Consider the following 121,896-nt stretch of genomic DNA (forward strand, 5'->3'; position numbering starts at 1 on the left):
CTACATTCAAGTTGTTAGCAAAATTAAAATTACACTTTCACTATAGGTGAAAGGGCCTCATAAGTGGAATAGCCTAGGGCCTCTTTTCATCTAAATCCGGCCCTGCTTACAGCTCATGAAAACCCCAAATTCACAATCTCAGAAAATTAGAATATTACATGAAATCAATAAAACAAGGATTGTACATAGAACAATATCGGACCTCTGAAAAGTATAAGCATGCATATGTACTCAGTACTTGGTTTGGGCCCCTTTTGCATCAATTACTGCCTCAATGCGGCGTGGCATGGATGCTGTCAGTCTGTGGCACTGCTGAGGTGTTATGGAAGACCAGGAAGCTTCAATAGCGGCCTTCAGCTCTTCTGCATTGTTCGGTCTCATGTCTCTCATCTTTCTCTTGGCAATGCCCCATAGATTCTTTATGGGGTTCAGGTCAGGCGAGTTTGCTGGCCAATCAAGCACAGTAATCCCATGGTCATTGAACCAGGTTTTGGTACTTTTGGCAGTGTGGGCAGGTGCCAAGTCCTGCTGGAAAATGAAGTCAGCATCCCCATAAAGCTCGTCTGCGGAAGGAAGCATGAAGTGCTCCAAAATCTCCTGGTAGACGGCTGCGTTGACCCTGGACTTAATGAAGCACAGTGGACCAACACCAGCAGATGACATAGCTCCCCAAATCAACACAGACTGTGGAAACTTCACACTGGACTTCAAGCATCTTGCAGTGTGCGCCTCTACATTCTTCCTGCAGACTCTGGGTCCTTGGTTTCCAAATGACATGCAAAAGTTGCTCTCATCAGAAAAGAGGACTTTGGACCACTGAGCAACAGACCAGTTCTTTTTGTCTTTAGCCCAGGTAAGACGCTTCTGATGTTTGTTGTTCAGGAGCGGCTTGACAAGAGAAATACGACATTTGAAGCCCATGTCCAGGATCTGTCTGTGCGTGGTGGCTCTTGATGCACTGACTCCAGCCTCAGTCCACTCCTTGTGAAAGTCCCCAACACTTTTGAATGGCCTTTTCCTGACAATCCTCTCCGGGCTGCGGTCATCCCTGCTGCTTGTGCACCTTTTTCTTCCACACTTTTCCCTTCCACATAACTTTCTATTAATGTGCTTTGATACAGCACTTTGGGAACATCCAACTTCTTTTGCAATTACCTTTTGAGGCTTTCCCTCCTTATGGAGGGTGTCGATGGTTTTCTGCACAACTGTCAGGTCAGCAGTCTTTCCCATGATTGTGATTTCTACTGAACCAGACTGAGAGACCATTTAAAGGCTCAGGAACCCTTTGCAGGTGTTATGGCTTAATTAGCTGATTAGAGTGGGACACTGAGCCTTTTCACAATATTCTAATTTTCTGAGATTGTGAATTTGGGGTTTTCATGAGCTGTAAGCCATAATCATCAAAAGTATGACAAATCAAGGCTTGAACTATTTCACTTTGCATGTAATGAGTCTATCTCATATATTAGTTTCACCTCTTAAGTTGCATTACTGAAATAAATGAACTTTTGCACGATATTCTAATTTTTCGAGTTTCACTTGTACTATTTATTTTAAACATGCTGTATTCTATCCTCGGATGACATGTACATTGGATGGATAAGATAGATTTTATTTAGTATAGCCTTTTCTGTGACCTAATCTGTTATTTCAGCTTTTCTTCAAAGACAAAAAAGCAAGTAAACATACGTTGAAGTCTTGAAAATATGGATGAAGCTTTTGACCGTGTTAATCAGTAACTATAGATTTAATCAGCATGAGCTATTTTAGTCATTATAGGCAATAAATTTCATAGCAAGGTAATCTTGGTTTTTATAGTCCTATTAAGATAGCAGCCCAGTTTTTGACATAGTAATTATGTTGATCATGTCACACTCATTTTTTTCATAATATGATCTTTTTGTGGATTCTCTTCTTCATTCTTCCTGACTTCCAAAGTTTCTGATACTAAAAAGATTCAGCAGCAAAAACTAAGAAGGCTGAAATAAAGGGAAAGAGTTTTAATATCAGAGGTTTCCCTTCAAAATTGGAGTGCTCTGATCATGAACCAAGGAAATCTTGAATTAACACATTGATAATTCATCATAGGATTGAAATTTTAGTAGTTGTCAAAAAGGATGAAAATTAAACCAAACTGAAATATATACCAAAATAACAAGGGTTATTTTTAATGCATGAGAATTGTTGGAAAAAATTATTGGGCTCCCTGGTACAGTCCTTTCTTCTACAACAGGACCAATCTTTAAACAGTGTTCAGTTATTTCAACATCCATCATCCTCATTTTAGGATAGCCCTGACCCGGTTGGCCTTTTGGAAGGCCTTGAAGACCTGGTTATTTTCCTGAGGTCTGGGTCTGAAGTGTGTCAAGGGTCCCATAACCTGTTCTATGTTGATACCTACAGAACATAATAACTTTTGCTATTAGTATTTAATTTTATAGTATGTTTTTATAGTATAGTATGTTTTTAAAAACTGGTTAATTGTTTTTATGATTATTTGCCACCCAGAGTTGCTGATTTGAAACATACAAATTGGGTGGGTGGGTGATAGATAGATAGATAGATAGATAGATAGATAGATAGATAGATAGATAGATAGATATTGGAGGAATGCAGATTAAAAAATAAAGTTTCTGTAAATGCAACTTTTGCACATTTAAACTCGAAAGTTTGGTTACATTACCCAAGTAGATAGAAATGCTGTATTTTGAATGACAGAATATTTCTACAGTCATTATTATGGCATGAGAATAGCAAAATTAGGTTCTGGGCATATTTCTCTTGCTTCCTTGGATGACTAAAGCAGAAAATACAGAATCAAAAGTAACTATGGCAGTTCCCTTCTTCCATGAATAGCAGATTAGCATAATAGCAGAAAAAAATATTTACAATGCAGGGAAAAGGAGTTATTCCTTCCGTATATGTAACATTCCTAATCTGCAAGAATCAGCTCTTCTAGCTTTTGCTATTGTAATTTATTTAATGCAAATGATGTAGCTTATTTTTGCTGCAGAATAAGAAGGGATGATTCAAACTTCAATATTTTTCCTCTTACCATTGCAACGAAGCAAATTTGCTAAAACCATGGAATCGTAATACATTTTTCTCCAGCTGTGTAATGATATAATAATATGATCCAGTAGATTTATTTTATTTTTATGCAGTGCATGATTATACTGATCAGTTGTATCTTCTTCAGTACATTATTGAAATTTATGGGGGAGTTTCTGCATCTCATTTAACATCCGTAATATACTGTATACAAGTAATATATAATGAAGCAACTACTGATCTACTATGTCTTTTTTTTTTTCATTCATAGAAAAGAGTAATAAAGCTCAGGCTGTAGGAGCTTGTTGATTTTTTTCAATAAAATTTCAGATAACCCATATGAACAAAAAGCTATTGTTTCTTTCCATATATTTATATAGAAAGTTGTCTCAGAGCAAAATGGGTAGCAAATAAATTTAATAAATAAATTTATATACACATATACTGTGTGTGTATGTGCATATGTATATGTATATATATTGTGTATATGTATGTGTGTGTGTAAATTTTATATAGATATATGTACACAATACATAAACATACATATTTATATACAGAAATGTTATATTCACATATACAGTATACATGCATACTGTACATACAAATAAGAGAATTGTGGGAATTCTGAGTGGATGGGAGATAATAGTTTATGCAAAAAGGATGATAGAATAGAAGAATGCAAAATCAAATACTAGGAAAAAAAGACACAAGCATCCATTATGAGCCATTGTGGAAGGCAAGTGTAGTGTCATACTGGCAACCAGAAGCCTATAATAAACCTATAATAAAGCTGAACAGCTTTGGAAACAGGTGATTAGAAAGAAAGGAATCTTCTCTCCCCGTTCTTCAATTTTAGATTAGACAAGGAAGCTTATGTTGAGGAATGGTGAACTGATGTTCCACGGATTAGTGGGAGGTGTTACAGCCAAAAAGGCATTTGGAAGCTGGATCTGGACTAAGGAAAACTCTTTTTTAAAAAAAAAAAAATTATTGAGTATAAATATTAAAAAAGACAAACATAACATATACACAACAAACATTTATACAACATATACACAAAAAGATTATAATTTCTTCTTAAGCATTTTTTCAAAGTGACATTCTGCAATTCTACTTATAATATATTCCTTCACCTCTCCTTAATCTAATAACATTTTATATATATATATATTTAAATCGGTAATATTTCCCCCTATATTTTTTTGTATATTTCTTATTTTTAACCAATTATACCAATTCTTCCATATTTTGTAATAATCTGATTCTTCTCTTTCTTGTAATTCTTTGGTTAACCTATCCATTTCAGCGCATTCTAAAAATGTTTCTATTACTTCTGTTTCACTTGTTGTTTTTTCTTGCTTCCAATTTTTTGCGTAGGTTATTCTTGCAGTTAATATGTGAATTGTGAGATATTTGATATCTTTAGGGTATGATTTGTTAAAGATGGCTAATAAAAATGTTTCTGGTTCTTTTCCAGTCTGTGTTTCTGTTATTTGTTCCAACCATTTTTTGATGTTAGACCAAAATTTCTTTGCTGCCGGGCAAGTCCACCATAAATGATAGAAAGTCCCTTGTATCTTTTTGCACTTCCAACAAATTGGGCTATTTTTAGGTTGTATTTTTGCCAATCTGGTTGGAGACATATGCCACTATAAAACCTTTTCAGTTGGTTTTCCTTGTACGCCGTTGCTTTCGTTAAATTTAGATTTACCTGCCAGAACTTTTCCCATTTTTCCAAAGGTATTGTGTGTTTGATGTTTTGAGCCCACTTAATCATCGTTTCTTTGACTGTCTCTTCTTCCAATTTATAGCGTAGAAGAAATTTGTAAATTCTACTAATTAATTTATTTTCTGAATCTAATATAATTTTATCTATTTCTTGTTTTTGGTTATAAATTTCATATGTTTTTATATGTTCTCGGTATTTGGATTGTATTTGAGTATAAGTCCACCAATCTATTTCTCTGTGTAAATCTGTCTCCAATTGTTGTTTTGTCTTTAATTTGCCTTGATAGTCAATTATATCTTTATATCTAATTATTTTTGTTTTCTCTGTTAAATTTGGGTATCTAATTGATTCTGCCGGTGCTAGCCAATTTGGTATCTTCATATAATGTTGTTTTTTAATTTTAAGCCAAATTTGTAATAATGAGTTTCTTATTGTGTGTCTTTTAAAGTATGAATGTGTTTTATATTTCTCATCCCACATAAAGGAGTGCCAGCCAGTTTGGAGTTCGTGTCCCTCAATTGTTAAAATTCTAGAGTCCTTTAATTCTATCCAATCTTTTACCCACGATAGTACTGCTGCTTGATAATATACCTCCCAGTCAGGGAGTGCAGCTCCTCCTCTATCTTTTGTATCCTGAAGCAGCTTAAATTTTATTCGTGGCCTTTTCCCTTGCCATATAAATTTAGATGTTATTTTATTCAGCTTTTCAAAAAACGATTTATCTATTTTTATTGGGGTAACCTGAAACAAATATAAAAATTTAGGTAGAATAGTCATTTTGATGGCCGAAATTCTTCCTAGGAGTGAAATGTGTAAATTTTCCCATTTTTCTAAGTCTTTCTTTGCTTGTTCTAGTAATTTGTAATAATTGTTTTCTTTAATTGCTGATGTTCTTGTAGATAACCAGATTCCTAGATATTTTATTTTTTTTCGTTGCTTGGATTTGTATATTATCTGTCAATTCTTTTGTTTAAGTTTCCGTAAGGTTTTTTACAATTAGCTTCGATTTACTTTTATTGATTTTTAGTCCGGCCACTTCTCCAAATTCTTCTATTTTGGGGAACAGATTAGGTATAGATTCCATAGGATTTTCTATCAAAAACACTAGGTCATCAGCAAAGGCCTGAGCTTGTATTCTTCTCTATTGATCCTTAAACCTTCAATTCCTTGGTCTTCTCTAATTTTTTTCAACAAAATTTCCAATGATAGAATATATAGTAAGGGAGAGAGTGGGCAGCCTTGTCTGACTCCTTTTGTTATATTAAATTTGTCTGTTATATCATCGTTCATAATTATGTTTGCTGATTGCTTGGTATAGATTTCTGCTATAATTTTCCCAAATTTTTCCCCAATTTGCATATTTTGTAATTGTTCAATCATAAATTTCCAATTTTGATTATTGAAGGCCTTTTGGGCGTCAAGAAAAACCAACGCTGCCTGCTTCTCCGGATGTGATTCATAATATTCTAGAGCATTAAGTACTATTCTCATGTTGTTCTTTATTTGGCGTCCCGGCAGAAATCCATTTTGGTCTGGGTGTATATATATATTTAATACTGATTTAATGCTTTCGGCCAAGATTGCTGCAAATATTTTGTAATCGGCATTCAATAATGAAATAGGTCTGTAGTTTTGAATTAACTGGAGATCTGTATCTTCTTTTGGAATGATTGTTATTATGGCTTCTGTCCATGAATTTGGCTTTCTCCATAGCTTCATTATATAATCGCAACATATTCTCTCCCTTTACTTCTTGCATTGTTTTATATATTTCTACCGGTAGCCCATCGGGTCCCGGTGTTTTATTGTTTTTTTTTGCTTTTTCAGTACTTCATCTAATTCTAATTTTGATATTGGCCTATTGAGAGTTGTTCTTTGTTCTTCTGTGATTTTTGGCATTCCTGATTTCCCTATGTACTGTTTTATCTTGTCTTCCTCTATTTTTTCCTGATTATATAAATTCGCATAAAATTTCTTAATGATTTCTTTTTTGGCCTCTTTACTATGTTGAATTTCTCCTTTATCGTCTTTCAGTTGGTGTATCGTTCTTTTTTTCTGTTCTTTCTTCAGTTTATAGGCTAGCCAGCTGCCCGTTTTATTTGCGTGTTCGAAATAATTTTGTTTCGACATTTTTATTTTTTGGGCTAGTTCTGTTTGGTTTATCAAATTCAATTTATGCTTAATCATTTTCCATTCTTCTCTTATTGTTTTGTCCTGGGGCTTTACCTGGAGTTTTTGTTCTATTTGTTTTAGGTCTTTCTCTAACTTATCTAATTGTTTTTTCTTCTCTTTATTCTTTTTCCTCGTATATGCTATTACTAGGCCCCTTATATATGCTTTTAAAGTATCCCATGTGTTTTGTAAAGAGGTTTCCTCTATTTTATTTATCTGAAAGAATATTTTTACTTCCTTTTCTAATATCAAATTAAATTCTTTTTCTTTACATATTCTTTGGTTCATCGTCCATCTCTTACATCTTCTTTCCTCTTTCCAGTTTATGAATAGTGGATTGTGGTCTGCCCATTGGTTTGTGCCTATCTCAATTTTTTCTACTTCTATTTTGATATTTGGGGTCATCCATGCCATGTCCAATCTTGACCAGGAATTATGCGGATGGGAGCAAAAGGTGTATTGGGCCTCTTCTTCATGTGTTTCCCTCCATACATTGCCAAGTTTAGTTCTTCAGCCATAGTAAAGAATTCTTTTGGAAGTATTTCTTTTTTCTTTTGTTTTTTTCCCCCTTTTTGTAGTCCTTATTTGCATTTACTATTGCATTATAATCCCCTATTACACAAATATCATCATATTCTAATTCTGCTAATTTTATGTGTAGATCTTTAAAAAAAAAACTGTAGTTTTTTGTTAGGTGCATAAATCACTACAATTAACATTTTCCTCTTTCCTATTTCTAATTCTACCATCACCACTCTACCTTGCTCATCAGTATAAACTAATTTAGATTGTATTTTTTCTTTTATGTAAATCACTACTCCTTTTTTCTTTTTTTGGGCCAGAGATGAATATAGTTTTCCTAATTTGGGGTTTTCTAGGATTTTTTGATAGTCTTTTTGAATGTGTACTTCTTGCAGACATATCACATCTGCTTCTATTTTTCGTAATTTTGTGAAAATTTGATTCCTTTTCTTTGGGGCATTTAAGCCATTAATATTTACCAAAAAGAGTTTGATCTGTTCATCCATTGCCTATCGTATCTGTTTTTTTGTGTTTCTTGTTTCCATCCGTGCCTTAGCTTTTGCACCTTCTCTCTCTTCTCTCTCTTTTTCTTGCCTCTGTCTTATTTCTTTTTCTTGATTTGTTTCTATTGGTTCTTCTTCTTGACTTCTACTATCTGTTTCCTCCTTGCTTTCCTGTTCTTCTTCTAGTCTAAAGTGGGAAGAGAATTATGGAATTCTCTTGCCTTTTCTAGAGTGTCTATTTTATATTTTTTGTCTTCCCACGTAATTAAGATCCCCTCTATTGGCAGCCATCTGTACATTATCTTATATTTGATCAATAATTGTGTTAAGAACTGATGTTGTTGTCGTAGATTTCTTACTCTTCAGGGTATCTGTTTTAGAATTATAATTTCTTTATCATTATAGGTCACTGTTTCTTCTCTAGATTTCTTATAGGCTTCATTTCGGATTGATTTTTTTAAGAATTTGACATGGACTTCTCTCGCCAGTCTGTGTTTTCTTATATAATTTGTTTGTACGCGGTAAGTTTCTTCCAATTGTCCTTTTTTCTCTTTTGGCTCTTTTTGTGTCATTCCTGCAATAACTTCCACCATCTTCCCTTCTAAATCCTCATTTTTTTCTTCTGGAATGTTTTGAAATCGCAGGAAGTATGAGGCCTTTTCCATTTCGAGCATGGCCAAGGAATCTGACATTTCTTTATTTAGTTGTAGAGTTTTTTGTTCCATTGCTTCTACTTTTAATTCCACATGATCTATTTTTGTTTCCGTTTTCCTAATTCTCTGTTCATTTTCTGCTATAGAATTTTGAATACCCCCAATCTTATCCTTCATAGCCTTAATATCCTCCTTGACTTCTCCTATTTCATTTCTAATCTCTGCATGGAACGTTCTCATTTCTTCCTGGTTTTCAGCTATTTTTTCTTGTGTTTGGAGCAGTGTTTCCTGGATCTTTTGAAACATGTCTTGTATTACATTTGGTGCCATTTCCAGTTTTACGTTTTACTTTTCTTTCCCCATCATGCTATCTATTGTTTTTTGTTGTGAGGGGGTAGGAGTCATTACTATCGTATTGGTTGTAGGTTTTTTCCCTGTTTTTGTTATGGTGGATGTTGTAGACATTTTCAATATTCATGTGAAGCTTTCCAACCTTAACATCAATTATTAAGTTATTCCATAGTATCTCTTTTCCCCTCCAAACACTGCTTATACTCCGCACAACTTATATATAGTTATATTATGTTATATTGCCAATTATCCCAATTGAGCAATTAATTCTTACTCACAGTATAAATCAATTTACTTATAGTTATTTCATCAGTCAAGGTTTTTAGTTTGATTTTCTTAATTTTCTAATTAGCAATCTTTTCAATTACTCCCTTTTTCAATCAGTCTATCTCAAACATACAGTCAACTCATTTGTTATTTTGTATAAAAGTCAATCTTTCACTTTAACAATAATTCCTTATCTAATCACAATTTCACAATACAATTTATAGCTATAAAAATATTATTTACTTATATACAGTATTTCTTTTAAATATTAAACTTATTGGTTAATTAAACAGTTCAAAATTAATAATTCACTTCCCTCTTGTCTTAATTTTTATTTCTTTGGTCTTTTGTTACCTTCTTGCTTTACATCTCTTGTTCAGTTCTTTCACAGTCATAAAAACGCGATCTGTGTCCGTCTCAGACTTTTTTTGCTTGTCCCGGTAATCGGTTCTCTGCATTCAGTTTTCAAATCTTTTTTAAACTTAAGTTCTATTATCCAAATTTATTAATAAATCCAAAGTCTGAAATCCAGACAGATCTTCTATATCCGCGAATTTCACCACTTAGTCCGGTATTTCAGTCTCTGCGCTCAGTTTTCCGATATTTTGGGGTTTGAGTCAGTTGTAGTTCCCAGATTCAAACGGCTCATCTATATCCACAGAGTCCACAAGCGGCTCCCTCTGCTCAAATGTAAAAGTCCGCACTCACACCGCTTCGAGCGCTATTTCTCCTTTTCTTATGTTTGCTTAGTCATTCTATGGGTTCCTCTCTTCCGCGCTGTAATTGTTTCCCCTTTTTTTCTTCTCCTCTTGTACCACTGCTGTTGTAACTCACTTGTCTTCCTCTAATTCGATCGTGCGTCTCCTGTTTACCGCCTCTATTGTAGATGATCTGACAGTCACTCGAATTTGCTTCCACTATTTGTTTCAATCTAGACAGGCGCCATCACTCCTGTCCACTGATAAAGCCGACTTCTTCTCCACCAATTTAAGAGGTTGATCGCTCGACCTCCCTGATGACAGCGCAACACCAGGGGGCTTTGCGAATTCCTCTTTCGTTTCCCGATCCCTCCAAGTTCGGGAATGCCCTTAAAGAGCAATTAATGAGGAAATTTGGGTATCAGAGACGGAGCCTCCATTTCCTCACCCGTTTGTGATGACGTCACCGCCGGAAGTCCCAGACTAAGGAAAACTCTTGATATCATTCATATGAATTGGTTACAGCTGGTTTTGTTTTGTTTTTTGTTTTTCTTTTTGTTTCTCCAGTCAGCTGGGAGTTGTGGGATTCCATCAAATTCACGGCCATTAATGTAGCCTTTTATAAACTCAAAAAACCAAATGTGGATTACTGGATTTTGTAAAAAGAGGCTTTTCATTCCTGCCCAGTCTAGCAAACTGCCCAAACAATATCCATGCATCGAGTATAAACATCAACAGGGAGGGAGTCCAGTTGAAATTTCCTGAGATGTAAAGAGCTGTACAAAATTCAGCACTTCATTTGTGGAACTTGGTTCCAGATTGTGTAGAAGTCTTCATACATGGCATTTCTAAAGATATTCATGGTCTGTGCCAACATAAGGAACCATATGACTATGAAAATGAAACTAATTAATGATTTACAAGTAGTGCAACCATGAAACAGAACTCAATGAATATTTGTTGTTACAAGTTGGAGGAATTTCTATTCCTAATTCAAGAGTTTTTGATCCTGTCTGAAATAAATTAGAGTTGATGTTACTGGGTCATGATAATAATTTTAAAAAGTATAAGGCTTAAGGTGTGAAGTTGTTTAGCTTAATCTATGTTTTGACACAAAGTATTTCTAGAGTTGATGTAGACTTCCCTTTACAGTTCAGTCTAAGAAAAGGAATAAATAATTGAATATAACTCCAAGTTTAGTTTGTATTTGGAAACAGCTTTCCTTATTTATTCTTGTTAAAATTATAATTTTGAATACCTTTACAAGTCATTGAACAAATTTCATTGGTAAGAATATGCTAAAAAATTGTCACTATATAAAGGTAAAGTGAAAAGTGGATTTGACTTCCAATTTTTTAGTGGGGAAGGCATTTATTGCAATTCTTTAGAATAGTTTTACTTAGGGCCACAATTGGCACAGAGCCTTGGTGACACAGTGGTTAGAATGCAGTATTGCAGGCTAATTCTGCCCACAGCCTGGAGTTTGATCTTCATGGGCTCAAGGTCAATTTAGCCTTCTATCTTTCTAAAGTAGGTAAAATGAGAATCCAGATTGTTGGGGGAAAATATGCTGACTGTAAAGCACTATGAAGTGATATATACGTCTAAGTGCTATTGTCATTGATGCAATTGAGCCCACGATTTCCCTTGCTAAGGATGACAATTATTAAATGATTTTGGCCCATTTTATGATCTTTCTTACTATAGTTATTAAGTGAATCACTGAAGTTATTAAGTTGGTAATGGTTGTTAAGTCATTCTGGCTTCCCCATGGAATTTGCTTGTCAGAAGGTTGCAAAAGGTGATCACACTGCAACAGTTATAAATACATGCCAGTTGCCAAGCGTCTGAATTTTGTTCATGTAACCACGGATTGGCTGCAAGAGTTATAAGTATGAAAAACATTAATACGTTAAGGACTACCAGTAAGGAACTTCTGATTTTAGGTCCTTTATGTCCTAAAGTTACTATCATACTTCTTTGAAATTTTGACATAGGTTGGGATTTAACAGCTGAAAGACATAAATGGAAAAATTAGGTTTAAATATAGCAGATTTTTTAAGAATGAAAAGGTTATGAAATAATTCATTTTTAAAATAACATATTTGTTTAAAATATTAAATAATTGATTTAGTATTGATTTATTTCAGAGTGATGTTCGGCAGGCTATTCAATTTAACCACTTTTTTAAAAAGTCTAGATGCATTTCTCACTTCTAAAGCCTCACAATGGCTAGATTTTCTGGATCAATCACAGTAGCTGTGACTGCTAAGCTAATACTACTCTTTGTAAGCAATTGGACAAGAGTTGTGTTATTTATGTGACCTGTAAATTAATAAACTTGAATGTTAACTTCCGGTTGATAAATAGATGATTTTATGAAACAACATAAAAAGTTTCTTAAGATCTTCAAATAAAGTAATATAATTAATGTTTTATGCATATTGACAATGTTAATGTTGATAATGTAATTATCAATGTAAGCATTGATTAATATTCACCCTGCTGTTTAAAATGTAATTCAAGAATATTAAAGTATATGATTTGGACTTTTCCTATTATTATGATTTTTGGGGGTCATATTTTGACCCCCAAAATATTTAGAGTCATATTTTGCTAATATGACTCTAAAACTGTTCCTAAGTTAAGAACCCGTGTATTCTTGATAATATTCCATGTATTTGGGTTCTATTAAAAACTCTTGATTTGTTGGGAATGAGGAGTGGCTAAAAGAATTACTGTAGACACTGCAACAAGAAATATACTCTTAAATATTGGATACATTTTGTTTGCCAACATTTGAATTAACTGCCTTTCAACTGAGGAGCAAATAAAACATTTGAGCAATATGTCAACATTTTTGATGTAATTATGTTTCTTCATAATTGCTGTAAATTCTATTATATATCCATATATCCATATATATCCCAATTTATACTTTCTACTTGTTTCTATTAGTTTTTAATAAAATCACCATATTGCAAGTTATTTTATCTCTATCCACCATCTCTTAGCCTTTTTAGAATTTCATCATTTATTGACTTTTTGGTAACTTTTTTATATTTCTCTCGGGATCCTATATTTCTTTCTAACATTTTTGCACAAATTGAATGTTCCCTCTGCCTTACCCTTTGTCTCCTTCTGCTGCATCATTTGCATACCCCTCCATAAGCCTTTAATTATTTTTGGAAGATTTTCCTTTTTTTCCTCCATTCTATTATAAATTGAATTATTTATTTGATTCTTAGTGCTGTATTTTTCGGACTATAAGGCACTTTGAAGTATATGACACACTAGCTTTTGGGGAGGAAAACAAGAAAAAAAATCTGCCTCTTTTTCTGCTCTCAGCAATTTGCCTCCTTACAGCAAACAGAAAACAGTGTGGTCAGCTTCAGCACATCCTGATTTAGCACAAGCAGCTGATTGGTGATTGGATCTGCCTCCCAGAATACCTCTTCAACTGTTCCAGGCTTCAGGGATCACTGCCGCCCATCGGTGCCGTTGCTGCCCACTGCTGCTGTCACCTAGCACTGTCTCCGTGTGCCCCATTTTTGGCCTCCATGCATCCCATTCTTGGCCTCTGCGCATCCCATTTTCGGGCTGTTCCAGGTAGTAGGGATTGCCACTGCCTATCTCCGCCGCCTGGAACAGACCAAAAATGGGACCTGTGGAGGCTGAAAACGGGATGCAAGGAGGCTGAAAATGGAGCGTGTGGAGGCGGCGATAAGTGACAGCACCGATGGGCGGTGATGGTGCTGATGGGTGGCGGCGATTCCCTGCAGTCTGGAACAACTGATAGGGGGTATTCCGGGAGGCTGATCCAACTGCCAGTCAGCTGCTCGTGCTAACTCAGGCTTTGCTGAAGCTGACCACGGGGCTTCAGCAACATTTCCTGTATTAGACACACAGACATTTCTACCAACTTTTTTTGGGGGGGGAAGAGTGTCTTATACTCTGAAAAGTATGGTACTTATTGTTACTGTCTCTTCAGTGTTTTTGTCTTCTTGTAATTTATTTTGATTCGTCTCCTCTACCACTCCTTCAAATTTGTCATCTGTCTTCTGAATATTATGTTCATCTTTTCCCACCATTTGTTGAGGATCTTCTACACCCACATCTTTATCTTTGAACAATCAATCATCTCCTTATGATTCTTTGTTACATTTTCATAAATACTTTTAAATATAAATTTAAATTTATAAATTTAAGTATAAATGCTTTATCCAGCCCACAAAATCCAAAGTGGTGGTCCCAGTACTATTTAAAGAGAAAAAAGATGGGGGGGATGAAGCTTTGTGTTGATTTTCATGGAATTAATGCTGTGTACATGGAGAACACCTACCCCCTCCACCTCATGAAGGACATGCTAAACCACTTAGCCAAGGGCAAGGTGTTCACCAAACCAGACTTGAGAGAAGCCTACTATCGCATAAGACTCAAAGAAGGAGATGAATGGAAGACAGCCTTTAACTGTCCGCTTGGCAGCTTCCAATTCAAATTCATGCCATTTGGTCTTCATGCAGTTAATAAATAAAGTGCTACATGAGCATGTACTCAAAGGGGTCCTATTTTACCTAGATGACATTCTTACATTCAGCGAAACTCTTGAGCATGTAAAGCTAGTGCAGCAGGTACTGAAAAAACTGCTCGCCACAAAGCTCTATGCAAAGCTGTCAAAATGTGACTTCTATCAAACCTCCCTAGATTATGTCGCCTACTGAATATTCAGTGGAGGGGTGGAAATGGACCCAGGAAAAGTGAAAACTGTGCTAGACTGGCAGCCCCCTGCACCCGCAAACCTTCCTGGGGGTTTGCAAACTTTTACAGGCAATTTATACAAGTATTCACAGAAATCTCCTTGCCCCTAACAGAACTGTTAAAAATTGGGTCTCCTCTGCAACACCACAGCCAAGCCAACTACTTGCCTGGTCAATGGACTGCCAAAGAGCGTTTGAGAAATTAAAATGACTCTTTGCTGAGGAGCCGATTCTCCAGCAGTCGGACCCAGAATGACAGTTCATCATCCAAGTGGATGCCAGCGATGTAGCCGTGGCAGCCATGCTCCTACAGAAGAATCCACAAGGACAGCTCCTACCCTGTGCCTACATGTCTAAGAACTCACTGACACATAGAGGAGGTGGGCCATTTGGAAGAAAGAAGCCTACACAGTTTGCTGGGTCCTCCTCTCCTGGAGGCATTTCCTGGAAGGAGATAAAGTGCCCTTTGAGGTCTGGACTGATCACAAAAACCTCGAAGCTCTAAAAAAACCCCAGAAAACTATCTCCCAAACAAATCCGCTAGGCACAATACTTCAGATGGTTTAAATTCGAGTTGAAGGACTGTTGTGGTCCACCAGCAGCCTGCAGAGCTGGCAGCAGAGTTGGACAGTGAGAAAGCTGGGGAGGAACATGGGCCAGTCCTGGAGTCTGGGGAAGGCTCGGACAAGGGCTCTGCATCGGAGGCAGAGATGGGGCCGGGGCCATCTGGTAGTTATGTGCGGACTCCGGAGCCTCCAGAGTTGGACATCAGAGAGGCAGAGGAACAGGGGAGCCTGTTTCTAGTGCATGCATGCACAGAACTGCCAGAAGGCAAGAACAGTTAAAACAAAAGGGACAACTTGGGAGTAAGGCTTGGAGATGATTGGCTCCTCCCATAAGACAATAAGGAAGAGCAAAGGCATGTGGGCCTTTGCAGAAAGCAACGTTGTGGATGGTGTCGGTTTGTACTTTGAAGCTCCGTTTTTGACTGTGTTTCTGTGTGGCCTTGCCAAGATAATTGCCAATTAAGTCTTTGGCAGCATGTCAAAGAAGATAAAGGTGGGTGTTTACCAGCCTTATCCGAAGGACTGTGGCAGGTTTCTGTTGGACTATTTATAAACTTGATAGTACAGGGGTTTAGTGCACCCTGTAATTAACACAGCTGCCTGCAATTTCTGCTGGTTCGAATCTCTCCAAGGCTCAAGGTTGACTCAGCCTTCCATCCTTTCTAAGGTAGGTGAAATGAGGACCCAGTTTGTGGGGGCAATAAGCTGACTTTGTATAAAACATACAAAAGAATGAAGGCTATTGCTTAACGCATTGTAAGCCGCCCTGAGTCTCCGGAGAAGGGCGGCATATAAATCAAATTAAAAAAAAAAAAAACTCTTGGTAATTCAGCATATGCTGTAAATGAAAGGAATTCACAGCCATTAAAATTTTAAAAAGGGGTTTTGGGACTAATTGTGTGCTTTTTACTATATCAGGAAGCCTAGTTCAGAACAAGTACATCCCAGCAGGAAAAACATACTAGCAGATGCCCTATCGAGATGCCCCAATTAGATAGATGCTGGGAAGAAGTCATCCACGCCATCATTTCCCCCTTGCAATCAGCCACACAAGGCATCACTAGGGGCTAAGCCGGGTGACAACCCAATCCTGGCTAGGACAAGCTAACAGCGGCACTGAAAACAGCACTTCCAACTGACCCATGGCTCATAGATAATAGGAACATCTTGACCATGAGGGATGGACTGGCTTGGAAAGGATCAAAACTATATGCCTCCTGTCAGCACTTCAACCTGCATTTATTTGAGATGACATCGAAACCTGACACCTCCGCTAGCTTGAGACTGGAAATGCTACAGCGCAGCCATGACTCCCGACTGGCCGGCCATTTTGGATTCTTGAAAAACCTACACCTAGCCAGGGGGCAATTTTGGTGGCCAAAAATGAAAGCTGATGTAGCAGACTATGTGAAAAGCTGTGCCACCTGTGCTGCCATGAAGATGAGATCAGGAAAACCTCCTGGGCTCCTCCAGCAAGTAGCTAGCTCCAGCAGACCTTGGGAGGAAATTGCAATGGACTTTATAGTCGAGGTCCAAGAGAGTGGGAAGAATACAGTCATTTGGACAGCAATCGACTTATTTTCAAAACAAGCCCACTTTACAGCCTGTTTGGGAATGCCATCAGTGAAAAATCTAGTGAAGATATTTATCAAACAGATTTACCGACTGGATGGAATACCCCACTGGGTCATCTCAGACCGAGGAGTCCAATTCACAGCTAAATTTTGGAGAGAGTTGCTGAGATCAGTCGGATCCACACAAGGACTTAGTTCAGCTTTCCATCCGAGTACGAATGAAGCTGTAGAATGAGCAAATGCAATGGTGGAACAGTATATAAGATGCTATGTGGATTACCAACAAGAGAACTGCTGCCATTTGCAGAAGTGGCTTTCAACAACGCCATGCATAGTAGCACCGGATTAACCCCCTTCCAGTTTACCAGCGGCATGGATTTTGTACCGATGCCCGAACTGCCCAGAGAACCCCCCTCCTCCAAACCCTAGACCGAGTGGATAGAGTCACTGAGAAAGGGCTGGAAGAATTCTAAAAGGCACTTGCAGAAGCAGCTGAAGTATATAAAAAGCAAGCAGATAAACACCGATCTCTTCAACTTCCCTTTCGTGTGGGAGATCGGGTTTATCTATCAACCAAATACATAAGACTAAAGCTGCCTAGTAAAAAGCTGGGACCTACGTGGACTTCCGGTGGCGACGTCAGCGGGTTTGGAGCTAGAGAACAGGGCTCCGTTCTTGAAACTCTTAAGATTTCCACTTAGGAAGCCGTTTCAGGCACTTTTGATCTTGGAGAGATCAATAGAAAAAGGAGGAAACTCCAAGGACCTAAAGGGGGAAGGCAACCAACTTGAAGGTTCAGGAGAAACCTCCTAATTCCAGATGGGAAAAAACCAGACTTTATGGCTGGCCTGAAGCGCTGAAACTGCACAGGAGGAAGAGAAGATCAAACCGAGAGATCACAACTGTATCCAGTTTAAATTGAAAGTGGATTGAGATAATAAGAGGAGTAATCGAAGCACAGCGATAAACGAAGCAGAGAGTGGAGAGCAGCGAATTTGAGACCCTAGAAGACTGCGGAATAGCAGCCAGAGAGAGCAGCAACAAAAAACGACAAGGGCGGAAGAACATTTGACAGGCGGTGACTGCACGAAAAAGAAAGACTGCTTTGAAATGAGAGATTTCAAAGGGATTTACGTGGCGATTGACCAGACTCCAGATTTGGATTCAATGGAGAAGAAGGGGGTTTTTTTGGACTTGATCAGAGAGCCATAGCAAACTAGACGGAAGTATCCAGAGACTATTTAATAGGAAGACAGCGAAACGGTGAGTGAGAGTGAAAGTGACAGAGGCCATTGAAACCGGGAGAGCGAGCGAGAGCGGCGCAACAGACTGGCAAGTGGAAAGTAACTGAGAAGTTAATACAAAAACTATTTAACTGATAACGACAAACGGGCTATTTTAAAATACTTTAAAGTGCTGAACTTTGGACAGTTGAACTTTTGGTTATTGGATACTTCCGGAGAGAGAGATATTAAAGACTATAATATATAACAACTTGGACACAAGAACTCCATATGTAAGAGTGAAAGAGAATTGTATGTTAAGTGTAAAATAATCATATAGATAGATAGATAGATAGATAGATAGATAGATAGATAGATAGATATTTGTTTTCTCAGGTTTTCGCGGGTGTTTGTATGTAGGTCTTTGGTTATTCGGGTCTTCTCCCATGTAAAATTGGAAGTGTCTTGGCGACGTTTCGACGAAGTCTCATTCGTCATCTTCAGGCTGGTGTTCTCGGCTTCGTGCTTCCAGGAGCATGCTTCCTTGCTCCTGGAAGCACGAAGCCGAGAACACCAGCCTGAAGATGATGAATAAGACTTCGTTGAAACGTCGCCAAGACACTTCCAATTTTACGTGGGAGAAGACCCGAATAACCAAAGACCTACATATATAGATATATAGATATATAGATATATAGATATATAGATATATACCTACCTGATTAACCCCTGCAAAACAGTATATTCATTTATTAATGCTTGCTGATTGTGAGACATTTGATTAATTGATCTCTAATCTACTATATGGATAATTAATTAAGAGCTAATTAGAAACTAATAGTTTAAGTGGATATCAATTTAAATAATATTTAATTTCTTATATATCTATCGTAGTGAGATTGTACTTGACAGTTTTGATTTGATAGACTGATTATTATACTTATTACTATACTATTATATTGACATTAATCGATATTACTGATTATTATATTGTATTAACTATATTAAGATTTAATGAAGTGCTAGAATGCTAAGTTTTTCCCCCACCTCCTTCACCCTATTTTTCCTCTCCCTTACTTGAATACATATTTATATATTTAATTAATTATTAATTACTAGAGTGTTAAGGACATTTATAGAAGTCATTTATAATCCAATAAGATTAACCTTTATTTTGAAGATCTACACCATATAGACCATAGACTCTAGACACTACTACTGATAAAATACTATCATAAATACAATATGAAATACAATAAGAGTAGTCTAGTGCATGAAATTTTGGGAGAACCTACAAAAAAGAGTTAAGATGACAAGTACCGGAACAACCACCATAACTAAGGCAAATATGAAAATAATTTCAAACCAAGCCTCCCTTACAGCATCCCTGGCCAACAGAGATCTATAGAAACCATGCTTGGAACAGAAAAAGAAAAGACAGGCTCTATCTCCAGCATACAAAATATTCAGTCAATCTTGGCAATGATACAGGAGTCAATGAATAAGACCCAGGAAACGATTGCTAATAACCATGAGGAGACAAAAAGAAATCATGATGATTTGAAATCCGATGTGGGAAAGATAAACGACAACATAAAGAAAATGGATGACAAGATAGAAAGAATCCAGCAAAACATTGCCAAAAATGAACAAAGGATTCAAAAGACAGAACTCAAAATGGAACAGACGGTCAAGAAAGTAGAAATGCTGGAACAACAACAGATAGCAAGTAATCGAGAGCTCGAAGACTCACTTAACTACTTGGAAATGGAAAAGGCATCATTCTACTTAAGGTTCCAGAATATAACAGAAACCAAAGAGGAAGATTCGGGAGAGACTAAGATGGAGATCTTCGCTGAAACAACACAGAGAGATAAAGATGGCATACGAAGGGAGATCAATGAAGTTTACAGGGTGCATACCAACTACGCACGCAGGAACAAACTGCCAAAGGAAGTGCACGTCCGATTCACAAAGAAAACGATAAAAGAGGAGATATATAGAAAAATGAGAGAGGACACGATCTTCTACAAAGGGAAAGAAATAATAACACTGAAACAAATCCTGAGACGTGTAAGGGACCAGAGGAAAAACTAGTTTCCTCACAACACAACTAAACAAACACAAAGTGATGTTCCATTGGCTGTTACCAGAGGGCATCTTAATCTCGTGGCAGGACAAGAAATTTAAGATAGATAGTCTGGAAGGAGCCCAGGAATTCTTTGACCAACACTTTGTCCTGGAAGAAGATCAAGAACCCAGAGAAGAACCGGAGAATAAGAGCCAAGAGGAACAACCCATAGAAGAAATAGAAGAGGAACAAGAGGAAAAGAGAAGACTGGAGAAAGAAAGAATGGAGAAAGAAGGAGCAAGGGGAAAAACACAAAGAATAACAAGAAACACAAGGAAACTAAAGACAACAAATAAATAGGAAGAAAAATGGAACAGGAAATAAACATGATTTCGATTAATATAAATGGGTTAAATGCCCCAACTAAAAGAACCCGGATATTTACCAAATTACAAAAATTGGAGATGGATATAATAAACCTACAGGAAGTCCATATCAAAAAACAACACCAACAGATATTAGAAAATACAAGATTAGGAAATCTTTACACTTCACTAGCAGAACAAAAGAAAAGAGGCATTGCAGTTTACATTAGGAAACACTTAAAATCAAAACAGGTATATGCAGACGAGGAGGGAAGAGTTTTAATGATTGAATTACAAACGGAATTAAAAACAATATTATTGATTTCGATTTACGCGCCAAATGATAACGTGCCTTCTTCAAAAACATACACAACAAAGTAAAAGATCTGGACTATGAAAACATTTGTATTATAGGTGACTTCAATGCAACATGGAAAAAAGACTATTGGAGTACCAAGAAAAATAAAACTAGGAAATAGACCCTTCCAGATACTTTTAAGGAAATGGCGCAAGAACTATGCCACCAGGACGCCTGGAGGGAAATAAATAAAGAAAAAAAACAGTATACCTTTTACTCCAATCCACACTCATCCTGGTCCAGAATAGATATAGCCTGGATGACTACAGATCTTAGGAAAGAGTTAGAAGAAATAGAAATAATGACAAATATTTGGGCAGACCACAGTCCGGTAAAAATAATCTGGAAAGGCTATCGGAAGAAGAAGAGATGGATGATGAACACTGAGATTTTGAAAGACAAAGACTATATACAAATGATAGAAAAAGAAATGAAAATACTTTTTGAGATTAATATTAAATAGCAAACTTCCCTCCAGAACGTATGGGACATGGTGAAAGCCTATATAAGAGGCCTGACAATAGCATACTTGGCAAAGAAAAACAAGGAAAAACAACAGAAGAAAGACAATTTATTGAAAGATCTTTAAAAATATGAATCTGAGCTACAGAATGAACCTCAAAACAAAAGGATCAAAGAAAAAATAAACTTGACAAAACACAAAATAAATCTGATCACACAAACAGAAATAGCCAGGAAAATCAAATTAATAAAACAAAACCATTTCGAATACGCAAACAAGACAGGACGATGGTTGGCGTACAAATTGAAGAAAGAAAAAGAGAGAAGGACAATATATCAATTACAGGATGACACAGAGAGATATATTATAGGAACAAGGATAAAAAGAACATAGCAAAAACATTTTTCCAAAAACTATATGAACAGGAAGAGTCCTCAGAAGAAGACATCAAACAATATTTAAATGAAGCTGATATCAAAGAACTAGAAGAAACACATAGGGACCTATTGGACAGACCAATTACGATGACAGAACTAACAGAGGCCAGGAAAAAACAAAAAACAAATAAAACCCTGGGACCGGATGGTATACCTGCAGAGTTTTACAAATCTTGCCAACACGTAGTAGATGAAATTTTACTTGAAGTCCTGAATGGTGCACTTCTGGAAGCTATAATTCCTAATTCCTGGACAGAGGCCATCATTACACTGATACACTGGCCATGACACGCGGCAGGGGGTGTGTGGGTGATGGGGGGTCGAGCTTGTCCAGATTGTGTTTTTACCATCGGTACTGTGAGTGGGAGGGGTAGATATGGCGGGAGCAGGGGGCCATATCATGTTAAGGGAGCACGCGCCTGCTGTCTTCGAGCAGTGGCGTGCTCCGGCCCCCAAGGCACCACTCATTCTCCAGGTTGCACAGACTCTCAGGGCCCGGGCCTGCGACTGATGTTGTGCAATGCCAAGTCTGTAATAAATAAAGCCCCCCTCATTTGTGATCTTATTCAGGAGGGGGGAGCGGACCTGGCGGGTATTATGGAGACCTGGTTGGGCCCAGAGGGAGGGGTCCCTCTGGTAGAAATGTGCCCACCAGGCTTCCACGCATTCCATCAGCCGAGGTCACAGGGGAGGGGTGGGGGAGTGGCGGTTGTTATTAGAGAAGGCCTTAGGCCGAGGGAGGCCACTGTCCCTCAGACAGCTGGCTGTGAGTCTCTCCTTGTGAAGTGGGGTCATGGGGTTCAGATGGGTTTGCTGATTGTGTATCTGGCTCCCTGCCACGTGGCAGCAGCTCTGCCCGAGCTTCTCAACGTTATCGCCGCAGTGGCAGTTGATACCCCCAGACTTATGGTCATGGGGGATTTCAACCTGCCGTCCGTGGGTGAGGCTTCTGAGGTGGCTCGGGAGTTCATGGCTTCCATGATGGCTATGGACCTAACTCAGTTAATTCATGGTCCTACACACGCGGGGGAAACACGCTGGACTTGGTTTTTGTCTCTGGACAGTGGCTGAGTGATCTCAAGATGGGGATATAGTCATCGAGCCCTTGTCATGGTTGGATCACACTCTCCTTCACCTTGACTTTCGAACTGCTGCACCGCGCCGCAGGGAGGTGGAACTGACAAGATGGTACCGCCCCAGGCGCCTGATGGAACCTGACAGGTTCCAGATGGAGCTTGGGCCAATCCCCGAGGTTCTGGCTCATGCCTCAACTGGAGACCTAGTGGCCGCCTGGTATAGGGCGGCTGCTGGAGCTCTGGATCGAGTCATGCCTTTGCGGCCTCTGACCCAGCGCCGATCTCACCTGGCTCCTTGGTTCACCGAGGAGCTAAGGGAGGTGAAGCGCCGGAAAAGATGCCTAGAGAGTAGTTGGAGGGCCAGTCGTGCTGAATCTGACCAGACACTGGTAAGATCTCATATTAAGAATTACCTAGTGGCGATAAAAGCAGCAAAATGTACCCATTTTGCTGCTCTTATTGCATCATCAGATAATTACCCGGCCTCCCTGTTTAGCCTGACCCGCTCCCTGCTTCACCAGGAAGCGCGGGAGGACCCCTTGGAAGGAAGAGCCGAGGATTTTGTTCAGTATCTCTTTGACAAAATCACTCAGATTCGAGAAGATCTGGACTCCGACTAGGTAGATCCAGTGGGGATGACGGAGGCAGGTCCTGAGAATGTTATCTGGGATGAGTTTGATCCTGTGACCCCTGAGGATGTGGACAGGATTCTGGGTAGACTGAACGCGACCACATGTTTGTTGGACCCGTGCCCCTCCTGGTTAGTGCTGGCTTCCCGGGAGGTGACGCGAGGCTGGCTCCAGGGGATTATAAATGCTTCATTGGGTGAGGGTGTCTTTCCTGCCGCCTTGAAAGAGGCGGTGGTGAGACCTTTCCTCAAGAAGCCTACCCTGGACTGGCAGTATTGGTTAATTATCGTCCAGTCTCCAACCTTTGCTTTGTGGCGAAGGTTGTTGAGAGTGTGGTTGTGCGACAGCTCCCCCAGTACCTGGATGAAACGACGTATCTAGATCCGTTCCAGTCGGGCTTCAGGCCTGGGTACAGCACGGAAACGGCATTGGTCACGTTGGTGGATGATCTCTGGAGGGCTCGGGACAGGGGGTGCTCCTCTGTCCTGATCCTGTTAGATCTCTCAGCGGCTTTTGATACCATCAACCATGGTATCATGCTGCACCGGTTGGAAGAGTTAGGGGTGGGAGGCACCGTACTATGGTGGTTCCCCTCCTTTCTCTCCGACTGGTCGCAGTCTGTGTTGACAGGGGGGCAGAGGTCAACCCCGAGGCCCCTTTTATGTGGGGTACCACAAGGATCGGTCCTCTCGCCCCTTTTGTTCAACATTTATGTAAAGCTGCTGGGCGAGATCATCTGTGGTTTCGGGGTGGAGTACCAGTATGTACATCTCCACCGCAGACCACCCCAACGATGCCCTTGAAGTGATGTCCTGGTGCCTGGAGGCCGTACGGATCTGGATGGGGAGAAACAGGCTCAGGCTCAACCCATCCAAGACCGAGTGGCTGTGGTTTCCGACGTCCCGATATAGTCAGCTGGTGCCATCGCTGACTATTGGGGGCAAATCATTGACCCCCACGGAAAGGGCTTGCAATTTGGGTGTCCTCCTGGATTCACGGCTGTCTTTAGAAGAGCACTTGACGGCCGTGACCGGGAGGATTTTTCATCAGGTTCGCCTGATCCACCAGTTGCGTTCCTTTCTAGATCGGGACTCCTTACGCATGGTCACTCATGCTCTCGTCACCTCCCGTCTGGGAGGTGTTGTACTATTGTACAACTATTGTACTATTGTACTATTGTGCTACTATTGTAATGCTCTCTACATGGGGCTCCCCTTGAGGAGCACTTGGAGGCTCCAACTGACGCAGAGTGCGGCCGTGCAGGTGGTGATGGGAACGACGTGGCGCTCCTATGTAACACCTCTCCTGCGCGAGCTGCACTGGCTCCCGGTGGTCTTCTGAGTGCGCTTCAAGGTTTTGGTTATCACCTTCAGAGCACTCCATGGCTTAGGACCTGGTTATCTACGGGACCGCCTGCTACCACCAATAGCCTCCCACCGACCAGTACGCTCCCATAGAGAGGGGCTCCTCCGGGTGCCGTCGGCCAAACAATGTTGACTAGCGGCCCCCAGGGGGAGAGCCTTCTCTGTGGGGGCACCTACTATCTGGAACGAGCTCCCCCTGAAGATACGGAGGATCCCGGATCTGCGTACCTTCCGTCACACGCTCAAGACTTTCTTATTTCATCAAGCTGGCCTGACCTAAGTCTCTCCCTTTTTTTTTTTTTTAATTTGATTTATATGCCGCCCTTCTCCGAAGACTCAGGGCGGCTTACAATGTGCTCAGCAATAGCCTTCATCCTTTTGTATATTTATACAAAGTCAGCTTATTGCCCCCACAAACTGGCTCCTCATTTCACCTACCTTAGAAAGGATGGAAGGCTGAGTCAACCTTGAGCCTTGGCGAGATTCGAACCCTGCAGTAATTGCAGGCAGCTGGTCTTAATAAGCTTAATAACAGGGTGCCTTAACCCCTGTACTACCAAGGCTCTTTTTAAATGGAAATTTTACATTTGTTTTTAAATTATTGGGGTTTTAAATTTGTTCAGCCAAATTATTTAATTCGTTTTATTTTATTTTAAATTTTGTATTTATATGTTTTATTCTATGGCTGTTCACCGCCCTGAGTCCTTCGGGAGTAGGGCGGTATATAAATTCAATAAAATAAAAATAAAAATAAAATAAATAAATACCAAAAGAAGAGACAGACCACACGCATATTAAAAATTACAGACCGATATCACTTTTAAATGTGGACTACAAATTATTTACATTGATTATCACAGAACGACTCAAGAAAATAATTAACGAATACATTCATTCCGATCAAAATGGCTTCATCCCAAAGAGACAGATAAAAAACAATATGAGATTAATAATGGATGTATTAGAATATTATGAAATAAACTCAGATAAACAAGCGCCCCTAATTTTTTTAGATGCACAGAAGGCATTCGACAACCTAAATTGGAAATTTCTTGTATTGCAATTGGAAGCTATGAAATTCGGCAACAAATTCATAAATATGATAAAGAAAATTTCCTCCTCCCAAACGGCAAAAATAATAATAAATGGTGACTTGACGGAACAATTTCCAATTTCCAATATCAAAAGGAGTGAGACAGGGGTGCCTTAGAAATTCTCTTAAAAGAGATCAGAAGAGATAAAGAAATAAAAGGCCTGAAAATCAAAGGGGAAGAATACAAACTCCAAGCCTTCGCCGATGACATGGTATTCATCATAGAACAACCGATAACAACTGGCACTAAATTATTAGACAAAATAGAAAAATACGGGAGTGTAGCGGGACTCAAAATCAATAAACAAAAAACAAAGATACTAACAAAAAATCTTACTAATCAACAAGAAAAAGAATTAGAAAACCAATTAGATATACAAAAAACAAAGAAGGTAAAATACCTAGGAATATGGCTCACCAATAAAAACTCATCAATTAGAGAATTGGAATGTGCAGAAATGGACAGACTCACAAAGGAACTACAAGATAAAGAAGAACATGACTACTATCTAGTATGGGAAAAGTGGTACACTTGGTTAGAAAATAGAAAAAGGAAAAAAGAATAGGGAGCAATTGGAGTTACACAAACAGGAACATAAATCACGAACATAAGCTAACAGTGAACCATAAAGATAGATAGATGAGTAAGACCAAACAAGGAAGAGTCAAAATACAAATAAGAACATGTATTACAGTTGTGATACCTTTGACAAAATGTATACTCAAACTCTTTGTTTACATGTCTTGTATGTTTTGTTATTACTCATTTTGTCTTGTTTGTACTTTTAAACAAATAAAAAAAACATACTATCATATCTTACTATATGCACACACGCATACACACACATGTTTGTGTGTGTCTGTGTGGTATAGTGCACTTTACATGCAAAAAGGCTTGTGATTAATAATTTTGGAAAGAATAAACTTTCTGAATTTCTTAATCTGGTATTACTTTGATATGATTTTTAAGCACCTGTGTGGACACTAGAAATCATTAATCATATAGCTCAATATTTTGTATATGTTAGAGAATAAATAGCTGATTCTAATGAGAAAAAAAAAAAGCTGGGACCTACGTTTTTAGGTCCATTCCCAATAGTGAAAGTAATTAATCCAGTGACAGTTCATTTTAAGCTCCCCCACATTCTAGGGAAAGTGCTTCCTGTTTTTCACTGTAGTCTGCTGAAGCCAGCCGTAGGGTCTAGATTAAGACCGCAGGCTCAACCCAAACCTATGGTGGTGGAAGGGGAAACTCATTACAAAGCTAAAAAGATTTTAGACTCTAGATTATATAAGGTTGATTGCAATATTTCATTCATTGGAAAGGGTAGCCTTTGTCTGAAGCTACTTGAGTTAAAAGATGGGATGTGAAAGCAGACAGGCTAGTAAAACAATTCTATGATAAATACCCTGTTAAGCCCAAGGGTTGCCCTGAGAGTGTGGGAGATGTGGTTAGCCTTTTGAATTAATCCCGTGTTACTCTCGATGCAGGACATGATCTTCTGATGAGGGGGTGCGACCTGTCAGGCCTGGAAGCCAACTTTGCATTGGGCCTTTAGGCCTGCCACATTTACTGCTGTGGGAAACTGGGAGGGAGGATTGTATGGAGCAGGGGTGATATATAATCATAATAATATTCCTTTCTCAGAGAGTCAAGGACATCTTGCCCTGCACCTGGAGGGGTTTGACTGGGAGGCATCTCCAGTTGGGATGGTGCTTTGATTAAACCATGTGATGGACATGTGGATGCTGGGCAGAGACATGGACTTTCCTTTGGGTAGGGAAAACCTGGAAGCTTTCAGATTCAGGTTTTCCCAGATGTGCCAATATGACATCTCTAATAAAATGGAACTTTGAGGAACGTCAAGCCTCGGAGTTTTCTTTTGTTGAGGGTGTTACTTGGAACCCTGACACTATTACTATGATGAAATAACTTGAATCATAATTTTATACACTGTTGTTTTTGTTTCTTTGATCATACTTCTATTCCTTGTGACAGACAACTATTACCATTTACTGGCATTTCACTAACATTTGGAGGAAGTGCTAAAAAAGTATAAACCTGAAAATATTGGATATATCCTTTGAATCAAAGCATTAAAAAAGTTCATTAGAATGCAGCTTAAATTCTTGTACAGCAACAAAGGTCTCTGTACACAATAATTCTATATTTGTTTTTAATCATCATGTTAAAAGCATGTCTATGGAGATTCTGAGACATCCAGGTCATGTTTGTCCCAAATATGTTTTTTCAAGAAGCAACTGGACTTTCTGGTCATTTGCATTCTTTTATAGAGTCATTAAGCCACCTGGAGGCTTATCTGTGACATTAGGGTCACCTAAGTGGTGCAAATGGGTGTTGAGCCTTCTTGGAACTGTTGAAAGGACTGTGTTGTAGACTGGAGATAGATGATGTCGTATCCTTCCCCCTCTGTTGAGAGAGGATTGTTCAATTTTGACATAGATGGCCTCTTTGACCCCTCCTTCAAACCAGCGGTCCTCTCTGTCCAAAATGTGGATTTTGCTGTCTTCAAAAGAGTGGCCTTTGTCTTTTAAATCCAGATGGACTGCTGAATCTAGTCCTGATGGATTTGTTCTCCTATGTTGTAAACACATGGCACATAACATCTTCAAAGCAAAACCAGAAAGTCCAGTTGCCTCTTGAAAAAACATCTTTGGAACATGTTAAAAGCATATTCATATTTAAATGACATTTTCAGATTTTTTTATTATATATATAGAATTTTAGTAATTTTATGTAAATAAATCTTTCATTTAAAGAAATGACCATATATCACAATTTGGATATTAAAAAGACATTGGGAAGGGAATGATATTTTAAAATTTAAGTTTAAAGCACAAAATTATTTGGTGTAAAATTAGTTGTAGTTACACAAATCCGCTTCATGGTGGAGCCAAATATATCTTCTTAACCGTTCAATAACAAGCACAAATTCAACATTGTGTGTGTGTGTGTGTGTGTGTGTGTGTGTGTGTGTGTGTACTTATGTATGTTTTTCTGAGAACTTACAATTACTTCTAATATGCAGAATACTTAAAACTCTTCTCCAATACATTTTTAAAAATAATTTTATTATATGAAACACCATTCTACTACTACATACCAACCAAATAGTAGTGTTAATATAAAATACATGTTTACACCTTCTAGATTAATACCAATAATACCAAATAAGTGCTAATTAACATAAAGGCAATTAGGTATAAACATATTTTTAAGAAATGGGTTTTGAAAAGTTATTAAGTTTTTAATAAACATTTTTATTTATTCTCTGTATTCCCTGGAGTTATTTATCATTATCCAGCACAGAAGCAGATATTCTCCCGCAAGACCAGCATTTGAATCATGACAGCAGCAGTTCACTCTGAACTACTTGACTCCACAACCACAACCAGCATTCTTCATTGAATCAACAATTCATTTAAATGAACAATTATATCCAAAGCATCAAAAAACTAATTCAAGAGTGAATAAATACTGATTGAATGGATATTAACCTCATTTTGAGTTGTTAATGGTTTCATCATTTAGCTAAGCATATAACATGCTAGATAGAAAAATGCCTGACATTTGAAACTACAGGTACTCCCTTATCATTCTTTCATTCAGTGACCAATGTTACAACTGTACTGAACAAAATGTCTTATAACTGGTCCTCAAAGTTTCAGCTGTTGCAGTGACTCCATAGCCACATTAACAAAATTCAGATGTTTGGCCACCAGTTGAAGCATCCTGTGGTCATATGATTATCATTTGCAACCTTTCTTGCCAGCTTCCCACAAGCAAAGTCTATGGAAAAGCCAGCAGGGAAGGTTACTTGGTAAGTCTCCGTCCCATCCTACCGAATCATTCACATGCACTGCACCCTCTTTCCCCTTTTTGCTCATGTGCACCACACCTTCCTTTCTCTCTTTGCTTGCACATACCATGACTTTCTTTCCGCTTTGTTCATGTATACCACATCATCTTTCCTCCTTCGCTCATACACACTAGGTCCTCCTTCCCCCCCTTTGCTTGCATGCACCATGTTTTCCTTCCCCTATCCTTCCTGAGCTTATGCTATGTCATAGCACCCTTCTCCCTGCAGCCTATGCCAGGTCTCCCAGGACCTTCCCCATCCCCCTATCACCACTGCCATATGCTTTACCTTGGACTCCTGCTGCTTCCCGTTTAACTACCTTTCATAATAGCAAACAGGACTGTGACAGTTATCTCAGTTCAAGTTTATTATTTATTTATTTATTTATTATTTATTAATTAAATTTCTATACCACCCTTCTCCAAAAAGGACTCAGGGCGGTGCACAGCCAAAGTAAAAACAGAGCATACAAAATTTAAAAACAATATTAAAATAATTAAATATTCTGGCCGTAAATTAAAACAACCCAATTTAAAATCAATTTAAAATTAAACTCACGCCAGCCCAGCTAGTTGAAATAAATAGGTTTTCAGGGCCTGACGAAAAATCCGGAGGTCTGTTATTGTACGTAACTCTGGGGGAAGGTTGTTCCAGATGGTGGGCGCCGTCACAGAGAAGGCTCTCCCCCTGGGGGTCATCAGCCGACATTGTCTGGCGGACGGCACCCTGAGGAGGCCCACTCTATGCGAGCGTACTGGCCGGTGGGAGGCTATTGGTGGCAGAAGGCGGTCTCGTAAGTACCCTGGCCCTAAGCCATGGAGCGCTTTAAAGGTGGTCACCAACACCTTGAAGCGCACCCGGAAGACCACCGGGAGCCAGTGCAGCTCGCGCAGGAGAGGTGTCACATGGGAGCGCCTCGTCGCCCCCATAATCCCCCACGCGGCCGCATTCTGGACCAGCTGGAGCCTCCGGGTGCACCACAGGGGGAGCCCCATGTAGAGAGCGTTGCAGTAGTCCAGGCGGGAAGTGACTAGGGCCTGAGTGACTGTGCATAGAGAATCCCGATCTAGAAAGGGACGCAACTGGCGTATCAGGCGAACCTGATAAAAAGCCCCCCTGGCCACGGCCGTCAAATGGTCTTCTAAAGACAGCCGTGCGTCCAGGAGGATGCCCAAGTTACGAGCCCTCTCCGTGGGGGTGAGTGATTCGCCCCCAATAGCCAGCAATGGCGTCAGCTGGCTATATCGGGACGCTGGAAGCCACAGCCACTCGGTCTTGGAGGGGTTGAGTCGGAGCCTGTTTCTCCCCATCCAGACCCACACGGCCTCCAGGCACTGGGACATCACTTCAAGGGCATCGTTGGGGTGGCCTGGGGTGGAGATGTACAGCTGGGTGTCATCAGCGTACTGATGGAACTCCACCCCGAAGCCACGGATGATCTCACCCAGCGGCTTTACATAAATGTTGAACAGAAGGGGCGAGAGGACCGACCCTTGTGGCACCCCACAAGCAAGGTGCCTCGGGGGCGACCGCTGCCCCCCCCGTCAACACAGATTGCGACCGGTCAGAGAGGTAGGAGGAGAACCACCGCAGAATGGTGCCCCCTACCCCCAACCCCGCCAACCCGTGCAACATGATACCATGGTCTATGGTATCAAAAGCCGCTGAGAGGTCTAACAGGACCAGGATAGAGGAGCAACCCCTATCCCGAGCCCTCCAGAGATCATCCACCAACGCGACCAATGCTGTTTCCGTGCTGTGCCCAGGCCGGAAGCCGGACTGGAGCGGGTCTAGATAGACAGCTTCATCCAGGTACCAGGGAAGCTGTTGCGCCACCACACTCTCAACAACCTTCGCAACGAAGCGAAGGTTGGAGACTGGACGATAGTTAGCCAAAACAGCCGGATCCAGAGAGGCCTTCTTGAGGAGGGGCCTCACAACCGCTTCTTTCAAAGCAGCCGGCAGGACCCCCTCACTCAAAGAAGCGTTAACAATCTTCTGGAGCCAGCCTCGTGTCACCTCCCGGGAAGCCAGTACCAAGCAGGAGGGACACGGGTCCAATAAACATGTGGTCGCGTTCAGCCATCCCAGGACCCTGTCCATGTCCTCAGGAGCCACAGGATCGAACCCCCCCCAGATAACACTCTCAAGACCTGCCTCAGTCATCCCGTCCAGACATACCCAGTCAGAGGCCAGCCCTTCCCGAATCTGAGCGATTTTGTCATACAGATACTGCACAAACTCCTCAGCTCGGCCCTGCAATGGGTCATCCCGCGCTTCCAGATGGAGGAGGGAGTGGGTCACCCTAAACAGGGCGGCCGGGCGATTATCTGATGACGCGATAAGAGCGGCAAAATAGCTAGATTTTGCCGCTTTTATCGCCACTAGGTAGGTCTTAATATGAGACCTCACCAGTGTTTGGTCGGATTCGGAGCGGCTGGTCCTCCAACTACTCTCCAGGCGTCTTTTCCGGCGCTTCATCTCCCTGAGCTCCTCGGAGAACCAAGGAGCTAAGTGAGTTCGGTGCCGGGTCAGAGGCCGCAAAGGCACGACACGGTTCAAGGCCCCGGCAGCCGCATTATCCCAGGCAGCCACCAGGTCCTCAGCCGAGTCATGAGCCAGAGTCTCAGGAAATGGCCCAAGCTCCATCTGGAACCTATCAGGGTCCATCAGGTGCCTGGGGCGGAACCACCTGGTCGGTCCCGCCTCCCTGCGGCGGGGTGCAGCGGTTAGAAAGTCCAGTCGAAGGAGCGAGTGGTCAGACCATGACAAGGGTTCGATGACTATATCCCCTGAATCAAGGCCACTCGACCACTGACCAGAGACAAAAACTAAGTCCAGAGTGTGTCCACCCATGTGAGTGGGGCCATGAATTAACTGAGTAAAGTCCATGGCTATCATGGAACCCATGAACTCTCGAGCCACCTCAGACGTTTCGCCGACAGATGGCAGGTTGAAATCCCCCATGACTAGAAGTCTGGGGGTACCAACCGCCACCTCAACTATGACGTTGAGCAGCTCGAGCAGGGCCGTTGCCACGTGGCAGGGAGCCAGGTACGTGATCAACAAGCCCATCTGTACTCCACGACCCCACTTCACAAAAAGGGACTCACATCCGGCTATCTGAGGTACAGTGGTCTCCCTCGGATCAAGACTTTCCTTTATAATAACCGCCACCCCCCCACCCCTGCCCTGAGCTCTCGGCTGATGGAATGCTCAGAAACCTGGTGGGCACATATCCACGAGGGGAACCCCCCCCCCTCATGGCCCAGCCAGGTCTCCGTAATACCTGCCAGGTCCTCTCCCCCCTCCTGAATAAGATCGCAAATGAGGGGGGCTTTATTTACCACGGACCTGGCATTGCACGACAGCAGCCGAAGGCTTGGGCCCTGAGAGTCTGAACAGCCTGGGGTACGAGAAGGGCTATGGGGACCGGGGCATGCCACCACTCGAAGATAGCGAGTGCGTGCCCCCGCCACATGATGCGGCCCCCTGCTCCCGCCATATATGCCCCTCCCACTCAACACATTGATAGAAAAGCCCTCGATAGAATGGACTCTAATGTCCCCCTTACCTCCGGAATCCGCACCCTCCGTGGCCCCACTAACAGCTGGGCCGGACCCCTCCCCCCGTGGGTTAACCCCCAAACCCACGCAACCCTCCTGCCCCTTAAAATCCCTTAAAAATCTATCAAAAAGTTTCCCTAAAAAAACCCTCAATCCCCTTTTTGCAGCATGCCACCTCTCGGGGTGCCAAAGCCCGTCATAAAGGTAGGCCCTTGATAAAGTGGAGGGCCACACCTGCGAGAGGGGGGAGTCTCACAGAATAAGAAGTTTTGTTGGCGAATACATCTAATTAATCAATTAATAAATCAATTAAGTTATCATAACTCAGGAACATACATACATACATACATACATACATACATACATACTTAAAGCCTAGTAGCTTTTAATGTTTTCCAAATAGAATTCAGCAATAAATATAGCTTAAATGAACCAAGTTAAAAATCAACTCTTACAAAATGGAATACATTAAACATTTTGGTGAATCAGAATGTCTTCCTCAAAGTGAAAAGTTCAAGATCTAATAGGTGATGCCACCATTCCTTCATTAATAACCCTATCCAACATCCTTAAAGTATGGAACATCAATACGCAATAGTGGATTGGGAGAGATAAAAATGTCCTATGTTTGTTTCCGTTGTTATAATTCTCATTTTTGCCATATGTAGATGTTTGCCTTCAGTGTGAAGCCTCTTTGATATAAGGGGGGGCCCTCCAGCAAAATAAGCATGGTATGCAATTTGGAGAATCTCATGGAAAGAAGTTTCCATTGCACACAATCAGTCTCTATGTATGACGGGCAAAGAATCTGATAATAGGAAGGAAGGAAGAGGCAAATACTTCACCTCCACTCTTCCTCTTATGAGTAAAAGCAAGTTCCTTTAAAAACACTTGAAAGAAGCTCTAAAATACAGGTCTGAGATTTTTTTCATTTTGACTATATTCAGTCTGGAAGATGTTTAATGCATTTTTTCTTTTACTTTGTTCTTTGTTCTGATTGTTAGAAGAGGTAGCTTTCAGAAGCATATACAATGAGTGGTTCAGCTTCTGCATGATTTTTTGGGTTCAGTTCCTTAGAGAGTGTTATTTATTGCATGTTCTCAGAGTCCCTGAACTTGAGTTTTCTTTTATGTGTACTGTTTTTTCCTATGCATCTCAATTTCTCTTTCTGTCTCAGAAGGAAATATTTTATTTAATATTTTATAAGTCTGGTCTCTTTGCTGTCCTCTTAAATATCACCTGTTTGAGAAGTTGTGTTGGAGGTGGGGGATATTTCAATCTTTTCTTCTTTTTGAGATTTTGCTAAAGTTTTCCCTGGAGATTCTTCAGAAAGTTCTTCATGTTATAATTCTAAGTTTCTTTTTCATTTTCTTTTTGCTATAATGGATACCAGTATACCAAGTTTTTCATTTTTGAAAATATACTTTATTACTGGAAAGCTTAATAAAAAAGTTTTTCACATCATAGCTTTTCTATGTATGTATCAGGTCTTGCTATGTTTTATGTAAATCTTAATGTAACTCAAAATATTGTCAAATTGATCACATTCTGTTTTGTGAAATTTAAGAATTGAATTTCAGTCTTAAGAACTTTAAAAAAACCCCTCTAAGTTTCTTTTATAAGATAGAAACCTAGAATTCCAAATGATAAGCCATTGATACCAGAAACTGAATTATTCTATAAGCGAAACATCTCAAGAATTAGAAAGAGTCAAAATAATATTCATAAATTTTATGTGAAGAATTTTGCACATTTCTAAACTAATTCTTTCATTCAGACATATATTTTTATAAGCATCAGATTTCAAAAGGAACAAAATTTAAATTTGCACCATTATCAATATTTCTTTTTAATCTTGCTCGCCATGACCAATTTCAAATCCTTTAAGTGAAAATTTTAACCATTACATTTTTCAATAATCTTATAACCTATATTTGGCAACTAAATTTAGAGAGAGAGACAAGAATAGAAACAATGACTAAAAAGTTCAAGAAAAAAGACAAAAGTAAGAATAAAGAAAAATAAATATATAAAGAAGTTACTTTCAGTATTCATCACAAGAAAGATAAATTAATTTAGCAACTTTTCACTGCTCTGAAGTGAATAGATGAAACAAATCCCATATCCTATCTCTTACCCAGTATTTCTCCGAAAATAAGTGGGTCTTAAATTAATTTTTGCTTCAAAAGGCTTATTTTCCTCAATTTTAGGTCAGGTCTTATTTTGGGGGAAATATGGTACTAAATGAGCCCATCTGGTTGACAGTCTTAACTGGGGCTTATTTTGGGGGTAGGGCTTATTTATTTATTTTATTTTATTTATATGCCGCCCTATCTCCATAGGACTCAGGGCGGCTCACAACAATAAAATATCCAATAAAACGTATTAAAATACATGTTAACCTCCCCAGTCTAGGTTGAACAACCATGTCTTTAAGTTGCAGCGGCAGGTGCAGAGGTCAGGGGCCAACCGGAGCCCCAGAGGAAGTTGATTCCAGAGGGTGGGAGCACCCGCAGAGAAAGCTCTACCTCTAGGGGTCGCCAGTCGACACTGTCTAGCCGATGGCACCCTGAGTAGGCCCTCCCTGTGAGAACGCCCCGGGCGATGGGGAGCTGTTGCTGGTTGCAGATAGTCTTACAAATATCCTGGGCCTAAGCCATGAAGGGCTTTATAGGTCATCACCAGCACCTTGAATCTCACCCAGAGGGCAACCAGCAACCAATGCAAGTCGCGCAGGAGAGTGTAACATGGGCGTATCAGGAACCACCCATCATGACCCGCGTGGCTGCATTCTGTACCAGCTGGAGTCTATGAATGGTCATCAAGGGCAGCCCTAGATAGAGAGCATTGCAGTAGTCAATACGGGAGGCGACTAGCGCATGAGTAACTGTGCGTAGGGCATCCTGATCCAAATAAGGGTGCAACTGGCACACCGGGTGAACCTGGGCAAACGCCCTCCTGGTCACGGCTGTTATATGATCTTCTAAACTCAACCATGAATCCAGGAGGACACCCAAGTTGCATGCCCTGTCTACTGGGGGTAACACCTCACCCCCTATAGACAAAGATGGAACCTCTAGATCGGACCAGGATGCCGGTACCCACAGCACTCGGTCTTGGCAGGGTTGAGCCAAAGCCTGTTCCTCCCCATCCAGACCCGTACCACCTCCAGGCACTGGGACATCACGTCAAGAGCATCACTGGGCTGGTTCGGGATGGATATAAAAAGCTGGGTATCATCAGCGTACTGATAATACCTCACCCCGAAACCACGGATTATCTCACCTAGTGGCTTCATATAAATGTTGAACAGAAGAGGCGAGAGGACCGATCCCTGGGGCACCCCACAAGTGAGGAGCCTCATGGCCGACCTCTGCTCCCCCACCAACACCGCTTGCGTATGACCCGAGAGGTAAGAGGAGAACCACCGCAAAACAGTGCCTCCCACCCCTAACCCCTCGAGATGTCGCAGCAAGATACCATGGTCGATGGTATCGAAATCCACCGAAAGATCTAATAGAACCAGAACAGAGGAGTAACCTCTGTCCCGAGCCCTCCAGAGATCATCCACCAGCATGACCAATGCTGTCTCTGTGCTGTAGCCAGGCCTGAAACCCGAATGGTATGGATCAAGGTATTCCGCTTCATCCAGGGCCACCGGGAACTGACGCGCCACCATGCTCTCAACAACCTTCGCAAGAAAGCGAAGGTTGGAGACCGGACAGAAGTTATTCAAGACAGCTGGATCCAAGGCAGGTTTCTTGAGGAGGGGCATAACCACTGTCTTCTCCAAGGCGGCAGGAAAGCTTCCCTCACCCAATGAAGCAGTTATCACTGCCTGGATCCAGTCACGTGACACCTCCCGAGCCGAATAAGCCAGCCAGGAGGGGCACGGGTCCAATATACACATGGTCGCAATCAGTTTCCCCATGATCCTGTCCATTTCCTCCGGGGTGACAGGATCGAACTCCTCCTAAATGACAAGACCCGCCGCCTCCCCACCGCTGACCCTGTTCAGTCAGAGTACAAGCCATCCCGAATCTGAGCGATCTTGTCCAGCAGATGCTGACTAAACTCCTTGGCTCGTCCCTGCAGAGGGTCTTCTCCCTCCCTCTGATTCAAGAAGGAGCAGGACACCCTAAACAGGCCAGCCGGACGATTATCTGTGGACACGATGAGGGTGGAGAAGTAACGACGCTTCGCCGCTGCCATCTCCACTAGGTAAGATCATGTAAACGACTTTAACTGTACATGGTCAGATTCGGAATGGCTGGCTCTCCAACAGCTCTCTAGGCCTGTCCTACGGCGATTCATCTCCCGGAGCTCCCCCATAAACCACGGAGCCAACCGGGATCTGCGTCGAGTCAGAGGCCACAAAGGCATGACCCGGTCGAGAGCCCCGGCGGCCACCTTATCCCAGGCATCCACCAGGGTCGCAGCCAGGGCATGGGAGAGAGAGAGGTATCGTCCCAGTTCCACCTGGAACCTCTCTGGGTCCATCAGGCGCCTGGGGCGGAACCAGGTGGTTGGTCCCGCATCACAGCGAGGAGGGGTGGCATACTGGAAGCTTATATTACAAGCATGCTGGAAAATCATGCTAGGGCTTATTTTCCGGTTGGGTCTTATTTTCGGGAAAACATGGTATCTATAAGCAAAGCCATGAAACATCAACTTTTAAATTTTGTTGTCAACAAAAAAACCCATAAAGGGTTAACAGAACTTTAAAATGGATGTCTTATTTTAGTCCTGATCAAGTAAGCCAACTTTATATCCCTTCTTTTTATTTATAACAATCTTAATCTTTAATTCAATCAAATATTGTTATAGGATTTTGTTTCTTTTCAATGCTTCTTTATCCCAGCACCAAGATTTCTTCAGGACTGGGTCAAAAAAGTGAAAGGCTGATATGGGAAACTGGGAGAGAAGAAAATTGATTGAACAAATGCTTGCTGGCACTTGCTGGAGTGTGCTGGAACGCTGAATCTTCTTAGGCATGGCAAGCATGGCAAGCAACCCAGCGGTGCACAGTTGTGAGACTCTTTGCAACCTTAGAAGGCAGGGTACAAGTGACCAAAAGGGCATAAATGAGGAAAGAAGATAGGCAAGTGGGGGTAGATGAAAAAAAGTATTTGAAGAAAAATCCCAGGTAATTAGCATAACTGAAAATCAGTTCAATCAATGAAAATTTGATATAAACTAAATCAGTACAAAATGTTTGAATGAGGTATTTTACAATACATCTAATTAATATGATGATGGCCATATTAGAAGACATTGTTATAAAGCACCTGCATTTTACTACTGCCAACATTCTCAATTTTGAGTTCACAGCAAAATATGGATGGTTTTCAGAACTATCTGAACTTCTTCATTAAAAAATTGAGGTTTATTTTTTTCAGAGGACCTTAATTTCCCATGAATCATATTCAAAGGTGGGGTACAAATGATTTATGTTTAGAAAATCTGAACAAGACTTTGCTCTGTATATAAAACTTCGTGTGAAAAAGCCTGACTTTTCCAAAACATTACACCTCATGACTAAACTAAACATTTATAGTAGTTTGCAAGGCAAGTAATTACATCTTGTTGTTTATTAATGTTCTGATTGGGTTAATGGAACTTCTGTAGATGTGCCCCATAATTGTAACCTTCCTTCATATCCGTACAGTTGATCTGTGTACAGCTGAAAATTTATACACCCCTGTTAAAATGCTCAGTTTTGATATGTAAAAAAATCAGACCAAGATAAATTACTTCAATTTGTTTTCGCCTTTAATATAACATATAAGCTGTACAATTCAATTGAAAAAATAATATTGTAAAACAGTACAATAGCATAGTTGCATAAGTGTGCATACCTTCTTATAAATAGGGATGTGACTGTTCAGAATTAACCAATCACATTCAAATTGATGTTAAATAGTAGTCAATGCACACTTGCCAGCAATTACAGAAATCAAGTCCATATAAAGCTCATCTGTGCTGGTAATTGTTTTCTGATATTTACTCAGTTGCTTCTTATAGTGGACTGCACCAGTAGAGTTTAAACCAATTTTGTTGTATACATGATGTACAATAACAATAAAGACTTTGAATTATAGCAAAATCCATGGTCTGCAAAGAATTTACAAGGTATCAAAGGGATCTCATTGTTGAAAGGTATCAGTCAGTAGACAGGTACAAAGCAATTTCCAAGGCATTAGATATACCATGGAACACAATGAAGTCAGTCATCAACAAGTGGAGAAATATGCAGGAATGACATTACCAAGAACTGGATGTCCCTCCAACATTGATGGAAAAACAAAAGAGGCTAGCAAGAGGTATACAACAAAATTAAAGCTGTAGGATTTTCTGACAAGTACTGATTATGTACTAGGTGCGAAAAAAATCTCCTCTATTCTTCATAAGTCTGAGCTGTAGGGTAGGGTGACAAGACAGAAGCCTTTTCTTACAAAGAAAAACATCCAAGCCCAGCTGCGTTTTGCAAAAACCTACGTTAAATATTACAAAAACATATAGAAAAGTCTGCTATAGTCTGATGAGACCAAGGCTGAACTTTTAGCCATAATTCCAAAAGATACATTTGGCACAAAAACACTATGGATCACCAAAAGTACATGCCCATAGTGAAGTATGGTGGTGGCAGCATTTTGCTTTAGGCTGCAACTGAGACTTCAGTGGAACTGAGGCTTTAGTCAAGGTAGCAGGAATTATGAACAGTTCCAAATATCAGTAATTTTGGCACAACCTTCAGGTCTCTGCTAAAATGCTGAAGATGAAAAAGAATTTCATCTTTCATTATAATGAGCCAAACCATATTTCCAAATTGACAAGAGAATAGCTTCACTAGAAGAAAATAAAAATTTTGGAATAGCCCAGCCAGAGTTCAGACCTGAATCAAGTTGAACATCTATGAGGTAACTTGAAAAGGGATGTGGACAGGACATGTCCTTGCAATCTGATAGATTTGGAGTGCTTTTCCAAGGAATAGTGGTCAAAGATGTGCCAGCTGATAGGCTTCTACCACAAAAGAATGCTGTCATAAAATCAAAAGGTGCTTCACCAAAGTATCAGCTTAAGAGTGTGCATATACAACCACATTGTATATTTTTATTTTCCCCTAAGAGACTTCAATTTGTTTTTCAATTGATTTGTACAGCTGATATGTTATATTAAAGGTGGAAAAAATTCTGAAGTGATAAATCTTGGTCTGGTTTTTTTACATCTCAAAAACGTGGCATTTTAATAAGTGTGTGTGGACTTTTTACAACCATTGTAGATAATGTTCTTTTAAAAAGAGATGTAAAAATTGAAATAACAGAAGGGTATTTCTATTAAGAGACTTAGGATAGAATATACACTATCCAGCATTTATTAAGCCTAGGTTCTTTTTAAGTTTAAAGGCCTTGGGCTGCACTTAATGAGTATGGTCATCATTATATTTCTGCAACATTGACCATAATGTACATTTTTAATACAATCCTAATGTTTATCCAATTAGCATTTTACTGATTATTATATTAGCACTTCCCCCTCTCCAGCTTGAACAAGAAAAGGTGTATGTTGTTATGGGACATTTACTTCAAATTTGAAACAAAGATCAATAAGGAGAGTAAAATTTAGTATCTATGAATTCTTGGAAAGAAAGATTTCCAAGTTGGAAGGAGAGAGAGTATACAGATGAATAAAATGTGCTCTCGCAGCTTTTCTTCTAGGTATATGACAGTGATGGCTAACCTTTTTGCAATCGTGTGCCAGGAAGGGGGGGAGGTTCGTGTGCGTGTGTGCCCACACCTATAATTCAATGTGCCCCGCCCCACGCATGCGCACACGACCCCTGCTCCTGGCACGTGATGGCCCAGTAGGCCCATTTTTCTTTCTCACCTGGCTCCAGATCCTCTCTATGCATCTTGGGAGGGCGAAAACAGCCTTCCCCATCCCCTCAGAGGTCCTCCGGAGGCCCGAAAGGGCCCGTTTTCCAACTTTTGGTTAGACAGGAAGTGACTTTTTTGCTGTCCCCAGCCTCCAGACTCTCCTAGAGAGGCTGAGAGCTGAGCTGGCGTGCCAGGTGATATGGTTCGCCATCACGGGTATATGACATTCTTGGTCCCCAGTGATAATACCAAAAAAAGCAAATGCTGCAGATTTGCTGAATATGGAATATATTGGTCCTTTCCTAACATATGTACTTTTAACATAGATTTAGTTGACTTTTGCATTTGGTAGTTGTTTAATTTAGTTTAGTTTAGTTTAGTTTAGTTTAATTTGGATTTATATACCGCACTTCTCCTGAAGGACTCAGGGCGGTGAACAGCCAAAGATAAAACACATACAATATAAAATTTAAAAAACAATTAAAAACATATTAAACAAATTTGGCCCATACTAATTAAAACACCCCCTTTTAAAAAACAAATTAAAATTGAACAATTAAAAAGAGTTGCAGATAGATAATTATTTCCCCAAACCAATAGGATTGCTTTATTAATTAATACAGTAACTCAAACAATATTGATTAAATCTAAATTTGAGGATTTTTTTTTTTAGAAAAAAGATCAAATCTACTATCAAGAGCCTTGGTAGTACAGTGGTCTAAAGCACCCTGTTATTAAGAACAGCTGTCTGCAATTACTGCAGGTTCGAATCTCTCCAAGGCTCAAGGTTGACTCAGCCTTCCATCCTTTCTAAGGTAGGTAAATTGAGGACCCAGTTGTGGGGGCAATAAGCTGACTCTGTATAAATATACAAAAGAATGAAGGCTATTGCTTAGCGCATTGTAAGCCGCCCTGAGTCTCTGGAGAAGGGCGACACATAAATCAAATTAAAAAAAAAAAATAACTGCCTCTCAAATATACAGTTGTGTATGTATGAGAAAGAGAGAGGAGGATACAGGGTTTACCTTAGTTTGAACTCAGAGTAACCTTTGTATTGGTTGAATATAGTATTGAATTATATATTCAATTAATATGGATTGCTATTCAGTATAAATATAATTAGAATTTGGTTGCATTGTGCTCAGTGAGGCTTACTATGAGGTAAGTATGCAAAATTTACAATTATTGATTTTTCTTTGCTGTAATCACATATTTTAGATCAACTTGGTTTTGCTACTATATAAACTTTTTAGACATTTTAACAGATTTACATACCCTTGTTCATTGATTTATTTAATAAATATACCTGCACCAAACATACTACATTTTATTTCAATTTACTTAAATTCTATATTTCAGAAAACATCGAATATTAATCACTGTATATAGAATTGCATAAAATTCTGGGTGCAAATCAATGTAACACAATCAAATTCAATCTTATCTTACTGATATCTTTCTAGTTTGTGAGTTTTAAAATATGGACAGTTTTATTACTATATTTTAATTATATTAAAATAAGTAATGTAAGTAAGAACAAAATACAAAATAGCAAACATAATATCAATATCATTATCACTAAAATAAATATCATTAAAATATTAAAAATTTAAAAGCTTCAAAGAAATGCATTTTTGTGAAATACTAAGAAAGTGGGGGATCAAACACACATCCCTGGGAAAAACATTCTATAGCCTGGGAAATTGTACATCAGAAGATTTTCTCCAATGTACCGGACATCTAAACCTTTGGCAGAGAGGTCATTTTGAAAAGATCTCGCCTGCCCTACGTAACTAATGGAAAACACATTATCTCAAATACTCAGAAATTAATCATTTTAATGATTTAAAGATGTATAACAATACTTTAAATTGTGTCCAATACTCAAGTGACAGACAATATAGATCTTTTTGCACAGGTGTTATGAACTTGTTATCAGCCTGACCATGTTTTCTACAAATTGCAGCTTCTGAATACTTTTCAAGGATAACACCAAACCCAGCCCCCTACAGTAAAAAAGATGGATTTTTCCAAAGGTACATAATGGTGTCAAAGTCTGAAGACATTCAAAAGACTGCAATTGGCACATTAGCTGCAGTGCAAATGAGCTTTTCAGCATAACCGCCATATGCAAATCTAACAACAGCTGGAGAACAAAAAATATCTTAAATATTGAACTTTCTCTTTCATATAGTTGGAAAAGGAAAAACTGAGTCCAAACTAAGTCCAAACTATTCAGTGTAGAAACACTGTCTCCTAAATGGGATATAGACAGTGGTAGGATTTAAATAATTTAACAACTGGTTCTCTGCTCTAATGATTGCTGGGTGGGCATGACTGGGTGGGCATGTGACTGGGTGGGCGTGGCCAACTCAATATCACTCACATTGGGTGGCCTCTTCTTGCCCCTCTCCTCCCAGCCAGTCCTTACCTCGTCTTGCATGTGATGATGAGAGAGGAAGCTTTTTCAAAATCATCTTCTCCTTGATATTAGCCAATAAGATGAGATTTTGCTAACAGAAGACCTGATGTATATTTCTAAGTATTGTTTATCACCATTCTCTTGGTAGAACTGAATGGAGAGATTTATAAAGAATAACAGAGTTGAAAGGGATCTTAGAGGTTTTCTAGTCCAACCCCTGCTCAAGCCTGAGACCCTATTATGGACAAATTTCTCCTTAAAAACCTCCAGTGATGGTATAACCACAACTTCTGAAGGCATCCCATTCCTCTGATTAATTGTTCTCACTGTCAGAAAATTTCTTCTTATTTCTAGGTTGGATCTGTTTGATAAGTTTCCATCTCACAGATCAATCTCGCAGTTACTTCCGTTGAACCACCTGTGCATTTGGTTTTTTTCTTGCCTAAGTGTAAAATCTTACTTTACCCTCCATTAAATTGCATTTTGGGTGAGAAATGATGTTCTACAGTGGGATTCATAATGATTTTTGCGAAATGCACTAAAGCTTGAAGAAAACATCTCTGCTTATACCGATAAAGATTTTTGAACATTAAAGCATATAGTCAAGCAAATATTTCCAATCTATTGTAAATGAAAACACATTTGAAAGGCATTTTCAAAGCAGTCAGTTAGTGAATGACTTACCATTTTTTCTCTTCTCTTTTAATTAAATCTTTCTGCTTTATTTTTTTTCCCTTGGGCCTTATTGCAAAATTCCAAAACTTTCACAGATCCTTCACAAAGAACCACTTCTAATTTAACTGGAATACATTGTTTTCATTCTCAGTTTTTCTGGTTATAGAACTTCCCTTCTCCTTCACTCATCATTTCTCCCTTTAATGATGTTTGTACATACTTGCAAGAAAAGGAAGCATTTAATTTTGGAGCTGCCCGGACAAGGGCCGCCCTCCGTATCCAGGCCTGGCCTCATCGCAAACAGCGATCCCAGAACTGGTGCAGTGGCCACCACTGCCTTGCGAGCCAGCCAGCTTCTTTAGCCTGAGCCCCCCTGTCGCTCCTGGCCAGTCTCCTGGGGAATGGTCCCGCATTGCTCGGAAAGGCTGGCAGGCAAGGCTCCCAGGTCCAACAAAGGGGCCAGGGGTAGGACTTCCTCCACTCCCTCTTTTGGGGAGATTTACAAACAAAGGGCTGGGAACGTCAAGCGAGGTGTGCGCTGCAGCCTCGCCCACCCCACTGGCAGCTCTGGGCTAGGCAGCGATTCGGCTTTCCCGACTGGCTGTGACTTTACCTTCCTCCCGTGGCTGGAGGCAGAGGGGAAGGTGAGCCAGCCAGGGCTGAGCCCTCACTGTTCAGCTCCCCCCCAGCTCGCATCTCACCCCCACCCAGATTCTCCACAGCTGCTGGGCCTCATCTGCCAGCAGGTGGGGTGACCAGAGAGCACAATACTATGCTGCCCACATTGCTCCTCTGCTAGCCACCCCTCCCTTGCCCACCTGCCAACCCACACACTTGTCTGTGGGGGGGATGACTAGGGATCATGATGCTATGCTGACCATATCACCACTCTGCCAGCTGCCCCTCCCTCACCTGCACGCTGGCCTGCACGCTTTGGCCGAGCATGGGCTGCTGCTGTGAGAACAGTGGAAGCTTCATGGATTGAAAGGTAAGGCTAATGGTGGGGGAGGAAGATTTGCTTCAGGCTTGCTGCGTTCAGCCAAAGAACTGCCTTTTGGCCTGCTCTGGGCTGCCGCCTGCTCGATCTCCACTCCACCTCAGGTCCCCCATCCAGCCCGCAACAAGGGGACATGCTGCTTCCACGCCAGCCCAGCCAGTAAGTAAGCAAGCGGGCGACCCTTATGGGAGGCATTTTTCTCAGGTCTCCCACCCAGAGGCCCTGTGGAAGCCAAAGCCTGAGGCAAAGGGCAAGCGGGCATGCAGGTGGAGGCCCTGGGAACGGTCCCTTTTCTACAAGCTCACAGGAGGTCCACCAAGCATTAAATGAACCTCAATTATTTCCACACTTAATAAAATTTTATTCTATCCTGACTCTTCCTCGGAAACCACCTTCCCTGTTTTGATAGATTCTGAAGCAACCTCCAACTTTATAAGCCTAGCCACAGTCCAGAAATTTAAAATCTCCACAGTTTCTCCAAAGTCTCTATTGCCAGTAATAACTATTTATGGCAAAATTTTAAAAGTAGGCCTGGTCACTCATGCCACAGTGCCTTTACACTTGACAATAAATCAAGATCCAGAAACATTAACCCTTTACATGGATGACCACATCAATCTTCCACTGGTACTGGGAACCACCTGGTTACAATACTTCGATCCCACAATTAAGTGGAAGAACCAGTCCATTGCTTTGTATATCCATCAATCTTTCTCACCTCCAAAATCCCCCCAAAGCTAATAGAAAGATTCCAAATCTGTCAAGTAAATGTACAGATGTTGCTGATGTTTTTGGAAAGAAAGAAGCTTCAGTCCTCCACACACACAGAGTCTGTGATTACACTATAAATCTAGTTCCTGGTGCCAAGATTCCTGCCAAGAAACACCACCAAATGTCTGAAACTCTGAAACAATATATGGACTCTAATTTGCAAAACAGATTCATACAAACTTCCAAGTCTCCTGCCTCAGCTCCCACCTTCTTTGAATCCAAGAAACAAGAATCCAGTGAATCTAACAATAGTGGGGAACCTCCACTGAGAGTGGTCCATTATTATAAAGCTTTGAAATCAGAGACAGTAACAGACCATTATCCGCTGCCATTAATTCCAGACCTCTTGGATAGACTGCAGAAAGCACTCATTTTTTACAAGACTGGACCTCTGCAGTGTTTACAACCGCATTAGGATCAAAGTGGGCCATGAATACTTAATTGCCTTTGATACAGATAAAGCAAATTTGAGCACATAGTGACCACATATGGACTAATTAATGCAGGAGCCATATTTTCCAGATTCATGACCAAGTATTCTCAGGTCTCATAGTGCTCTTGCTGAATGTCATTTTGATCTACTCTGAGAACAAGGTTTAGCATATAGGCTACATGCACACAGTTTTCTGTAGACCAAGAGATAACTATCCCTTTGCCAAGCCAAAAAAATGTTCCTTTGACCTGCAACAGCTAGACTTCTTAGATTACCATATTTCCACAAAAGGCATAAAGATGGACCCCTGGAAGGTCCAAGCTGTCCTAGACTGGCAAGCCCCTTGCAGAACAAATATGTCCAATGCTTCCTAGGGTTTGCTAACTTCTATAGGAAAATTTATACCAGGTTTTGCTCATGAAGCCAAACCACTGATTCAACTGACTAAGAAAGGAGTTAAATTTGTTTGGACACATCAATCAGCATTTGAAGAGATAAAGCAGCTTTGCTTGCCAGGCCTTGCTTCAGGACCCAGACACATTAAAGAGATTTATTGCCCAAACAGATTCTTCAGATGTAGCCATTGGAGCTGTTCTTTTACAAGAAAGAGTGGGAGACAACAGCCTTCTGCATGTGTCTTGTTTTCCAGATCCCTAACAGCCCCAGAACACAATTATAACATTTAAAAATTTTTTTTAATTTTTTTAAAAATGCAAATACTACAAATATAATACATATACATCTAAATACAAAAAAAGAAAGAAAGAAAGAAAAAGAAAAAAAAACTAATATTACAGTGCACCCCCCCCCACCCCGGAGACCCTTTTTTCCCTTATATTTCTTCGTCTATAACAACTAAAAGATATACAATATATTTCAATTGTGTTCTTATCCCCTCCAAAACAACATATATTCTTGAGTAGGTTTATTCCCTTTGCCTTCCACCAACACTGATTTTATAAAGTCCCCCCATATTTCATTATAATTGCTTGGAAAAGCAATATAATTGCTTTTTTAAATTTAATTTCCGTTGTTAATTTGACATTTGTTGCCATACTCCAAATTTCATTATACCACTCATTTCTTTGAATATCCCAATTTCGTCCCCAATATTTAGTCATCACTAATCTAGCTGCCATTATCAAATTTACAATCAATTCCTTTTTTTGTTTCAGTTATATCCCATTTTTCCACCAGCAACAGTAATGCAATTCTCAGTGACATTCTAAATTTACATTCAAAAGTGCTCTAATTTCTCTAAACACCATGTCCCATATTTTTTGTGCACTATCACAATCCCACCACATATGTTTGTATGTTCCAATCTCTTTCTTGTATCTCCAACAAATATTTGTATATTTACCATCTATTTGATTTAATTTTACATGGTGTTAGGTACCACCTCCATATCACTTCATATCCATTTTCCTTAACTCTAACTGACATATTCTTATATATTCTTCTATTCCAAATATTTTTTCAATCATTATCATTTATTTCTCCTAAATCTGATTCCCAAATTAATTTTAAACCTTTTGCCTGCTCTTCTAATTCAGTTAATATGATATATATTTTCCCAATTCTTTTTACCTATATATTCTACACTCACCTCACATTCTTTTATAATCATTTCAAATTTTGTTAACTGTCTATCTTTCTCCTCAAAATTTTCTTCCACTTTTATCCATTTCTCTAATTGTATTAAATTCAACCAATTTAATTTAATATCTGCTAAAACGTTCTTTAGTTGTGTTATATTCTTTATCTTGTTCTTCCAGCCTTCCCATTTATATATCTGATTTTCTTTTAGTTTACTAATTCATTCTTTCAATCCAATCGTAGGGGATTTCTCTATTTCCACCACCGGTGTTAAAGAAGAAATTCCGGGCATTAGTTGGTATCTACATTTATCCCATAATTCTATCAAATTTTTTAAAAAGGGATTTTGAACCCTCCTAGCAATTTTTAAAATATCCTTTTTAAACCAATATGTTTCTATAGGATCACCTATTTCCCTTAATTCCTTCAATTCTATATGCCTCCATATTAAATCTCTAGTTGCTACTATAATATCTGGGACCACCTTTAATTGATCAGCTACCCAATAATTTCTAATATTTGGAATGTCACTGCGTTATTTTATTTACCAGCTGAGCTCATTATTTCTGGACTGTCAGACTCTCTGTAGCTTTGCCAACTTCTTATCAGTAAGCTATGTGTTTCCGTATCCACCCACATTCCTTCACTTGCTTCACACATTCTCTTTCCTTTGTTCTCTTGCCAGAGGTCCGGCTCACATAGCCGGCAAGAATTATTTTCAAAATGTAACAATTAACTTTTCTTAGATAGTGAGGTGTTTTATTTTCTTTATAACAAATAAATGAGTTTTATTAGAAACCTTCCTCGCGTTTCTTTTCAGATTATTGCAAACAAGGATAAGCCTCGATTCATCTCCTCCTCTAAACCAGGGTAATTAGTCCCAGAGCCAAACATGGGATTAATAAATGCCCTGACAATCTGGTAGCTCGGACGGTTTGATTTATGGCTTTTTTCCTTGTTTTGTTATTTCTGATAAGAGCGCATAGGCAATTAGTTTTTAGCTACTGAGGTACGCTAATTATATTGCTGAGATGTCGAAACAGAAGTAAAACAAACACAAAATGTATTTTGCTGAGAAGGTGGCAGAAAGGAGGTTTCCAGATTTCCAGCCCCTTACTACAGCCACACACCTGGAACGAGAAAAAGCCGTGGGAACAGAAATGGAGACAGATAAGACAGAAGCTGTTTTTGAAGATGATGATTTACGACTGAGGTCAGTAACATTTTCTTCTGATCTTCCAAGCTCTGAAAAAGTCTTCCCAGAACCTTCTGAATTTGTAATGCTCGATGCAAGGCCAAAGCACACTGCTGAGCAAAATTCCTCCCACGCAGAGAGAGAAACAATTCATTATTCTCCTCGAAGCTCTAAGCTCACCCTGGATGAGCTGGCCATGAAAGCCTATCGTGACCGTATAAAACTCTATGAACAGCAGCTATCCCAGGCAAAAATGGCTATATCTATGCTTGAGCAAGATATGGGAGATAACTTAAATTTTTCAAAAAGCGCCATATTGTCTTCTTGCTCAGAGCCAAAGACACTCCCCCTGGTGGATCCTGTGTCAGGCCAATTAAGGCAAAGAGCACTGCATACGTCACATGAAAATCTCCCTGATCAAGTTACACATGTCTTACATAACCACTCCTACTCTAAAGCATACAATGCCCCGTATGCAAAGCTGCCCGAAGCTAAAGGTGCAGCACCATCTGCTGGCAAAAGTAATTTACTACAGGAAGCTGAAATGCCACAAGTGTTTCCACAGGCCCAAACTCAAACACCCCCTGGCGGTGTTGGTGTCTTTTTAGATGGAACACAGCAAAGGCAAATGACTGCATCTCCAGCAGGTCATGCCAATATTGCAGCTCAAGCACAAATGGCAACTGGAATACAGCAGATTCCAGTGCATCAGCCACAGCAGCTACAAATGCCTGCATATGTGCCCCAGCCACAAGTGCAAAGAGGGCCACCTCCTGGCCCACCTCCAATGGCACAACCAAGACCATTTTTAGGTCCACAACAGGCACAGCAAATACCACAGGCATTTCTGCCAGCACAGCCAGCATACCAAGTGCAGGCTCCTTACCAGGCATTCTCTGTCTCTCCACTAACTGGTGAGTCAAAACTAAAAATGTCAGGAACAAATTACAAAGCCTGGGTCAGTGAGATTACACTATTGCTTCTTAGAGAAGGCACTCATTTTATGGTTTTTGATCCTCCTGCTCAACCATGGGACTTTGCAATAAGAGATTTAGAGATAAGGGCTCGCACAACATTATTGATGTCCATGGATACTGAACTGCAGGTCACTTTTCCACCAAATACAACAGCCCGACAAATTTGGGCTGAATTGGAAAATTGCTACAGGCCTATCTCAATTGAATCTTCATGTTTACTCATGTCTGAACTCCACGGTTCGAGATTGAAACCCGGTGAATAAATTGGAGGACATTTGACCAAACTGAAAGGTCTGAGAACAGAATTGAGAGAAAGAGGCCATAACATTGAAGATATTCAAATGATCAGCATCATTATTAACTCTTTGAATTATGAATGGAAAGATGCTGTTACAAAAATTAACCAAGTCCCAATTGCTCAACGCACAGTGGACAATGTTTGTAGACTTTTAATTGAAGAAGAGGCATTCATGTTGGCCACACCACATTTGAGAGGACCACCCGCATCAAGAGCTCCAGCTAGGCACCCCTTCCGAGGAAGGACCTATGCTCCAAGGATGCCAAGATGCTACACCTGCAATCGTGTGGGACATGCCACCCGGGATTGTCCCCAATGAGTTCCAGCTCCCGTCACATACCAGCCCAGAGGAACAGACTCCAGAGGCAGAGGCAGAGGTGGTAGACAAGGTCGTTGTGGTCCCCGGCGTGATCCACAAACTCCACTCGCCACATTGGCTTTAACCAATGATCCACAACCTCAACCAGAGTACGACAGACGACTCCTGTGGACTTTGGACAGTGGTGCAGCATTGCATGTTACCTACAGAAAGGAACTTTTCACAGAAATGCACGAGCCTGAACCAGAACTATGTGAACTTTATTCTTTTTCAAATCATCCTTGTCAGGTCAAAGGAAAAGGAACTGTTTATGTTGAAGAGCTCGATGCATTCATTCCTGATGTTTATTACATACCAACAGCAACCAGTAATTTGCTTAGTCAGTGTCACTTGTCTAGAATGTTAAAGTTCCAAGTTCACCACCTTGAAAAAGCAAGTTACATAGTTAAAGATGGAGATATTGTTGCTGAAACCATATTAATTGGTGGTGTTTATTACTTAAAGCCAAAGCCTAAAACACAAACACAGGCAAGTATGCAAACTCCAAAAAGGGAGAGCACAGGCCCAGAGAGAGATGCTCCAGAGAAAGATCCTGTTGCTATTCCTAAGGCTCCTAAAGCCAACAAAAATAGAGTTGGTAAACAGGTTGCTCAGAGCAAACCTGAGGTTCCGCATAAAAATGTTAATGTTGAGAATTCACTAACAGGTAAACCTTTGCATTCCAGGTGTATCCACAAATGGCATAGAAGATTGGGGCATGCCAGTTTCTGTGTTCTTAGGAAGATGCCGGAGTTCGCAAAAGGTTTGGATCTAAAGGGGTGTAAGGTGTTTTTGGATTGTGCTGTATGCAAGAAGGCCAAATCCAAAGCAGCAGCCATTCCCAAACGCGCTACACGCCTGTCAATACGCATTTTTGATTTGGTTCACATTGACATAGTTGGTCCATTCCCGCCATCATTTGGTGGTAGAAAATATTTTCTAACAATTGTTGATAATTACTCTAGATATGGATATGTATATCCTATGAAAGAAAAATCAGAGACCTTTCAGATCTTTAAAGACTTTGCAACCCTTGTTTCTACCCAACACCAAGTTCGCATCGCCAGAATCCAGAGTGATCGTGGTGCCGAATTCATGTCTCAGCGTTTCCAGGACTGGATGCGTAAGAATAGAATTATTCATCAGACTTCAGCCCCTGACACATCAGCTCACAATGGAGAGGTACTGCAAACCATGATGCGTTGTCTCCTAGAAGACGCCAATCTTGATATGATATACTGGGGTGAAGCTATCAAGTACGCAAATTACATTGTCAACCGTACTTGGAGCAGTGTAACAAATCAGACTCCTTTCTTCATGTTGTATGGCTACAAGCCCGATCTTAAAAACATTCATATTTTTGGTTCATATGCTATGGTGAACATTCCCTTAGCTCAAAGAAGAAAAGGAAGTCCAGCAGCAAAGAGACTGAGATTTATGGGTATTGATGATAACTCAAAATGGAGCAAATTTATTGACTCTAAACATGCAATTGTGATTTCCCAATCTGCTAATTTTGAAGAAGATATTGACTGGTCCAGGATTCATTCCAATGATCCTGGAGTTTATTTTCCCAGAGATGATACTGCTGATACCACGCAGATTGATGATCAAGATTCCACTGATTCTTCTCAACCCGATGTTCCGTCTTCGCAAGCCGCGGATGCTGATGCTAGCGACGAAAGTGAGGATGAGGACGAAGCAGAAGAAGATTGGATAGTTGTTCCGAGACGTTCCAAGAGGGCCACAAAAGGGATCCCTCCACAACGATATTCTTGGCAACTGACAAAAGCACCCTTGCCTTTGATTTGCAATGTCACACTTCCACCTGATAATTTCGCACAAATCAAGCAGCTCCCTGATTCGGAGCAAGACAAATGGTATGAAGCAATGCAGGTTGAAATGGACAGTCTAAAGAAACTTAAAGTATTTACACCTGCAAAACCTCCAGCAAACAAAAAGGTCATTGGCACTCGATGGGTCTACAGAATCAAAAAGAAACCAAATGGTGAGTCATTGTACAAAGCCAGACTTGTAGCTCAGGGTTTCGCTCAACGTTATCCTGAGGACTACACAAATACTTACTCACCGACAGTCAGAACTGAGAGTGTAAATATTGCTTTAGCAACTGCAACTATCCTTGGTCTAGAAGTTTTCCAGTTTGATGTTGACACGGCTTATCTACATGCAGACCTAGACGAAGAGATCTACGTGAGAAGTCCTCCGGGATTCCGACAGCAAGAAGGGGATACCTGGTTCCTAAACAAAAGTCTCTATGGTCTGAAACAATCTGGTTTAATGTGGTATTTATGTCTTACTGACAAACTAAATTCAATGGGCTTTATTAAGTCCGAAACTGATGAGTGCGTGTTCACAAAAAGATCTAACAATGCATATGAGATAGTTCTTGTTTATGTTGATGATATTGTTTATATTGGTCCAAATAAGCAAATGAGTGAAATTTTTGCCAAAGCTTTGCAGAGATTCTTCACATTGAAATCATTAGGTCACATTAGCACTTATTTAGGTGTTCAGATTGAAAAGACACAGAAGGGGTTTAGTCTTTCACAAGAAGATAAAATTGAACAAGTTTTGCATCATTGCAACATGAAAGATGCTAACACAACAAAGACACCCATGCAAACAGATTTTCATAACTTGACACAAGAAGAAAGTCCTGAGTTCGAGGATCAAACACTTTATCGTTCAGTCATTGGGTCACTATTGTACATTAGTAGTTGGACCAGACCCGACATTGCACTTAGTGTTAATCTCTTATCTCGACACGTAGGTAAGGCAAAACAGTTTCATTGGACATGTATTAAGAAATTATTGAGATACCTAAAATACACTAAACACATGAAGTTATTGTTAGAACCAACACATACTGATTATGCAGAATTATGTTGTTATGCAGATTCTGATTGGGCAAGTGATAAGAAATCACGTAAAAGTACTTCAGGTTATATGATGTTCTTAAATGGATGTCCTGTTTATTGGCAAGTACGTAAACAGAATTTTGTTTCTTGTTCATCTACTGAAGCTGAATATGCTTGTGTTTCAGATGCATGTAATTCTCTAACTTGGTTTGATGCTTTAGTCACAGATATCTGGACACACCCAATCCGACCGATCACCGTGATGGAAGACAATGAATCGGTGGTTTATATTTCTGAATCTCATTTCACAGGTTCTAGGTCCAGACACATTGACATCCGTTATCAAAACATAAAACATTTAGTGAAGAAAGGTTTTGTCAAAATGCAATATGTATCTACACATGATCAAATTGCTGATATGCTCAACAAACCACTTCCAGCAGCTCAACATGAGTATCTGCGCAAGAAGATGTGCCTTATTTGATGATGTACTGATATTCGCTCAACTGGCAAAGAAGGGGAATGTCACTGCGTTATTTTATTTACCAGCTGAGCTCATTATTTCTGGACTGTCAGACTCTCCGTAGCTTTGCCAACTTCTTATCAGTAAGCTATGTGTTTCCGTATCCACCCACATTCCTTCACTTGCTTCACACATTCTCTTTCCTTTGTTCTCTTGCCAGAGGTCCGGCTCACATAGCCGGCAAGAATTATTTTCAAAATGTAACAATTAACTTTTCTTAGATAGTGAGGTGTTTTATTTTCTTTATAACAAATAAATGAGTTTTATTAGAAACCTTCCTCGCGTTTCTTTTCAGATTATTGCAAACAAGGATAAGCCTCGATTCATCTCCTCCTCTAAACCAGGGTAATTAGTCCCAGAGCCAAACATGGGATTAATAAATGCCCTGACATGGAAACCCAACCGACCCTTTTTTAATGGTTCATACCATAATGCTTTATTTATTCTTGCTCTCTTACCTCTATTACAATACACCTCCAGAAACCTCTGTATTTGCTTTAATTCTTGATCTGAAAATTTAATTGTGATCATCCATAACAAAACTTTAATTTTTGGTAAAACTTTCATTTTTATCATTTCAATTCTTCCAAATCATGATAATTTTACTTTCTCATATTTATATATTTTATCTTTTATATATTTCTTTAACTTTTCATAATTTATTTTCTTTGACTCTTGAATATTTTTGGGATGTCAATACCTAAATATTTAACACTATCTACTATTTTTAGTTTATATTTTCTTTTCAATACTTCCACTTCTTCTTTAGTATGGTTATATAACATCATTTCTGATTTTTCCCAATTTATTGTAATCCACTATATTTCCCAAATTAATTCAGGTGTAAATATATCCTCTCTATGATAATTACAGGATTTTGAAATGCTAATAATGTATTATCTGCAAATAAATTTATTTTAGTTTTCTTCTGTACACCAATTCCTTCAATCAATGAATCTTCCCTAATTGCATTTGCCAAAACCTCTATCAATAATGCAAATAAAACTGGGGATAAAGGGCAACCCTGTCTTGTTCCCCGGTTTAAGGTTATTGTCTCTATAACACCATCATTTACGGTTATACTTGCTTTATTCTCTGAATATAGTTGATTTATCACTTGCCTAAATTTTTTCCCCAAAACCTAACTTCTCTATTAATATCTTCAATGTAGGCCATTCCACAAAACCAAAGGCCTTAAATACATCTAATGCTAATACACCTGCCTTTAATTTTTGATTCTTTATATAATAACCTATGTTATTATGTTTATCTAAATATATTCAATCTATTTGCCAATATTGCTTTGAAAATCTTAGCGTCCTGATTAATAAGGGATATTGGTTTATATGAACCTGGGTTTGTATGATCTTTACCTGGTTTTGCTATCAGTATTATCAAGGATTGCTTCCAAGAACATGGATTATTTTCCCCTTCCATTATTTTATTAAACATTATCTTCATCTTTGGCACCAATAGCCCTTTAAAATTTTTATAATATTCTAAGCCTAGCCCATCTAACCCTGATGCCTTACCTAATTTCAATTTATTAATAACTTCCACTATCTCCTTTTCTTCTATTTGTGATTCCATTATTTCTTTATCGTATTCTTGAATTTTACAATTTAAATTCTTTTCTATATATGCTTGACTTTTATTCACATTTATGTCATTCCCCTTATATAGCTTTTCAAAGAATTTCTGAAATATCAAACATTTTTCTTTCATCATATTTCTTTCCCCCTTATCATTCTTTATTATTCCAATCAGGCTTTTTGCCTTTTTAGCTTGTGTGGCTCTAGCCAGCATTCTATAATTTTTATTACTGTTTTCATAAAATTCCCTGTTTAAATATATTAGATTTTTTTTAACCTGTTCTATCTCAATATTTTGCAACTCTTTTCTTTTAACTGATAGTTCTAACATAATCCTGTTCTTTCTACTTTGTATATATTTACTCTCTAGTTCCCTAATATCCTCCTCCAACCATTTATATATTTCTCTTTTTTTTTATATATTATAAGAGTATTTTATCCCTAAACCTCACACTACTGCTTTCATTGCATCCCATATTACACCTGTACTACTACCTCCCTCTTCATTTATGGTCCATATTTCTTTTAATTCCCTTTCCATTTTTTCTAAAATCTCATTATTTTTAAAAATCCTCAAATCCATTCTCCATCTAGTTGCCTGTTTATAATCACAATCTATTTCCATATCCATAGTTACCATTGCATGATCAGATGTTTTAATTATTTTTATCTCTGCTCTCATTATTTTAGATAATATTTCCAGTGTTACAAATATATAATCTATTCCTGTAAAATTTTTATGTCTACCAGAAAAATATGTATAACTTGCCTATGATGGGCCTTCTCTATCTGGCCTTCAATTCCTGGGGAGGAAAGGGGATGGAACCTCTAATGATGTTTTTTTTGTTACAGTAAACACCACCTGGTTTGTCAGAACCTTCACAAGAGGAGGAGTTCAATTCCTTTGAGATTAGATTTCCTTTCTGTGTTTTATGTTGATTTCTATAAAATGCACATTATATATTGTATACATTTCTTCTGAAACGTATTTGTTTATATTTTGTCCTAAAATATGATGTCCATTTTGTCACAGACTATGCCCCAGAAATCAGAAAAATGTGATTTGTATAGTAATCTGCATAAGTGCAGGTGGTTTAATTAAAGACTTAACTTAAAGTGAAAGGAAACTGACCAAGGAGAGATTTAACCTGAAAATAAGGGGAAAAAATTGACAGTGAAAACGATCAACCAATGGAACAACTTGCCATTGGAAGTTGTGGGAGCTTCAACACTTGAGACTTTCAAGAAGAGATTGGACTGCCATTTGTCAGAAATGGTGTAGGGTCTCCTGCTTGGGCGGGGGGGGGGGTTGACTAGATGACCTACAAGTCCCTTCCAACTCTGTTAATCTGTTTTAAAGTTTCCAACTTTTCTAATTAAAATTTTTAATTTCTAATTAAAATTTCTAAGTATTTTTAACTTCTAGGGGAAGGGGTGTACTCTCTCAAATGTTGCAAAAGGTAGTGTTTGCCTATCTTGTCTTATTTCTTTCCTTAAAAATATTTGCAAAAAAAACAAAACAAAACCTGCATATATACATTTGTGCAGAGGGAAACTCTTCATTTTTCTGGAGTTTAATTCTAATAATTTATAAATAGCCTATGTGTATATATCTCCTTTGAGTACAAATCTTATTCAAGCCTTCTTGAAAAGTTAGAATGATATAATTCAGATTTTAAGAATTTCAGTTGCACTTTTGAACTCTCTTAAGATACATTTAAAGTTGGAAGGTTTGCAAATTCTACATTAGGAATATTTTGCATTCCAAATACAGAAGTTAATAGCAGAACTTTTTACATAGATACCCATGAGAAGCTGTCATTGGAAATTTGTTCAAAGATGTCTGAGTGAAATTCCTATTCATTTCATAATTCCTTAGAAAATTCTTTTCTTTAGAACATCAATAAGTTCTTTAACTGTTATAATTTGAACCTCAGTCTTGAATAATAAATTGTAGCCTGCTCATCACAATGCCTCTCACACATAGAAGAGGGAAAGCTTTGAAATACTAATAGAAATAATGTTGCCATTAATTCTGCGTTAGAAGAGCTGAACATCATACATAAAAATAAACAATTTGTTCTCCTTTGTTGTAAATCAAGTAGGAGGTGATTGTGGGGTGTTTTTTTTTTTTTTTTTGCTGTTAATTTGCCAGATTTTTTTCTCGTCTACAAATCAATTTAGTAATCATGTATCTTGCTAGGCAAAATTCTAAGGAAGTTGAAATTCATGGACTGTTACGCAGCCTTTTCTGAGCTTTTCTTGTTGCTGGGGGTCAGCTTTTTGCTAACAGGATGCAATCATAAGAAAAAGAAAGTGCCTAAGGGTGTGAATGCAACAGACATTAGAATTATACACTCTGTGAAGCTCATTGAGCTTTCAAAATGCTATATTTTATGACTGTATTTGGATCCTAGCCGTGTAGCTTTATGCTTTGGATATGGTCTCATTAGGCAATCGCATTAAAATAACAGAAGTAGAAAAATAGCCTTTCTTTGATGTGAATTATACAGAGGTTACATTGACATTTAGGTACTAGCATAGACTGATCTTGAAAAGTCTCAATTCCATGAAAAGCATTCCATGATATGATTTATGCTCTTGCTGTACTAAAGGCACTGTGTTATTTGCTTTAATGAGGCTTCTACAATGTTCCCACTGTCAGAGATGTTGATATCCAATTCCACGCTTTAAAAATGAAATATTTGAACTTCACAAGCTGGCATGCTGTTTCTACATTCATCTGGAATGTGCAAGCAGAGAATAAAGTAAACTAAGAATAATTTCAGAACAAGACTTACCTATATTTCTTGGAAGGAATCACCATTCTACAATACCCTGAATGTTAAATATCAGTTTATGAGACACTGCTTAGTGCTTCTTTGATGAGTAATATTTCTCCTGGATTTGAAATGATGGAAAGGTTATAGCTGACCTGATTTTTGAATGGGTTACACTGGTGCTACCTTAATGAGTCCCAAACGATATATGCATATAATATTTCAGAGAAGCAGTGTTTATTCTATTTTTATAAATAAATCACACTAATTTATTTATTTAATATATCCTCATACTGCTTTTGTTGTTTTAAATTGCAGAAAAGTTGACAATATAACAATTAAAATATAACAATATAATACAATTAAAAGAATATAAAATTAATATTGCTATTAAAAAGGTATAGAAAAAAGCAAGAAGCAATAATTATTGTAGCATTTATATAGTATGTCTTTATCTGATACCTAAAAGTTATAGTAACAATACCAGAACAATTTCAGAACAATACCTATTGCAGAGAAGCCTCGGCCATATATAACTAACACAGAACACTGTTCCTCTAGGCATACATTATGCAAGGAGATCCTCTTCTGACAATCTTAAAAAGAGATGCACTGATCCCCAAGTTATATGCCATCACCAGATTTTGAATTTGGTTCAATAGCTAATTAGCACCCATGCAGTTGTTTCAACAATAGTGTAAGATGTGTATAGCCTAATATATGGAAATCACATTCTGCACCCATTATAGACACCAGGTTCAGTACAAGAACATTTCCATATATAATTTAAATATAAGTCTAACTGTACAATAATAATTATAGCCACATATCACTGTCTAGGAATGAGAATGATTTAAATAGACCTCAAAGTATTCTATGAAAATTCTGAATAGTGGTTTGCTATAGTATGTGACTCTAGTTAAAAAAAAAGAGTATAGCTCAAAGAGAAGTAAGACAGATATCCACTGACGTTTAATTTGTATATCAATTCTCTTATGGACAAAATAAGTACGAGCAACATCTCCTGAAGCTATCGAATAAGCACACAGAAATATGCAAATGATGCAGTGCACCTATTACTAATAGGATTAAAGCAACCTGGGAGTTTCAGTAGCATATTATTCTGAGTTCAGTTATTTATAAAACAAGATTTTATTTTTTTAAACCACCCTAGAATAAATGTCTGGAAGTTAAATGGTTAAAAAACACAGCAAGTTATTTTTTGTAAAAAAAAAACAAAAAAAAACCCCTCCAGTTTGTCATAGCTCTACCAAATGCAAAGAATTAAATAGTTAAAATGTAAAAAATCACTATCATCAAAACTTTCATTGTTCCAGCTCACTAAGATCATTTGAGATCATATAGCTTACTTACTCTGCAGTGGATCCATTCATAAGTGGTACCTGATGTGATACTGAAAAGTGAAGTTAGTTGGATTAAAGTCAAACTGGGCATATGGATCTATATTACTGTGACTGGCTAAATATAAATGTTTGTTCAAAAAGATCTACGTTTTTGATCATGGCAGATAATTATGAATCAAAAAGGAAAAGTTCATCTTTGAATAATTGCAACACTATGTATACTCAGAAGTTATTTTGATGATAAGCTACATTTGAATGGTAATGTGGTCAGGTCAGCTTTGTGCTATACACTTGAAAGCCAATTGGATAAATTTATCCTATCCAGGAATGTGTTTCTGAATAATCAAGTGCCCTTCTTTAGGCAAAAATATATTTAAATCAAAAAATGTTCCCAAACTAACTATAACTGGAAAATAGCATCATTTGAACAGGAAAAAAAAGGCAGAAGCACAAATAAGGTGGCTTCTAGCTTCAAAAGAATAAAACAATAGTGTATTGACCAGGACAGAGAATTGGGAAACATTAAGCCATGATACAAAAAGCATCTAGCCTGCTCTACCATTCAGAACCAGCATTTCCTGTCAAAGATCAAGACTCTAGATTTGTCTCAATTTATTTGAAAGAAATTGTACCTACAATATTAAAAAAAAATCTGTTAAATATTATTTGAGATCCATTCTTGAATGAACAGCAAGCATAATCTTCTATGACTAAGTGAAGGAAAGTTACCCTTCACCAAATTTAGAAATTATTCTAAATCATTAAAGTAAATATTAAATAATTTGGGGGTCAAATACACCTTTCATGCCTCCACAGGTCTGGCTGCAGCTTTGCTCTCGGATCCAGATAGCAGCTGACACAGGCAACATCAAGGGGATCTATGATGGCATCAAGCAGGCTTTAGTTCCAACAGAGAAGAAATCTGTCCCTCTGAAGTCTGTTACAGGTGAGGTTATCCAGGACCAAGCACAGCAGATGGCACGCTGGGTGCAGCACTACTCTGAGTTATATTCCAGAGAAAATGTGGTAACTAAAGAAGCATTAAAAAACATTGAGTGCCTGCCTGTCTTGGAGGAGCTTGACATTGAACCAACTTTAGAAGAACAAAATACGGCCCTGGATTCCCTTGCCTCTGGCAAGGCACCCAGGAAAGATAACATCCCTGCCAAAGTTCTGAAGTGCTGCAAAGAGAACATCTCCACTGAACTGCATGAAATCTTCTGTCTTTGTTGGAGGGAAGGTGGAGTACCACAGGACAGGAAGGATGCAAATATTGTCACACTGTACAAGAACAAAGGTAATAGGGGTGACTATAACAACTACCATGGCATTTCTCTTCTTAATGTTGTAGGGAAGCTGCTTGCCCATGTCGTACTGAAGAGGCTCCAGGTGCTTGCAGAGAGAGTCTATCCAGAATCACAGTGAGGATTTCGAGCCAACAGGTCCACTACTGGATATGGTATTTTCCCTTAGACAGTTGCAGGAGAAATGCAGGGAACAAAGACGGCCACTTTTTGTAGCCTTCATAGATCTTACGAAGGCTTTTGACTTGGTTAGCAGGGAGGCCTTTATAAAATTCTCCCCAAGTTTGGATGTCCACCTCATCTCCTCAACATCCTCAGGTCCTTTCATGAGGAAATGAAGAGCACTGTAGTTTTTGATGGCTTAACATCAGATTCCTTTGATATTCGAAGTGGAGTGAAGCAGGGCTGTGTCCTCACGCCAACTTTATTCGGAATCTTTTTTGCTGTCATGCTGAAACATGCTTTTGGAACTGCAACAGAAGGTATTTACCTCCGGACCAGATCAGATGGAAAACTCTTTAATCTCTCTAGATTGAGAGCAAAGTCTAAAGTCCAGCTGAAATGCTTACGGGATTTCTTCTTCGCTGATGATGATGCCGTCACTGCTCACTCTGCTGAAGACCTTCAACAACTTATGGACAGTTTTAGCAAGGCTTGCCAAGACTTTGGACTAACAATCAGCCTGAAAAAAACACAAGTTATGGGTCAGGATGTGGATTCACCTCCCTGTATTTACAATCTCTGCACAAGAACTGGAGGTCATCCATGACTTTGTGTACCTCGGCTCAACTATCGCTGAGACTCTCTCTTTAGATACTGAACTGAATAAACGTATTGGTAAAGCAGCCACTACATTTTCCAAACTTACAAAGATAGTATGGCTTAATAAGAAGCTGACGGAAGATACAAAGATCCAGGTCTACAGAGCCTGCGTCCTGAGCACACTCTTGTACTGCAGTGAGTCTTGGACCCTTTACGCATGGCAGGAGAGAAAGTTGAACACCTTTCATATGTGCTGTTTCCGACGAATTCTTGGCATCACCTGGCAGGACAAAGTTCCAAATAGTGTAGTCTTGAAACGTGCTGGAATTTCTAGCATGTATACACTATTGAAATAGTGACGTCTACGCTGGCTGGGGCATGTCATGAGAATGGCTGATGGTCAGATTCAGAAAACTTTCCTGTATGGAGAATTAGTGCAGGGAAAGCTCCTCAGAGGGAGACCACAGCTGCGATATAAGGATATCTGCAAGAGGGATCTAAAGGCCCTGGGAATGGACATTAACAACTGGGAAACCTTGACCTCCAATCGTTCAGATGTAGCATGGCCTTCTCCAATTCGAAGAGACACTTGTTTGGCAGGCTGAGGCAAAGAGGCAGTTCCAAAACCAGCGAAATCTGGGGGCTGGGCAGGGGACAGAATGTATCTGCCCTCAGTGTGGAAGGGATTGCCACTCTCGAATTGGCTTTTTTAGTCACACTAGATGCTGTTTTAGGACCTCTTTCCAGAGCACAATACTTCAAGAGCATAGTCTCTTGAGACTGAAGGATGCCAATGTAACAGGTCTGTCCAGATGGAAAAGTTGCTATGTTATTCCTCATTTTCCAATCGCCTTATCAGATTTGCTTATTTTACGTTGGTTATTATTGTCATAGGGTAAATGAAAAAGCTTGTTTAAATTTATTTTAGTACCAAACTTTGGAAAGGCAATATTCTTTATAATTTTATTTTTTCTTCCTTGGAATGCTCCTTGCCTGATTTTATAGGAGTAGAACAAATGTTGTTGATTTCACAGTTCTTAAATAAGAGGACACTAAATCAAAATTCTGATTGGATGAAAGCTGCTTTTCAATTGTAAGATATTTCCAATCAAAAGTCGGTGATTTCAAAATTGCATCAGTAATAACAGGCAGAAACTTAATGTCAATGAACATATCAGGTCCAGGGACTGAACTTTCTTATCTTTTCTGGCACTAGATTAAGGTTCTTCATTCAAGGTGATGCTTTTTTCAGCACAAGATTAAGGTTAGGCACCTGAAATTTCTGGCAGAAACAGTGTGCAAGAACTGATGTCTAACAATTAAGAAACCTATAGACACATCTCTTTTTCTTTTGGATGATTTAGGCTCTAGTACTGGATTGAGTTTTCTATCCTGCTGAGTGTTTGATATCATAGCAAACAGGTATTAAGCTCAAAATCTGGTAAAAATCTGAGCAATTTGTCTATTTTCTAACATTAAAATCAGACTGCTAAAATAGATTAAAATGTCTACAAGAGATTTTTTTTTAAAAAAATACTGATAAAACATTTTGTTTCATTTATCAGTCCTTAATGACTGTTTCCCCTGCAAGACACCAAGCAACTCCTGTTAAAATGATTTGTTATCTTATCTTCAATTTGTTCAGTTCATTTCTGTAATCCAAAAGGCAAAAAGCTTTTAAAATTCTAACAGACGAATGGCCTTGGCTTCCTTTGAGCTAAAATAACTAAGCCAAATAGCTAATTAAAATAAAAAAGGAGTTCACCAGCCAGGAGCAGTACTCAACAACATCTTTCCCAAGGTCCCCCAGGAACTGAATTTACAATCAAGAATATGGGATTGCTTGTTCACTTTGTAAATCTCCAAAACCATGATCAATGACAGTAGTAAGAACTAACTTACTGGTAATAGGTACCCTAGCAATTAAAACCACTTGGGTTTAATTATAAGTCTAAGAACAGCCCCAAGGTATGAACCTGTTACTTCTGAATTGCTTTGTTGCCCTTATCACTATATCATGCCATTAAAGACACTAATTAACAGTCTTATTGTATTTGAACTGAATGTCATCAGAATATTAATGACAGTCTCAAAATGTCTGATAACCACCCCCAGCAATAATCTAAATATTAAATAGCAAAAGAGGTAAAACAATGCTTTATGGTATTGAACTACCTAGCTTCCAAAGTAAGTCACCCAATATCACATCCTAAAACCATCACTGTAACTAAGAATAAAACCACTATAATAAAGTACATCTAACCTAATTATAGATGTGCTCCAGGAGTTAATACTGATCAAGCAGTTAGAGATAATGAATGTGGGCCTCTCTACCTTAATCTGTCCAAAAACTAGTCCAGACTCATAGAGATCAAAATAATCAGTCTCCTCAAAGAACATGAGCTACATATACCATCTTCTCAACCAATTTATCCCAAAGGAAATATTTGTGACTTGAAAGCAATTGGTAAGTTCTTCTGGATTCAAAATGATGCTTCATTTTCAGGACAAGGACCTTCAAACAAAAATAAATGTGTCCTTTAGGACTGTATTTGAAATGCCTTAAACCTTTAAAATCTGAAAAGCCTATATAAATATGGCTTTTCAAACAAATAGGCTGAGACTGATTCCAGGCTTTATTATTTACTACTAATTAATTATTTGGATTAAATTATGATTTTATTGTACTTGTTTCTTAACTTGTGTTCGCTGCCCTGAGTCCTTCGGGAGAATGGCGGCATATAAATACATGTAATAAATAAATAAATAAATAAATAAATAAATAAATAAATAAATAAATAAATAAATAAATAAATAAATGTTGGAATTAGCACTTCCTCATACAGAAGTGATACAGAGTTTGAACAACCTCTTGGATTCATAGCTTCTGTCAGAAAGTAGCTGTGGCCAAAAAAGTTTTCAGTGATTCATCTGGTAGAGGATTTGCACTAATTGACAACCAAGAATTCCTTCCTGTAATGAGTTATGTCTTATCTTCTCATGTGTGGATTATTGTAGCATGCTCTATATGGGATTGCTTTGAAGCGGAGTTGGAAGCTACAGCTGGCCAAATCACACTTGTGCGAGTAGTTATAGGCATATTGTGTGCTTATGTAACACCTCACTGTGAAAGCTGTATTGGTTACCAGTGAGTTTCAAATTCAACCAAAGATGTTGTATAAAGCTCTGGCTCTCTGAGAATCACCTCCATCTCGTTATTTCTGCCTGTTAGAAAGTGTGCCTTTTCTACTGCGGCCTTTGCAATAGCATGCAGGTTCAGATTGTCCCAACCCCACATGACTTTAATTGACCTCTAAAATCCCCCCCCCCCAAAGTCATGGGAAAGATCAGAGTGTGCCCATGTGGTTTATTGTATCTGCTTTAGTTAGGGTATGGCTGTACCTGGGTCATATTTACTGCTACAGTTTAGATATTGTATCTGCTTTTAATCTGTACACTGCAAAGATTCAGGTGGCTTTATCATTTTAAACTATGGATTATCGGTAATTAAAAAATATACAGTCAGGTCCAGAAATATTGGGACATCGACACAATTCTAACATCTTTGGCTCTATACACCACCACAATGGAGTTGGAATGAAACAAACACAATGTGCGTTAACTGCAGACTGTCAGCTTTAATTTGAGGGTATGTACATCCAACTCAGGTGAACGGTGTAGGATTTACAGCAGTTTGCATATGTGCCTCCCACTTGTTAAGGGACCAAAAGTAATGGGACAGAATAATAATCATAAATCAAACTTTCCCATCTTAATACTTGGTTGCAAATCCTTTGCAGTCAATCACAGCCTGAAGTCTGGAATGCATAGACATCACCAGACGCTGGGTTTCATCCCTGGTGATGCTCTGCCAGGCCTCTACTGCAACTGTCTTCAGTTCCTGCTTGTTCTTGGGGCATTTTCCCTTCAGTTTTGTCTTCAGCAAGTGAAATGCATGCTCAATGGGATTCAGGTCAGGTGATTGACTTGGCCATTGCATAACATTCCACTTCTGTCCCTTCAAAAACTCTTTGGTTGCTTTTGCAGTATGCTTTGGGTCATTGTCCATCTGCACTGTGAAGCGCCGTCCAATGAGTTCTGCAGCATTGGGCTGAATGTGAGCAGATAATATTGCCCGAAACACTTCAGAATTCATCCTCTGCTTTTGTCAGCAGTCACATCATCAATATATACAAGAGAACCAGTTCCATTGGCAGCCATACATGCCCACGCCATGACACTACCACCACCATGCTTCACTGATGAGGTAGTATGCTTAGGATCATGAGCAATTCCTTTCCTTCTCCATACTCTTCTCTTCCCATCACTCTGGTACAAATTGATCTTGGTCTCATCTGTCCATAGGATCTTGTTCCAGAACTGTGAAGGCTTTGTTAGATGTTGTTTGGCAAACTCTAATCTGGCCTTCCTGTTTTTGAGGCTCACCAATGGTTTACATCTTGTGGTGAACCCTCTGTATTCACTCTGGTGAAGTCTTCTCTTGATTGTTGACTTCGACACACATACACCTACCTCCTGGAGAGTGTTCTTGATCTGGCCAACTGCTGTGAAGGGTGTTTTCTTCACCAGGGAAAGAATTCTTCGGTCATCCACCACACTTGTTTTCCGTGGTCTCCCAGGTCTTTGCTGGGCTCACCAGTGCATTCCTTCTTTTTGAGAATGTTTCAAACAGTTGTTTTGGCCACGCCTAATGTTCTTGCTATCTCTCTGATGGGTTTGTTTTGTTTCTTCAGCCTAATGATGGCTTGCTTCACTGATAGTGACAGCTCTTTGGATCTCATCTTGAGAGTTGACAGCAACAGATTCCAAATGCAAATAGCACACTTGAAATGAACTCTGGGCCTTTTATGTGCACATTGTAATTGGGGTAATGAGGGAATATCACACACCTGGCCATCGAACAGCTGAGAAGCCAATTGTCCCATTACTTTTGGTCCCTTAACAAGTGGGAGGCACATATACAAACTGCTGTAAGTCCTACACCGTTCACCTGAGTTGGATGTACATACCCTCAAATTAAAGTTGACAGTCTGCAGTTAACGCACATTGTGTTTGTTTCATTCCAACTCCATTGTGGTGGTGTATAGAGCCAAAGATGTTAGAATTGTGTCAATGTCCCAATATTTCTGGACCTGACTGTAGGTCATATTTTAATTATCTAGTAGAAATGGGAATACCTGCATTGTTTTTCTTTTACTTTGGTCTCCTTTTTCATAGCATATTACGTTTAACTGATTTTCTATTGGTATACAACTGATGAAGAAAACAAGGTTCTTATGAATATCTGAATAAACAATCATATGCTTAAAAGAGTATTGCAGCTAAATATACAATAGTGATTGCTGCCTTTCAAGAAAATGATTACATCCTTGTGTTTTCTCTCACTTTCAACCACCAGAAATCAGAACAAAATCCTGCTAGTGTTTTTCTTACATAGTTGCTTTATCCTCTTACTCTATTGAATATTGATGACCTCCTGTGGTGTCATTCTTTTACAACCTACAAGAGATGCAGGCACGTTTTGCATATTTTCCTAAATGTTTTCTTCAAGGTCACTACTGACATCTGGAAGACAGCACAAACATCTTTTATGTTACATTTAACTTGCAAAAGCTGGAAGGCAAAAATATAATGAAGCTGTCTCCAAATTCTAGAAATTTTATACTTTGTGTATTGAACTGAGTTTACTCCAATATTCTACAAATGAAAAACAGAGACATACTTGCAGCCCTATTTTTCCTATTTCGATGTTTATTTCTAATTAAACATTATTGAAGTTCTACAATGTGTTGTACTAAGTGCTTGCATTTATTTAATTTCCTATTGTTTATCTTTTATTTTACTACCCAGGATTATATTTTATATTAAACAGCAACAACAAATCTTTACAGTTGGTCTATGGTATGAAATAAATGACTCAAGTTAATTTCACTAGCACAGAATTATATTGGCACGGTTTCTGGATCCTTGTCTACCGTATTTTTCGGAGTATAAGATGCACTGGAGTACAAGATTCACCTTAGTTTTTGGGGAGGAAAATAAGAAAAAAGCTGATTGGTGGGTGGATTGGCCTCTCAGAATACCCCCAATCAGCTGTTGTCAGAGGTGAATTTTAGCACAACAGGTTTGTTGGTTGTGAGCTCTGTGCCTTGCTTTTTTTTTCTGCCTCTGAAAGCCTCCAAAACAGAGCTTCAGAAAAAAAGGCTTTTTTTCTGAAGCTCTGTTTGGAGGCTTTTATTCTGAAGGACTATCTGTACTCTGTTGTCTCCTTTCTTTGATATTGGTATATAGATTAATCTCTTACGATCTGTTGGTTATTGTGTCATTCTCTAGATTTGTTAGCATAGTTTGGTTAGAACCTTTACTGATTCTTCTTTTGTTGCTTGCCATATTATTTTAGATAAAAGCCTTTCAGATATTTTTTTTTCTGAAGCTTCTTTCAGAGGCTTCTTTCAGCCTCTGAAATCTCTGTTTGTGAGGCTGGGCAGGGCTACATTCAGAGTATAAGACGCACCCAGATTTTTACCTTCTTTTTTGGGAGAAAAAGTTGTGTCTTATACTCAGAAAAATACGGTACTCAGTGTATCTAAGGCTCAAGGGACACTGACTTTATGACATCCTTCCATCACCTATCAGCCTATCCCTATGCTATTGTAACATCCAGCTTTGAAGACAGGCGCCACCCAGGGCCGGATTTAGATGAAAAGAGGCCCTAGGCTATTCCACTTATGAGGCCCTTTTGCCTATAGTGAAAGTGTAATTTTAATTTTGCTAACAATTTGAATGTAGGCCCCTCTTGATCTTGAGGCCCTAGGCTGAAGCCTAGTTAGCCTATAGGAAAATCCGGCCCTGGCGCCACCAAAATCTGATAGAAAGCTATAACCAGCATTACAGAATAACACTCACAATGGATTTCCCATGCCCCCAGTGTGCTAAACTCTGATTTTGCAGATTGCAAAGCCACCTCCATAGCCACAGATGAATTTAACAATAGAGTGTCTTCTTTGAACTGCAAGATTTAATATATATATAGGTATGTTTTAGTAGAAAGGGAATAACTCTTTCATCCTCCAATTCCCTGGAAAACATTCCATACTTGAGACCCACTTATCTGGAATGATATAGGGTCTCCTGCTTGAGCAGGGAGTTGGACTAGAAGACCTCTAAGTTCCCTTCCAATTCAAGTATAGTCAGCACTGAAGCCCACCAACCCTTGTTCTCAATTGATAATCCCAGAATATAACATCTCAATACAAGATGCATCCATTTGTGAAATGAGATTCTTGACCATACAGTAGATGTAAACATAGAGAACAATCATTTTTTTTCTTGAAAAAACCTCTAAATACAGAAAGAATCCATCTCATGGAATTCTTTTAACCTGTATAAGATGGGAATTTTATAGACCCAAGTAATGTTGATGCCTACACCGTGTTTCCCTGAAAATAAGACCCTGTCTTATATTTTTTTGAACCCTGAAATAAGTGTTTGGCCTTATTGCCATGTGTTCAAAAGCCTGATTGGGCTTATTATCAAGGGAAATCTTATTTTGGGGGAAACAGGGTACTTTTGTCTCCACAGGTCAAGCCTTGACCATGAATATCAATATGAGGGGAACTCTTTTGAAGGGCTGTAGAAACAGAGCTTAGATCTTTTCCTTCCTTTGGGATCTGACCTATATTTCTGCAGCCTGCAAGAGCAGTTCTCTTTCATGCACATAAGGGAGATGAATTCCTCCAGTGGGGTGGAGAAATGTAGCTCAGATCATGAATATCTCACTTCTGTTCTTATAGTTCACCATAGCAATTCTCTTCTGTACACAGAGGCAATTTGAACTTAGCAGGAAGCACTTGCATTCCATCCACTTAACAAACTGAGAGATTGCTTAACACCCTCATCTGGAAGGGGTCTGGGACTTTTCGGCTCGAACTCTTGCTGCTGCCTGTTTCTCCACCAGGGTTTCGCCTCCGTGTTATTACGCCTTGGCACTTTGGGCCATGGCCCCCCCATCCCAATCCCTTCGCCGCGGCCCATATGTCGCAGTACAGTTCACGTTGGGCTTTTGGGCGCAAAGGACAGTTTGAAGCCAGCCAATTGGTGCAGGGACCCGGGGGCTTTGGGAGTAGAGCGGGGACTGCACTTCAGAGGGAGGCTCTATCAGTTCGGAGCCTCCCGAGGCAGCCGAGAGGAGTGCTGGGGAGGGATCCAGCCAAAAAAAAATGGGGGGGGGGCTGTAGAGGTTCTCAGGGCTTCTCCCTGTGTAAGAGCGGGCTGGGAGGCGGCAAAGGTATTTCTACCCCGACCGGGGTTGCCCTAGTTAGTAGTGCTTAGTAGTGCTTTGAAACTCCCATCCCCACGCCGCCCCGGCCAGGAGCCCCTGACCTGTCAGTTCGGAGCCTCCCGACACAGCCAAGAGCAGCGCGGGGGGGAGAAGGGCTGTAGAAGATGAGGGATCCATCAGCTGGGGATTTTGCAACCAGCTGGCGGGAATGGCTGGCCTGATCTTTTGCTTTTCCTTCTGGTTTCTGAAGATCTTTTGCTTTTCCTTCTCCTGGTTTCTGAAGACCCACCTGTCCCAAGAGCCCTGGTCTCTTCTAACCCCCATCCCCACCTCTTCGTTTCCTCTCTGCTTCTCCCAGGTTTCTGGGAGTGAAGTACCTGGCATTTGTCAAAACATATGTCTCACCTTTGACCAGAGCCTCCCCACCTGAGAATGTATCTCAGTTTTGAACTGTTCCCGTCACACCAGGGGACGAAATGGCCAAAGGAAAGAGATTAGACTGATAAGGCTAATGAGGAGTGTTCTATCCTTTTTGCAGGAATACACAAATCTAATTAGGAAGCCAGGATGTTATTTTATGACGTTTCTGACTGTATAAAAAGGAGTTACACTTTCTCTGTAGTGTAGTCTCCGTTTAAGTTTCTTGTTTGCCATTTATGAGCTTAAACATATTATTATTGGACCTTACAGATGGAAATGAAGAGGAGTGAGGAAAACCCTAATTCCAATTGCTTATCCTTTTCTCTTTCTCTGCTCCCGTTCCTTTCCCCAAACATCCCTGGGAGGGCTAGAGCCCCAGGTCAGGGTGGACAGTCTTTCCCTGGAATTCAACGGGGAGCTGGAAAGGAACATGAGCAGAGAAAGAGAAAAGGATAAGTGATTGGAATTAGTGTTGCTCCTCACTCCTCTTCATTTCCATCTGTAAGGTCCAATAATAATACGTTTAAGCTCATAAATGCCAAACAAGAAACTTAAACGGAGGCTACACCGGAAAGAAGGTGTAACTCCTTTTTATACAGTCAGAAACGTCAAAAAATATCATCCCGGCTTCCTAATTAGATTTGTGTCTTCCTGCAAAATGGATAGAGAACTCCTCATTAGCCTTATCAGTCTAATCTCTTTCTTTTCATTCTCTTTTTCTTTCCCTCCCCCCTCCCGCTCTTCTCTTTCCATTCGGTGTCAGGGAGGCAGGATCAAGTATAAGGGAGTTTCCACCCCTCTCCTTCCTTTTCCTTCTAAGCCTCCCTCTGAACTGCAGCCCCTGCTCTAACCTCTACAGCCTCCCTCCCCCACCCCCACCTCGCTGCTCTCGGCAGCCTCAGGAGGCGCTGAACTGACCGGCGAGCGACTCTTGGCTGGGGTGGGGGGAAGATCCCCAAGTACTACTAACAAAATACCTTTGCCGCCTCCCAGCCCCCTCTTCCACAGGGAGAAGCCCTGGGAATCTCTACAGCCCCCCGCCCCCGTCCTCCATCTTTTGTATCTGGATCCCTCCCCCACGCTGCTCTCAGCCGCCTCGGGAGGCTCTGAACTGACAAAGCCTCCCTCTGAACTACAGCCCCCGCTTTACTCCCAAAGTCCCCGAGTCCCTGCACCAATTGGCTGGCTTCGAACTGTCCTCTGCGCCCAAAAGCCCAACGCGAACTGTAGTGCGACGAATGGGCCGCAGCGAAGGGACTGGGACGGAGGGGCCGTGGACCAAAGTGCCGAGGCATGATAACGTAGAGGTAAACCCCTGGTGGAGGAACAGGCAGCACCAAGAGTTTGAGCCGAAAAGTCCCATTCCGCATCTGGAAGTGCTGATATTGATCATTGAGCAAAGCAGTCATGAGGACATCCCACTTAACGATTGCTTCACTCAGCAATCCAGATTCTGGTCCAAATTGTGGTTGTAAATTGAAAACTACCTATAGTGAAAAAGTGTCAGTAGATGGGGAAGTTTCCAAAATGGGACTGTTATAAATATAAAAAAGTTTGTAGGAACTATAGTGTTTTAGAGCCATAAGCACAGAACAAGCTATCATGCATTGTGTGTATCCTACTTTAATTTTTCTGCAACTCAAACCTAGGCTGGATAGCTGCATTTTGAACTGGATAAGTAAAACATAAGTGTATGAACAAATGGTTGAGTGCAGATTTTTCTTTAGAAGGTAAATTATAACAATTGTTATTTGCATTTGTGTCCTCAGTGTCTTTAGAAATAAGAACACACAACACTGAAGATGTCATAAAGACTTTCTTTATGAATCTCAGTGTGAAAACACTATTAAACAGAATAAGAGACTCCATAAAAATTTCCCAAATTGCCTTCTCTTCCATACTCTTTAGGATTTTCCACATTGCTTTATCTTAATTTTAAAATCATCTGGAAAGCCAATAGCATTAAAACCAATGTTTCTAAAATAAATTCTTCTCCCTGTTGTTGATAGTCTTAGGCAAGTTAATGTAAACTAGAAATTAAGATTCTGAACATTGTTTAAATCTGTCAACCAAACTCTTCACTCTAGCCAAATGTTTATTTTTTAGGTTAATTTAATAGGCATTTTATTCATTATATTATGTACTTTCCAACTGAAATAATTAAAAATTGCTATTGGTGTTTCCCAAGTAAACTATTCAAGTATTATAATTTTCTATTCTTTATATGTAGGTCTGATTATCATTAAAAACAATTTTATCAAAAGAGATAGTATGTGCAATAATAGGATTGAATTCACCAAGAAGTACTATGACAATTTTTTAAAAAAATATTCCTTGTGCAGAAGTGGGAAATTTTGGAACTCCCAAACCACCCCAGAATTATACCTTTAAAACTACTAGTTTTCAGCAACATAGGTTTCTGAACTGTTTGAACATTAAAAGTTAGAGATAGGTTTCCTAAACGTTGATGATATTTATTGTATCTTTTGCTCCCCAGAATTGCCCCCACTCACCTGGGGATATGATTATATTACTTGGCATGACTTTTGAAGCCTTCAAAAAAGAAAATATAAGATGGCAAAATCCTATTCACCAAAGTATGGGCCATCCTGCCTTGTGATGGTTTTATGCTGAAATCATGGTCTGGAACTTTTTTGGTAATAGCTATTAAAATAAGCCATCAAATTTTTGCTATTATCCCTTATCTATTAGCCCTATCTATTTATATTCCATATAATTCTGTTTGGTTTTCTCATCATTATGATTATTTTTTTTAAATGAGGTTTCATGGACTGGAGAAAGCAGCACATAACAACTAGTAGAGTTCACATGCTTTGTGCTACTGTCAACCTCCTATTAAATATTTTCCCTTAAGCCCACTCATTCCACCGAATTCATATGGTCATACAAAAAACATATGCTATATTATTGCCCATTAACACTTCAATTTTGTCATGTCCATCAGTGGTGGGTTTCAAAATTCTTTACTACTGGTTCTGTGGTGGGTTTCAAAATCCTTTACTACCGGTTCTGTGGGTGTGGCTTGATGGGCATGGCATTGCTTGGTGGGCGTGGCTTGGTGGGCATGGCAGGGGAAGGATACTGTAAAATATCCATTCCCTTTCCACTCCAGGGAAAGATTACTGCAAAATCCCCATTCCCTCCCCACTCCTGGGGGAAGGAAACTGTAAAATCTCCATTCTCTCCCCATTCCAGGGGAAGGTTACTGCAAAATCACCATTTCCTCCCGATCAGCTGGGACTTGGGAGGCAGAGAATAGATGGGGCGGGGCCAGTCAGCATTTTTACTACCAGTTCTCTGAACTACTCAAAATTTCCACTACCGGTTCTCCAGAACTGGTCAAAACCTGCTCTGATGTCACTCCTTTGTGCCAGATGCTGGGAAAGGAACCATTTTCTTCATGCCATTGTCATTACCATATAATTCCTGTCTTTTATCTTTCCCATTGCAAAATACAATGCAAGCATAAAATATTGATCTTGTCTTTGCTAGTGAACAACAATTAATGATAGAAGAAAAGAAGGATAGTAATTCAGGAAACGAGTTCGTATAAGCATGCTCCTCAGCAAGCAGTTGTTAATACTAACCCCGACACAAAGACATCTAATGTAAGACAAGATCTTTGAATTTTTGTCTATAACTCTTTAAAAATGAAGACAGATATGGAGTAATATCTAATAAAGAAAAAAATTGATTATATTTAAGATTTTCCAAGGCAATATGTGACCTTTATTTCCTTGAATTGTGGTGAAAAAAAACCCCTCCTCTTGACTGTTTAGTGAAATAAAGTTTATTTTAAATGTTTCTATATAACATTGTTCAGTTTTAATAAATTATCTAACATTGTTGAGCCATGGTGGTGCAGTGGTTAGAGTGCAGTACTGCAGGCTATTTCTGCTGACTGCAGGCTGCCTGCAATTTGGCAATTCAAATTTCACCAGGCTCAAGGTTGATTCAGCCTTCCATTCTTCTGAGGTGGGTAAAATGAGGACCCAAAATTGTTGGGGGCAATATGCTGACTCTGTAAACCACTTAGAGAGGGCTGTAAAGCACTGTAAAGCGGTATATAAGTCTAAGTGCTATTACTAGTGCTAGTGGCAGTGCTAGGAAGCAGTGCTATGACTTCCAAAGCTGAAAGCTAATGCTATTGTTCAGTTTTAATAAGTTCCCACAAATGTACTGTAACCTTATTTAAAAGTGTGTCTTTAAGAACTATTTTATATCTTTTATATTCCAGTTGAATTTTCTGATAAATCATGAGATTATATGAAATACCATAGTAATAAATTTAGCACTTTATTAGTTAAAAATAACAGTTTATTAGCTAAAAAAATAACAATACTCTATGGGCACTGAACTGTATTCTTTACATTATTCTTAACATTTGTCAAAAAGGAGAAATAGGGAAAATTATTGTTGTATTTATAGTTTCATTCTAGCCCGATTTAAAATAATATAGAAATGAATCATGCATTGGTTAATTTATTGTTCTTTGCATTGATCAGATAGCTGTAGATCTTTGTGTGCTGCATGCATGTCTGTGTGAGTGTGTATAAAGTTTATAAACTTAACAAAATGCTACCTCCACTATTTGTTAGCCAAGGCAGTTTTATGATACTGACCCTATTTTCCAGTCCAACAAAGACAAAAATGAAGTAATCAACTGACAGAAGTGTTTAGGATTGTTCTTTTAAAATCTCATTTAATTTTATTGCAGATTTTTCTTTATTCCACATCTTTAAAAGTTTATAGAGCAATTAAACTATCTTATGTGTTGCGTAGTAGAGAAGAGACATAACCTAGCAGTTAACAAATGGAATTTTTTAGATTGGTAAACTTTTTATTATAACTTTTTATATACAACTTTGGCACAAAGGCCCACAATACAACAAATAAAAAAGGCAGGAAGATCTCTGCTGAATTGCATTAGCTCTCAACATAGTTCAAAATGTTGATCTTAAATTTAAACCCTAATATTATTTATTGTTATGGTCAAACTACCTAAAGGAAGCCTGGCTCTACAATTTACTGTCTCCAGTGTGAAAAATAAATAAATAATTACAATGTTTGGGTATTGTAATTATCTTTTTTCCCTGTAAAACACAAGACAAATCAAACATAAGTTTTTAAGTTCAGCAGACAGAATTATTTATGCTCTATGGGTCAAATTTTTTTTAAAATGCTGATGTTAAAGAGTCTACTCAATATATGTGTTCTGTATCAATTTTAAAAAATATCTTTATATTTTTAATATAAAGATATATATATATATATCTATTATATATATATCTATTATCTATCTATCTATCTATCTATCTATCTATCTATCTATCTATCTATCTATCTATCTATATATATGTTTATGTAAGTTGTCACGGGTATGTATGTGTGTATAGTTAATATTTCGGGTTTCTTCCCGTGTAATTGTGGATATATCCCTAAAAGGGTAGAAGCGACGTTTCGGCAGAATCCCATCTGCCATCATCAGGCTTATGCCAGTAGTCATTTTGCACTAACTGACGTTGGAATTTCAAATCTGGTGCTGGTATTCTGGGATGGCTCCACCTTTTCATTCTGATTGGTTGGGAGTCCCAGTATGTGTTTATTGGCTTGGCTTCGGGTGTATGGTCGGTTTTTCTCCACTAGGTGGCAGGGCTTTATCTTTGTGGCTGGTTTGAATATGATTTGGTTGGGATTTTTTTGTGCAATGTTTGGTCCATGTTCCACATATGGTGTCAAGATTCGTCTATCTATGAGAGCAGGTTTCCAAATAGTAGGCAGACGTGAAGTGTCATCCCGTTTATTCATGCAATATGGTCTTTTTTCCATTTCTATTGCTTCTCTGATTATCCTGCCATTGAGATGTTCTATTTTTGCAACTGTTTTTGTTTTATTAAAATTAATGTTGTGTCCTGTTGTATTTATATGTTGAACTAATGATGATGTGTGTTCTTGCTTTTGTATTGAGTTTTTGTGTTCCTCGATGCGCACACTCATTCTTCTGTTGGTCTGTCCAATGTATGTTGATGGGCAGGAAGCACATGGGATTTCATATATGCCTTGATCTTCTAATTCTATTTTGTCTTTGGGGTTTCTCAGAATGGACGATATCTTTCTATTTGTGCAAAATATGGTTTTGATGTTGTGTTTTTGTAGTACTTTGCTAATTTTATCTGTTGTTCCCCTTATATAGGGCAAGATGGCTTTCCCATTGTTTTGTTCCTCTTGTTGTTTTTTATTCTGTCTTGGTGTTGTATGTTTGATCATATTGATGACTTTATTTCTACAGAACCCATTTGATGTCAGTACATTAGTTAGTGTATATAATTCAGTTTGTAAATGTGCTTCATCAGCCAGACGTTTAGTTCTTGTGGTTAATGTTTTGGCAACAGAGTTTATTTGTGCTGGATGGTGGTGTGATTTGGCGTTGAGATAGCGGTTCGTATGTGTCTTCTTTTGATAGATGGTATGTCCTAAGGTGCCATCAGATTTTTTATAAATTAATACATCGAGGAAAGGTAACTGGTTTTCTGATTCTATCTCCATGGTGAACTTTATTTTGGGATGGAGGCTGTTCAAATGTACTAAGAAGTTTTCCAATTTATCTCTTCCATGTGGCCAGATCACAAAGGTGTCATCAACGTATCTGAGCCATAATTTTGGTTTGTTAACAGTTTTTTCTAAGGCATTGGATTCGAATTCTTCCATGAAAAGATTAGCGATGACTGGTGATAATGGTGATCCCATTGGTGCACCTTCTACTTGTTTATATCTCTGTCCTCTGTGTATGAAATATGTGTTGGATAAACAATGTTCTGTTAAGTTTGTGATATGTTTTGGTAGTTGATATTTGTTTTTAATTGATGACAAGGCTTCTTTGACAGGTATTTGTGTGAATAGTGATACAACATCAAAGCTTACAAGAAGGTCACTTTCTTTTATGTGTTGCTTTTTTATTATTTGTATGAAATGGTATGAGTTCTGTACATATGAAGCAGCAGATTCTGCGTAAGGTTGAAGATGTTTTGCTAAATATCTGGCTAGATTTTGTAAAGGTGAGCCTATGGAACTTACTATGGGTCTGAGAGGTATTCCATCTTTGTGTATTTTTGGGAGGCCATACAGTTTTGGGCATTTTGATGATTTTTCTCTGGGGATAATTTTTTGTTGGATTTCTTTACTTATAGTACTTGATTTTATCTTTATCTTCGTGGTTTTTTCTAGATATGTTGTTGGGTCTGTGTTTATGGGTTTATATGTGGCGTCTTGAAGTAAGTCAGACAGTTTCTTTTCATAGTCCACTGTGTTCATTACTACTGTTGCATTGCCTTTATCTGCTGGTAATATCATTATGCTATTATCATTTTTTAAAACTTGCAGTGCTTTTTGTTCTTCTTTTGATAAGTTGCTTTTAGGTGGTTTACTAGTACATAGAATGTTGGTGACGTCATGTCTGACTTTATCAGCATCGTCAGCACTGAGTTTCTTTAGGCTGGTTTCAACTTCGCATATGATGGTTTCTATTGGAATTTTATTGGGTGCCACTGCAAAATTAAAGCCCTTTGCTAAGACATTTGTTTCTGCTGTTGTTAATTTTCTATCGGAAGCATTGTATACTACTTGTTTTAAGTGATGTTGTGTTGTGGTTGGAGGTTTTTTATGTTCTAATTTCTTAAGTTTCTTTGAATGTCTGTAAGTTTTATGAGTGGTTTCTATTTCAGATCTCCAGGTGGCAAGCTGTTTTATTTTGTCCCATAATATGGGGTGAATAATATTGCTTATCTTTAAGTATGAAGCTAATAGATCCTTGTTTACTTGATCTAATAGGAATCTTTTGCTATGGATTTCATTTCTAAGTAATGCCATTTCAGTTCTTTTAAGAATACGTTGGATAGATGTTGTGTGGGTATGGAACTTCAATTTAAAGCAAGATGGTATTATATTTTGGTCACGACATTGACATAAAAATGTTAAATCACACAGTATTCGAGATCTTTTTATCTCTAACTTCTCATAAGTTTTGGTAAGTTTATACATCTCCTCCCCGTAGAGGTTTGATATTTGTTTATGTAAGTTTTCACGGGTATGTATGTGTGTATAGTTAATATTTCGGGTTTCTTCCTGTGTAATTGTGGATATATCCCTAAAAGGGGTAGAAGCGACGTTTCGGCAGAATCCCATCTGCCATCATCAGGCTTATGCCAGGTTGGGATTTATATATATATATATATAATCTTTATATTATGTACTTGATACTCAAAGAGTATCTGGCCAAGTTCCTTCTTGCTACTTACCAGGCATGGTGGTGCGAGCCTGTAATCCAGCTATTCCGGAGGCTGAGGCTGGCGGAAATCCTCTACGTCGGTTTTCATTTCCTGAGGGAACCCGGAACTCTCAGATTCGGGTTTTCCCCAGATGTGCCAGTATATCTACTCTAATAAATGAAACTTTGAGAAATACTTGCCTTGGAGTTTTCAATTGGAGTTCGGGTTTTCTGAAATGCTGAACTGACTAGGGGGCCAGTTTGGGTTCTTAAAAACCTTCATTTGGTTAGAAGGCAATTCTGGTGGCCAAGAATGAAAACCGATATAGAGGACTATGTTAGAAACTGTGCTACCTGTACCACCATGAAATCCCGACCGGGGAAGCCCCCTGGTCTTCTCCAGCAGTGGCAGGACCTATGCAACCATGGGGGGAGATTGCAATGGACTTTATCGTTGAACGTCCGGAAAGCAGAAGAAACACAGTGATTTGGACTGTCACTGATTTATTCTCCAATGGCAAAACTTTTTGTGAAGCACATCTACAGGCTACATGGGGTCCTCGAAGAATAATATCAGATCGAGGGGTCCAATTTACTGCTAAGTTCTGGAAGGAGTTCCCGAGGTCCATTGGGTTGTCCCAGGGGCTTAGCTTGGCTTTCCATCTGGCTACTAACGGATCCTCTGAAAAATTGAACACAATGGTGGAACAGTACATTAGATGTTATATAAATTATCAACAAGAAAACTGGGTGGTGTTATTACCGTTCACAGAAGTGGCTTATAATAATGCAGTACACAGTAGTACAGGGTTGTCTCCTTTTCGAATAACTACTGGCATGGATTTTGTGCCTATGCCTGAATTGCCTAGAGAACCCAGGGATCACCATATTGATTCCGAACTTAGAGAGGACACCCGATCGGCATAGCCCACTGCAGCCCAGAACTCCTGAGCTCAAGCTATCCGCCACTAACCAGGGCTAATGAAAAGAGCCAAAGAGTTGATTTAACAGCATTGGGAAATCTAACAGGTGGGCAGATTATTTGCAAGTGAAGTGATATCTGAGGATTCATTAATGTTATTTACTCGTTCCTTTATTGATTGATAGTCAGGGTCTTTGCTGTCCAAATATATATTGATAGGTTAATGCTGCAAATGAAGTAACAGCAAGGCTAACATTGTTTAAGCCTCATTTATTTTCTCAATCCTCAACTCATTTAATGTGGTCAACTACAAGCTTTAACTGCTCTTCTTTGTGCTAGTGGAAAGTTTCTGGTCAATGCTACTTCTGCCAATACAAATGGGAGTCAATTTACCCATCAAATTTTGAATATGGACTCAAAGCTGATCTGTGTATCAAATATTCTTTCTATTGCTTTTCAATAAAATGGCAAGCCACAGATGCCATCCATTCAAGATGAGTCTCTATTTCTATGGTGATGCATTGGCACTCTGCTTCTACTGATTACCTAACTTGAAATATTAAGCTCTAAATTTAATATAGGTTGTCCTTCCAAATTGGGGTTCAGCTATCTATCCAGCTCTGTCAAGTCTCCTGAGATCTCAGAAACCTCAGTGATTTAGAGGAAGTTATTTTTAATTGTTTTTGAATGTTTTATTTTCAAGTTGGAGTTGTACTCTATCTATACTGGTTCAGCTTTTCTATGGGTTCTTATCAAAGTTTGGATGCTATTGCTATTTTCTTTATCTTTGTTATTTCTGCCTAAAACTGAGATATATTTTTAAATATTTCTTGTGGCAAACCCCTTGAAGGTATTCTGAAGCATCAGTAAAAAATGAAATAGGAATTGAATAACATGAAGTACTCAAATCGTTTAAAAAATTTAAAAATACAAGCTTGTATTTGAAGGGGCTACCTTTTAGCACGCTCAAAGCAACAAAACCACTTTAAAGATAACTGCTTCCAGCTAAAATAGAAACAAGCTTGGTGAGGGAAAAAGTATGAAGTTGTGTAAGAAAATATAGTAAAGTCAGTTTTTATACTGAGAACAAATTATTGGTTTGAACCATAATGTATGCATGAAAGACTACACCATGCATGGTATAACATTCTTTACATGCCATTTGAGGGATTTTGAGATTTTCCTAAAAATAAAATAAATTTAATGTTGTCAATTTCTCCTCTAGACCAGTGTTTCCCAAACTTGGCTATTTTAAGATGCATGGACTTCAATTCCCAGAATTCCCCAGCCAGTATGCCTGGTTGAGGAATTCTGGGAGTTGAAGTCCATACATCTTCAAAGGGTCAAGTTTGGGAAACACTGCTCTAGATTATTATAGTTCTAATACAGTAATGCCAAACTTAAAAAAAAAAAAAGAAAGCCTAGGACCTGTTTCTTCTTTATAAACAAATACACTGCGAAATTTATTGGGTGACTCACAGAAATGTGTGAGAATTCTTCAAAAGCATATTAATGTTCTCTGGTGGTGGTGGTGTGGTGGTGGTGGTGGTGTAGAGAGAGAGGGGGGGAGGGAGGGAGGGAGGGAGGGAGAGAGAGAGAGAGAGAGAGAGAGAGAGGGAGGGAAGGAGAGATGGTTGTTGTTGAGTTTTTTTTTCTCCCAAGATAAAGAACAATATTCTATTACAAGCAAAGGTCAGGATGAGTAATAAATTTGAAACTGTGGTCTGTTTTATCATAATATTGGAGTCTAAATGCCACATTGTGTAAGAAAAGGTCAATTTTAGCAAGTCATATTCAACCACTTTCCTAGGCATCAAAGTAAATCAAGTTTGACATTGCAAAAGCAAATATTGCAGAGTATATGGAAAACCAAATATCAAATTATTGGCCTGGTGTTCATCAAATGATGACAAAATATGCTATTAGTTAAGTAGAAAAGAAAGATAGAACCCTACCAAAGTGCAACTTGAGTATGTATGCTTATAAGTAAATATATTTTATTATGGTCTATTATGTTCCTTGGAGTTTATCCTTAATCCAATGTGTTCTGGATGACATTATAATAGTTTTGAAAGGGTTACTACCCTAACCTGATGAAATATGTGTGGGAGGGCACCTGGTAAAATATAAAATCCAGCACCATCTACACTTAGAGTTCAGGAAATGGAGAATATTTTCTTAGAGACGGCTGTATATATTTCTTTGCATGATTGTACAAGGCATGCTAAAACTCTGTCTTGAGGGACATGTTGTATACAGCTATCCTGTACCCTTAATATTGTTTATTTATTTTAAAGCTCCCTCAGCTTGATTTTGATTTTGGCTTGATGAGTATTGGTATATCTTTATTCAAAACTCAAAGGAAATAATGCAGAAATTACTCTGTTATATAGTGAACATTACATGTTTTATTTTAGAGCTGATTCCAGTGGAGTAGTGGCAAAAGTGTTTATTGCTCAAAATTCAGATTCAAATTCAGTGGTGATATCTGAGCATTAATTTAAATTAAATTTAAATTATCTCATAATATCTAAAGACAGTTAATTGCAATAAACAACATTGTTCTATATTCATAATTAGTGCCACTGTGTTTTGGAATATTGCTTTTAGTAAACTGCAAGTACAAAAGTACAGACAGGCATGCACCTACAGCACCTTTTTGTGGTCCTTAGAGATCTTTCCTGAAATCAGTGAAGTCAGAAATATAATCCCTTCCCCAGCAGTTTTAGAGATGGTTCAGGGATAAAGAGGTGTCTTAAGTCTTGCACTTCAGTCTCAGCATTCTTTCTAAGAATCCTGATCTTGAAATAATTTTTGAATGTAGACTTTATATGTCATATAAAAATTGCTATTGTAGGTATTAAGGATCAGGGGTTCCCAGGCCATTGGCCACTATTATTACACATTCAACTATTTGCCAGTTTCAAGATATCAAAACTCTGCATTAAATATCCATTAATTTGGTTGGCTGTCTGATGTCTATTTGGTTGTTTAATGGATTTATGAATAAATATCTAATGAATATTTCTTCTAATGTTGATTGGGTGCACTAGCTTTCATATGCAGATAATGCCATCTTGTTAGCTGATAATCCAAATGATGTTTATTTATTAAAGTTATTTGCCACTCATCTCATTATCAAGTAACTCTTACAAGATTTTCAGAAGTAGTTTGCCTATTTCTTAGGACTGAGAGAAAGTGTCATGCCCAAGGTCGTCCTTCTGGCTTGATGCCTAAAGTGGAGCTAGAACTCCATCTCCCAGTTTCTAGCTTAATGCTTTAATAGCTATATCAAAATGTTTTCATATTATCCTTATTTTTATTATTTCAGGGTAAACATTTTTTGTTTCTTTTTATTTTAAGAAATCCAGAATGTAAAGCATACAAACTATAGAGGAAGTGAATATTAACCAGGATTAGGAAAAAGAAAAATTATTTGTTGTGTGCTTCCAAACTGGTTGCACTTGGCAAGCTAAAGAATCTCATAACATTAGCAGCTTTACCAGTAAAATAAATGCTGTATGCTATCTTGCTAATTTTGTTGGGTATAGTCCACTATTATAACTACGAACACAGGAGGTTACCTATCAATAGGTAACCAATTTTCCCAGATAGCCCTGCACTGATAAGCAATAACACATTGCTTTGACAGACTTCTGTTCATCAATTTACTATATAAGAGATCACAAATGGGCCGCATAATACATTTCATTTAGTTTCCATTACCAAAGATGCCATCTAAGGTGTGTGACAGCATTCAGGTTTTCATTTATATCGATTAGGTTTACATCGATTAGATAATATGGCAGGAAGTATTATTAAAGAGAAAAATATGGAACATAAACAATAACCCTTGCAAAACAGGAATCAACATGGCTTCTGCAACGCTAAGCCTTTTCTCAATAAAGTAAAGACAGAGGTCTCTACCTAGGCTTTTATGGGTCAGAACTACATGTTTTTGTCAGATTTATGAACTTATCATTTACAGACCATTTGTTATTTCTGTTACTGCATTTTTATTCACCACTACACATTTTTTCTTCCTTGTTAGAGATCTAAACATCTGAACATCCACACACTACATGATGGATCCTTTCATCTCTCTTCTAGTCTGTCTGTGGCCATGATGGCGAACCTCTCTGTGGGCACGCATGCCATCGCCAGCTGCTCTTCCAGGTTCTGTCACGCGCATGTGGGCCAGACAGCTGGCCTGATGCACATGTGCACCGGCCAGCTGCTCTGTTCCAGGTTCTGGTGCACGCATGCGTGCTGGGCAGCTCATATTCACATGTGCCAGAACCTGGAAGAGAGTAGCTGGCCAGTGCGCATGCGCACAACAGAACCCAGAAGAGAATCTGGCCACCGCATGCATGTGCACCAGCCAGCTGCTCTCTTCTGGATTCCATGCACACACACACACACATTCCAGTTTTGGCACTCGGTGCCAAAAAGGTTAACTATCACTGATCTATGGCCTTTCTCTCACACATATGAATGAATTAGGTGAGGCTGCAAAGTGCCCAAGAAAATCAAACCCTGGTATAGGAGGCATGTATAGGAATACAATTCCCATGAGTTCATTTCTGCCCATTGTATTCTAAATCAGGAAGAACACAGCACTGACTTTTTTCCTGCATACATTTCAAGTAATGCCTGTTTCCCTCTCCTTAGCATTGAAATATTTCTATTCCCTTAGCCTCAGACAACTACTTTTCAGACCTGATATTTACAAAGCAGAAACCAACTTTTAGTCATTTCTCAGTCCCATTCAACATTTACTACATTTAGTGTTCAAAATGTTAGTAATCAAACTATGTGTTATATGCAATATACCAGTATTTTTATTTATGCATTGTTAAGGTACATCACCTACAAATAATATTTACTTTCAGTAATTCCCAATAGTCTTCTTTTATGGAAGAAAATTCAGCCACTGATATATTTTAAGGGTTTTTTGTTGTTGTGAGTTTCAATATATTCCATATCTTTGAATGTGAACCTTTAAGAATCAAGGTGGTGCAGTGGTTAGAGTGCAGTACTGCAGGCTACTTCAGCTGACTGCTAGCTGCAGTTTGGCAGTTCAAATCTCACCGTCTAAAGGTTGACTCAGCCTTCCATCCTTCCAAGGTGGGTAAAATGAGGACCCAGATTGTTGGGGACAATATGCTGACTCTGTAAACCAGTTAGAGAGGGCTATAAAAGCACTATGAAGCTGTATATAAGTCTAAGTGCTATTGCTATTGCTATTGATGTAATTAGCTAGATGAAAATAGTTCACTAGCACTTACCCTGAACAATATAAGTGACATGGTTGTTAAGAATGTTGCATGGGCATAAATGTGAGGATGGTCATTCATAAGTGTGAGGACCAGTCAAAAGTGCGAGGATCTGTCAGAAATGACTTTTTTCAGCCCTCTGAGTAGTCCCTATACACATAGCCATGGCCACCCGGTCACATGACCAGCTAGCCACGCCCACAAAATAAGCCACGCCCACAGAACTGATAGTAAAAATTTTTAGAACCCACCCCTGGTTGGGGGTCACCACAACATGAGGAACTGTATTAATGGGTCGCGGCATTAGGAAGGTTGAGAACCACTGATTTATAGGCTTACTTGCTAAATGAACTCAACTGCAATCAGTTCTGATCCAGTTCTTCTGGATTAGAAGGCTCAAAGTACAAAATACTTTAGAATGGTTGCTATTTAATTACTTTTAAAACATTTAGTTTTCTTCAAGACTATGTAAATATTTAGAAGTAATGCTGAAATTGGATTGCATAGGATGGTTTATTTTAATAAGTTTATATACATATGATGAATGAAGATATAATATATTTTTCAAAATTAACCTTTATTTTTAATAAGAAATATAATTAATATTGTTTCACCTACAGGGACTTTAGTCTGATTCCGTAAATTTTGTTGAGTCAGCTCATCTCAGCCTTATGAGGTAGAACAGACAGGAAACATTAGAGACTTTCAGAATGACAATATTGAAAATACTGAGTCTATCTTTAATCCTGAATGAAATAAAATTTTAATTACAAGTTTAATAATTTAAAGAATCTGAAATAAATAATAGGAAGCTAAATAATTTTTTCATCCTAAAAAGTTATAAATGGACTGTGGATACAGATAAAATTGGAATCATGAAACTTGAATAGATCTACAAAAGAAATTGACTAAGTATTAAAATTTTAAAGAGTCAAATGTCAAATCAAGATAGTAACCTAAATAATCTTTTCTCACTGGATTTACAGAAGAGGCTTCTTAAAATCTTGAAGACCTTTGTCCTTTGGGACAAAGAAGAAATGAAGAGAAATCCCATGACTGTAAGAAGTAAAGGGAAGGAAATATAAAGTTGGTTTAGTAGTTAATTAAAGTTAAAATAAGATATTGTTACTTCTGGCTTTCTTTTATGGACTTTCTGTTGACACCAGAACTGAAAATATACTGATATATGGATTTGTTTATAAGTGAGGTATGGGATATGGGATAAAAAGATATCTGTTTGTAATCTTATAGAAATGTAGAGTTAGCAAATGTATTTGTACTTACTGTGATGAAAGTTGGAAGTCAACCTGTATATATTTTCTATTTATTCTTTTCTTTTTTTTCTTTCACTTTTATTGCTTCTCTATATTCTCATTTATTTCTTTAAGTTTAGTTTGTATTAGATTATTATTATAATAAAAATCTTAATAAAAATATACAATATTGATAAAATCATGTATACCAAATGATAAAAATGGTAGATGTATAATAATACTTCCACCCATATCTCCTTCATAAACTTTGGTTTTATATACTTTTCCATAATATATGGAAAATATTATGAGGCGATGTATTTCAATAAGATTTCTATTTAACTTGATTATTTTAAGATTTTTTTTTTATGAGAACAAGGATGGTGAAATGATTATAAGTAGATTGCTATTAAACTATTGAAATTTAAGAATGTGTATGTTATTATTAACTAAATTAGTAATAAACATATAATTGATGTTACAGACAATAAATATTATTTATTCACTAACCAATATTTTATCCTTAGGTAACAGAAAAATTGTATGAAGTGACCGGAGAAATAAAATACTATTAATTTAATGCAGAATCCAGGAGAAAAGAGCTCAAGGGCACATGATTACCTTAATACAAATTGATATTGTATTACACAAATTTTTCAACTGTTTATTTACAACGTTGGTAGAAGAAATAAGAATATACTGTATACTATCTCTCCCAGAGATTAAAACTATTGTAATACTTTTTAAGGGCTACATTTATATGGTCCCTGTAAAACACCTAGGAAAATATATTTAAAGAAGATTCTTAGAAAAAGAGATCTGAGTTGGATGTTCCATACTCACAGAAGTAAATGTTTTTTCAATCTTAGAAAAGTGTTTTTTCAGTCTAAGAAAAGGACGTTTATGAGGGCAAGTTTCATTGGAATACAAAACTTACTATATCTACCTCTTTCTCCAGGATATTATCCTAAAGTTGGCTTTCTAAACTCAATCAATGTTAATGTAATGAATATTGTTGTAAATTTTGATTATTATTTTATAAAGAGATCTGTACCCAGATGACACACTGTTTAATTGAAGATAGAATTATTATATTAAAAACAAAAACAAAAAATATGTGCTAACAAAAGAAAGGTGCGGAGACAGATAAAACTTGATCAACTGAATTCAAAGCCTCCAATTTTCTCAGTTTATCCATAATTTGTAGCAAACTTATATTAGGATTATGGTTGACATGCCTAGCCCTTTGTTCCCAGGTTTTTATCTTTAAATTAGTGCTTTAAATTCAAAAAGGGCAAAATAAATAGTAGGGATGGAATGATATAAGGCCGTGATGGCAAACCTATGGCGCGTATGCCGGAAGTGGCACGCAGTGCCCTCTCTGTGGGCACGTGAGCCATCGCCCCAGTTCAGCTCCGCCGCGCATGTGCGTGCGCCTCCTACCAGCCAGTTGGTCTTTGGGTCTTTACTGTGCATGTGGGAGTCGGGGTGCATGGGGGGCCGCTAGCACATGCAGGGTGGACCGTGTATGGGGGACATGTATGGGGGTGGGGTGCATGCATGGGGGCTGCACACGCATTGCATTTTTGGGGTTCGGCCGCGCATGTGCGCATTCGCATGTGCATGCTCGCGCTTTGGGCATTCAGTCCAGAAAAGGTTAGCCATCACTGATATAAGGGCTTAAGATGAGGAAATGCAAGTTACAATAAAAGCTACTTCTTTCATCATGCATGTGTCAGCGTCCCAGCACTGACATATATAAGGAGAGGAGAAGCTTGAACTTTTGCCTACTTAAGTCCTTTGAAGATTCTGTCTCTTCGGAGATGGGAGAGGGAGACATTCCTGTGATCTAACGGAGTAGGGATGAGGAAAGTGGCTTGGAAGAGAGCCAATGAGACACAGAGAATTGGGGATTGGAAAGGGAGGGATTGGGGGGCAAAGGTCAGTACTGACCGCGAAAGAGCCAGGGACAGATCACTGTGCTCAATAAAGAGAAAATTTCCTCAAAGATCGGCAGTTTGGAAATTCATTTATTTTGAGATAGCATCGAAACCTGACAGAATGATCCTTAAAGTTTCTGTAATTAGAAATAGAAATACTGTAGAGAAAGATTGGCTGTGGGGTTGGTATGAAGTTTGACACTGACAGAAAAGTAGGGTTGCTCTGCCCAGGGTCTTAAATAACAGCATTCTAGTTTGTTGTTTTTTATAGTATAAATGAGGTAATTAAAAATAATTGAACAATAAAATATTAATATTCAGTTATCTGTAGATACAAGTATTCAAGTATTATATATGTATATAAATAATTTGTTAAGTTTTGATCCTTTCTCAACAGACATTAGAAATACTTACAATCCCTCAAACTGTGTTGTCTTACAACTGAGCTAAATATATTTTTATAACATGAAGAATCAATGCACAAGTATAAAACTTAATTTGGTAATAGATTGTTACCTATTTAAAATAAACTATAAAATATAGTAAAAGAGCTACCTAACCAGTTAAAACTGCTATGTGTAATTGCTGGAAACAAGAATCAATATAAACATAAACCTTAGTGCAAAATATTCTAACAAGTAAAAGGCATTAAGGAGACAAAATAAATGAGGCTTATATTTGTTGAAACATGCAAATATACATATTTGCCTGCAATTAATAATTTTTAACTATTCCGTGATAAATTAAGGCACTCTAATCAAGAGAAGACTCTGCATAGATAAGTTTCTACTTTCAGTCCTATAAACCACCAGCTTAATGAGAAAAAAAGTTAAAACGTTAGTCACATAAAACTTTCTCTCTATCCTTCATATGCTATACTAGATGAAGACAGAGATGAAGATCTTGTGGTCATCCAGGTACTCCTGAATACAATGCTGATATCCATGGTAATGGATGCTGAGAGCTGAAATTCATCAGAATTGTATTCTCCTGAACTGCAATGATAAAATAGTATAACTGATACAGTTAGATTTGGTGCCTTGGAAATGAAATAGTGTTAATGATTAATGAACATTTTGCTTGTTCATGTAATCAAGATTATGTTTTTACTGGATTATGATATATCCAGTAAATAAATGAAATCTTCTGAAGAACTGGCAGATTAGAAATAGTTTAAATAATGAAATAAAGTGTAGCACTTGTGGGCAATGCATGGAGAGAATGATTTCCACTTTAGCTCAAAAGTGCTACTAACTATGGAACACGTTAACAAAGCCTATTGATGAATTAATGTTTAAAGTGAGATGTGAACTAGTGATTTTCCCAATTAGAGTTCTTTCCCTTAACTATTATATTAGCAGCTCTCACTAGGCTTTTAAAGAGTAAAGAAAATTAATTGAACTGCCAATTAGCTGGACTTTTATTACTATAAAGAAAGTCCTTTTGAAATATGGTTGTCAGCAGGATCTTATTAATAGTCTGATAGAATGAATTAGCTGGATGCTTTGAAAATATTTTTCAATGGTAGTTTGAAAGAGGCAAGTTGCATATGGATAATTTGTAAGAATGGCTTTGATAGCTACCAGTGTATGTTACAAGGTATGCAAAAGGAAAAGAAAAGAAAAGAAAAAAGAAAAGAAAAGAAAAGAAAGCCTCAAGTCCTACTGTGCTGCTTGATCATGGGGGGGGGGGGGGGGGGTTCCAGCTAGGATGAGTGAAGAACATTAGTATATACCAAGTGTATATATTTTCCATCAAGATCATCCAAAGCATGAAGGCTATTCCAGCTGCCTAGTTCAAGCAAGCAGAAAACTATATGGACCAGTAATTATATAGGAAGATGCTGGAGTAGGTGATCTCTTTAATGATAATGATAAAGGCATCAATTCATACTGTGCAGAAGGAAATGTAAATCATTCCTATATTACCATAACCATCCCAAATTATAAAATGTTTGATATAATGCTAAATGTTGGGTCCCTGAAGTCAGATTGCACTCAACATGATGCTGAGGAAAAACTGAGGATCTTTTGGAATACTAATGGTATTTATTATGCGGTTAGATTAAAGCATTTGGGATGTCTAGTTATGCATACAGAAAAAGAAAACCCAAATCTATAAAGGCAGAATTACAGTAAGAACATGGAATGAAAGAAACATGAACATGGGAAAGCTCATGAAAGAGGAATTTCTTGTCAAATTGACCTCTTAAGTATCAACAAATTAAGATGGAGTGGGATGGGACACTGTCAGTCAAGTATTTATTACTCAGGACATGAAAATCAAAGGAGTGTTGTTGATTTTATAGTTAGGAGTATAGCTTGAATTATACTTGGCTCCAATGTAGAAAACATTAAAGAGGAAAATGCAATTTCTTAAAGCAACAGGATCTTTTTCTGGGATTCTTTTACAGGTACAGCATGAACCCCCAAAAGACACAGCTGCTTTAAGCAATTGCAGAGGATGCTATATGTTCACTGTTTTCATAAATAGTTTTTTCCCTTGGAATTTTGACTCACAGTACAAGCTAATATAAAGCATTCACGAACAAGTTTGTGGAATCTATGTAAAAATAACCAGTTTAACCATAAGCAAACCAGTTTCATGTAGTGATTTAAGCTCTAGGTGAGAAATCAGGAGAGCAGGTGTTCTAGTTCCGCCTTAGGTAATAAGCTAACTGGGTGACCTTGGGCCTGTTACTCTTTCTCAGAGCTAGGAGCTAGCTCTTTTCCTGGATCCCACCAACTGAAATGCCCAGAAGCAGATTGGCATCCAGTTCAGCTCACATACCAGAAGAGATACAACCTAGGGACCTCTTAAATTGTACATGCCCCTGAATTCTGAAGCAATTGTAGTTTCTGAATTTTCTTCAAGGGTAGTCCCTTGTAAAGCATGTTTCAATAATCAAATCAGGAAATAAATATAAATAAAATTTGTTTGTTTGTTAATTAAATTTCTATACCGCCCTTCTCCAATAGGACTCAGGGCAGTGCACAGCCTAAGTAAAAACAGAGCATACAAAATTTAAAAACAGTATTAAAATAATTAAATATTTTGGCCATAATTAAAACAACCCAATTTAAAATCAATTTAAAATTTAGCTCAAGCCAGCCCAGCTAGTTGAAATAAATAAGTTTTCAGGGCCCGACGAAAAATCCGGAGGTCTGTTATTATCTGTAATTCTGGGGGAAGGTTGTTCCAGAGGGTGGGCGCCGTCACAGAGAAGGCTCTCCCCCTGGGGGTCGCCAGCCGACATTGTCTGGCGGACGGCACCCTGAGGAGGCCCACTCTGTGCGAGCGTACTGGCCGGTGGGAGGCTATTGGTGGCAGAAGGCGGTCTCGTAAGTACCCCGGCCCTAAGCCATGGAGCGCTTTAAAGGTGGTCACCAACATCTTGAAGCGCACCCGGAAGACCACCGGGAGCCAGTGCAGCTCGCGCAGGAGAGGTGTCACATGGGAGCGCCTCGTCGCCCCATAATCCCCCGCGCGGCCGCGTTCTGGACCAGCTGGAGCCTCCGGGTGCACCCCAGGGGGAGCCCCATGTAGAGAGCATTGCAATAGTCCAGGCGGGAAGTGACTAGTCCCGGGGTGACTGTGCGTAGAGAGTCCCGATCTAGAAAGGGGCGCAACTGGCGTATCAGGCGAACCTGATAAAAAGCCCCCCTGGCCACGGCCGTCAAATGATCTTCTAGAGACAGCCATGCATCCAGGAGGACGCCCAAGTTGTGAGCCCTCTCTGTGGGGGCGAGTAATTCGCCCCCCATAGCCAGCGATGGCGTCAGCTGGCTATATCGGGACGCTGGAAGCCACAGCCACTCGGTCTTGGAGGGGTTGAGTCGGAGCCTGTTTCTCCCCATCCAGGCCCGCACGGCCTCCAGGCACTGGGACATCACTTCAAGGGCATCGTTGGGGTGGCCTGGGGTGGAGATGTACAGCTGGGTGTCATCAGCGTACTGATGGAACTCCACCCCGAAGCCACGGATGATCTCACCCAGCGGCTTTACATAAATGTTGAACAGAAGGGGCGAGAGGACTGACCCTTGTGGCACCCCACAAGCAAGGTGCCTCGGGGTCGACCGCTGCCCCCCCATCAACACAGATTGCGACCGGTCAGAGAGGTAGGAGGAGAACCACCGCAGAACGGTGCCCCCCACCCCCAACGCCGCCAACCGGTGCAACATGATACCATGGTCGATGGTATCAAAAGCCGCTGAGAGGTCTAACAGGACCAGGATAGAGGAGCAACCCCTATCCCGAGCCCTCCAGAGATCATCCACCAATGCGACCAATGCCGTTTCCGTGCTGTGCCCAGGCCGGAAGCCGGACTGGAGCGGGTCTAGATAGACAGTTTCATCCAGGTACCGGGGAAGCTGTTGCGCTACCACACTCTCAACCACCTTCGCAACGAAGCGAAGGTTGGAGACTGGACGATAGTTAGCCAAAACAGCCGGATCCAGAGAGGGCTTCTTGAGAAGGGGCCTCACAACCACTTCTTTCAAAGCGGCCGGCAGGACCCCCTCACCCAAAGAAGCGTTAACAATCTTCTGGAGCCAGCCTCGTGTCACCTCCCAGGAAGCCAGTACCAACCAGGAGGGACACGGGTCCAATAAACATGTGGTCGCGTTCAGCCGTCCCAGGACCCTGTCCATGTCCTCGGGAGCCACAGGATCGAACTCCCCCCAGATAACACTCTCAAGACCTGCCTCAGTCATCCCGTCCGGACATACCCAGTCAGAGGCCAGCCCTTCCCGAATCTGAGCAATTTTATCATACAGATACTGCACAAAGTCCTCAGCTCGGCCCTGCAAGGGGTCATCCCGCGCTTCCAGATGGAGGAGGGAGCGGGTCACCCTAAACAGGGCGGCCGGGCGATTATCTGATGACGCGATAGGAGCAGCAAAATAGCTAGATTTCGCCGCTTTTATCGCCACTAGGTAGGTCTTAATATGAGACCTCACCAGTGTTCGGTCGGATTCGGAGCGGCTGGTCCTCCAACTACTCTCCAGGCGTCTGGAGAGTAATAGTAAAGCGTCTAATAAATTAAGTTCCCTGTAATGCTGCAGTTATTACTTTAATACTGTTTTCTTAATATGTTAACATTATTAGCATTATAAATTTAAGAATGTGATAATAGTAGCCTTACGATTATGTTCAAAATTATTACCACCACCATCATGAACAATAATCCTGTTCATTAAAACAGGCTGCTGCTTATAAATCTAGCATATTTGTAGATATATAGATTGTTTCTAGTAAATGTAATACAGAAAATTATGGCTGAATATTTTCTAACTGCTCCTATGAATGCATGAGACAATTGTGTAAATGTTTGCAAAAAGTTTTGTTTGCTCTCCATTTTGGAATATATGATAAGAAAGTGAAATATTCTTAATAACCTCAACAAGATGACCAATATTAATTTTTATTGTCAGTCACAACTTCTATGGAAAATTTTGTGATTCTAATGCAATAAAAATTGCTATGTAGCAAAATAATTATATACAATCAAATAACAAGGTACACAAAGGCATACTATCAATTTTTTTGGACAGCCTATTAAATCCTAAATATTATTTTAAGGATTATTTATTGTCCATTTCCTTCTCTATTACTCTATTACTTTTATGTAAAAGTGCTGTGACTAAAACTTGTAAATATATGCACATTTCTTTCACTATTCTACTGCTAAGTATTTGGAACTTTTTCAATAATTTTCATTGTGTCTGACATTGTCAAACTACATTGAATAAATCACCTGAGTAGTGAATGCCAGGAGTATGTGTCTGAAGACTCAAAAAAATGAATGATTGAAATTTAGGGAGTCAATGTGCAGGACTCTACTTAATTGCCATATACAATTATATATATATATATATATATATATATATATATATATATATATATATATATATGTAGGTCTTTGGTTATTCGGGTCTTCTCCCACGTAAAATTGGAAGTGTCTTGGCGACGTTTCGACGAAGTCTCATTCATCATCTTCAGGCTGGTGTTCTCGGCTTCGTGCTTCGAGCTCCTGGAAGCATGAAGCCGAGAACACCAGCCTGAAGATGACGAATGAGACTTCGTCGAAACATCACCAAGACACTTCCAATTTTACGTGGGAGAAGACCCGAATAACCAAAGACCTACATACAAACACCCGCGAAAACTTGGAGCTATGGCAAAATCTAAACAACCACACTAACTAAAGGACAAATTTCTCTGCTGAGAAAAAAGATCATGCCAAGTTGACAACATTTTCCTTTCACATACTGAAATAAGGATATTGCCTTCTTACCTTTGTCTTATCCTTAGGACTAGAAATTTGAATTGCTCTGCTTTTTCTGTCTTTAACCTCCCACACATCATGAGAAAGATTTGAAAAGAAGGGGGCTTCCAGCTGATGTCATGGCAATATCATATGCAGGGAATGGGTCTCCATGTTCCCTGTGCTGAGTTCTCCCTCTTTGGGGGCTCTGAGAAGAGCCGAAGCTGTCTTGTAGGGGTAGAGAAGCTAAGGAAGGGCAACCTGAGAGGTCGCAGGAGAGAGTGCAACTCTCCTGCTGAACCCAGACTTTTCCCCCATCTATACCATCATGAGGAGAAGAGGCAGCCTAAAGATGGCTGCCACAAAGCTGGGACAGCCGAGAAACATCTAAGAACTGTACTGGAGTGGAGTTGGTGAACAGCGTCTGGAACTGGGTAAGAAGAATCCTTTTTATTTAAAACTCAGCCCCAAAAGAATATCCAGCGATTTAATATTTTGAGAAGAATTTCAAAACTGAAGGAAAAAGAATCAAAGGGAGAAAAACCATTAAATATATAGAAATTGGACATTAAATATATTGAAATTTAAATTGGACAGGCATTATTTTGGATGGACATTTTAAAATGCTGGATCTATTTACTTAAAAAACTAACATCTTTATATTTTGGACTGTTACCATTAAAATTGGATAAAACTGCTTATTATTGAAAATTGATCTAAGAGTGCCATCTGCTGACAAAAGGAAGGCATAACACATTCCCAAAATCTTGGAAATACTTGGCTATTGGAGATTTAAATGTGAGAATAAGAAAGACACTATTATTAAAGTGACCCCTGAAGGCTGCAACACAAGACTGAATTTATAGAGGGCCTTATGAAGGTTCTGGAAAAATTACTGGGACTATCCAGAGCAATGGTGAAATCTGAACCGGTTTACTACCGGTTCACTGGCCGTGCATGCGCCAAATGTGCACTGTGCATGCGCATGCCTAGTGTGCGCCAAACATGAGCTGTGCATGTGCAGTGCACACCAAAAGGAGGCTTGGGAAGGTAAGTAGAACAGTGTGGGGGGGGGTGATCTGCTGTGGCGCACGATCGTTGGAACCTTTTTTTTAAAAACTTTTTTAGCATTTTTTTACTACCAGTTTGGGCGAATAGGTAGTAAAAAATGCTTTTAAAAAGTAAAAAAAAGAGGCTTCAACGATCACAGCTGTGCAGCGCAATCATCGGAACCTTCTTTTACCTTTTAAAAGCATTTTTTTACTACTGGTTTGGGTGAATAGGTAGTGAAAAAAATGCTTTAAAAGAGTAAAAAAAAAAAGGCTCCAATGATCGTGCAGCACAGCTGTGATCGTCGGAGCCTTTTTTTTATTTTTTAAAAGCATTTTTTACTACCTATTCGCCCCAACCGGTAGTAAAAAATGCCTAAAAATAAAAAAAAAAGTTCCAAAGATCAGCTGAGTGACGCGCGATCATCTGAACTTTTTTTTTTTAACTTTTTAAAGCATTTTTAACTACCGGTTGTGGAAGTATGTAGTATATAGGTAGTAAAATAGGTAGTTAAGAAAATGCTAAAGAAGTAAAAAAATAAAAGTTCCAATAATCGTGCATCAGTCAGCTGATCGTCGGAACTTTTTTTTTACACTTTTTACTACTGGTTCGGCAAACTTGCAGCATTTTTACTATCGGTTCGGGAGAACTGGCCCAAACCGGTAGCATTTCATCCCTAATCCAGAGGAACAGGTCAATCAGCTTTGGGATATAAAGATTCATGAATATTGAGCTTTTTGAGAAGTGACTTTAGGTTTGAATATATGGTTTTTGGATTATTGGACAAAAGAGGGACAAAATAAAACTAAACAAGATGCTCCACCAGCAAGAAAAGAGTGGAATTTGGGGAGAAACGGCATTGTTAATTCAAAGTATTAAGGATACTTTGATAAGAAGCTACAAGGAGATTATGAATAAAATGCAGAGTGTAGATTGAGAGGTGGAAAACATGATACAAAGCAGGGGTGGTATTCACTTACCTTCACTACTGGTTCACAAATGTGGCACGCGTGCGTGCACTCAATTTGCTCACACATGCCACCCCCACGCATGCACAAGACCTTCTTCGCATGCACAGAGCATCAAAAATGGGATGTAATGATATCCGGGCGGGTGGGCAGAACCTCCCGCAGCTGCCACTACCGGTTTACCCGAACTGGATAGAACCAGCTGAATACCACCACTGATACAAAGGACAAGGAGTGATCAAGAAGCCAGGAAGAGAAGGAGCAAGCTGAAAGAGTAAATGAAAAAACAGAAAGGAAAAACCAACAAATAAAATGAGATGACAAGAAGGAGATAACTGCAAAAACAACAATGACTGATGAAATAAACTGAGGGGAGAGTATTTTAAGGGAATTAAAAAAAGAACTGGAGTTGCAGGAAGATCTTTTTGGAAGAGAGAAAGGGGCAAGAGTAGATATTTTGAAAATTAGACAATGGAATAGGGCAGAAAAGGGAGAAATGTTTAAAATGATTGGTCAAGATAGAGACAAAGATCGAAGAGAGGAATATGGGAGGCAAGCTAAGAAAAGAATAATTAAAGCTTTAAAGCGGGCAAGAGACAATAGATAGAAAGGGAATATTTTTAAATTTATTTTATTCGGCTTATATGCCGCCCTATCTCACAATGGACTCAGGGCGTCTCACAACAATAAAACACAAGCCACAATAAAAATAAAGACTAAAATCTAAAAAATTTAAAATTAACCCATTAAAACCCTTAAAACCCCATCATCAGACCAGTTCAAGGGATTTGAAAAGCCAGGTTTTTAATTCCCGGCGGAAGGTGCGAAGGTCGGGCGCTAGTCGGAGCTCCAAGGGGAGTTGATTCCAGAGGGTGGGCACCCCAACTGAGAAGGCTCTACTCCTGGGAGCCGCCAGCCGCCACTGTCTAGCCGACGGCACCCTGAGTAAGCCCTCTCTATGGGCGCGAACCGGGCGATGGGATGTTGTTGCTGGCTGTAGGTGGTCTGCCAAATATCCTGATCCTAAGCCATGTAGGGCTTTATAGGTCAACACCAGCACCTTGAATCTCACCCAGAGGGCAACCGGTAGCCAATGCAAACCGCGCAGGAGGGGTGTAACATGGGAATATCAGGATTCTCCCATCACAACCCGTGCGGCTGCATTTTGCACCAGCTGAAGCCTCCGAGTGGTCCTCAAGGGCAGCCCCATGTAGAGAGCGTTGCAGTAGTCAATCCGTGAGGTGACCAGCGCATGAGTAAATATAATAGGGGCATAATTAAAAGTTAGAATAGGGATGCAAACTAGAGATAGGGGAATTAATGGAATATACATTTTATATAATAAGTAATACCAAGAGGGGAAATCAGAATTTGAATGATGGTATTATCAAGTATGCTTGAATAATGTGGTGACTGGCATAAAAATAATATATTGAAATATTGAATAATTAAATAATGGAAGATTATAACTTAACATAAATATGTGTATTATTATTAGAACCATATAAGCTTGCTAAAATGTAATAAATATGATTAATAATATTTTATTTGTAGTAAAAGGAATGACACTCAGAATATGGTGATTAGAATAAAAATAACATATTGAAATATTGAATAATTAAATAATGAAAGATTATAACTTAACATAAATATGTGTACTAATACCAAAATTATATAAGCTTGTCAAATGTAGTAAATATTATGAATATTATTTTATTTGTATTAAAATGTAAGATACTCAGATGCCACACTGTTCATACATTGATATGTTTGTAAAAAAATAAAAAACTTGAAAGAAAGATTTGAAAAGAAGTTGAATATACAGAATAACTCAATCATTGATGGAATAATAGTCCCATAGGCAAACAGCTTCTTAAGGCCTTTGCAAATGACACTATTCTGGTGTGGCCTAATCAAAATAAGAATTTCTCTTTCATCACAATGAAAGTATTAATATATGAGATGGTAGCAGTTTAAAAAGTAAAATAATAATAATTTAAAAGAAACACTGAAGCTTTGCCTATCAACATAGTTCCAAATCTTTACAGAATGTATTTGCCTTAAAGATTTATTTATTTCCTTATTTATTTTCTTCCTACTCAAAGTGGGTAGAGGTTGTTCTAATGCACTCCACCACTTCGGAGGTGGCCATAAGAGCCCTGTGGAAGGTTTTTGCAACACATGATCTCTTATTGTCGGATAATGGGCCCCAATTGACAGCCACCGCCTTTGAAGTGTTCCTAGCAGTTGCTAGGAACACTTCTAGGAACCCTGCTAGGAACACTTCAAAGGCGGTGGCTGTCAATTGGGGCCCATTATCCGACACTAAGAGGTCATGTGTTGCAAAAACCTTCCGCAGGGCTCTTATGGCCATGTCCGAAGTGGTGGAGTGCATTAGAACAACCTCTACCCACTTCGAGTAGGAAGGAAATAAATAAGGAAATAAATAAATCTTTAAGGCAAATACATTCTGTAAAGATTTGAAACAAAAACCTTCCGCAAGGCTCTTACGGCCACCTCTGAAGTGCCTCCAAAAGGCCTGATCTCGCCTTTCCATCTGGCTAGCAATGGATTTGCGGAAAGGGCAGAGAGATCGGCCAAAGAGGCGTTCGGAAGGATGAGCCCTAGGGACTGGACAGAATGGGTAGCTGATTATTTGTTGGTGCAACACACCATCCCATGCCAGGTCACAAACAAAAGTCCAGCCGAGCTACTAATGGGCCAGCAGTTACAGACCACACTAGACCAGCTTCACCTCCAGTATGCCCTGAGCAAACTGTTAGATTACACCAGCTCAACTAAGGAATTCCAGGTCAGGGACACTGTTTATGCCAGAAACTATGGGGGGGGCAGCCCTTATGGCTACCGCAAAAGGTGGCGGATGTGATGGGACCCCATTCTTATAGGGTGGATCTGGGCTAGGGGCGAGTATGGCGCCGCCACAAGGACCAACTGAGGGCCCGTTGGGGTACCTCAATGCAACAACAAGATGACAATGAAGCGGTGCAGGAAGTGGAAAGAGAGGATTCAACCAGCACGCCCGGAACCGAATGCGATTGCATGGAAAGAGCAGAAACCGGGGGCCTACCTGCCGCAGCATGGGAAGTCCTGCTCGAACCAGCGACGGGGTTGCTGAGGAGGTCGATAGGGCAGAAGAGCCGCTCCAGGCCCAGCCATTGCAAAGTGCGGCCCACGCTGTTCAGACTGAATCAGGTGCCAATCAGCGTACCTCCAGGACTACGCATACGTGGTCAAGGTGGGAAGGGGTGTAATGTACTGAGCCTGCTCCAAGAGCCTGCTCCCTAGAGGGAATAGAAGTAACGTTCTCTTTAACGATTGGTTAGCCATTTGACAGCCGCTATAAAAGGGCTGTCAAGCAGATTCTGTTGTTGCATTTTTTCCTGATGAGAATGTTGATTAGAGATTAAATGTAACCTTCAGAGCACAAGCTGCCTCAGTTCTTCAATCCTACGATCTGGATAGTATACACCACCTTCCATCCTTCTGAGGCCGGCAAAATGAGGATCCAAATTGTTGGGGCGATATGCTGACTCTTTAAACCGCTTAGAGAGGACTGTAAAGCACTATGAAGCGGTATATACAATAAATCCATGAGCTATTGCTATTTATTTAATGTTATTTATAGAGTTGCTCATCTCATAGCTGTGGCTCTGTATGGCATGCAGAAATGTAACCATCATAAAAATATATAATTCATGATAATCTAGTTCAAAGGATGACCCCAGAAGAACTATATCATCAACATGACTCATCTAACTTCTTGGCCCAAATGCCTGGGGAACAGCCCAGTATTCAGTACCTTATGAAATACCAAGAAGTTCAGGACCATCTGATCTCTGGGGTGGGTGGGGAGATGCTTTAGGTTAGACACAACCATGCAGGTCAAGATTTCAACAAGAAGACATTGTTTGATGGAAGGGACCTGGAGCATGCCCTCCCTGCTAGTTCCTAGTGAAACAGTGGGGCACAATTGTGTACAAAGTGTCTTGGAATTTTAATTTCCAAAAGTATTTCCTAAGTGTGTATATTAAATTATAATTTATTAAGTATAAAATTAAATGTCATCTTAAATTATGGCACCTGTTAAACATAACTTTTAAAGAAAATTTAATCCTTAAAATTGATTATATTCCCCAAACTAATATATCTTTATCAAATGATACAATTCTCCTTATTTAGCTTAACATGATACTTCCTAAATATTGGGATTATAATTTTTAATTTGTGTCCACCCTTAGTCATGGATAATCAGTGACTGACTTTGGGCCAGTCATTCTCTTCAGCTCAATTAACTTCAGGGCTTGTTGCCTTGAGAAAAATAAGAGGAGTGATATTGGATACAATACATTTCATTAATGAATAATGTGTAAGAGAAAGTGCTTTATGACATTTTACTTATTTCAAAATAATAATTCTTGAAGTAGAAGAAAATATAAAAGAGATAGTGTAAAAAAGTATTAAAGAAAATTGGAGCTTCATAAATATATATATATATATATATATTTACCATATATATACCAACTTTTTATTGGTGCAAACTCCATTAAAATCTGCCTCTGGAAAAAATTTAGGGAATGTTTTTGAAATTAATACATTAATGGTATTATACCCAATTCCTTTAGCAAAAAAAAGTGACAATATCTAAGGATTATTGGATGAAATGTGATAACACTGAAAGAAACTACCATCTCTAATAGAATTGCCAAACAGCCAACAATTTTGAAAATCAGTTTTAGGGAGATAAATAAGGACTGTATTGTTTGTTTCACAGTTTCCTGAACAAGAAAATGCAAATGTATAAATAAAAACAGATTTATGCAGCTGAGAACAAGAAAAATGAAAAATGGCAAACCTACAGGAAATGACTGTGTTATGGTTGAAATGATGAAAGCTGGTAATCATAGTTTACACAAGATACTAGCAAAACTATATTCAAATTACCCTAGAGCTGGGGTGTGAAACTCACATCATCACAGTGGCGTCCTGTGACATATCAGGATTTTTTTCCCCTTTGCTAAACCGGGTGTGGGTGTGGCCAGCATGTGACGCATCCGGCCCATGGGCTGGGACTTTGACAGCCCTGCCCTAGAGAATAAAAAATACCGGATGCATGGAAAAATGCTGAAGTGATTCTTATGGACAGGAAAGGGGCCCAAGATGATTTAAAGAACTATTGCCGAATAAGCCTTCTTTCAGTTACCTGCAAGGTTTTCATCAAGATAATAACAAAAAGAACATTGAGAACATTAAATGATGCACAGACTAAGGAGCAGGCAGGTTGTTCAGCAAGTCATTGAAAGGCACAACGAGTACACCATGTCTCTATGCATGGCTTGCATTGACTACAAAGAGACGTTTGACTCAGTGGTCACACTTTTTTTTGACAAACTTAAAACTTCTCTGAATTAAATATTATCTTGGTGCTACATGGTACTCATAGTTCATTGTGATGAATATATTCCTTTGGTTTCTCTCTTGACTTAGCAGTATTTATGGAACAAAGACATAATGTCTGCACAAACAGTTGAAAATTGGAAAGGAAGAAGAGCTGATATGTCCCCAATATTTTCCCCTAAAAAGGATGTGTTTTATTTTTACTTGCAAAATTGTATCTTTTGATTCATACCAGATATTAACTTACTCTGCTTGCAATTAGCAATCATCAATGACTGTTTATTGATTTTTGGGAAACAGAATAAACAATGAAATCTACTTTACTTAAAAGCTGATAATAATGTCTCTTTTTCCTATTGAGATCTTTTTGATGCACTCTTTCCTCACTCAATCTTCCAAACATTTCTTATGTTCTATAAATTGATCTATACCCCCAATCTTCATTCTTGCCATGAGTGCTGTGGAAAAGGGATAAAGTGACAGATTAATGATGAGGGAGATATGCTAATTGTACAATTAAGATATCATATTTTTAAGCAGCAGTCAGAGAAAAGAACACAATAATGGAGATGCGGACAGACCATTACAGTGAAGTTATGAAGCATTAAAAATGAATAAAAGATCCCTTTTGTTGTTATGTATTTACTAGAACTGTTTAGATTTATTTATTATTTATTTGTTTATTGGATTTTAAAATGGCACATCAAATATATCATCCATATATTAAAAACAAACAATACAACACAGTAATCAATCAATCAATAATATTTATTTGGTCAATGAACAGCAAAATATAAAAGAACACTAAGATGAAAACAGAATTGAAAATGGTCTTTTAAGTAACATGCAAATTGATTTAAGCTGTTACTTAAAAGACCATATATATATCGACCATATCGACCATATATATATATTTATATATATATATATATGTGTGTGTGTGTGTGTATAGTTAATATTTCGGGTTTCTTCCCGTGTAATTGTGGATATATCCCTAAAAGGGTAGAAGCGACGTTTCGGCAGAATCCCATCTGCCATCATCAGGCTTATGCCAGTAGTCATTTTGCACTAACTGATGTTGGAATTTCAAATCTGGTGCTGGTATTCTGGGATGGCTCCACCTTTTCATTCTGATTGGTTGGGAGTCCCAGTATGTGTTTATTGGCTTGGCTTCGGGTGTATGGTCGGTTTTTCTCCACTAGGTGGCAGGGCTTTATCTTTGTGGCTGGTTTGAATATGATTTGGTTGGGATTTTTTTGTGCAATGTTTGGTCCATGTTCCACATATGGTGTCAAGATTCGTCTATCTATGAGAGCAGGTTTCCAAATAGTAGGCAGACGTGAAGTGTCATCCCGTTTATTCATGCAATATGGTCTTTTTTCCATTTCTATTGCTTCTCTGATTATCCTGCCATTGAGATGTTCTATTTTTGCAACTGTTTTTGTTTTATTAAAATTAATGTTGTGTCCTGTTGTATTTATATGTTGAACTAATGATGATGTGTGTTCTTGCTTTTGTATTGAGTTTTTGTGTTCCTCGATGCGCACACTCATTCCATATTGCATGAATAAACGGGATGACACTTCACGTCTGCCTACTATTTGGAAACCTGCTCTCATAGATAGACGAATCTTGACACCATACGTGGAACATGGACCAAACATTGCACAAGAAAATCCCAACCAAATCATATTCAAACCAGCCACAAAGATAAAGCCCTGCCACCTAGTGGAGAAAAACCGACCATACACCCGAAGCCAAGCCAATAAACACATACTGGGACTCCCAACCAATCAGAATGAAAAGGTGGAGCCATCCCAGAATACCAGCACCAGATTTGAAATTCCAACGTCAGTTAGTGCAAAATGACTACTGGCATAAGCCTGATGATGGCAGATGGGATTCTGCCGAAACGTCGCTTCTACCCTTTTAGGGATATATCCACAATTACACGGGAAGAAACCCGAAATATTAGCTATACACACATACATACCCGTGAAAACTTACATAAATATATATATATATATATATATATATATATATATATATATATACATATACATATGTACACACAAACAGACAGATATATATATGTATACACACAAACTATTATATTGTACTATATATTTTTATTTTATTTTATTTGTAATAATAACTCTAGGTTTTGTCAGCATTTAGAAATGCAATAAAACAAGTTCTTTAAAGTGTCTAGTGATATTTTTGTAAAAAGAGGAGTTACCAAACTTTTTATATCATTGTATCAGCTGAAATTGTGCAAACATGTCATGCTAACCTGTGGCTACCATGGTGTGACTAATCACAAAATACCCAATACCCATATCTGGCAAGCAATGTAAATTAGAAAAGCTGGATTCTCTTAACAAGCATGGTAAAAATGATCATAAAATTGAATTCAGTCACATGATGACTTCTCTTCAGCCACATCACTTAGCAACTGAAATTCCCATCACAGTTGTGATCATAAATTAAGAACTACCTGTAGATGTAGCATACAAAGAATTAACACTGTTTATATTTCTAATATATTTCTCAAGGATGAAAAAAAGTGTTGGAAAATTTGTGATACTTCACGAAGTGGCAAGTAGAGAGAATCCAGTTTCATTTTTGATATCTTTCTAATCTACACTAACCTTTGTGAAATATTTGTTTTGATTGAGCTGACGGGATGCATTCCAAGTACCTTTGTTTAAAAAATGTCATTTGTCAGCACACAGGAAGTGTGCCTTCTTTGTTGCTTTCTTTGCTGCTCTCTCTTTGGTCTTAAATGCTTTTAACAATTTGTAAAACACCCAATGTTGCTGAGAATTGGTGGCATACAGTACTGTATATAAATTTAATAAATTGTTATTAAATTGTTACATTAACTATGAGTTTTGTTAATGCATATTGCCAAAAAAAAAATCAAAGATTAAAAACTGCTATTTATATCTCTCTGAAATTCCACAATTTTCATTTTTCAGTTAAATCCACTATGCTTGAAAAATTGATTTAATCACATTAAGTCATGTCACAAAATAATGATATTTGAAAGGCTCCAATCAGTGTTAAGAAATTCAAAACTTTGAAAAACAACCTAAGTTGGATTCTGTACTTCATTGCAGAAAATAAATTATTCACTAAATAAAAACAATCATTTTTTATTCATATTACTGAAAGTACTGGAATGGATTTGGAAGCATTTATGTATGCACTTTTATAATATCAAACATACATGTTTTCTATATAATAGGATCAAAATTATCTCCAATAGTAGCCCATATCACCCAAGGTTCCCAAATCTTCTTGAATTAGTGTGCTTTTAACACAATAATAGAGTTGGAAGGTACCGTTGTAACTTTGAATGGTCACTAAACAAATGGTTGTAAATTGGGGACTACCTGTAATAAGCATAGTGTAAATTGTATGCTTTTCAGGGTCATATATAGTTCAATCCAAAGTGAAATAAATAACAAGTGAGTATTTCCCATTTCGCCATTTTTCATTTCAATAATTTTTTCCTTCAAGGGTAGGAGTTTTTTGCCCTTAGAGTAAACCAAAATTTGTAAATGAACTTTAATGAGAAATTCTCAAGCCTTTTATGAAGGATAAATGAATGTGGATTTGTCTGGCACATCTGTAAATCATTCTGTTTCTGTCTTACGGCAGTGTTTGAAGTCTGCTGGATGACTGGGTAGAGGTTTCCTAAAGTTATTATACATATGGAGGAAGTAAGATTCTGAAAGCCTGAGGGCAGGCTATTTATTTCTAAACTCCCTCTTTTCATTGAATTATGAGCCAGTTTCATTCTTAGTTTTAGCTGGAAAAACTAAATATCAATATAATTCTTTCAGGAAACTTCTACATCTGACATATGAAATTGCATTGTTAAGATTTTATGGATTGTCTCTAAAATCGAAATGCAGTTTTTAATGACTTCACTTAAATTTATAGCCTCCTCTGCCTGAGAGCTTTTCTCCTTGTTTTTCATCATGTAATGTAAATGTCAATGAAGTCAGAGACACTATTTATACGTAATGACAAACTACATTCATTACTGGCTATCTGTTTTCTACTTCAGGGGCCAGAAAATGCCGGTAAAAGATTATAGTAAATATTTTTCACCATCATAAATATAGAGACAACAAATACAATGGCAGTAATGACTGCTGCACTGTAGTAATTTATTTTATTGGAGTGATTTGTGCATCCTTGCATATCTGTACATACACATCCTGTATAGTGTATGCAGTGGTGGATTGCCCCCAGTTCGCACCGGTTCTATAGAACCGGTAGTAAAACCAGCGGGAGACTCTGCTCACCGACCCCGACTTCATCAGAATGCTTCTGCGTATTCTGCCCCATTGCGAACCAGTAATAAAGGTAAGTAGAACCCACCCCTGAGTGTATGTATATATGAAAGCATACATGCATGTGCATAAACATATACACATACACAGAGAGAGTGGGGGAAAGAGAGAGAAAAGGGGGAGGGAGTAAGAAGAAAAATTAAGGCAGTCATTATTTAGATCTATTATTAACTCTTGGATATTATATACAGGTGAAACTCGAAAAACTAGAATATTGTGCAAAAGTTCATTTATTTCAGTAATGCAACTTAAAGAGTGAAACTAATATATGAGATAGACTCATTACATGCAAAGCGAGATAGTTCAAGCCTTGATTTGTCATACTTTTGATGATTATGGCTTACAGCTCATGAAAACCCCAAATTCACAATCTCAGAAAATTAGAATATTGTGAAAAAGTTCAATATTCTAGGCTCAAAGTGTCCCACTCTAATCAGCTAATTAAGCCATAACACCTGCAAAGGGTTCCTGAGCCTTTAAATGGTCTCTCAGTCTGGTTCAGTAGGAATCACAATCATGGGAAAGACTGCTGACCTGACAGTTGTGCAGAAAACCATCATTGATATCCTCCATAAGGTGGGAAAGCCTCAAAAGGTAATTGCAAAAGAAGTTGGATGTTCCCAAAGTGCTGTATCAAAGCACATTAATAGAAAGTTATGTGGAAGGGTAAAGTGTGGAAGAAAAAGGTGCACAAGCAGCAGGGATGACCGCAGGCTGGAGAGGATTGTTAGGAAAAGGCCATTCAAAAGTGTTGGGGACTTTCACAAGGAGTGGACTGAGGCCACTCAGTGCATCAAGAGCCACCACACACAGACGGATCCTGGACATGGGCTTCAAATGTCGTATTCCTCTTGTCAAGCCGCTCCTGAACAACAAACAATGTCAGAAGCATCTTACTTGGGCTAAAGAAAAAAAGAACTGGTCTGTTGCTCAGTGGTCCAAAGTCCTCTTTTGTGATGAGAGCAACTTTTGCATGTCATTTGGAAACCAAGGACCCAGAGTCTGGAGGAAGAATGGAGAGGTACACACTGCAAGATGCTTGAAGTCCAGTGTGAAGTTTCCAGTCTGTGTTGATTTGGGGAGCCATGTCATCTGCTGGTGTTCGTCCACTGTGCTTCATTAAGTCCAGGGTCAACGCAACCATCTACCAGGAGATTTTGGAGCACTTCATGCTTCCTTCCGCAGACGAGCTTTATGGGGATACTGACTTCATTTTCCAGCAGGACTTGGCACCTGCCCACACTGCCAAAAGTACCAAAACCTGGTTCAATGACCATGAGATTACTGTGCTTGATTGACCAGCAAACTCACCTGACTTGAACCCCATAGAGAATCTATGGGGCATTGCCAAGAGAAAGATGAGAGACATGAGACCGAACAATGCAGAAGAGCTGAAGGCCGCTATTGAAGCATCCTGGTCTTCCATAACACCACAGCAGTGCCACAGGCTGATAGCATCAATGCCACGCCACATTGAGGCAGTAATTGATGCAAAAGAGGCCCAAACCAAGTACTGAGTACATATGCATGCTTATACTTTTCAGAGGTCCGATATTGTTCTATGTACAATCCTTGTTTTATTGATTTCATGTAATATTCTAATTTTCTGAGATTGTGAATTTGGGGTTTTCATGAACTGTAAGCCATAATCATTAAAATTATGACAAATCAAGGCTTGAACTATCTCGCTTTGTATGTAATGAGTCTATCTCATATATTAGTTTCACCTTTTAAGTTGCATTACTGAAATAAATGAACTTTTGCACGATATTCTAATTTTTTGAGTTTCACCTGTATTCATCTTCCATTCATGCCTAACACCATTGATCCATTTCCATATATTTTTTCTCACAAAACTAGATTTCCATAAGCATAATAAAAATATTTTCATTCATGAGCATTCTCAATTTATAATTGAGAACATTGCTTCTAATTGTTTGTAATCACATATTTGCTTGTGCTGAACCTGCCTTTAGTCATAGCCACCCCAACGATGCCCTTGAAGTGATGTCCCAGTGCCTGGAGGCTGTGCGGATCTGGATGGGGACTATCGGGGGCGAGTCTTTGGCCCCCGTGGAGAGGGCGTGCAATCTGGGAGTCCTCCTGGATACACAGCTGTCCTTGGAGGAACATCTGACAGCTGTAGCCAGGGGGACCTTCTGTCAGGTTCGCCTGATTCGCCAGTTGCGGCCCTTTCTTGATCGGGATTCCCTGTGCACAGTCACTCATGCCCTTGTCACCTCTCGCCTGGACTACTGCAATGCTCTCTACATGGGGCTCCCCTTGAAGAGCACCCGGAGGCTCCAACTGGTCCAGAGTGCAGCCGCGCGGGTAGTCACAGGAGCCGCATGGTGCTCCCATACAACACCTCTCCTCTGTGAGCTGCACTGGCTCCCAGTGGTCTTCCGGGTGCACTTCAAGGTGTTGGTTATCACCTTTAAAGCGCTCCATGGCATAGGACCTAGTTATCTTTGAGACCGCCTGCTGCTACCGATGGCCTCCCATCGACCTGTGCGCTCCCACAGAGAGGGCCTCCTCGGGGTGCCATCAGCCAAACAATGTAGGCTGGTGACCCCCAGGGGGAGGGCCTTCTCTGTGGGGGCACCTACTCTCTGGAATCAGCTGCCCCCAGAGATAAGGAGAATCCAAGACCTCGGTGCCTTCCGCCGTGCCCTTAAAATCTTCTTTTTCCAGCAAGCCGGGCTGGCCTAACATTTTTAAAAATGTTTTTAATTGTTTGTTATTGTTTTTAATCATGGGGCCAAATTTATATATATATATATTAATTGTATTTTAATGTTTGTAGTTTATGTTTTTACTTGGCTGTTCACCGCCCTGATTTCTCAGGGAGAAGGGCGGTATACAAATTTAACAATAAATAAATAAATAAATAGCATCATGCTGACTTTTCAGGTTTCAGTGAATTCAGTGAGTTCCCAACAAAACAGATTGTATTGTTCTATTGATAAAAAGCTGAGAATAGGTGTTATTGTTTGAAAGGAAATAGACTTTGTAGGAAAGAGGGGTAGATATGTAGTGGTGAAGAGTAAAATGGTAAAAACCACCTAAGACTTCTCTGGCACTTGACAATGGGAGAAGCTTGAAATAGATTTGATAATTGGCAGGTAAAATGTCGAATGTGAACTTTTTGTGCTGAAAGGAAGGAAACTATTTCATTCTATTGAACACAGAATTTTACCTCCATACAGTTTACAAGCATAAAAAATAAATACTGTAAGTTTAAAAGAAACAATTTATGTGTGAAAATAGATGACAATTTCATAAAGAATTAAAGATTAGGGCTTGATACAAAGAGCCATTTTTTCATTTTTTTTCTAATATCACTAATGTTCAGTTTAATTGAAGATTGCAATATTGCTTCAATTTAAATTTTTACTTATTTATCATTTTTAAAAAACAGCAAAAAAGCAAGCAAAAGAAGAAATTGAAAAAGAAAAAGAATTTATGCAAATATATATTCCATATACTGCTAAAACTGTCCTGTTTGTTTGTCTGCTTGAAATCTTTAATTGGGTGAAATGGTGCATAGTAGGGCAAAAAGTTTTTGAATAAAAGTTCCTCAAATGGGCTAACTAAAATAATGCATCCAAAATCCCGGACTCATTGCTCCCATGAGATTAAAATTTCAAGCATCTTCAAATACACCAGTTGTATTGGCAAAGTTGTGAGGCACTGCTTTGATCAGCTGCAATCAGCTGCAGTCATGTGATTGTGGTTTCTGACACTTCTTGTCAGCTTCCCACAAGAAAAGTCACTCTGGGGAAACTGGAAGCGTCGTGGCGAGGCCTGTTGGAAAAATAGCAGGCTTTGATGAACTCCGTGAAAATCCAGCTGGACAAACCAGCGCTGGGGGGGTCTTTGGACTGGAACCGTCCTGTAGGGATGGTGAAGAAGGAGAGGCATGTCAGATGACTAAGAGGAACAGGCAAGTTCCTCGAATGGTCGGAGGCAGCACTTCGGACTGGTGGCATGGTTGGTGGCCATTGTAAAATGACTGCTCTGAAGCTGGGGCAACAGCTTTTGTACTAAGTTTTTGTACAGGAGTGGTGTTTGAACAGACTGCTGATACTGGGTGAGTGATTGGCCAATCCACAGGTAAAAGAAAATTTCGAATTGGAACAAGGTGTCCTGGAGCTGAAATGAGTGGCTAATTGGCACTTGGGAAATTCTATGGAGGGAGAAGAACAAAGAGTAGGGTAGAATACTAAAGCCCAAGAAAATTTTTGTATCTATAATTGGATTTGGAGAAACTAAAAATAATAAAAGAAAAGAATCCGAGGAAAAGTATTTTTTATGTGGATTTAAAATATTTTTGACAGCTTTGACATTTAGTTGTTTGAGAATATTGTGGATTTGAGAGAGACATCTGCTGGCAGAAAGAGAATACTACAATATTTGTTGGAAGATAGAAGAGAAAGTACAGCTGTGACCTTGACTACTAAAAGATAATTTGGAAACTGGGGGAACTTTTAAGAAGTATTTGTCTTTCTACATTGCTTGGCTTTGATTCTCAATGGCTGTGGAAGATAACAAATCTTTAACTTGGAATGGACTTGATAAATACTAGAATTGAACATTATTTGAAAACAAAAAGAGACTATATGGATTATAAATTTTAATTAAATGTGACATAATTCAAAAGTGTTAACGATTTTTTAAATTGGCAATATGGAGTCCTGGATGTGTGATGAATTAATTGAAATGTTTAAAAATATGTGTGAATCCTTAAAGTCAGAAATTTTGCTGGAACACACAGAACAGGAAATAGGCTGGTAAAAGAGAGCATAAATGAAGAGCAAGAAAATAATATTGAAGGAAAAGGAATTGAATGCAAAAAGCAGTTAGATGATTTCACTGGGATTTACAATGACAGAAAAAAGAGTGGATGGGAGGAACATCCCCCCAAAAAAGAATCAATCAAAGGATAAAGAGGGAGATAGTGGAAAGAGATTAGGAGAACTACTTGAATAATATATCTAAAAGTGAGAAAAAGGATTTGGAAGAAAAGATATAATAAATATAAAAAGAAAAAGAAAAAGAAGTTAAGAGAATGGGATAAAAGGAGAAAAGAAGTGGAATTTTGGAGAGATCAAGAGAAAATGGTTAAAGAAAGGAAGATTAATGGAAAGGAGGAAGGGAAATAAGGTACATACTAGTAGATTTAAGGGAACTGTATTAATATTATTAATTGTGGGTGGTCAACTAAATTAAAGGGTTTTAAAGTAAGATTTGAATATGATGTATATTGCTTACAGTAAAACAATAGCAGATGAAATGTGAAATGGCAATTTGGTTTAATTTTGAAGACAATTTAGATTAAGAGACAAAAGTTGAAATGTTAAAAAGTGGGATGGGGATTTTGAGAAATATATTCTGTAATGGAAAAATAAGATAATTAATTGATGTTATTGTAAGAGATTAGGTATTAAGGGTGGATAGTGATACTGTTTACGTATTATGTATAAAGAAAAAATTAAGATAAGATAAAGAAGCATGAAAAAAGAACATTATGGCTGAAGTTGGAAACATATAAAATGGGAAAAAAGAATAATATGGTAGAAGCTGAAATAACAAGATATGGTAAAAATGATTAATTTGTGATAAAGAATTATATAAAAGAAATGAATATGGAAAAAATGGGAAGATTGGAATAGATTATAATGATTAATATATATAAGATGTACAAGATGTGACCCGGTCAACACTCTGTTCATAAAATATATGTGATGAAAGAAAAATTATAATAAAACTTGTTTACAAAAAAAGAAAAGAAAAAAAAAGAAAAGCCACTCTCCCTCCCACTGCTTTTTTGCCTGTCATAGTCATTCGGTTTATCTAAAGGATGACCCAATATTCAATTACATATAAGTATACTTTATTATTTTAAAAATGTAAGAATTGTTAAGTTAAGTGCCAAAACTTCCATTATTTGTTGGCTAAGGAAAAGAGAAAAAAAGAAAAGCTTTTGTTCTAGTTTTCTATCAGTTCATATAAATCTTTCAATTTCAAGATCTTCTTGTCAGATCCATAAGAGTGATACTGCCAATCAATTGGGAGAAGGGGGAGACTTGGATTCGATTTAATAGCATTGCCTGTGTCAACAGATACTTTACAACCTATATCCTGGCGCCAAAGAACCCTGAGATCCTCCTAACGTGGAGGAATGTTTATGGTAGCCATGTGGGTTGTTTCACTTTAAAGGATAACGGTGTGAATACATGTTTGTTAGGGTTCTCAGGGAAACTAGTAAAGAAAACATTTAGCCAACATGTGTGTATTGGCTAAAATCTGCATTCTGACTTAAAGGGAGGGGTCTCTATTGCTTTAATCCTACTTGTCTTGCCTAAGGGTATTCAGATCTTGCTTTAACTGGGTTGCTATCACGTCTGCTTAATAAAAGGTTCCTTTTGAACGACTACATTTCAGGAGTTTTTACTTTCTTAAGTTGGAAGGAGAGGCAATCATTATAGAAAGCAAGATCTGCAAAACGGTCAACCCAGAGAAGCAATCTTTGCTCTACTGAGGGGACCTTGCAAACTATGTCTGAACAAAGCAGAGAACTGAGAGAAGCTGAATGTGGGGGGAGACATCAACTGCCACCCAGTCAGATGCCTGTTTCGTATGCCCCATCGGAGAGGATGAGGTAACCCTGGAGAATCCTGAAAATCCCCGCTGGTAAATTGGCATTGGGAAGAAAGATAGCTGGGATGAGAGAACCAGAGGGGTTTCATCGAGCCAGCCCGACCAAAAATCACAGCTTCAGTGCTATTTAGAGAGAAAAAAGATGGCTCAAAACGTCTCTGTGTTGATTTTTGTACCCTGAATGTGATCAGTGTGGAGAACATGTACCTCCTCCCCCTTATGAAAGATATGCTATCACAGTTTGCTAAAGGGAAAAAATTTTCAAAGTTGAATTTAGGGGAGGCTTACTACTGTGTCAGAATTAAGGAGGGGGACAAGTGGAAAACGGCATTTAATACCCCCCTTGGGTGCTAGCAATTCAAGGTGCTCCCCTTTGGGTTAGTGCAGTGTTTATGCAGTTAATAAATGAAGTGCTACATCAGCATTTGTATAAGGGGGTCCTGGTCTACTTGGACGACATTTTAATCTATACCGAGACCAAAGCAGAACATGTAAAACTAGTCAGGGAGATTTTAAACTCAGTTCTGCCAAACTTTATGCTAAACTTTCTAAATGTGAATTCCACCAAGAGAAGATTGACTATTTGGGGTACCACATTTCACACCAGGGGATAGAAATGGATCCTCTAAAAGTGCAGGCTATACTTAATTGGAAACTTCCATGCACACGTAAACAGTTACAAAGCTTCCTGGGTTTTGCCAAGTTTTACACCCAGTTTATCCTGCTTTCACTCAAATTGCCCTCCCCATCACCAAGCTCTTAAAAACGAAGGGGGAGGGCAACCCTAAACTGAAGCAGCCGTTGAACTGGACTATGGAAGGTGGCATTTGAAAAACTTAAACAGCTGTTCTCAGCAGAACCAATTCTAAAACACCCAGACACAGAGAAACCATTTGTCATACAAGCAGATGCCAGTGATGTGGCAATAGGAGCGGTCCTGCTTCAGAAAAATGAGCAAGACCAATTACAACCATGCACTTACACATCCAAAAAGTTGAATGAGACTGAGCAAAGGTGGGCCATTTGGGAGAAAGAGGCTTATGCAATTTGTTGGACATTGTTAACCTGGAGACACTTCTTAGAAGGCAGTAAGACCCCTTTTGAAGTCTGGACTGATCATAAAAATCTAGAAGCCCTAAAGACCCCAAGGAAACTCTCCCCAAAACAAGTATGATGGGCTCAGTACTTTAAACAGTTTGATTTTACTCTAAAATACCTCCTGGGGGGGAAAAACTTTCTGGCAGATGCGCAATCCAGAAAACCACAATACAATAGTGCGAAGTCAGACGTAATCAACCCATAGTACAAAACAATCAACTAGCCACTAAAGTAATCACCAGATCCCAGGCAAAACAAGAAACATTGACGGACAATGACACCACCCAAACTTTTAAACAAGCATTGGCCACCAATGAATGGTTTTTGAACCATAAATCCAGCTGTCTGATGAAAGAAGACTTGGCTTGGGTGGGAGGGAAGTTGTATGTTCCAGCCAGCCAAAGACTATGCTTAATGGTAAGGTGCCAAGACTCCAAATTAGCTGAACATTTTGGGTTTGTGAAAACTTTACACCTGATTAAAAGACAATTTTGGTGGCCATCACTAAAAAAGGACATAGCTAGCTGCCCCATTTGTGCAGCAGCAAAAAGTCGTCAGGGGAAAACCCCAGGTCTATTGCAGAAGGTAGCTGAGCCTTCAGTGCTATAGAGAGAGATTGCTATGGATTTCATCGTAGAATTGCCAAATAGTGAGGGAAATACTGTTATTTGGGTCGTGACAGACCTGTTTTCAAAACAGGCACATTTTATACCTTGCCAAAAGATCCCAACTGCTAAAAGTTTAGCCAAATTATTCCTAATACACATTTATCGACTTCATGGAGCTCCACAAAGGATCATCTCCGACAGGGGTTCAATTCACCTCCAAATTTTGGAGGACATTTTTGGACTTACTTGGTACTGGCCAGGAGTTGAGCTCCTCCCACCACCCGTCTACTAATGGAAATTCTGAAATTTTAATCTCGGTGCTAGAACAATATCTAAGATGTTTTATTAATTTTCAACAGGATAACTTTTGCCTTTTGCTGAAGTTGCATTTAATAATGCTGTACATTCAAGCACTGGTTTTACCCCTTTTAGAGTAGTGACAGGCCAGGATTTCAGTCCCATGCCTGAACTACCTACAGAAGAACCCACCATCCCCTCACTTAAGGAGTGGATGGATAATTTTCAAAACACATGGCCAGTGGTTAGATTAGCCTTAAAGGAACCTAGAGAGGCTTTTAAAATTCAAGCTGACAAGAAAAGGATGGAACCCAAACCTTTTCATGTTGGAGACAGAGTATACTTACCTACAAAATTCCTGAAATCATTACAACCATCGATGAAACTAGGGCCAAATTTCATTGGTTGAACTACTCCTTCCAAAGACAGTCAGGCAAGTCCACCTAGTATTCCGTATCAGTTTAGTCAAGCAAGAAGTAATCTCATCCCTCAAACCACCTGCATCTACATCATCTGTTCCCATCATGATTGAAGGTGAACAACAGTTTGAAATCAAGGAAATCCTTGACTCTAGGACCCACAGAGGGAAAATCCAAGACTTAGTCACTTGGAAACATTTACCATCTGCCCACAATGAATGGGTTGCTAAACATCATGTTAGGGCTCCAACCTTACTGAGAAAATTTCACTCCCAATACCCTAACAAACCTTGTTAATATACTATCACAAAATTTTGTTTATATTTGTTTTCTTTTTTACAGGTGGACCCTTTCATTTTCTAAGGAGGGTAGCATGCCAGATCCCTAAGAGTGATACTGCCTATCAATGGGAGAAGGGGGGGGCTTGGATTTGATTTAATAGCATTGCCTGTGTCAACAGATATTTTACAACCTATATTCTGGCGCCAAAGAGCCCTGAGATCCTCTTAACATGGAGGAATGTTTATGATAGCCATGTAGGTTGTTTCACTTTAAAGGACAATGGTGTGAATACATGTATGTTAGGGTTCTCAAGGAAACTAGTAAAGAAAACATCTTCACACTTGTGTATTGGCTAAAATATGCATTCTGACTTAAAGGGAGGGGTCTCTACTGCTTTAATCCTACTTGTCTTGCCTAAAGGTATTCAGATCTTGCTTTAACTGGGTTGCTATCACTTCTGTTTAATAAAAGGTTCCTTTTGAATGACCACGTTTCAAGAGTTTTTTACTTTCTTAAATTGGAAGGAGAGGCAATCATTACACTTCCTGTCAATCTCTCTAATTTGTTTGCCTTTTACATCTATTTTAGTTTATAACCAGCACTACTGTAATAAGTTTGGATTAAAAATATTAAATTATTGAAAAATTGTGTTTTAATACTTTGTTGCTGAAACAAACAGCTGTTGTTGAAAAACAGCAACAAAATATAGACTTGTTTTCCTAACAGACATTTTTCTTTAGGATTGTTTGGGAAATGTTCAAAGCATTTATTCATGGTTACATAATATAATGGATTATTCATAATACAGTTACGCTTCTTGAAAGAAAAAGTTACATGAATCAAAATGTGGGCAACTTGAGTCAGAAGTAAAGGAAGATTTAAAATGAATGATATCAATGAGCTCAGGTTTAAAATCATGATTTTTAGGTATAAGGGATTCTCAGAATGCATAACTCATGTAATGTGTTGTAAAACTAATGAAACAAATGTATTGAGAATTTATAAAAAAATATATAAATTATTAGCATATTGTTTTAAACTTTTACAGAAATTCAGATGAACTATAATAAAAATAGTTTTTAATTTTTGAATCTTAAAAAACAGAACTCTTGTTCATATGTTGATACAGTGAGAGGGAACGTAGAAACTTCTTTAAATGTGATAAATATTCCAAATATCATAAATATAGTTACATCATTGATTTCTGCTCTACTATTAGATTTTGATCTGGCTAACATGGCTATTATTGTGTTATGATTTTATCTGACACTTGGTTCTGTCTTTTGTAAATACTATCTTGTGATTGTTCAATTACTGAGATATGGTCACAAGATAGAATTATAATAATTCCAGGCAGGTTGGTATGCTACAAACATATATCTCACCATTTCAGGTTATTACACCATTTTTTCCTATTAATCTGTTTCTTGTCCAAGGTACTTATCTCTAAAGCTCATCCATTTTGTAAAATAGAACAAAAAACTGTGGTTTCAAAAGAGTGATTTTTGTGCTATTCTAACTTTAACTTCATGCCTAACGTATTGTGAAGTTACTTTTCTTTTAGCTTCCACAATTTATTTAATGGGAAATGTCTGGCCTGGATATATCTACCTACCTTAGAAACAATGTCTTAGTGGCTTCAGTGAATGGAAGACAACTTTGTTTTTCTATATAACCATCTAGAGGACTATATTTACAATTACATTTTTTTTCATAATACTAGAAATACAAATGCATTGGTAGTGAACAAGAAGATTACTTGCAAATCAAGTACGAATTAATCATCTTTCACTAAAGAAACTCAACTTGATGCTTTCTTGATGCTGTAACATGATTATGTTGGGATAAATAATTGTTCAGGAGGTTTTGTGGTTGGTTTCTTTTCCTTCCTTCCTTCCTTCCTTCCTTCCTTCCTTCCTTCCTTCCTTCCTTCCTTCCTTCCTACCTACCTACCTACCTACCTACCTACCTACCTACCTACCTACCTACCTTCCCTTCTTTTTGCTTCAGGACTTGAATCCCAAGTGCTAAGTCTCAATCATTTTCCTTGTGTCTTCTTGTAATTTTTTTCTCTATCTCTATTGTATTTGTCCAGCTCTGACATTTAATGGTCCCTAATTTCACACTAGATTTTTTACACTCTATTTTCATCTCATAGGTAACTGTAAAATTTCAGATAAAACAGGCTCTTTGGCTCAAGCTTTTTGGGGAAGTGTCTTTTTTATGTAATTTATCCTTCAAATTACCCCAAATCTTTATCTTGTTTTTATTAATTACAATTTTATTTGAGTAAAAAAAAAGCTGTATTTTCCATGTCATATGTAAGCAATTGCTTGGCTGTAAAAAATGATATTTCATTAGAGCATTTTCAATTCTTTTGGCTACAGAACCTTTAATCTTCAAAGTTATTATAGTTTTGGCACCTTCCACTTTATGTGGATTTATATTGCATTGCATATTCAGATGCCCTTTACATTTCTGTATTTGATGGTTGTGTCCTTTAATATTTCTTTAAATTAAACTTTGAAAATGCACACAAAAGAGCAGAAAAGGTGGGAAAAACAGACTTTTCTATCACTGATTTGCTCTCTGCATTATCTACTTGTCATTTGCTTAAAATGTTTTGGAGAACAGGCTAGATTCTTGCAAAAAATTGGCTTTTGAAATTAGTATGTGCACATCTTTTATACAAATACTATTTTTAACATAGCCTGTAGCATATTTCTGAGTTGTATTAATCAATTTGCAATAAATCTGACTCTGTGTCTGCCTTAGATTTAAGATATTATCATTTGGTTCCAGTAGACAAAAGCCAAAACCATGAGGATTCCCAGATTTTTCTCAAATGTCTTTTCAACCAAGCACGCTGATGGGAAACAATGGTATTTCATATAAGATCAACTATGTTTCTGAAGCTACCTGTAATTCCTAAACGTTTGAGTAGCTAAATATATTAGTGAAATTTTGAATATATCTATAAGAGGCAATTATAACTATTCAAATACACAGTAGTTTTAAAAGACTTAGAATATTCTAGTTTTAAAAGACCTAGAATACAACTGAGAACTCAGCATATCAGAAACATTGGCAGTGTTTGCATTTAATGTGCATTTAGTATTAAAGAATCTTTGTTGAAACAGTTGGCTTTACAATAAATATCTTAATCATAAATTCTGATAGCTACTTGGCTGTTTAATTTATCCAAGCTGATACACTTTCGGATATAAAGGTTTTACATGCCCTGCCCAAAGACGTTGAGTAAAACAACTTTGATATCCAATAATACAATATGCCAGTGGATGAGTTTTGATACAAGTGAATTTGTTGTCATACTTATGTGATTTAATATAAATGTCACCTCAAGATGGCACCTCTGAAGGCAGCCTCAGTAAAATGCTTTATTGTAGTTTTGATGTTTTTTATTATTTTCTGTATCTTTCTAAGAATTTCATATTCAAGAATTGAACTTTTGAATATCAAAGAATGGTCTTCACATAACAAACAGCTTTCTGGGACTATTCCTCCCTTCTTTTCAAATGCAGAGGAACTTCTGACTGAGGGAACAGCAGTTATCTCTTTTGGCCTGGTGGAAATGAAGAAGCAGAAAAAGAACAAAAGGAGCAGGAAAAGAGGCAAGGGAGGAAGCATATTACAAAGGCTCAGGAAGTATGGGGTAAGCAAATCTCCCTTCCCCTGTCTGCATTTAACTAATCTTTGCTCACTAGTAAATAAGGTAGATGAACTCCCACTCTTAAATAGAAACAATGCAGACTTTTCTAATTCAGCAGCCTTCTGCTTCATTGAAATATGGCTGAACAGCTCAATTAATGATAGCTGCCTACAAATTCCAGAATTTCAGATTCAGAGAGCAGATAGAATTGCAGAAACATCTGGTAAAAAAAGGGAGGAGGTCTCTGCTTTTATATAAACAACTGATGGTGTAAAAATGTAATTACACTGAAAAATTTTTATGACAAGGACTTAGAGACATTATTTATCAATTGCAAACCATTTTATTGCCAGGAAGAGTTTTCTTCATTTATTCTGGCTGTTTCATACATTCCACCCAAAGCTTGCATAAGAAATGAATTACAGAGTCTAGCTGACCAGATTCTGTGGGCTAAAAAAAGCTACCCAGACTCCTTTCTTATTATGTAGGAGATTTCAACAGTGATAACTAACTTAAGCCAACAGTTGCCAAAATACATTCCGCATGACAACTATCTTACTAGAGGCAATAATATTTTAGATCACTGCTACACAACATTAAATAATGCTTATCAGTCTTCACCACAAGCAGTATCGGACAATTATCACTGTATGATTCACCTTGTACCTCTTATAGACAAAGGCATAAAACCATAAACCAATGATTAAATCAATGAAAGTCTTAGATTGAGGAGGCAAAGTTAAAACTACAGGCTTGTCTTGACTCTACAGATTGGAATATTTTTGAAGCTACCTCTGAAGACTTGGATGAACTCACAGATACTGTGACATCATATTCAGTTTTTGTGAAGACCTGTGTGTGCCAACTAGAAAACTGTGAATAAACAGTAACAACAAACCTTGGTTCACAGCTAAACTCAAACAGCTACGTCATGCCAAAAAGGAAGCCTACAGAAAAGGACTTGTATTAATAAGGGAGATCAAAGCAGCAAAAAAAAAAAAAAGCTACTCTGAAAAGCTGAGGAATCAGCTCTCAACAAATGAACCAGCAAATGTGTGGAAAACCCTTAAAGACATCACTGGCTACAGCAAACCTCCTTTTCATCCTGAAGGAAATTGACAATTTAATTTATTTTTAACTTTTATATCGTATGTTATTTTAATTCTCGGCTGTTCACCGCCCTGAGTCCCTTCGGGGAGAAGGGCGGGATATAAATTTAATAAATAAATAAATAATAAATAAATAAAGGATGAACTTGATCAAACACAGGTAAGAGTTGCTATTAAGGCCTAACTTGTGGTGCTTTGTGCGGCGAAGTGTAAATATTTCTCCACACTAATTGTGTTTGCAGATAATTGCCCAGCGACCCTCTTTAAGGTGAGCTGCCTCCTCCTGGGGAAGGAAGAGATTGACGTCCTCCTGAAGGGGCACTCTGAGGAATTTGTGTGTGCTATCCTGCTTCACTTCCTTTCTCTATGGCCGCTCTCAGTCAGTATTGATAGGAAGGGAGAGATCCAGCCCTCGCCCACTGCTTTGCAAGGTCCCATGGGGCTCAGTACTCTCTCTGCTCCTGTCCTACATTTATATGAAGCCATCGGGTAAGATCATCCGTCACCATGGATTGAGGTATCATTAATTTGCTGATAATACTCAGCTGTATGTCTCAGCCCATGTGTCAGCGTTCCAGAAAACCGCCGAATCCCAGTAAAGACATGGAAGCAGGCATTTTCCAAAGTTCTCTTTACTAGAAATAGGTAAACTGGCACATCTGAGAAATCCCAAATCTGAAAAGCCCGGGCTTTCCTTCAGTCATACAAAGCTCCCAAGACCACCCCCTTTCTCCTCAATCGATCACATGCTCCAATCAACATCCATTCCACCTTGACCCAACACCTGACCCTCCTCCTCCAGATGCTGGATCACCCTGACCTTGACCGATAAGACTGCTTGACTGCTATTATGTCTACTAATTCCCCTCTCCTAAATCCCCCCTCCTACTTTCCCACACATGAGGAGGTGGCAGCATTGAAGCTTCCAGCCTAATATGGCTTCCAAGGCTGACACCATGGTGAATTAAGTGATGCCATGTCCTCCCACTTGCAGTGTCTGGAGACTGTTAGAGGCTGGATGGGGAGCAAAAGGTTGAAACTGAACCCTGGCAAGACTGAGTGGCTCTGGGTTTGAGGTTCTTTGGCCCATAGAGAATTGCCACACCAAGTAGA

The 121,896-nt window shown here is 38.7% G+C and overlaps 1 long non-coding RNA gene across 3 annotated transcripts; it reads left to right on the forward strand.

Annotated features, from left to right (window-relative positions):
* Window positions 1-60,986: 60,986 nt before the first annotated feature.
* LOC117654599 (uncharacterized) lies at window positions 60,987-120,910 on the forward strand. Of its 3 annotated transcripts, none has more exons than XR_004588339.3 (3): window positions 60,987-61,055; window positions 119,547-119,677; window positions 120,445-120,910. It is a non-coding gene; the product is annotated as an uncharacterized LOC117654599 (long non-coding RNA). The 3 variants fall into 3 exon arrangements; XR_015729151.1 differs by lacking the exon at window positions 60,987-61,055 and adding an exon at window positions 71,814-72,204 and having other exon boundaries at window positions 120,445-120,909; XR_004588338.3 differs by lacking the exon at window positions 60,987-61,055 and adding an exon at window positions 72,688-74,526 and having other exon boundaries at window positions 120,445-120,909.
* The last annotated feature ends 986 nt before the right edge of the window (window positions 120,911-121,896 follow it).

The sequence above is a fragment of the Pantherophis guttatus genome, chromosome 8 (genome assembly GCF_059756535.1).
Source record: "Pantherophis guttatus breed Tessera chromosome 8, ASM5975653v1, whole genome shotgun sequence".
NCBI lineage: Eukaryota > Metazoa > Chordata > Lepidosauria > Squamata > Colubridae > Pantherophis > Pantherophis guttatus.